This window comes from Notothenia rossii (assembly GCF_949606895.1).
Source record: "Notothenia rossii genome assembly, chromosome: 6".
Classification (NCBI taxonomy): domain Eukaryota; kingdom Metazoa; phylum Chordata; class Actinopteri; order Perciformes; family Nototheniidae; genus Notothenia; species Notothenia rossii.
In genome coordinates this window covers 68177034-68321212 of record NC_136909.1, presented here as the reverse complement: position 1 = coordinate 68321212, position 144179 = coordinate 68177034, and the positions used below count along the sequence as shown (strand labels likewise).

At 42.7% G+C, this 144179-nt stretch overlaps 4 protein-coding genes across 5 annotated transcripts; 1 reads left to right on the top strand and 3 right to left on the bottom strand.

Moving 5' to 3' along the window:
• Positions 1-53385: 53385 nt before the first annotated feature.
• On the bottom strand, positions 53386-56419 carry irf2bp2a (interferon regulatory factor 2 binding protein 2a). The gene is made up of 2 exons (XM_079686328.1): positions 54814-56419; positions 53386-54512 (listed from the first exon to the last, which is right to left on the bottom strand). The coding sequence occupies exons 1-2, from the start codon at positions 55646-55648 to the stop codon at positions 53794-53796; spliced, it is 1554 nt and encodes a 517-aa protein (XP_079542454.1). The 5' UTR covers positions 55649-56419; the 3' UTR covers positions 53386-53793.
• Positions 56420-80021: 23602 nt separating this feature from the next.
• On the bottom strand, positions 80022-82324 carry tomm20a (translocase of outer mitochondrial membrane 20). The gene is made up of 6 exons (XM_079689844.1): positions 82123-82324; positions 81749-81795; positions 81577-81658; positions 81182-81324; positions 80853-80923; positions 80022-80563 (listed from the first exon to the last, which is right to left on the bottom strand). The coding sequence occupies exons 1-5, from the start codon at positions 82307-82309 to the stop codon at positions 80879-80881; spliced, it is 504 nt and encodes a 167-aa protein (XP_079545970.1). The 5' UTR covers positions 82310-82324; the 3' UTR covers positions 80022-80563; positions 80853-80878.
• Positions 82325-82652: 328 nt separating this feature from the next.
• arid4b (AT-rich interaction domain 4B) lies at positions 82653-125349 on the bottom strand. The gene is given in 25 exon segments (XM_079691050.1): positions 82653-84926; positions 85051-85197; positions 85904-86146; positions 86259-86369; positions 86503-87735; positions 87872-88079; positions 88157-88241; positions 89236-89418; positions 92160-92362; positions 92464-92665; positions 92794-92891; positions 93009-93103; positions 93823-93895; positions 93986-94093; positions 94095-94135; positions 95955-96031; positions 99638-99717; positions 101100-101241; positions 103630-103721; positions 104220-104299; positions 106042-106132; positions 106424-106489; positions 113161-113271; positions 123038-123080; positions 125179-125349. Coding segments are annotated over 24 exon segments (3927 nt in total). The 5' UTR covers positions 123044-123080; positions 125179-125349; the 3' UTR covers positions 82653-84774.
• Positions 125350-125826: 477 nt separating this feature from the next.
• On the top strand, positions 125827-137820 carry ggps1 (geranylgeranyl diphosphate synthase 1). Of its 2 annotated transcripts, none has more exons than XM_079691052.1 (4): positions 125827-125926; positions 127995-128087; positions 130754-130824; positions 136234-137820. In XM_079691052.1, the coding sequence occupies exons 2-4, from the start codon at positions 128015-128017 to the stop codon at positions 137035-137037; spliced, it is 948 nt and encodes a 315-aa protein (XP_079547178.1). In that variant the 5' UTR covers positions 125827-125926; positions 127995-128014; the 3' UTR covers positions 137038-137820. The 2 variants fall into 2 exon arrangements, with proteins under 2 accessions (XP_079547178.1, XP_079547177.1); XM_079691051.1 differs by having other exon boundaries at positions 125828-126124.
• Positions 137821-144179: the final 6359 nt, after the last annotated feature.

Here is a 144179-nt window from a genome sequence, read left to right as displayed (position 1 = left end):
GGCTTTGGAGTCTCCACAGTCAGCAGCCTATCAGGCAAAGCAGCTTAGCAGAGATAGCTTGCTGCAGTCCCACAGTGGGCCTTAACGCTATCAATCTATCATTCATCACTAGAAACAAAAACAAGGAGTCAAAAGACAACCAGGGGAGGGAACTGGACTGTGTCACACACCTCTTGGCTAGGTGGAAAAACCCTGTCAGGTTTTATTTGGGAAAAGTCCACGTCCTGTTCGGCACAGCGCAAATTGAAAAATTTCAGGAGGAGAGGGAGAAGAAAAGTAATGAGAAAAACTTTCTGAAAGAGGTCGAATGAAATGTGGCCCCCCGGTGGCCCCCCCTCCTCCCTCCTCCCTCCTCCAGCCCCTCCTGCACATTCCTCTCCCCTCAGCAGATCTGGCAAGCCCCACAGGAGGCGGCGGCGGCAGCAGCAGCACAGTAATCTTTTCAAAAGGGAGGATTTGAGTGGCCGCCAGGGCAGCCGGCCAACTTTTTCTCATTTGGAGCTGGCCTGGAGATGACCCTCCTGTTGGAGCCCCACTCTCAGGAAAAACAAAAACGCCAGCACCGAGTAAGGGAGCGCCTTGGCAACGCTGGAGAGCCGGGAACATATCAGCAAAAGAAAAACAGGGAAACCGCAGGCCTGCTCTCAGGAACATCTGCACCGCCTTCCTGTGTAAAAAGAAAAAAATTGAACATAATACTGTCTGTAAGAGCCCAAGGGACTTCACTAAAACATGGGAGGGCTGTGTTTCATTCTTTTTTTTTCTTGGAACTCTGTCTACATGTCTTTTTTTCCCCTTTGTCCATTTCCTTCTGTGTCTAACAATTTCCCGAGTCCAACAATCCCCCCCCCCCCCCATCCTCTCTTCCCCTCTCCCCAACCCTCCACTGAGCCCTGGCCTCTAGCACTTTCAGTGGAAGCCCACCCTTAGCTTGGGAGGAGTTGGTCTGGGTCCCTGTTATGCTTGCTCAATGATGGATGGACAGGAAAACTAAGAATCCAAGTCCAGCATTCCTGCTTTTACAGTGGGGTGAGCGGGTGGAGGAAAACGGGGGGGAAATTCCTGAACGTCTTTGTAATCACTATATCTTTGACAGCAACTGCAGTGACCTTCACCCAAACTTGCGGCCAACCCCCAGACAAAAGTGCCCGGTAATTATCTGGGTGTTTCTTAAGTAACAGAAAAAAGCTGCTTCAAGAAAAAATGAAAAAGAAAACGAACGACAGGACATGTGGAAATGTTTGGAGGCTCAATGGCTTTTTGAGTCAAACCAAAGACATCAAATTCCACATGCTGGGTTCAGATATCGTGTCTGTATGCAATATTTACTGCCACATTCAGCCCTTACTTGGCCAATGGGCCAATAAGACGCCCCTGTGGCCAGCTTAAGGGAGGGTGGAGGGGACGACAACAAAGAAAGCCCTTATGTTTTCCCTCTAAAAACCCGTCTCTCCCCCCACCCCATGCACATACACACCACTCCAAAAGAAGAAAAAAAACAACGCTCCAGTAAAAACTCATCACACATCTGCCAGATCCGCTGAGGCCTGCCTCCAATTATCCGCCCACCACGCTGGAATCCCAGGAAGGCTCTGTCCGGCAGAGCGTTTGATGTTGCCACGCAACATTTGACAGAGAACAGGGCGGCTTTGAAAATCAGAGTGTAAACTAGCCTGCCAAGTTTGACGTGAAGAAAGAGGGGATGGTGGTGGTGGTGGAGGAGGAGGCGCTGGCTAGGGGGGTAGACAAGGAAAATGCCACTAGATGGAAAGCAGCTGCTGACGGCTGGGAAACATTGCTTTAAATGGGCCCAAATGTGGCAGAGCCCGACCGAACCTCTGCCAAGTGGTCAGCATTACCCTTCTGGGGTGTTTTGCTGATGTGTGCAGAGAAGAACCTGAGTTGCGAAAGCACTTTTGCATAATACCGGCACGATTTCCATGAAACTTAAAGCAAGGGCCAAGGAAGAGCCAATTCAATTTTTGGAGCAAAACTGAATCAAGTGCCAGATACAGAAATGATGTTTCAATTTGGTTAACAATTCCAGATAGGTCACTAGGAGAATTCCCATAAACAACAACTCTGGAACATATCAATGTGATGTTAAACTGTCTCAGCTTTAAAATAGAACACATTTTCATTGTTGTTTCCACGCTACGACCTAATGCTCATGATTTCTTAAGAAGACATCCCAACTTGTGAATTAGGACAATCCAAGGAACTTTTAAATGCAGTATTGGCCTTAGCCTAGGTCTGCATTTCTAGTGCTATTTCTCTTGTTTATCAATGCACAAACTGAAAGGCAGGAAACCAGTGTATAAGTGCTTCCAAAAAGGATCAATTTAACAAACGTTAGGCAATAACTTTAATTGTTACCAGTTGGGCACAGTGCTACAATCTATCATCATTAATTAATGTCTTCTGACAAGGTTTTAGCAAGAAAATCCTAATAATTTCTTTTACTGCGTTGGACCAGCGCCATCTGAATCACCTTTACACTAATTATGGCTTCACAATGATGAATGTAAAGTGAAACCACGGCTGTAGTCTGTGAACCTCCTGAGGCAAATGAGGTCACTGCAGCTCCGGTTTGTTTAGAGTCTTTCCCCATTACAGAATCAACACGACAATCTGGAAAGGTGACACCTGGGAGGCATGAGAGTCATGAGAAGCGGCGGCAGCGCTTCACATTATGACCCGGCCACACCTCCGTCACAAAAGGAAACAAGTACAGTAGGGCAGCTGCATTCTTTCCCACGATTACTGGTAGAGCGAGGCAAGGTGAGCCAGATTAGTTGCAGTGTAAACAGACTGTGCACACATAAGCCACACCCAACTCAACATTTCAAACAAGGTTAAAATTTCATATCTTTTAGGCCATGAAGTGGTGGTGATGTTTGCATTTCAGATATTAAACAATTAGTTTGGAATGTCCATGAAACTTAAATGAAGTAACATACTAACCAAATATTGTAGTTACACACAGACAAACCTTGAAGAGTAAACTGTGGAGATGGCAGATACTGAGTTCCACCAGCCGTAAGCAAATGAGCATTAGTCAACTTCCCAATGTTTGAACAACTCCAGCAAGATTTCCCTACTTTATTTAGTATAATCAGCTGACATGAAACCAAGTTAGGGCTAGAACATCTCCATGCTTGTAGCCTGATATGCACTTATAATGAATCGAGGTCGGATCACATGGTGTAAGAATATCATTCATGACTTGCACAAAGCAGCAATTGGAGACTGAGCGATGACGCACACCCACTGTTGTCTCCTGCAGGATAGTGGCAGTGGTGATACATGATGATCCCCTGACTCTTTGTCCCGCTCCATTTAAGCCGCAGATAGTGTTACACACTCTCTTCCGGACCAGAAAAGATCCCTTTGTCCTCTTAGACGTGCTGGGCCGCATTATCTGTTCAAACAGGTCTGAATTCGCTTCCCTGCTCCCACACAGACGCCGGCCTGTTCCACAGAGAGGACACGTAAAACACATGCAACATGTGATGTGACACACATGGTGACATGCTGAATACATTAATGTGGAGTGTAACGCAAGGAGGTGGGCTCGGAAAACAGAGGGCCGCTTTTTTCTAGAAGCAAGATTAGTAATGTAGGGCTCCGACTTGGGATATTTTTTTGTTATCAATTACATTTTTATATGTTGGGATATCTTCAAATGTGTTGTTTTGGCTGAAACACAGTTCAGAACACAAATGCATTCAATCAACAATGATAAGATAAATAGAAAAACTTAAAATACTCACATATAAAGAGCTGAGACAAGTAAATATTTGACATTTTCGCTTGTAATCTGACTCAAATAATTAATTTCTTATGAAAATAGTCCCCATTAACTTTCTGTTTAGTGACTAATTGATTCATCAGCTAATTGCTAATAGCGGCTCTATAGCGATACATCATACTTTTGAGCGTCAGGGTTTACAATTGTTATGAATTGCTTGTTAAAATCTAAGTAAGTGACGTTGAAGCCTATCCACTCACTGTATACAAAATGGTGGAGGCCATTTGTGTGTCGTGAGGGGCTTTCTCTAAGCTGAAAGAGGACAAAATGTATAAATAAAGAGGTAAGCAAATCATTTTTGAAAGGATTTACCCAAAGGGCATCAGCTGACTGTCTACAGCTGCTTTTGGCCCTTCGAGTGGTCTCCATGGAAACAGTCCCTCCATTTCTGGCCACTGCCAGCCTCGCTCCATCATAACAACAAATCCCATTGATGTGTCTCTGGAATGCGTTGGCCTGCATGGAGGGGGGAAACCTGAGGCCATTTTCGCAGCTGCTCAGCACTGAGTGAATGTACAGTTCCAATGTTGACTCCACCCCACTCTGCTGAGAGTAAAGCACACAGAAAATACAAAGGTGAGCCTCTGACAGTCTCACTGGCATGTTTGAATAGCGAGGGGAAAACCGTCTCTTTTACCCCGTCTGCTGCCCCTCAGACGTCAGATCTCAAATATCAATCATTTACGAAATGCATAACTCAGTGAGCACAGAGTTCAGCGCCCCACACATAAATCATGCACTACATGATAACGTTTGAAGATGAAAAAGTGTACTTAACCTGCCCATGTTGTCGCTATTTGCTTTACTTAGGACTTAAAAGCTATTAAGCGCCAATCCAGCTACAACTGAATCATTTGACATTAAGCTTTTCACTCATTAAGATGTAATTACTGTTGTCAAGCAACTGGCACATCATTGGTCAAAAATTAATTACTTCTCTGTGTAAAGCAGCCACTCAATAATAAGTCAGTGTGTAAATAAAGACTGAAGGGAGCCTCGGAGTCAGCCTAGTCCAGGCGAGGTATATAATGCAGATTCACACAAAGATGAGTGGCCAATGAATGAGCCTAATAAGACTAAACTTTGTGTTGTTTGACTGCCATGACACGTGGTAATTTATGTGCGTGCAATTAATAAAACTGCTTCAGATCTCCAGGGAGAGAACATTATACTCTATTGCGCCCTTTCAGCATAAGCTATGCGATTGCAGCATGGGGCTAAGGTAAATATGTGTCACTAGGATCTCCGTAGGGAGCGATGAAGTCAATCCTATGTTTAGAGTTTATTCATGGCATGTGGAGCTTGCCAATGATTCCGTCTGCTTACATGAGGGGTAGACAGAGAGGGCCTGATATGGCTGGTCTAAAAGCATCCCTGGAAATTGAAGTCGTAATATTGAGTTACTCTAATCAACCACGCCATGCTATTGATCTTGTTTCCCTCCCTGGCTGCTGGGGCAGTGAATGGATGTGCAGGGAACAGTGTGGTCTTTGTGTGAAGTCCCCCCCCCCCCCCCCCCGTCCCCCGTCCCCCGTCCCCTAGCTCGACCTCCCTTCATTCGTCCGCCATGGCTAGTAACCTCAGTCACAAGCTCCACGCTTTCCGCCCTCTTTGCAGGTAACAAGACCAGCCGTCGCCATGGTTACAAGCCACAACCAGTCTCAAGACTCGGAGAGGGGGAGAGAGGAGAGGAGGGGGAGGCTTGGTTGCAATCACAAGGACGACTCAATCACATCCAGCATCAGCTCGGCTGCACACAGGCAATCTCTTTTCTCCGTGCAACATTTCTGCAACACAAGATTTAATCATCTCGCCACCATTCTGCTAAACGCCGTATATCAGGGGAAAGGGAGAAGCGCCTGACCGCGGCCCAGAATAGCACGATTAACAGCCTGTAGTGAAGAGCAAAAGCCTCCGCTGCACCAGTCACTGTGAGTCAGCTGTAGAAGCACACAAGGCCATCTGGCTGCTAACACACCAGCAATGCTATCAGCCAAAAACAGAAAATATGTACAGCAGGGTGTCAAGGCACCATGAGTGTGCAGCAGTTTCACAAGATATTGCTTCACCGATCATTAACTTCGTTTTCTCCCTGTTTTCCATTGCCTCAGCAGCAGCATATGGGGGTTAGAATTCAACTAAAACATGCGGAATCTACCGTTAAAATCCACACACTTTGACCATTTAAAAACCGGTATACAATCAACCTTTATAATACAAATCTAAAAGAAAGAAAAAAAGAAAATATCCCAAGCTTAGCATCCTTTATTATAGTGTGTCCTTAGCTATTTAACATATGTTTACATACTGCTTATAAATGTACTATAAGGGGGATTAAAATACCTTTTATTTTATAACAATAAGACAGATTAAATCACATCTGCAGTATGGATCAATGTTCCCTGAATTAGTCCGTCTACCCATCCATTCATCCAACTCTGTTAGACTGTTGCCATAGCAACTGGGAGAGTGAGCGAGCCTTGAAATGTGATTCCTCCATAAAATTACAATGAATCCTATTCATATGGATCCCTCATCGCCACCGCAGCGTGTGACCAGAATACACATCCATCTTTATAGGGGATCTATATCGAGAGTGTAGTATAAGAGGCTGACATGTTTGAATTCCTATCAGCTAATTATTGAGTTTATATTTTACTCATTCATAATCGGAGCGTCTTACATCCAGCAGAGCTCCTGCAGATGTTATGTTCTCCTAAACATAAAAAAAATAATCATAGAACAAAAACAAATGAGGCATCATGAAATATTAATCAACTCTACAAAGCCGCCCTTCTGATTAGAATTTATTAAACCACACAATTAGTACGGTTAATTAGCATTGGTAGCATAGTTCCATCAATCCTAATAAAAACAATACGGCCGTTTCTCTTTGAAATGCTAAACCACTGGAAATGCTTTGTCCTGAACATGAAAGACATTTAGACAGCAAAATAATAAATTTCCGACAATGGCTGTCTCATCAGTATTATCATTATTCTTGTGAATAAGCAGCTCTTGCCGTCGTGGATGAGGGATGGATCCCTTCCTCTCCCAACCCACGCTTCCTCATGCATAAATTCTCATTTGTTCCTGCATTAGGGTCATCCTGCAGTAATTGTTTGTTTTACTTCTGATGATTGAATAACAACCTTGCGAAGGTGCCATGCTGTGTTTACCACATGTTGCTATGGTCCATGGGCTCCTTTAATTGGATTGTGTTGTTTTCTGGGAAACGAGGTAACCCACTGCATCGCTCAGCAACTTTACCAATTTACCCTGTTTGTGTTACAGATGCACGCTGATAGGTTTGTGTTTCAAAGGCGTCCAGCTGATCCTAAATAAAACTAAATGAGGGAAGAAAATCTACATTCAGACAGGAAATGGAGCCAGGTATTGTGACACCAAGGTGCGTGTACAGGGCCGCGTCCATGAATTTAAATGAAGCCGTGTGCAGAGGGTGAATTTGTGCAAGAGCATGGGATGAGTGTTTGTGCGCGGGGAGACGGGAGAGTGCTGTGTCCATGTGAACTGATGGGTGAATCATTACGAAGATAACACACAAGCTGTTAGCTTTTTTGCTGGCGATGGTAAGGGCAGAGAGAGAAAGCGTTGTGACGAGTGGCATGTAATTACCATGGCTCACTGCCTCGACTCGGCCCCCAGGAGCTGGACACTCTCACGCAGCCCTCCACATAAACAACTGCAACGAACAGCAACAACAACACTAAAATGTCCTTGAGTTTGTCACTGGGGCTGCGAGCAGTCCTCTATCAGAAGCTTCCAGACTCTTGGTCCACTCGAGGCCTGAGTGACTAATCGCTTTAGAGAAGCAGGGACCGGCAAAGCCCAGGGGCAGGGGGGTAAAAACTACGCTTCGATGCAATTCTGGAGTTTGAGGAGAGGTGGGGGGGGAACACAAGGATAGTGTGGAGCGTGAGTGACAGAAAGGCTCTGAGAAATGAAGGGTTGGCAGGAGGATGGGGGAGATGAGTGGGATATGAAAGGAGGGACTGTTGGGGGTGCCAGCAGCATATCAACACCCACCTGACTGCAGGAGGTGATATCTGCACATGTTTGCACTCACTGTTTCTTCCTTCTTCCGCTTCTTTCTATTAGTGTGCAGGTGCCTCAAAATCTGTGAATTATTTTAAGGAAAGGACTGTGCACATCGTGAATCATGCAGGATGAGCGTCATGCAAAATTGATGCCACTGCCTGCAAACTCCTCAATTATATAAGTTTACCCGTATGTATAAATGTATTAATGCGTCTGCCGTGCTCTGTTTACAGCTCTGTGTGCATGTGTGGATGTCTCACGGCTCTGCACAGCTGGTGTTTTGAGAGATGAAGAGGAGTCTGTCTCTCCCCTTTATCTGATAGAGGAGATGATTGGAATATTAATGGACCACGCAGAGCAGAGCACAAGCAATGCACAGGCAGATTTATTCAGCAATCAAGAGGATGTGAAGAAGCAAAGAGTGAACGTGAATGAAGTCAAACAGTGTTGTCAGTGATGTTCAAACTACTGAAGCTGGGTTTGGTGTTTTTGTTTGAGCATCTTTCCCAGATCTTTTACTTTAAGTATGATAAAAATGTTAGAGGACCGAATGAGATATCTCACTTATTCCTCAGGGCTCTGTACCAATTGAAGATTGCTTTTGGCCTCAGTGGAAACACAAGGTTGAAAAAGTAAATAATGAACCCTTGAGGTAGGAACAGAAATAGTTTCCCTTCACAGGCCTTGTTTCATCGCATATTCGTTTATCATATGCCACCTCTATCATCCTGCAGCGCCACATGCTCACTGCTCCATGCTGTACCAGGGCCACCGGCCCGTCAATATCAATCACCCACCCTCCCACACTCATCCCCGTGAACCTGCCCTACATGGAAACACAGGGACAGGAACGTTGCTGTCATGACGGGCGAGATTAAACGAAGGGGGATGAAAGAGTAAAACCTTCAAAGAACAGACGCGGACAAACCGGACAAATGAAACTACTGACATGGATAGCAGGCTACAGTGCAGCCGCGCTGACAGGATTTCATTTGTTAACTCAAAGTCAAACAACATGGTGTGATGCTGTTGATGATAGAACACATAACACATTGTTCAAATGTCATCTGTATCCAATAGTTTTGTTTCATGTGCTGCTTCACACGATAAGCTATTCAAACACAGATGGGGTATATATAGCGCACATACTGTACATGTAGTAAGGCAATGTTTATCTTGCTCACATACTGTACATATTTGTGTGTCTGCATAGGCCTGAATCCTCCTGCCTCCGTGATGCTTTGAGGAACTGATTGGTTTGTCTGTTTGTATATATTTGTACATCCTTTATTGTTCCTAAAAGGAAAATTAATGAAGGCAATTATGTCACGAGTCCTCCACACAAAAGATTCTTACTCCTGTGAGTGTGTTCACCATGGCAACTGTCTCCCCATCCTGCTGCATCACTGCCGGCAAGTGACCACTAACAAAAGAAACCGGAGAGCATATGCAGGCAAATTCGATTGGGGATTTTGGGTCAAATATTTATCACGCCAAGGAGCCTGTTTAATATTCACAATGCAGACTTTATCAAGTTAACATTTGAAGTGCACTTGTCAAATTTCATAGCAGCAATCTATGAAGCAATCAGCTCATATTACTTGACAAGTTCAGCTTCACATTTGACATCAATTAGTGAGCTCTTGTCAGGGATATTTTTAGAAACGACAGACAGTGACCGCTTCGGAACATTAACAGCTGTGAAATTATACTGAATGGCGGCATTTAACCATAACACAGTATTAAGCTGCAGACAGACAGCCGAGCATCGCTGTGTGGGTGTGTGCGGTGCAGACTGAGCCAGCTTCAGGGATGCTAGCCACTGCACTGGACTTTGCTGGAGCTGGGCCAATGTCATTTCACAGCGCTAAGCCTTGTAAGATAAGATGGGGGACATCAGACCCTGACCAGCTCAAATGAATGGGATGTCACTTCTGCTTAGAACCACAAGCCTTGTCCTCTACACCGGTGAGCATGTGTGTGTATGTGTGTGTGTAAACTCTAAACAGAGAGGACATATCCAATCCTAAGGAAAGGGTTCCACTGTCTGTATCCAGCCTGGTGAAATGTAATAAGATCCCCGCCCCTGTGCAGTAAAAAAAAAAAAGAGCCAGGACATCTGCTCAATGATAGTTGATTTTTAATCTGGCCTGGGTAATTGCACTGAAACAATGGTGCTGCCTGAGTCCTGAAGGATTTAGGTGTTGCCTCGGGCAGGCGCAGGAACAGGTGTGTGCGCTATTCTCTTCTGTCTTGAGAAATGGAGCCCTTAGAAAATGCAGTTTCTCAGATATTTACACATAAAATAAGAACAATGTGAGGAGTAATTAGTCGTGTCGGCGATGCCAGCACAACCTCAGCCCGACCACAGATCATCTAAAGGTTACTCTCCTCAGATGAGGTTGAAAGGTTGTTTATTTCAGACTGCAGGCCCGGGGTGTTGCCATAGCAACCTTTCATGGGTCTGGCACTGGCGGGCACTAGGGCGGAGCTTGGCGTCGGCCTGGGAGGCAGCAGGCACACAGGTGCCCCGGCCCGAGCAGCTGCCTCCCCTGTCAGATAAAGAGCGGTTTGTTGTTTTCTCCCTTTTCCCCCCCTACACGCACGTCAATCTCCCTCGCCCTTTTCACTTCTCTGTCTCCTCTCTCTTCTCTTCCCCTTTTTTTTCTCCTTGGCCTTTGATCAGGGATTGGATTTGCTGGTAGAATGACAGAGGCAGGAAGTGCTCCGAGGCACAGGAGGGGCTAGAGGGGAGGGGTGGGGGGGGCCCAGGGCTGTCCACAGTGCTCTCTGTTCCCCTGGACCTGCGTCATCCCTGGCCCGGCCTTGCAGTCACAGAGCCTGGCTTTCAGCCTTGACTCTCATCATGGTCTATCTGTCAGACTGGCCCAGTCACAACAGCCCAGGCCCAGTGATAGGGGGGGGGGGGGGGAATGCGGCTGCAGATTGAAGTCCTGCCTGGATACAGCCCAGGGCACAATACTATCGTGTATTTATCCACAATTCACAAAGATGACCTTCTCTGTGTCCTCGGGGTGGACCATGCCCTCTGACCCCCTACACTACGTGTTCAGTAGGATCACAGGAGTGCACTCGTCTTCACTTCTTACTACGAACATCCTGTGCAGTACACTTGATATACTTAAAAATAACTAGCTGGTACCTCAAAGAGAACAATAAGGAGCTGTAAATTAGATACTTGCAGAGAGTTAGCTGTAACAAACAGTGGTTGAATTAAAAATACTCACAAACAATTAAAAAAGATCTGACACAAGCTTAAAGCAGAATAAACTGTTATTATCTTGGCTGCAACTCACATCCTCCATGATATAACCTTCAAAATATGTTTAGTGGTAAAGGAATTTTAAAATCAGAAGCTAATCATGATACGATTGTTCTTCATGCTATTAATTATTGAGAGTTACTAGCAACTAAAGAATACTGTCATGCTATTTACAGTGTACCTCACAGCATGGTATACAATTATGTAACAGTCTTTGTTCTGAGAATGAGCAAATACAACGCTAAGCAAACAACCCCTAATTTCAATGTCGATTAAACTACAGATTTAGCATAATGTACATCAATGTGTTACTTAATCAACAAGTGTAAAAAAAAGTGTATTGCCATTTCTCAGAAATAAAAGTGTATAAACACCATGCTTCTTGCTCAGATTTTGTACATACAGTACAGTACAATGGAGACCTACACAAACTGTATGCCTTGAGGCTATGGGCGTTGCAGCACCAGAAACGCCTGAGACCTCCAGTGACGCCCTGCCCTCCTTCTACTGTTTACTGGCCAGCTTATCCTGTTTATTTGATTCAATTACAAAACACACTCTGTTGCTGATCTATTTAACGTGGCCCACCGCCAGGGAAAATAGTCGTGTTCCCAGCGATTCCAAGAAACCTGGCATAGTGTGGTCATGGAGTCCATGATGATGACATGTCAGTGCAAGGCTAACACAGCACGGCCCTTATAATCACTACTCAGCACTAACTGTAGCCTTGACCAATTGCACAAGCTGTACTCACATGGGCTTTCACTGATTCAAGTAAATAAGAGATAATTGGCAGAACATAACTGGGGGATTAACATGAAACACGTGAAGTAAATGAGTCGGTAACGTTTGAGCATACAGCCTCACTTTGTCTAACTCTAAATTAACTGGAGCTTCACAAATTCTGTTTCTTTTCCCTTCTTCTGAAAAAGGGTGAATTTCAGTTGATCTCCACTCAAATCTAACATATCTTTGGCATCACTTCAAAATAAGTATGAAAAATTCCTGCTCCAACGTCCAAAAAATCCAATGCAGCTGTTTTTTGCTTCTAAGGCTTATCTCCCAGGGCTGCCAACCCTCACGCATTCAGCGTGAGGGTCAAGCAATTACGACATATCTCACGCACTCACGCCACACATGCCTTTCCTCACACTAAGTTTTTGTCCAAAATAAATGTATATAAATATAAAAATAAAGTGAAGGAACAGCAAACCGAGCGGTCTACGAAATGAGACTGGTTTAAGGAGGACTTCCTGTTTGCGTCACCTGACACCCGCGGTCGGTAGCACTGTCGCCTAGCAGCCTGGACAGCGACACCCTGTTGCTCATGTCTTACAGGTGACAGGTGTGGGCCGGTTTGATAGACTCTCCACCAGGGTTTGAGTTATGTGGGAGCCAATGGGAGCTGACCTCCCATAAGGAGGGGTCTGAGCTCCCATGAAAGTTATTTAGGCTAGGAAAAAAAACATGTTTTCCAAAAGAAGTAGGCCATCATATTCTCACTTGAATGACAATATGCCTGCACTCAGGGATGTAGTGCTGCCACGGAAAGCCGCTCCGAGCGAGAGAGAGAGAGAGCGCACGGTACCTGGCATTGTTGTTGTTATCTCAGTGAGTCTCAAACGGTTTGGTCACCATTTATGTAAACAATTATTTCCGAGGCACACCTTCATATGATCATTATAGTTATAAAACAATAAGAGAATACATGAAAAACAGTTATGAAATACTATATGACAGTAAAACAAGAATACAGTTTAAAAGGGGAGTGATTTGTAAAATATCCATAAAGAAAAAGTAAATCCTTTTACAGTTCTGTTTCATATGGGTGTTTAGAGGTATTCATAGATCTCTTAATGTTGCTCTCAAAGTGCACCAGATTGATGCATTCAACTTCAATATTTAAAAAATATCTTCCCGGGGGAGCATGCCCCCGAACCCCCCTAGAGGATGTTAGGTCCACCGTCCACCCCCCACTTAGAAAAAAATGCGCTTTACCCCTGCTTACACCTATATGTGAGCTGACTATCGAGCCTTCATTGTAAGAGTCGCGGGTACACTGTGTATGTGCGTATTCCACTGTAGCGCCCGGTATTCTACCGGGAACCCTAAATGTTTGAGCACCCTCTATGAAAGGTCAAGCTACCCCACAGCAGCCCCAAAACAAAATATCTTGCGCCGCCACTGGTTTATGGAAGCGACCTCTAAAGAGTTAATCACTGTCAAGTTATGTTCGTCAATTTTGTATGTAAATAGTTTGTACATGTTCAATACATTTGTAACACTGGATGCATGAAAAATCTCACTCCAAGCTGAACTCAAAGGTTGGCAGCCCTGATCTCCCTATGTAAAGACGTAGCAAAAACAATAGCCAACTGTGGGTAAAGAAGGACCATTTAAGCTCACGTGAATACGGTTCTGTGTCCCCGCAAAACACTCAGAGACAGAGTGAGGAAAGAACACTTTAGTTTATACTAATGTAACACCATAACTGCGCAGTAATTTCTTTGGCAGCAGCCTGAGCTGGCGTGTTTCTGAGAGCCATCTCGCTGCTGAGGGATTACAAGCTGTTCAAAGCCTCAGTAGGTATGTGGGTTTGGACGGCTGATGTTTTTCCACAGCAGTAAATGGTATTGCAGTTAATTCTGTATTTTGGCACAGCTCTGCAGCTGGAAAACAACTTCTCAGTGCCAGAAGCTGTTTATTATTGCAGAGTACTTTTACCCAAAATGGCCATTCAGCTACTGTGGTGTCCATGTTGTTCTGACCTGGTTGCATAGTAACCAAGCAAGAATGTGGAAGACTGGAGGATAAATCTGAGCATGAGCACAATCTTATGTATGCACCCACACATTAGTGTTATGGTGTGCAAACACAGCAGCTCATGTGCATTTGAGAAATAGTGAATCTTTATAAGAGAAGATGTAAATTCTAGCTTTGTCTGACACCGCATTTTTCCAGTGAAGTCATGCATAAATATCCCAGGCTGCACATTAAGTAGAGCATGGTTATTATCTTCAACTGACTGCAGAGCAGCTTTGTCACAGTATCGTATTTGGAGCAGCTAAGATTTGCATGTATTTTTAGCTCGTTCCTTTTTCCCAATACTATACTAGAAAATAACTCCTGCCTCCTAATATAGATACAAATCAGCATCAAAGCATGGAAACAGAGAGGTGAAAGTAAAAAAAATCAGGAATGCACACACAATAGCATAGCAGAGTCCCAGGAATGGGTTAACCGTGGACTCAGAGCTTTCATTTCCTCTTCTGTTCCATCTGAACAAACAAGGCGGGTGACCTGACAGAGCACAGAGGGGTGGGGCGGGTAGAGTGGCGGGGGAAGAGAGGGGATGGTGCCGTGACTGGAATATAACCAAAGAGAGGGGGACGGTGGGGTGGGAGAGGACAAGCAGACCACGTGATGGTGAAAAGCCAGGAAAGGCAGACAGAGACATCCCCCCATATTGACGCTGCCGTTTCACCACAACAACAGTTCTGGGAAATGGCCGCTGTCTGTACTGTAGCTACTATTTCCATGGGACTGATTCAGCCCGCTTATCTCTTTCATCAGCAGCTTCGGTGGCGTGTTTGACCCTCGTGCTCTACTCCTCCCATTGATTGCCTCTTTTTTTAAACGCTCTCTGACGAGGCTTACAGGGCTTTATCTAGGATGAATAAAAGCACAGGCAGAGACATTTGAGAGCAAATAAATGAAAATAAGGAAAGTGAGATAAACACAAAGCCAGTTCTAAAAAAAAGGCAGTGATGCTCGGGGATGATGAAGGAGGGAGAGAGTGCAGTCTGGACCAGAAGCACTGGAGACATGAGTCATGGCGAGCAATCTCCCAGGGGGCTCGTTGGTGCAGTCTATAAATGGAAATAGCAGAAAAACACGGCATCCCTCGCCCACCCAGCACTAGGTTATGCCTTATTAGAACTTGATGGCTTATGACAGCGCTGCTTTGTTTAGCCCCAGCCTGAACTTCACTCTCTTCTGCTTTCTTGGCCTGGCAAACTCAATGGAAAAAGTGGATGTAAATGAACACATATATTTAAAGTAAGCTGCTTAGTGTCAGAAAAATGATTGTGGGATGTGAGAATGTGTTACTGAAAACAGGTCATGAAGAGTTTTTTAACAAGAACTCTTCATGGATGTAGCTGCCTGGTTTTTCACAGTATGCAACCTATATCTGATCAAATAAGTTGATGAGTGACATGAACCAGTTAACTTGGCTCCTTGGTTTCCCCTTGGCTACCCTGCTGTGGAGCTGGCCTAGATCAAACATTGCCGCATATCTGGGACAACCTTCGGGGAGAAAAAAAATAATGTCTCGTAGAGTGACCGAGAGGGAATCATTGCCTGGAAAAATATACAGTATATGTTCTTTAATCTGTTACATATCAGTTAAAGGTTACTTTTGTCACGTTGCATTCCGATGTCATTTTAGTAGTTCCGACATAAAGTAATTTCTCTTTTGAAATAATTGTTAGTCTCTCAAAAATCATCAAAACTACGAAGCAAATTATGTCAATATAGCTGTAAAAAAAATGTATGCATTATTTGGGAGATTCTTGTGAAAAGTGATAAAACCTTTTATTGTATTACTATGAATCACATCACAACCCCTTCAGATTTATCTTATGACCCCCTTTGGAGGGCCTTTATCCAGTGCTTGGACTGTAGGCTACTTCATTTGTAGAATATATCAAATAAAAATAATTGATATCTCAACCAATTAAAACCTTGCATTTCTACTTATGCTATGATTCAATGGTTACAAAATGACATAAACAATAATATATCAGGGGCTGTTTTCCGGAATAAACTCTTTCTAGACTTCTTTATATAACATGTACTCCACCTATTTGAACCCAGTTAGTGGGTTAGTTTACCTAACTAAGGCTTGAACAGGGGCAATGATTACTTGTCTTGCTCGGAAAACTATGCAAAATAACATGAAGATAAATTGTTCAAATGCAGTATTCTCACAGCTTAGTCTTGGTACTTAATCTAAAGATTACTTTCTTACACCACTACTGAGTGTTAAAGCTAAGGGTAGATATGGCCACACAAATGTTACATATGTGTTCCTGAAAGACCCGTAGCAGAATGGCAGATGGTTATACAGTATAAGAGCTCTGAAAGGACGTATTTGCACTATGTAAACCCTCTTCATTCACGTGGCATGCCTTCCTGTTGAAAAGGTGACTGGCTACTCTACACGTCTGCGTGATTTCATCAGCGCCGTTGTCAAGTCAACCTGGCTACCTAGATACTGCTGGGAGCGAGCCAGGGGCACGACTCCACCTGCTCCCCTCTCCTCCCTCCACCTCTGAGTGCAATCTGCCCACCTGCCTCCATGGTGAGCAGACACACCCTGCCCACCGTTCCTCCCCCCTATAGCCTGCAGCTAAAGTGGAGCTAGTCTGCACAGGAGCCCAGACGCAGACAGAGCTCCAGCATGCCTGGCCACCATACCACAGGAAGGCGGGATCTACGTTGCTGTGGGCCTTTTGTGTAGCTGCTACCACTAAAAACTCCCTGGCAGCTCGTGTTTGCTCTTCTTTTTTCCACCTGTCGTCACACTGTTCTCTTTCATCTGTAGGGGTTCATCCTAGAGATCATTCCCCGAGGCAGTGAAGACATTATCTCAGTGGAGTAAAAGCGAGAGGTAAAGTGACAGAGGTGGTTGTAAGTGCGTTGCTGAAAACTCCACCGAAGCCCTCTGGCTGTGTTTTTGTTAGGCACAGTAAAGTTTTCAGGTCCACTGAGATGAGCAGAAGGGGGATGCAGGCGAGGGGCAGTGGCTCCTTGCTGAAGGCTACTCCTGTGGTTGTTGTTGGTGTTGTTGTTTTAGTCATAATGCTGTGTGTTTATCTGGAGATGATGCAGATGTTACCTTGGTGACTGATATTAGACGGCTCTACCGTCAGTGGTTGTAATGTTTTAGGTTGAAAAATAAAACAATGATTGGGACAATTTGCCTTCTCTGTGTCAATTTATTCATCCTGAATTAAAGATAAACTATTTTTACTTATGCAAACACTCTTATCACCTCACTTATTTGGTGCCTATAATACAAAATTAGAGCCTTGTTATTAAGAACATGTTTTAAAGGTTATTCAGCATTACTGTTAAAAGAGATACAATACGCTTTTTTTCTTAAATGTAGTCTAATTGAGGCAGTTAATTGAACATCTCTTTTTTTGTTTAAATCCTGAAGCAATCAAACCCCAAAAACCTTAAATAATCTCTACAGAGTCCAAAGGTTAATGTGAGAAAACACAGGTTGTTGAAATGCTTTTTGTTTGTATTGTGATCTAACTGAGACAACATGTTGCACACAAAGAACAAACTCAGATGTGAACAGCTCTTCACACACATGCCAAAACATTTCCTTTTATTACAATAACAAGGAAAATGTGCACACATTCCTCCATTTTGTAGCACATTTAGTTCTGTAGAATTGCAAACACACTTAATATGAAAAGACATGCAGTTTGTTTAGTATATGATGCAACTGACAGCAACTATTAATAACACAGCAGTGTGCAGTAACGGTGTGTTTTCAGTTTCAGTGTATTTGTTTTTCCTCCAGCTAGATTAGAGTAATGCTGCCTCAGCATAGCGTAAACAGCCCACAGGGGTTCGTTCTTAAACATAGTCCTCCTCCATACTGATCTCACCGCAGGGCTTTGGCTTTCCATCCCAGAAGCCCTCTGGCCCACATGACAACAGGAGGCCTGTTTTCCCCTGCAACATAGCAACATCGCCTTTAGCTAACTCTGACCCTTGACAGTCAAAACACATTACTGGCCCAGGTGACAGGAGCTTTACAAATACTCCAGGGGTGGGAGGCCGTAAATGTTCACACAGGCAGTTGAACTATGTTACAGGAGGAAGATTTGAATACACAAGGTGACTAGATACCACATATTTGCTTTGTTAAATAATTTTCCAAAGAGGATGAGAGTGTGATTTCCAGGCCATGGGGAGGGCAGCAGATCCAGACGTCTCGTATTTCGAAGCAACGGAGACAGTCCAGGCATCAGCTGGGTCACATCTACTGTAAGTCTGATTCATCTTGACATCTCTGCAAGGTTAAAGTCTCTGGAAAACAAATCTACAATCCCTTACAGCCGGGCACAATGCAGCCGATCTATAGCCGTAAAGATGGAGTTGTTATTTTTCATTATCGGCTTTGAGTCATTGAAGGGAGACTTCTGACCCACTGTGGCGACAGTCTCTGTACCAGCATAAGTCACACAAGGACAGAAAAGAAAGCAGGATAGGTAATTCACCATGTCCTCACACCTCCTTCGTCAATGTCTGTTGTTTACCCTCAAAGACGATGTGCTTGTGTTTATGCCCTCATACATATCAATTACTTTATGACTTGGGCAGTGTCCTCCTCAAGGTGCTTGACAATTAGGTTTCAATGTCAGCTGAGAGGCACATTCCAGACGAAAATAATGTCGCTTTCACCTCCAGGCGGTTCAGCGTTACCATCAGCAAGCAGCGACTGAAACCGAAACCCTCCCATTTAAACAACAAAGAAATCCAAGATTACACAAGCAACGTACTCCTCTCTTGCATCAGCAAATTAACTTCTCTCATAACAGTTGAGCTGTCAGCAACTATGGTGAGTGTTTATTAGGAAAAAGGAGGAGGGGAAGTGAAACCTCTCTGTGCCACTTTGTTGCTGAAGCACAGGATTGGATTCTTGAAAACTCGGAAAGCAAAGATGGCGTCACCCTCGCTGTGAGTCAGAGACATACAGAGTGTGCCCTGGGTGAACTTCCTGTTTCAGTCTGCCACAGATATAGGGTTTCTCCAGCCAGGCCACACACAGGAAGTGAGTCACACTTATTCACCCGTCGGCTGCAGGCTGCAGACTCTTGAGCCCTGAAGTGGCAGGCCGTGGAGGGGGCCAAATTAGCTTCTGAAACTTTAATCTCCTGCAACTCAATTATTTAATATCTGAGCCACACACTTCAAAGGAATACCTCAGCTCCCCCCTCCCTGGCTGCCTTGATGGAGGCTTTCATTCCAATCTCCTAAAGGACTCACCCATTTTATTTCTCCACCCTGCGGTTTGAATGACGCTCTGCTGAAATCATACAGTGCTGCCTGGGATCAGAGATATACTGCGCTAATAAACCACAGTGCACTAAAGCTGTGGCGACTGGAGGTGAAATAACAGTAAACTTGAGTTTTTTCGCTATATATTCACACATCCTAATTTTGGCTTCCCCTTCTAATTGTACAACAATCATGTGCAGCTGCAGAGCGTTATCTCTTGAGTCGCAAAGAGGCAAGAGGAGGAAGCAATTACTGTGATTTGGAATGGAGCATACAAAAACCTAATGGAAATATGCAAAACAAGCTTATGTAATAATTAGGAGATGAATTCCAATGCCAGCAACAGGGGGAAATTCATATATTGGACGAACTGGATTGGTCACGTTTTCTGTATAATGATAAATGTCCTTTGAATGTTAATGATGTCCTTGTTTACGGGAAGATTCATAATGGAGATGAGGTCATCGTAACGAAAAGGCAGCAGAGGTAAGGAAGAGAAATAACCTTGAGACAGGGTTCATAAATTATGTTTGCAATTGGCCTTGATTTTTGTCTCACCCAGCCACATAACACATTTCCAGACCTGCATAGCTATTGGCTCTGTGGAAAAGTGGATCAGAGAAGTGGAAAGTTAATCCCCAAGACCTTCCCAGCCAATACGAGAAGAGAGGGGCTGCTGGCAACGGCAAAGAGGCATGGGAGCTTTGTGTCTCTGCGGATTCACACACGCACACCCCGCTGCAGTGACATACACACACATACAGCCACGAAAATACAGACAGCCGTAGATCACACGCAGATTTAAGAAACACCTCCTGATAAGACATCCAAATTGAATTTAACATTTCAATGTGAGTATTTCTATGAACATATGAACTCACATAAAATATATAATGTATTTGTTTAACATCATTTAAATTCCATAATTTTAAGCAGAGATAGCCAAATACTAATAATTGTTACAGCAACATCTGAGAGGAGGTACAGTAGTGAAGGCATGCAGAACAATACTTGTGTTATTTTTTAAGTTTATATGTTTAATAATTCACTATCAGATACAGATGACGGACACCTTACAACCATAATTAGCTCCAAAGCATATTTATTCTTTTCACAAAGCTAATGCTAAGGAACCAGCGGACAAAGTCGAGGTGAAATGTGAAGATATAAAAGGATGCTACCAACTAGGGTTAGGCTACTGCAGAGCACTTTAGCTATCCTCTCTTCAAACTAGTAAAGGGTCAAAGAACCTTCTAAAGAAATAGTTTAAAATCTCTCACCATTTGCAGAGAGTTAGTTGAGGAGGTTGATAAACCTCTCATGCAGCATGCGGCTGCCAACCCTCACGCATTGAGCGTGAGTCACGCAATGAACACATATCTCACGCACTCACGCCACACATGCCTTTCCTCACGCTAAGTTTTCTGCCAAAATAAATGCATATAAATATAAAAATAAAGTGAAGGAACTGCAAACCGGAACGCCGCTCCGAGCGAGAAAGAGAGAGAGAGAGCGCACGGTAGGCTGCCTGGCATTGTTGTTGTTGTTATCTCAGTGGGTCTCAAACGGTTTGGTCACCATTATGTAAACAATTATTTCCGAGGCACACCTTCATATGATCATTATAGTTATAAAACAATAAGAGAATACATGAAAAACAGGTATGAAATACTATATGACAGTAAAACAAGAATACAGTTTAAAAGGGGAGTGATTTGTAAAATATCCATAAAGAAAAAGTAAATCTGTTTATAGTTCTGTTTCATATGGGTGTTGAGAGGTATTCATAGATCTCTTAATGTTGCTCTCAAAGTGCACCAAATTGATGCATTCAACTTCAATATTTAAAAAATATCTTCCCGGGGGAGCATGCCCCCGAACCCCCCTAGAGGATGTTAGGTCCACCCCCCAGTTAGAAAAAAATGCGCTTTACCCCTGCTTACACCTATATGTGAGCTGACTATCGAGCCTTCATTGTAAGAGTCGCGGGTACACTGTGTATGTGCGTATTCCACTGTAGCGCCCGGTACCTTAATGGGAAACCCTAAATGTTTGAGCACCCTCTATGAAAGGTCAAGCTACCCCACCGCACCCCAAAACAAAACATCTGGCGCCGCCACTGGTTTATGGAAGCAACCTCTAATTTATTAGAGTTAATCCCTGTCAAGATATGTTTTTTGGTTTTTTTATGTAAATAGTTTGTACATGTTCAATACATTTGTAACACTGGACACATGAAAGTTTATTTTCTTTTTTCCACCCCCCCCCCCAAAATAAATCTCAGGTTGGCAGCCCTGTCTCATGTATGGAAAACATGTAGCACACAGCCAGTAGTCAGCTAGCTTGTCTTGGAAACAAAGGGAAACAGGCTGTTTTTCCACATTCCAGTTATTTTGGTGAACTAAGCTAATCCTACCCAGCTACCATACATACATTAACATACAGTTGTATAGCTTTTCATTTGTTAGTAAACATCTAATATCAAGCCCTTTTTGAAGCAAAACGTTCATTTTGGTTCCTCTTTATGTGCTATTGTTTATAGCACATAATATGTAATGTAGCCTTTCAACATAACAACCATCTTAAAAAATGGTAAACAGGAACAAACAAGGCTGCCAGCATAACACCATATCTGGCATCATCCGGTTGGAACAGATGGTTTACCACGCAGACTATATTAAATATACCTAATGAGCCAGAGAACACATGATCTCATGCTAGCCTAGTTCTATTTGTTATCTGACTATATCATGCATGTGTGTGCTGGTGAAAGCCAGTGTTCCCGCCAGTATTATGTGTGCACTAATTCACCATGCTGTATGCATAAAAATGCAGATGTGTGCAGGCGCAGAATGCATCACATTCTTCGCTCTCTTAAAAGCCTTTCCTAAGTGGAATGACTCTATCAAGGGAACAATGGGTATTCTGAGCCCGGCAATGTGACAAAAGGTTCACACTGACACACTTTCCTAAATTAGGCTGTTCATGCACAGGAGGGAAGTGAGCCCTGCTTCTATTCTTCTACTCTACTCGAAGGTCATTGTGTATACAGGAAAGGGCTACACAGACATATGACTTGACAAGCTCTCTAAAGTAGTTTAAGGACACTCTACTTGCAAATGTAAAATATGCAGAGGAACTCTATATTTAAACTGTGAATGAATGACTCTGTGGCATGTTTAAACTAACTGACTTATCTATGGATGACTTCGATCCCTTAAGGGGTTTGGATATATCGGAGGTCATTGTTCGAAGGGATATATTGTCAGTCAGATGTCTACAATTACATCGACAGTTTAGACATTTAGTTGATGATGTCAGTGATGAGCTTATAATTCCCGGATGACAAACAATGCAGGCAACCAATAGTGTGCATCACTCTGATGCATCTTTCTCTGACAGCTGCAGAAAGAAACCTTTCTGTGTCCACTATACCACTTCACCTCCAAACATGCACGGATATTAAGCATGCAAAGAACTTTAACTGATGTCAATGTGAGATAACCTGCATTATGTCAAACCATTTATATACAATGAATGGTTTCCCCATCATGTAAACACAGGCTGCTCTTGAGAACATTGCAACATTGCAGCAAGGAGCTGCAGATGTGAAAAGAGAGGCCTTTGAAGGAGAAGAGTTTTCTAGAGTCCACCGCCTTCCCGAACTCCCACCGCACTAGCCTGTTTCCAGGAAACCAGCTGTTGGACTGGGAAGAGGGGAGGAGGTGATATTCTATATCAGGGCTGTGAATCAGAGTTCCATGCTCTGTATTTTTCCTATGGTGGTTTGGCTGCCCGGTCGGCTGGCAGGGTGCATGAGGAGGAATGTGTTGTGGAGCTGGCTCCAGCGCTGAGGGACTGACTGCGAGACTGGGACAGGGGTTGCTGGGTTATTACGTGGCCTCCGGGGTGCTTATTTAAACCAAAGTCCTGTCTGGACCATTACACTCAAACACTGTTATTGTGCAGCAGCTGCATGAGACACAAAGGCAAAGTGTTGGAAATAGGGAGGAGGAAGAAGAGAGGGAGTCAGAAAGGGAAAGAGAGAGTTATCATGAGGGGGGGGGGGGGGGGGCAGGGAAAATGGGAGGTCTGGTCAATGTCATTCTTCCTTCCCAGGAAACGGCACAAACAATAAGTAAAAATGAGAGAGCCCAGTGGAGCAGAAGAGGGGACAGCACAGGGACACACCATAAATGGATGCGGGGTGGTATAGTGAAAATCCCAAAGTAGAACAAACAATCTCTAAAACTATCTGCAAACTGTAGGAGCAGAAGGTGGAGACAGAAACAAACACTGCAAGTTTGATTGAGTATGTATATTTAGGTGTGACACACATTTCAGATAGCATCCGGTTTGAATAGATTCATCATTCAGATGCAAAACAAAGAGTATCAGCTAGGCAATCATTTTAATGGGAGGAGATGGATCCGTTTAGGGATGTAAAGTCACGCTGCATGCAAGACCCTTTCACAGGGTAAACGGGGTCCAAGAGCTGCGAGCGACAGCAGGGATCTGAGCCTTGGGTTTGTGAAAAGTGAGAGGAGAACTCAAAGAGTCTGGCCCAGTGGCCCATGATGTGGAATGGCGGAAATCCTGGTCTGATTGTGCGGCAGCGTTTGCTTGTGTTCAGACAGCACCTCGGAAAGGAATGTGTGGCCTACATTCCCTCTCAAGCCCCCGCCCCTGCCTTTCCAACACAAACAGTCTCAGCACAGCAAAGTTTAAGAGGCTGCATACCAAAAACAACAAAGGACGGAAACATTTGAAGCACATGGTCCTGATTTACAGCCATTTTCCTTGGAAGGGTGTGGGTACAGGGAAGCACTTTATAAAAAAACATGCAGCCATGAGACTGTTTGCTCTGCAGGTTTGAAAGCACTGCTATGCGTCTGACACAGGAGGCAGGAATGGGTTAAGTCTACTGCAGAGAGAGGGGGGGGGGGGAGGAGTGGTATGGGGAGACAGAAGGGGAAGGGGTGGGGGTGGGGAAAGAGTGTGTCGGGGGGGTCAGCTCTGCATTCAGATGAAATTAAATGGAGGCTAAAGTGCTGACTCATTGCGTTCAGGCCCTTTATTATCTGCTCCGTCACCCAGGCTTTATGGGGAGGGCTGCCAGGAGAAGGCAGCGGCAGGCAGGCAGCCCTCATTTACAGGAACCCTTTTGGAGAAAATAACACTGCAGTCAGCCAGCCAGCCAGCCAGCCAGCCCCGCAGCTCACCTGCACTCTGCAAAAGTACCCTTTAGGACAACACCCCCCGAAATACACACACACACACACACACACACACACACACACACACACACACACACACACACACACACACACACACACACACACACACACACACACACACACACACACACACACACACACACACACACACACACACACACACACACACACACACACACACACACCTCTCTCAATTTTGGCTAAGCATAAGGAAGCCTGCTTTTGCTGCTAATGAGACATCAAGGGGAGCTGGGGAATCTGAGCTTGCTTTGTACTGGCTGGTCTGTGTATGAAGGTAGATATGGTGCAAAATGCGAGAGCTTCTAAAACCTGATGTGAGCACTTGCAGAACAAAAATCTGAGCTTTTGTGCATACATTTACAATTGTATAAAATATCCACGTATCTATGAACCAAATTTGAAGTCACAGAAGAAAAAAAAAAGTTTTGTAGCTTTTAGAGAAAAAATGAACTTAGTGATGAAATGTTCGTTTGCAGAAAAGCGAGCTATCAGAACGACGATTCACTAGTTTACTATAGAAGTAAAGTCAAAAGTGTGGACGGGCCGTTACGGCCCCTACACACAGCGGTGTGCGTTGAAGCTTGCTGGCGGGCGTGTCTGAAGCTCGACCAACAACCAATCACATGAATCTCCCACCCCGGACACACAAGCACGCGGTTTGATTGGCTAGAGCTTGTACTGGCAATATGATTCGATTGGTTTACGCTTCCGCCGAAGCTTCAAAAGTTGAACATTGCTCAACTTTTGCAGCGAGCAACGCTTTTGAAGCTACGCTTCGCTCCAACCCCCCTTTCTTCCCATGTTCCTCCCCTCACATCTACAGCTGAAAATTACTTTAGCGACACATTCATCGCAAGAAGTGTAGCAAAAGTCAAGGCCGCAGATTTGTCGATTTATACTGCCACAGAGCAGATTCGTGAAGTTGTAATGACTGATTTGAGAGGTTGCAATAACCAAAATGCAGTTGTAATGGAAAATATATTTAAAAAATAAATATTTGTATATATAGTTCATTTTTTACAGGTATAAAACTTTTGTTCTTCTTCTATGACTTCAAATTTGGTTCACAGATACGTGGATATTTTATACAAGTGTAAATGTATGCACACAAGCTCAGATTTTTTTTCTGCAAGTGCTCACATCAAGTTTTACACACTCGCATTTTGCACCATATCTACCTTCATATCTGTATATCAGCCTTTGTTTGTGTTTCTGTACTTCCTCGTGATGGAGCAGTACGGTGGTTTACACCACAAGCAAAAGTGTATTAAAGTTGTACATCTAGAAAAAAACGTTGTGTTTGAGGAAAAAGTTAGCTGGAGCTGAACTTGCGTGTGCGTCATCACCCTGTAAAACACTCTCAGATGTGTAAGCTAACACTGCAGCATCATTTGCATTGAAGCTAGCGCACACCTAGCAAGGTGGTAGCGCCGTTAGCGGTGTGAAAACAGAGCTGGGATGGTGACGTTTGGTTGACAGGCAAAAACGAAATTTCTTTCCTGGCTACAAGATGTTGTAGAACAAAGGGAAAGCATGTTTTCTTACAACACCTCCAATAACCTTTAATATGGATTGGTGGAGATTTGAAAGTCACAGTGGATCAATAACAATACGATACAATACGATAAACAGATGTAATATGAGTGGGGATACAGGGTTCATGATGCATTGCTACGGCCAGCCCTGAGCACTCGCTGGCTTTGGAAAGCGCTTATTGCTGCTGATCAGACTAAATGAACTCCAGCACTGTGTCAGGCTCCAGTTTGTCTCAAATGGTCTGGGCAATCAGAGCATACAGCCAATAAATGGATGCATTCTCTCTGTCCTGGCTCTGATTCTCCATCCTCCTCATTACTCTCATTACTCTGCAGCTTGTGGGTTATCTAATGCTCTCCCCATGGCTTACGGTTTGGCTGGGGATTAGACTCATTTTTCCAAGGGCATTTTATAAACAACCCTGTGTGCCTCCCGTTCCCGTGGGCTGAGCTGATGTAGCTGCAGAATTTACGACCTCGGAGGCCTTGTGGCCTCACCCCCATTGCAATACATTATTCAAATTCATTCCTTTTCTCACACACAGAGCCGAGGACAATTATTTGAATATCCGCAGGAGTGCGGCTGGAGTGCCGTGGCTCATCTTCAGCGGCAAAGATGGCGAAATTGCCTCACTCCGGTGGATCAAGGTTGTAGGCAATGAAACACAATAATTTATGGCACAGTTTGATATTTCGGTGAAGTCATTGATTCCCTCGTGTCAGACCTTGGCGAGGACGGCTCCAGAATTCACAGAATGTAATTCCAATCCTGCCTCGATGAGGAAACCTTTTTTTCTTACAGTACTAATTGGACACTTGGCTGGCAGCACATGCTGTAAAATAGATTTTCCCCTGAATCAACAGAAAGGGCCCTCAGAAATTCTACATTATGCCCCTACCCTGCAAATTATTTTCAAGGCTTCTGTACAGAGTATAGCAATCGGATGATATGTGCTCAAAACTAAATTGGTGTACTGCCTGAGGGGGGACAAAACGGACTGATATCATGTGAGCAAAACGTTATTGAAGCTGTGAACAGATGCAGTGTCCTCATTCCTCAAATAGCAAAGCTCTTCTCTGTCACACACCTACACCATGATGTAAGTGTTGTTCACACCACAACAACACATGCGTTTGTACCATTCACAGATTCCATTGCAGCACCTCACAGAGACAGACTATAAATCACACTGGATTACACACCTCCTGCATGAAGGCTTACTAATACTGTACTCTGGTTATGAACAAAGAGGAAGGAGGTGCTTTTCTTTCGGAAATGTGACCTCACCCTCCCAAACCTCATTTCCAGTTTCATCTCGTGGCTTCAGTCAATGATGAATGTCTGCTCATTAATAATCAGCTTTTTGATACTGTGTACATTCACACTTAGCATTATTTTTTGCAATATTATATTATTTAGAATGTATTCATATTCAGCATAATTGTTGTTATTCCTACTCTACTCAGAGCAGCATTAATTGTTAACAGTAATTGACACATTATCTTCTCATAAAGATTTGAGGTGGGAGCTTTGCATTTTAGTTTGGTACCAAAGCCAGTAGAGCAAAGCCAACCGTTGAATTAAGGAACAACATTTCAATATAATTTCAAGCTATAGCCAACAACTGTGTCTGTCTGCCGCTGGTCTGGTAGTATAAATTCAGTGCTCAAAATCTGTGCTTTTGGGCCAAAAAACATGTGCCTGTTGAAGACAAAAACAATAACGGTGAAAGTAGTGAAAGTAAACCAAGACAGTGTAGGCCTTCAAACCAAAAAAAAAATGCACTTACTAACTGCACTAGGTGATAAATTCTTTGTGGGTTTGTACAAAAGCACCTTTTACATTAAGGATAGCCATTAGTTCTGTTATTTTTCCAAAATATTGATTTGAGAAGCTTTAAAAACATAAAGTTGGTGATGTGTCAGTTCTGACACAGTGTCTAAATGCTTCGTTGTTCCTCCCACAGCTGTCAGAAGTATCAGTACACATTAGGTTTAAAGGTCAAGTTTAGCAGAGGAAGTATACTGTCCCGCTGTCAAGTCTTTTTCATTGAGCTCTGACATTCCTTTTGTGTGTGAGTGTATGTCTTTGTATATGTTAGAGGTAAGGATAACGTTTCCAGTAGCACATCTGCCTCAGAGAATCTCTTGCGCTTGTATCCAGTTCCCGTCACTGATACCATGAAAGCAATCTCAGAGATAACAAAACCTCATTCAAGCACTAAAAGCAGGAAGAGGACAGGTAAGAGCCTGCTCACCACCTTTCCCATAAGTATAACACCTTTGGGTGTGTGCCTTTGTTGTGATGAAAACCAGTGTGATGCAACGCTGTCTTTATTCATGACGGTACATGGTGGGAGGGTTTAGCCGTGAATGCCTGCGGCTCCGTAAATAAATCATCGACACTCACTGAGGAGAAAAGCTCCAACAATAAAACATTTTTCCTCCCTGATGAGTGAGTCACTATTCAAAGGAAAAAGAGGCCCAGATTCTCAGCCGTCAAGCATTCAGGCATCAATTTCACTGGTGTGAAAAGCCAGCTGACAATACAGCTAATTGATGAGGATTATCCAGCACGAAAGGAGGAAGCCTGATGACGTGACTCATCACGACCATCTGTGCAAGTACACTGTATTTTCACAACCATGCCTTGGAGAGCAGAATAACTTCCTCTTTGGCACAAAGCCCCAAACGAACATCAGCCTACCCCAACCGGCTCTGCCTCTGCCTGGATATTGCTTTCGCTTGCTCCCGCACTTTAACTCCCGCAATGTCTGAGTAGTCGCTGCTGAGGGAAGGCAAGTAGGCCTACACCCACTGAGTGTCAAATATTGAGGGAAATGTGAATCATACCCAACATCAAAACACTTCCCTCAAAATGCAAAGACCTGAAGTCACACAACCACTTCACAATGTGTCGACTGGCTAATGACATTTCTCAGTTACTAGCTAATCCAGACACAAAGGCATGACAGAGGGCTCTCGAGAACCTTTTTTTTGGTATTGTTAGAAAGCCTAACAATTAAAAGTTCAAAATTGTACATTTCATAGCGCAGAGAGCCAGACATCTTGATTATCAGTGAGATATCATCATGCCTTTCCTTTACTTTTCTCCTTTATTTCTCGGGGCTTTACATTCGATCTTCCTTGTGACGCATTACCACAAACTGGTAGCTTCTCTGTAGCTGCGGGTTAGATCATTTGGCTTGTGAAAGTGATGCGTCTCAGTTTCAGAAACATAAGATCATCGGGCCATTACATTTGTGTCTGAAACGAGCGCAGCAGCTGCTAAATATGCCCCGACTCGGAGTGAGACATGTAGTGACACAGCTGGCGTGCCTTGCAAGGGGAAAGTACAGTGATTTTTTGAATCAGTCAAAGCGAAATTGCCCTTTAACTTCAAAGTACCCAACAGAAAGATGAAATTGAAACACTGGAGGAGTGTCTGAACACTTATAAACAAACGCACACACAATTTGTTGTAGGTGAAAAAGGAAAGTGATGAAATTATGAAGAATAAAACTGCTCTGGCCTTCCCCGTGCAAACACACACACCTCCCTTCCCCCCAGCTGGTTCCCTTATGACTCATGGGGGATTACTTGTCTGATCACTTTAATCTGCTTGAAAGTGCCAAAGCTATTTTCTCCACCCATAGAGCAGCAAACAGGCTGCTTTAGCCCACAGGCAGGAGACATACATTCAGGTTTAGGTTTCATCTGACCAATGATAGCCCCCCCTGCACCTACTAAACCCACGCCGCATGGCTCACAGGAGGTGGAGTCGAGCAAATTTCAGTTGGTATGGCCAAAAACGGTATCTGATTCTTTGAGGATGTTGCACAACGGTGATGAATAACAGTCACTTCTAACCACAAACAGTTTTTTCTCCTGATGCAACAGGATCTCCCACACATGATAAGTGTTCTGATATAAGAGGAAGGTCAAAAAGCTGACAGGGAGAGTTGCCAAAGTATGGGTTGCAACTGCCAAACGATTGAACAGTGAGAGAAAAGCTAAGTAGTCTGACTCAAAATTTTAAAAAAATCAGCAGATGGTGGGGTATGAACCTCTGTTGAAACATTTGATGCCTCTTATTTTTGAACAATCAAAAGCCTGATGTGGCTGAGAGAAACGTCTCTGCTACATCTCATCTGGTTCAGGTTGTTCCTGTCCCATTCCTGCTTTGGTGCCAGGTAAAGCACTCCAGCTGGGAACAAGAGGTGAGCAGTTCTGTGGTTACGTGACTCAGATTCTGGAGGAGAAATAATTGTCTTTCGCTTTCTCTTTCTCCATAATTTCTTTCTGTAAAAACCCACCGCCGCCGCCCACCCGCCCATCCATCCATCCTCCCTCTCCGAGACTCAGAGGAGCCAGCGTTATCAGCGGGTGTCGTTTCATGAGAGCCATCATCAAAGGCAGCTGCCCGGTTTCCATGGAAACAGCCCACTTCTGGGGAGGTGGATCGGAGCAGGCATGTGTTAGAATGCTGCGGGTTACTATGGAGACTGGAGCGACAGCTTACATAAGTATTCACTGTGTGCGTCTGTTGCACCAAGGCACATTCCACCATATAATTAATGCTCAGAGTGTTTGCTCGCTGCTGTTGAAAATTACAACAATGTCATTTCAAGTGGCAGGCAGCGGCGCTCGTCGGCCGCGCCGCCGCAGTCAAGGTCAGGCTAATTTCCCTGCCAATTAAGCCCGGCTTGTGCATGGAACAGCTGTCAACTGCCATCTCCAAGGTGACACATCAAATTATTCTTTTTTTTAACCATCCCAAAGCCACTCATAAACACTTTGCCCATTCTCCCAGATGTGTTTCATGTTTGCTTTACTAAAAACTCCACTGAAGACAGCCACCGTGTATTCGTTCTGAATGCGGAAATAAGACATGTTCCCTGAAATGAAACTGGAGGGCATGAACCATGAAAGGGCTCAGACAGGAAAGGAAATAGGATGTAAAGGTTGAAGTCAATGTGCTTTATTGGCCCTGAGCTATTCTGCCAATAACTAATGGATCCCCTCTGAGGAGAAACACTGCAGTCAAATTGCCTTGAGTGCCTGGACTCCAAATGGAAGTAGACAAATGGTGTCCATCTTATCTGAACAGTGCATAATGCATTTTTCTCTATCTCAGATTTATGCGCTCATCACATCATATATTCCATCCTCTCTGTCGAGCTGCAGCCTTTTAAGTCCTGATTGCAATTACATTCTGTATATATGCTTCACTTTCATCTCTGGTGCATATGGCTAAGCAATGTTCTACTGCAGCTGTCGTGACAGGCAAACAAAACAGGAGCCTTATTTGAACAGCAAGAGATTACAATATAAAAAAAGTAGCTCATTGTTTATTTGCTGAAAATAAGCCTCAATTGGTCTCAAGTGAACAATCTATGATTAATATTTAAAATAGTAGTAGGCTTAAGGTAGCTTGCGTGGCATGACATTTAAAAGCAAAATGCAAGATTGGTAAAAGATCTTCAATATTTTTCATATCTTTTCACCCTGTTATGATTTGGCCTTAAAGAGGCTGCTTGTGCTGCCTCTCCAAAACTAGACTACAGCCTGGTTGTAACTGAAACCATGTGCTGTGTGCAGCATACCATGTGGTGCCTTCTCGACTGTTTCTGAGACTGTTGGAAGACGGGGGGAGGTTAGGAAACCGCAACATGACAAATGTTGTACTAATAACACTGTCACAGCAGCCAGTGCCAGGCGGGAAAGACTCAGCTAGAGTGGGGTAATTGTTTGACACATGAACTACTATATAAGGACCTCCTGTCTGTGCTTTAAAGGGATAGTTCACCAAATAGAAAAATATGTTTATCTCTTACCCTGGCTGAGTGTTGGAGATATCAGCCACGACTGCCTTTTGTTATGGAAATAGTGCAAAAATAAAACTTAACAGCAATGGCTCTGTCCAAAGATTATGACCTTTTTTCCACCGACCTAAAGCTGTGATAATTTCTGTACTATTTTCCTCTACCGCACAACAACAGCTAACAGTATCACTGCACAGAAGGAAGCGTGACAAATAAATTGTAGTGTGGGAACTCTAAGGCTGCTATCTATCTTTGAAACTCAGACAATAACAATCTAAAGTGATAAATACTAACTAGTGAGCGCACAAATGTACATGTGTTCTATTTGGGGTTGAAATGTTCCTTAAATTATAGATTATGATATGTAGGTCACATATCATAATCTATAATAAACAGTAACTATCAGCTCAAAATACATAATAACCTTTTGATAGTGACTGTTCTCATGAAGATTGGAATCAAGGTGGTCGTTGGTGACCATCAAATCATCCATCCTGTTTGTGTGTCCTATAATGACTTCCATCTGGCATTTTTCATCGTAACCATATTCAGAATGTTCAGTGGATTAAGTTTTAGGACACATGTCAACAATCTCCGCCCTGACAAACAATCTGGTCCTCAACATGCAACATTAAAGGAAAATAGCTGTTGTTTGTGTGGCATCAGTGTAGCACAGTTAAGCGTGTAACCAGCTCAGATTAAAGCTTGGACCTAGGTGACTTGAATAACTATCGCATGCGACTGTAGCACCAGGGACAGATGGCAGGAGGGAAATGCCGTCTGACTACGGCAACCCGGAATGTGACGGGGACATGCTCTACTAGGTGAGAAGAATGCGTTATGACACTCCTCCCGGGCACCTTGTGAACAGTGTGACGGTGGCATGAAAGCGTCAACATGTCAGTTTTCACAGTGCACCCCTCTCGTGCAGGCCTGCCAAGACTACCAACACTTAAACTTCCACACCACACCAGAGACTTGCACTGATGCCGCTGGAAGTGCCGCTGCAACATTTTACCACAAGGATATTTATTTTTTGGCCCCGAAAAATATGCTTCAGTGAGCAGTGGGAAGGGGGGATAAGCTCATTAGTTGCCTAAGGTTGTTGTTGTCAATGAAGGCTGTAAAATACTTTTATAATTCAATCAACTCCACCTTGGCTGCGCAGTGAGTCGACTCCACAATAACCTCCACTAACTGTTTTCGAGCAGCTGTTGTACCAAATCATTTTCTGATGTTACGCAAACACCGCAGTAATAATGTGACACAATGGCATTTTTGTGTTGTGCACCAACGACACAAAGATGACTGTGTTGGGTTGGCCCAAAACCACCCCATTAGCAGAATTCCACAAAGTGTGCTAAGTCACTGGGAGCTTTCCAAGCCCAGCCCAAGGAGAGTTCAAGGCTGCTTGTTTAGGCAGTAAGGCAGTATTTTTGGCAGACATGGAAACCTTTGCACCTGTAATCAAACCAGAGGCCAACACCCCTGTTTTCACATGTCATAGTATCACTTTTTATCTCTCTATTTCCAAGTAGGCTACATGATTAGCGATAACAATGACCAACTTCACCCGATTCCTGCATGCTGCCGATTTTAGGTCGGGAAAAAAAATAACCATCAGTGTCATGGAGACTAGTAATTACTTTGTCTTTCCTTCCGGGGGAGTGTCTCATAAAATAGGCTGCATTCTCTACTGATGAATTATAACCATTATTTCTGTTGCCCTGCAGGCGGCTCTCACATCACAGAGGCCCATATTTCTTGGCAGTAAAAATAGAGTTTGAAGCTCTGTCATGCCTACTCTGCAACCTTACTGATACCCTACAACTACCTCCAGTCATAATCAGAATGTCACAGTGGCGCAGGGAGGGTTAAATAATTAATGCTGTGTCTTTTTAGGCTTGCTTTATTTCACTAAGCAAAAAAAAAGTTTCTTGCCCCGATCGCCCACGGCTAGATACTGAGCTTGCCTGCCGCTGCGTTCGGCATCTAATGGGACGATGCCTAGCTCAGAGAGCTTCTTTTTTTTTGCCAAAGCATAACATAAGATTCGACAGGGGAAAAACAAAATTGTGCAGGGATAAAACACCAGATGAACTCCTCGAGCGCTGAAAACCGGAGGGGGACATAAAAGCAATTTACAAGGTGCGAAAACACTAATAACTGTGAGGGTAAATCATGTTATTAGCATGAGAGTTGAAATGGCTCCATGGCGTGACACATGTTTACGTAGGCCACCAGACAGACAGACAGTAGATAGCGGCTCGGTGCTGAGAAGAGCGGGGGTGCCCTGTTGTTTCCATGCTGCCAGAAAACTCTGAAGTGTCCTGTAGTCCGTCCCTGTCAAAAAGTACTGCAATCTCCTTCCACTTAGGAAAAAAAACACTATTCCGGCACACCATCTTAGAATGGCAAGATAAGAAGGGACATTATCTATGACCTCAACCTTCGTGATGATGGAAATGTATCTGACTATTCGCTAGGCCCTGACACACTTAGTTAACTGTTGCTATGTCATCCTTTCTGTTTGCAGACGGAACACAGCAGTTAACAATTATTACAGTAGCAGATTTACTCTAGAAAATTCACAGTGAGTATAATATAATTGATTTCAGGTGGTAGACAAAAGAAAACCTCTCAATTCTGTCTAGCAAAAGTCAATTTTGCTTTCTAAAATGTTATTAGCTAGCTAGCTAGCTAGCTATTTAAGCTAATATCAGCTGTCTTTTGTACAATTTAAGCTAACACATGAAATAATTATGTGCATATAAAGATCTAAAAACTAGAACTGTTCATTATTTTGTTAGGTTTCGTATCTAAATCATCTCAACTGTTTCCAATAATTTTCCAACACAGAGACGGCTGTCATTTTATAGTTACATTTGATTGCCAGTTAATGGGGTCATTTTTACTCTACCCCCTCTGGGTGCTCTTAATTTCTGATAGGTGTAAATCATAAAATGTCACAAAATTATACTCACAGTAAAACAGCAGTTTTTCTGCCATACAACATGTTTTTCATTAATAGCATGCTATTTTGCAGGACAGTAATCTGAGATTAGACTGTAGCTATCTATGATTTGACCATCATGGTTTGGGGGGGGGGGGCTTTAGCTAAAGGACAAACATGTTCTTCTAACTTTATGACCTCCTGTCTAAAGCTGACATTTATTCGAAGAGGATGAGTTTCAGATATCACCTCCATCTCTCAGCAGCCAATGTTCCAGAGTAATGGTAATCACAGCTTTTTCCTTTCTCCCGTCAGATGTTAAAGTTAGCCTCTGTAGCCTTATCTACAAACAGCACCACACCTGACTGTCTTTAGCCAGCCCTATCTCCCTCTCTACATGATCCACAGCACCTGCTGCCTGTCACAGATAGACTTAGCCTGTGCTAAATCCAGCCGTGCTGTCCAAATTAACGCAGACACACCACAGAGTTCAGCAGCATTATATGCTGTGGCAGGCAAATCAATGATAAATCGCAGTTTTCATAATGAAAAATGTTCAGGGAAGTACTTACTGCAGAGCAACAATACTGAGGATGCGTTATTGTATTTTCCGTATTGATCCTGCTGATTTATGCTGCCACACTTGGATTTGTTGTTTGTTGCTGAAAACAAATAAAATGTGTCGGGCATATTGAGTGAGATATTTACACAAAGCCTCTTTGGCTCTCAGTGGGTTTGATATTAGCTCTTAAAAAGAAACATACATTCACACACATCATCATACTGTCACTGTCCATCAGAGAGAGAGGGAGAGGGATCCATGTGTTTATCTGTGTTTGCCTTACAGTCCCCTCGTCAACATGAAAACTCAGCAGCAATTTGTCAGCTTGTCTGGACGGGTCTTAAAATGGTGTCATTATCACAGCAGGCGCAAATCCCTCGCCAGATAGCCCGAGGTTGCACTGCTTAGGCCACACAACAAACATTCAACAGGTTCCGACTGCTGCATCTGCACATCAGTCAGAGGCTTGTGCTGACTAGGAAACTGTAGCTGTTGGTGTGAAGGTCAACAACCTACTTCCCACACAGAGCTTATGTGCAGCTGCAGTCATATGATGTAGTGTAGCAGTTGATGCTTTTAACCTACGTGTTGAAACTCAATTAAAACAGCAGTTGTCCTGTGGGAGAAGCAAACAAGTGACTGGAGGATTTTCAAAGCTGCGACTAAGCACAGAGGGAAAATAATAATGAAATGTTTTATGGGATCTGTTGATTTGCTGTCACTAAGAGAAGAAAATATAGCTCAGCTCAGCTGAATCCTTCAAGGAGCAACAGCAATGTAATGGCTGTTCAACCTCTCGTGCTTAGTACAACTATGTTTTGGGGAAATATACAAACTGTGCTTGATTCTGTAATTTCTCCTATTGCACCACCAGCTGTGGGGGAGTCAGCATGGCGTCACATGTTTGGTCATCTGTCAGAGATGACAGGCTGCTTCGTAACCGAAACTGAGTTTGCTAAAATAATGAAGGAGAGTCTTGTGTCTATGCTGAATAACCAAGATGCTTTCAAGCCCTCTATACGTTGATATCATTTCAGCAGAGTAATTCACAATGAGCCACAACAAATAATGAACAAACCTAATTTAATTAAGAAAATTTGTTGAAAATATTGATACAATAGTCTGAGGTTGATGCTTATTATTAAAATAATATTATCAGTTTGGAAGTATCTGTGATTCAAAAATATTTATTTACCAGACAGCTACAGTGAACACAATATAACAATACTTTGATTTTCAAAATAAAAGCCCACTTTCTCAAAGAACTACTTTAGCATTTAAAAAACTGAGATTTTGTACAAAGTTCCCCAGCATTGTACACACCTTATTGTGTGCTTTTGAGTCATCTTCACCAAAGCCTGCCTGCATTTCTGGAGGGCACTGCATAGTTCAAGATGAGTGTAGGGTGGGTAGCTTTGTGTTTGTGTGTGTATGTGGGTGGATGGTTTTTGTGTGTGAATGAAACAGCATGGGAGACGAAGGGGGGGGATGAATAACGTGTCAGGCTTTTTAGTTGAGAGACTTCTTGTGTTGATGAATAATTGAGCTGTAGTCAGGCGGAGAGCTGTTTCATGAGCCCCTCTGTCTCCAAGTTAAAATTAGACCCTTCTCTCCGTGCAGACAGTCTCTTTGAACTGCTACTGTCTCAGAGCATCACTCAGCTCTCTCTACAGCCCACTTGGGCCTTTCAGAGCAGTATGCCTCAGTAGATATGAGGAGAGACATAAACATGCTTGGCGGACAAGGGTAAAATCGGCTTTTTATACAAGCCAGCAAACAGCACTATGCTATCGACGGGATGAGGGAACATTTTGGAATATGCTGTATATGTATAAGAATTAAAATGTGAACGCACATTTTTTTTGTGTTGATTGGGGATGTTCATTTGATATTCAAAGCTCAGCTCTGCAGACATTTTAATGAAGTTCTGTCTCCCCTCTGTCTACCTGTCATTGGAATATCCCCCAGGCTTTCCTGTCTTCGCCTGCCCTCTGAGTACCAGCAGCCCATCTCAATCTGTCACTGCTGTCAGGCCCACAATGCCACCGAAGAACCCAGAAAGTAGGACACAGAGAACTCCTCGCACACACTGAGAGGCATGCTTTATGAAATGTAGCAAGAAAATACACATTTTGCGACAGAGGCCTCAGAGTCCGTCAGTGTATAATATCTGCTCTTATCTCTGGGCAGCCGGCTCTAAATGGGGCATTCAGTGACTCTTCAAAGCCCCGTTTCTTCGGGGCAACTCGAGCTGCATTGTTACTGTTTTAATTAGAACTGCTTCTCGCCTGCTCTGTGAGATCCACCCAGCCTCAACATCAAAGCGCTGCTCTGAATAATGATGTAGCCCTCCATGCCTCAGGTACAGCCTGCATCTCAGAGTACCCTCCTCCTCCTCCTCCTCCTCCTCCTCCTCCTCATCCCCCTCTACACCTTTTTGTACCTCTCTGCTTCCTATTTAATGCTATTTCTCTGTGCGCTGACATAACACTTTTTTGTCGTGTTCAGGGCAGCAAATGTATGGTAAGCTCTCTGTGTTTGTGCTCCATGTGGCTCCACTACCATGATGGTTAAAACAATCTGTAAAGGACACATGCTTTCATTTGCTTCGTACGTACATTATGTCCTGTGGTCGATGATCACAAATCAGTTTACCTTTGATTTTAACATCACAACGCTCTGCTGTCCAGGTGCCATGGTAACATCTGTGAAAGACAAAAGCTAATAGGGTTAACAATGAGGTACCAGCTAATATAGAGCACTGGTTTTATTCATCACTTTTCTTATTTGTTTTCAGTTATCCCAATTATATCAAATTGCATGAATGAGAAATGAATCAATTGCAGACTCCCCATGTACAGTATAGGTGTAACAAAGGCATAATATATTGCTCTAGGCACTTTATGTCCCAATAATAAGCTGTGGAAGAATACTGCAAAGGTTTCAAAAGAAGAAAGGAAAGAAAATGAATATGTGGATTTAATTACTTTATTTAATTACTTTTACTTACAAATAAAGCAAATACCTCTGTTATTACGCAATAAGAATCAACTTTGGATTCTGGATATAGCAGTTTGATAGAGCAATCCCAACCCAGGGTTAACCTATAAGCTTTTTCGAAATTGTTTTGCGGTAACACATTAACGAAGCTACCTCACTGCAACTGTCAAAACTGATGCGGAGACAATGCAATAAGCTAGTAAGTTAACCTTTTTTACAAAATAAAGACCATCAGACTTTTTGTAGGGATTGTCTTTGCATGAAAGCTTTGGTTTGTCCTCCTTTTACAGTTTATTATGGTCAAATTTACCAATTCAACAAACCAGTCATGACAGGCAAACAACAGGTCAACTGACTTGAGTCGGCCAGTGGGAATTCACCAGAACATACTGAATTGATGAGGTTGACTATTTCCTTTAAACATCACCTTGTATAATCCAACCATGGCCTCATGCTGACTTCTGCTGCTGTTCCTCTGTGCTGACTCACTGCTGCATTCCTCATACGCTCCTTCTGTAAACAAACACAAGAATGAGGCAACACCAAATAATTCTCATGAAATGTAGAGGTTATGCAATCTCTTTGACTCATGATGTGTTCAGCTGATTACGCACAAGACGTGGCACCCATTACCGCACATCACATTTTAATGAGATCAAGACATTAGTTGAATCGAGGAAACAATGCACATATAATGTAACTCTTAACCTCCCTTGCTTTGCAGTATTGTATCCAAAGCAGGCCATGGACCATCCTCCTCCAGTCTGACAGCAGCCCATTGTTGGAGCTAATTTGAAAATCTAATTTACATAAAACTTGATAACTTACTTCAATTTACTTTTAAAAGTCATGTAAATCTCAGACTTTGCCATACACATGCTGCAGTTTAGATTAGCTTTTAGGGCATGCGAGATTCAGCTTTCGTCATCCATTGAGGTCTCGCTCTTGCTACAATTCCTGGTAAGCGTTGCCTGCTAGCTATCTAGCTAGTGTTGTTGTGCTCAAGATTTGTTCGACAAGTTGATCAAGGAATACAGTTATTTGCTTTTTTGACAAGGGTTGGATGAGGAGATATCTGCACACTAAATCTGATACCATTCCAAGTACACCGTTATCTTAGCTCAGCATAAAGATGGAAAGCAATAGCAAACTAGCTAGCCTGGCTCTGCCTAAAGATTTTTTTAAAAGAGTGAAACTGCAAACTTGTCATTTTTTACTACAAACAAGTCACAACCTGTTAATTTGAGAAATGTGGAGGTGGTAGGCATACATTTTGTTTATCTCACGAGAATTTATCAAGATAGGAACTCTTATTATTAGTCCGACACCAAATGAATGTAGCGCTATGTTTTATGCTAAGCTAGCCATCTCCTGACTATAGTTTCTTATTCAACAGACAGACAGGGGCGTATCAATCTTCTCTTCTGACCCTTGGAAAGTTGTAAATATGCAAATAGACATAACAACTAAACTTCCAGAAGAGAAATGTGGGTTTATGTTGTGAATGTTACATCAATCTTCCAGGTTTTGTAATGTAAATTAAACCTGAGCAGCATGGTAATAAGGTCAACAAGCAAACAACAACATATTTACTTGTATAAATTATATTAACAAGCACTGCAAGAGTGGGTGAAAATGCATATTTTCTCCAGCCTTCTTAATCCACCTCAGCCTTTGTTACAGAGCGTTTAGCAGAGTAATCCCGCTTTCATCTCACTGCATTTTAATTTGTAATCGCAGGTAAAGGCGGTGTGCAGCCTGGTTTATTAGGATGATAACTGCAAAGATGCAGTCGAATTAGCATGTGGCCCCGTCATCAGCATCAGCCATGTTTTGTTTGTTGTTTGGCTAAAGGCTTGTCAACTTGTTACAAGGGGAAGATTAATTGCGCCAATTGAGGTGATCCAGAGCGTTGCATGGTGGTGTATTGATGGGGGCTGCTTTGGCCCGTTTAGCTTGCTAGACCTTCAGGGAGTAGAACATTGAGATCAGCCCAAGGCTAAAGCCTGACGCATCTATCACAAGGATTGCATCACTTACATCATCAAAGGTCGCTGCGATAGAAGCTCACGGCTTCCTGTGTGATTTTTTTGTGCCAGTTTTATGAGTTATCTGTAAAACGTCAAAGAGCTTTCTTGCAACATAATCAGATTTATGTCTCTCAGCCTCTCTCTGCCTCAGATAATGATGGTACTCAGACAGTATAGCACTGATGATGGTGTTTTGTGCAGCTCCAGCAAGCAGAGAGTCTATGTAGCACAGCTTCCCACTGGGATTTCAGAGAACAGTGAACTCACTGATCTAGTTTTGTGTTATTAGATGAATGCATGCATGTTTGCTTTTTCGCGAGGAGGAGGACGTGTGGGTGTGACAGAGAAACAAAATCAACGCTATAATTTACGTGCACCTCCTGATTAAGCTATTTGAGAATAGTCTGACCAGAGGTCACAGTGAGGATGAACCATGACGATGACATCACAGCCAGGGCACAACAACAAACGCTGTCTTGTTTTAGTGAAAACAAAGGGTGTTTGTTGCAGCCCTTTTTTCCCTTTCAAGATTTGTCCTGTGAGTTGAAAATGTGACGACACAGTACACTGACCTTTGTTTCTCTGGTAACAGACTCTCTCTGTGTCGGTCTGCAGAGGATTGGGAGGAAGGGGAGGTTGAGAGTAGCCCTTTGGTGTTGAGTGCTGATCACATGAGCGGCTAAAATAACAAAGCAGTCTGATTTGGGGCCTTTGTGTAAGTACAATCACGTGATTCAGATCTCCAAAGAACACAATGTTGACACATAAGATATAAAGCAATATTGTAACCAGAGAACTGGCATTGAAAGGGTTGTCATCTGATTGAAGGAGAAAATTAGGCTGTATCAGTGAAGTCCTACTCTCCTACTAAAAAGAGAGGAAGATTTGTTGGTTATTATAAAGTAATTGCCCAAGACTACCTTGCCAAGGCTCGATTTGTCTGTCTGTCAACAAGGTTATGGAAAAATTACTTTATAAAACTTTGTAAAAGGATGAAGTATTGGACCCAAAACAAACCATTACATTTTGGAGTATATATCGATATTAAAGAGCAGGTACAACATTATTTTTGTCTACATGTGTGCTGCATTCATGTGTTGTCTCAAAAGGTCGGAGCAACAACTCTGACACAGCTATCAAAGTGTTGTTTAAATGAGTAATGACATATAACACATTCTACTGGTAGTGACCATGTTTTTCCACATACAAACCTTAAACTCTTGAACATACTGAAGTCTGAAGAACAGACTATCAGAGGAACACATACAGTAAATGCACCATTTGTGCCGTATTCTAGTTATTGCATTTGATTGGGGCACACATAAAGTACTACCTTTCGTTTCCAACCCAGCATAACTGCCCCTTTATGTCCCATATGTGCAGGATAACAACACCAGTGAGTCAGCACAGGACGCGTTCCTACTAAGGGTTAATGGCAAACTCCTTTGAGGAAAACATGACAATGAAGCTGTTGCCTTTACACGTCTTCTTCCTCCTGGTCCTCCACAGAAGTGTTCTCTGTGATGAAGGGAACAAGATGCAAATTGCTACGTTAGACTAAGCACGACAATGTGATGAAAATGATTTATGGAGCGATCTGCAATATCCCTCTTAATTAATATAGTGTCATATTGTATACGGACAAGGTTTCTCTGATGAAGTACAGAATGAGAAAACACTGGAAATACTGGACTATTTTCAGGAACCAAATAAATCAAGTAGTTTTCAAGTTGTGAGCCGCGGGGGACTTGTAATGAAGCAAATGACATGGCATCTTTTGTCGCGCGCCAAGCCAAATGCTCGCGCTTTAATACTACTAACGGGTGTGAGCTGAATGGAAATGGGAGTTTCATGTCTGTGCAAAGATCTACGATAACATTTACAGCCATCAGAGAGAGTTAATGCTAGTATGATGTCTGACATTAACATTTCAGGCATGTAGCAGCTGCTGTTATGCAGCAGGGCTTCGAGCAGATGTGGAGTAAGTTAGATGAAGAAGAGGGAGTTCAAGTTCATCTACCACCAAGTCAATAAAACAGAATATAAAAACAAAACCACACTAATAGAATATATGAAAACATTCCTGTGTTTGGTCAAATATTTGGATATTATTAGAAAAAATAATTGTGATATTGTTTAAAGATTATATTTATTGCAGAAACAAGTTAGTCACTAGAAAAAACACAACTTAGTGCTCCCTTTAGGGGAGGAAAACAATGTTTTTAAATTAAAACTGCTACGAGAAAACCCCTATGAAGATACACAATACTAATAATGGTTATACTTCTAACAATAATAATATGAAAGGTTCCCTGTGGAGTTTGAGCCCTCTATTAGTGCTATGGAAATTGCTTTCCCTCTTTTGTTTACTTTGTGCACACATGCATGCAGGCATTCAACACGTTAGTTAAAACTCAAGATTACAATTGGTGAGTAACCGAATGTAAACATAAGTTGTTTTCCTGTTAATCAAAAATCCCACAGGGCAGCTTTAATTCCTGAGCTTTTGTGCACAATGGAAAATGTGTTTATCTTTCCTAATTAACCAGAACTTAAGTTTTTGCTTATCTATAAATGCTGCCAGCATAACCACCAATATTTATATTTGGCAGCTTTCAATTGTATTCAATTATATACATTTGTTTTTAATTAATATGTTTGTACAATCCAAACATGAGCCCTACTGCTTCACGTAGTATTATGACTTAACATATATATAATGTAGTATATGAGTATCATTATTAATAGAAAAGAAGTCTAACAAAAGACTCTTCTAATGATGTCATCAAACTGACAAACAGTCATCTCGCCTCAAGGTCCACCAACTAGCTGTTTGAGGCTGTAGCTATTGATCAATTGTAGATCTTTAGATTCTACTTAAAGGGACTTACCCTCCATATTTCCATTTCAAAATGTATGACAATCATGTGCTAAATTGATCTTTATTGGACTGTATAAATAAAATGGACTTGACTGGAATAGTAAATAAACTTTGAGGTTAGCTATTTGTTTTCAATTTCAAGAATGGCTATGAAGCTTAGGATTTAGCAGATGTTTGGATCAAACGATTGTAAAATTTAAGAGCGTGACAGGCCATCAGCAGCCCCTCCCTCCAAGTACAAAAGATAGCCAGAAATACCGCCAATCATCAGAGACATCAATCTTTGTGCTCGTGTCTGTGCCCATCGCTCAGCCTGGTACTGTCAGCAATTCCTCACCCCCTCAGGATTCCTGCAGCGCCATGTGGCAATGAGGGTCACATTGCATTCTGGGAGAAACTCTCAGCTAAAAAAAAAACCCAGAACCCCCCCTCAACAATCCTGCCCGGTCTCTTCCAAAGACTCCTCGGCCCCCAGGGCTCCGCGCAACCAGAAATAACAGGACACATCAGCACTTTCATCTGCATCCCCGAGCAAGCTCAGACACTGCAGCAGCAGCTGTTAGACCACTCACAGGCACGGATAGAGTTCTGAAAAGTACTAAGGCGCTATACAGTAGTTGGCACACCCCCTTTCCCCTCCAGTGATACGAGCACAGACGGAGCCAGACATGGATAAGAGTGCCAGGCTAGGTGTGGCTGACAGAGATGTCCTTCAGCTGTCCTTCACACAAATGTTCAATTAAAATAAAAACCTAATATAAAAGCAATTTGCCTTCATTGTATTGTAATCAGACCAGCATCTGCTTACTACATTGTAGGCTAATCAGTGGCATTTAAGGGCTTATGTTCAAACATATTAACATTTTACAACATATGGCAACATGATACAATCTTTTGGTATTCATTCCTTTATTTGTTAATCATGGCCTTTTCATAAAAACCCACTATACAGGCAGAGCTGGAAGTAAAGAGATAAAGGACTAGCGATTTCTTGCCAAGGTCACTTTAGACAGCTTGGCTTATAAAGTATATGTTTCTAAACACGGCACAATACAGGCTGTTCCAGAGTGACCGACTGTACAGCACAAAGGAAACACTGAGATATATATTTGTATTTTACCACTGTTACTAGATGAAAAAAGAAAGCATTACAGGGTCTGTAAAGAGATAGAGGAGGTATCTCTGATCAAGGTCATAGTTTAAGACAGATGGATTGGGTAGCTGTAGCACTTTGTGGCTCAACAGACTAAAACGCATGACTTATGTTGCAAGTTGTGACTTTGTAACATAGCCGCCGCTCTGCCTGATGCATTTGAGGTCATTCTTTCACCATGCCTGATGGAGGAGTATACCCCTGCCAGTAATAACTCACAGGCAAGCTGTTTGCTGCAGGGTACAATCACCGATCTGATAGCATGTGCAGTGAGGACACAGACACTCACACTCTGAAGAGCCCAGGAAGGACAACATTATCATTTTATCATGAAATGACAAAGACAACTAAATGTATTCATTCGCTCAGATATTTATTTTTTCCTTTTTAAGACAATTATGAGTCACCATGATCCTTTAAAATAACATTGGGTCACAACGTTCTTTATGCATTTGGTAAGGCATGGCTCTACTAAACTCAGCAATGTTATGGTTTTACAGCAAGCAGTCTGAAAAATCCCTGGTATTTATTTTGGTTGATGTTGCACTGCAGACCAACATTACCGCAAGTTCGCAACACAGTATATCCTGCACCAAAAAAGCAAATCCATCGTCATACGTGTGCAATTGGTAGATGTTTCTCTGTTTGGTTGCCATTTAAAAGATTCAACAAGTGTTCGTTAAATAAACTGTTGATTTTACGCAGCCATTTTAAAGCTATTAGCTGAGAATCTTGCCTGCTTTCTGCAGTGGCAACAAAATAAAGGAATGATCTGTTGTGTACCATGAGTCGACAATTAGAGTCCAGCTAATTATGAGCAATACTTTGGGCAAAATCACACATTCATTGTCTGTATTAATAGGGGGGAGGGGGGGCTAGTGAGGTATGATTCCCATAATGTTGCACTACTAGGGACTCCTTGAACTCTGTGGGATGATCCTCGGTGGAAAGGAGAGTAGTACAATTTCATTGAGCATTTTATATTCAAATACAAGGTGGAAAGAAATGTAAGGACAAGGCTTTGTATGGGCTGTGTGTGCTCTGCTTGTTTCCCTGGCAACGAGCATATTGACATGCTGCAGTGCTGCTGCTGGAAGTTGGCGGGCAGCCAGGAAGCACCCCGCCTGCACACAATCTTACATTCTGTCTGTTGCCAGCACTATCACTCCAGATCCACTCTATTCCCATCTCACTTTTTTGTTCTCCATCTTGGTGGGTTTCTGAGAACAGCTGAATGCCAATCTGAAGACTAATGACTTGGGTGGATAGTGTTAGTGCGAGTGTGAGGGAAAAGAAAGACTGCACGGCGGGGAAGGGGGAGCGAGCAAGAGCCAGGGAAGAAAAACATGGAGCAAGGCGGGGTGAAAGCTGTGCCATGCAGTGCTCGCATGTTCAGATGAAGAGAGGGAAAGGCGAGCCTCGTGTTATGTTACGAGTGCATAGTAGTGGCTGGGGGGTTGGGCTCTGCATCAACAGATGGATAAACCCGGGAGAAGAATGCGTGCCAAGCGCCAAATGTATCAGAGGCTTGCTGGGGCATGAAAATGTCAGGTGTCAGCGGCGAGCCACGCGGTCGCTGCTATTCATACTATCCACCATGTGCTGGATGTACACATAAGGCCTTGTGAATGAGGATGACGGGGGTTAAGGGTAAGGCTGCTACGAGGAAGAGGAGGAGAAGGAAGCAGGATACTCACACATTTACTCATACAGGTGACTCACCTCTTTATCAGCCATGGATACAGACAGCCTGAGAGGAGCCTCCATGGCCAAATGTGTCCAGACAGGTTGGGCAGGGAAATGTCAACACCAGGGAGGGCTGTGCATGGCTAACAACCCCATGGACGCATAAGGGCTAGCATTATCTCATCTGCAGAGCAACACTCACACACTGCTGGGTAACGCTGTACTTAGAGTGGGACAAGTGTTGACTGGCCATGTTAGAAACTGAGCATGCCATCTTTTGTTTGGCTTCATGCAGCTCGGAGAGGAAATCTGCAAAAAGCTCCACACTGAGTGAAAGCAATTTAGTGGCTTCTTACTCTCCAATTAGTGACTGGCTGGTGGACAAGAAACCCCATCAAAACACATCAGTTGGCATTTTGTTATGCAGCCTTTTCCAAAGCCCTCAGGGTCTATGTCAACCACGTCCTTGTCTAGACAAAGCCTTCTAAACCCAGGATTTCATTTCCACATTGTGCCCCGGTGTCCCCCTCATTGTTCATTTTTCCACTATGTGCAAGGCCAGGGCATTTGTACCAGTCTGTTAGTCCCACGTCAAAAGAAAAAGTATCCGCTGTTGACGGCTAGGCCATTCTTGTTATGCATGTCATTCCTGGTGGTTTAGTAGGGCAGGGAGCAGAATTTTCCAGAAGCAGCTGTGTGCTTGTGGAGCTGACAGTGCGCCAGCCCAAAAGGTTTTCTATCGCTCTCCTTTCTCTCTGCAAAACCTCTCCCGCCCCTCCCCTACCCTCCATTGGCATGCTTGGCTCAGTGCCCGGACTTACTCAAACTCACACTCAACCAGAAATATCCGCTCTCCCCCCCGCCTCCCTCCCTTCCCTGAACATTTCCCTCTGGCTCAACAGAGAAGCTTCCATCACTCCGGATGACATTGGATCATTTTTCTCCCCCTGCACATTCCAGCCAGCGAGGAGGACAAGGGAGGGGAGCGGCTCCTGCTACCGCTCTGTGATTATATCATTACAGAGCAGCAGACATGTATACAGTATATGGAGCACAACCTGTCATTAGCATACTTTATTTGATGATGGCTAAATACAAGTTTGCTTTTGTTGGATCCAACTAACTGGGTCGTCTTTGTGCCAGTGCTCCGGGGGAATTCAATTGGGGAATGCTTTCTCTGGAGCGCTCCATATTTGAGATCAACCTTGAGCTATAAAAACCCTCCTCTTATTTACTGTACCATTATCCCCCCCAGACACCTGTTGTGACATGCTCTGCCCGAGTTATCAGATACTCCGAAGGCTCTCCTTGCGGTCTAAATAAACCTGTCCGAGCGACACAGTTGTGTAATACACTCGAAGTCGCCGGCTCCAATAATAGCACACACCTGTCAAACACAGGCCCTGCTTGTTCTCTCTGTTGACCTGACCTCCTCTCGCTCTTTAACTCCAACTCAAATGTTCCATGGCTGGGGAACAACGTATACACTTCTCGAGAAAATTATTTCCAAAAGACACAAAGAGGAGGGGAGGGGAAACAAGAGGTGGAGGTAAAAGCAATAGAATGGAACATTTTGACTGGCAAGGGAGGGTGAACAAAGGCGATAAAAGCTTTATTCTGCTTCTGCAGAGATTGTGCAGTGGCTGCCACTATAAAGCCTTGATTGACAACAACATTAGCACTCGGAGGAGAAATTGCTCCTACTCACAGTTATGTAACATACAAAGAAACTACAGCGAGGTTGTGGATGGGTATTAGTGTGCATGTGCTTATGTGTGTGTGGGCATGCACGCGCTTCGTACTCCCGGATAAAAACACAAGTGACATGATATCTAAGCGCGTTCTTATCTTCCGACAACTGTATGCCTGCATGAAGATGAAAGGCAATGTACAACTCGCTGAGGAATCCTGGTTTTATGCAGCACATAAAAGTCGTCTCAGACAATTTTGCATGGCTCTTTGTTGTTTGGCAACGCGACGGTGAAAGTTAAATTGTGTGGTTGTGGTGGAGGCAGCTGATTTCGTTGCATGCAGATACTGAGTGCTGTGTCCCAGCTTGAACTGGCGATAATTGTCGGTGGCCAAGGCCCTGGAACAGACAGGGACACAAGGAAATGAGCATCCCATTATACATCACCACAGACCTGTTGACACACCCCAGAAAAGGATCCATTCCTCAGCCCACTAGCCCGTCCTCTCAACAGACATTCAGCTAAAATATTTTACATCACTTTAGCTGCTATGTTTCCCTTTTATCTTAATATGGATCGCTGTACAGCCCTTTGTTTGAAAAGATCTGCTTAACCTCCGTACCGTGACTTCAGGCACATTCTGCGTTCCCCTACATGGGCTTTGTGTCATTGTTCAGCTTAAAAGGCTGCGCACAGATGGCCTTCACAAGCCGCCACATCCATACAGGCTCTCAGCTGACTAAACAAGCACCTCGGGGTGCGGGGGGGGGGACAGACAGTCACCTGCTACCCCCGTAATGCCTATACACACAACCACCACAGAGCCCATTCACTGACAATACAGACACAACAGCAGAGAGTCAATCACTATGATTGCATCAGTGTTTTTGAAAAGGCCGGGCTCACTGTCTTTCAGAATACACACTGCGTGTTGATAAATGCTTTTTGCCAAAGCCCTAGCTGGCTACGGATCCTTCCACAGAAAAGCTGCTGTTTACTTTTAGCGCCTCTAAGATTGACGGCTACATCTAACTATAGCTCAGAAGTGGCAACAAGTATCTTACTACTGTGACTGTCATGCCCCTCCCAGAGTCTCAAAATATACGTCTGGAAGGCAAAGTTCAGTCAGAGAAAGAGGGAAGTCATGACTTTTGTTTCATACAATAGATGTCTATAGCCGTTCAAATCTGTAGGGGTATTTTTACATTACAATGTTCACAATAGGGTGTATTTATTTAAAGCCTCTTTAGGGTTAAATTCGACAGCCGCGTTGTTATGCACTGAATATTATAGATGGCAGGAGATAACACTCCCCTTGCTCGCTTCCTAGTTTTCATTTGGCATCGTAGCAGAACGCCATCTTATCAGCTGATCCTGAGCCAGAAGCTATAGTAGTGGCTCAGCAGAAAAAAAGAGGGATTGTGCTGGTCTCGGCTATAATGTGAGAAAAATACCAAATGCTCTTGGATCAGTCCCATGCTTTGTCCTCATCTCTCACGTTGCCTCTCTCCCTTGTACATTTTTCATCCTCTCTCCTTTCATCCTGCGCCCCCTCTCCTTCCTCTGCATTCTGCTCACTCTCTTCCTCCAACCCTCTCTCTCTCTCTCTCTCTCTGCTCCACTTATAAGATTTGGCAGCACTCCAAGATCTGAGAAAAACATTGGAGGCATAGCCTGGTTTTGATGTCTGGAAAGAGAGGGAGGCTGAGAGTGAGAGAGCGAGAGAGTCCTCATTTCCATTTCACAGATTTGATTCGCAGCAACACCACAGCAAAAAGGAGGGATACAGGAATATCGAGAGTGAGCGTAATCGCCAGTCAGAGAGAAAAAGAAAGATGGAGGGAAAAAAAGGCTACCATAGATCTTATTTCCAAGAAAGAAAATGAGGTTCACAAAGTATGATGATGTGTATAAAGGAATGCAGATTTAAACATGAAGGACAACGTAAAAGGGAAGGGAAAGACAGATTTGGTTTCCAGCTCATTCTCTACGTAGAAAATAAGCGCTTTCGAAAGAGATTCAAACTCATTGAACTCACATAAACACAGAACCATTCGAAGGCCTCTTACAGCAATTTAGTCTCATACCAGTATGAGAGAAAACAAATTTGGCACCCAGCATTGCAATCATCTTAAGTTTGTAGGCCTTCATGGTAACCAGGCCAGACCAGTAAGATGTAAAAACCCCCCTCAGAGCACCAAGCCAAGAATCAGAAGGGACATTTTACACATCCTGCGGACTCAGCCGTGCTCCTCCTAATTGCTGGTTGGAGCTACTCCCCCGGTGCTGAGAAGAGAAACTGTCATTACTAGTCTCAAAGGAGCTCGAGACCAACTCCAAAGGGAAACTTTGATTGATGAAAGAAAGGAAAAATGAGCAGATCCCAGCGTGCCCTCGATGCAACATTTGCTGTGACCTTGTTCTGCCTGACAGGTCTAAAATTAACCAAGCGGATCAGTTATACTGGGAGCGGTGAAATGTGGACCAGATTCTCATTTTGGCACGTCTCTGTCTCCGCTCGCTTTCAGGGATTACAGCAGCACGAGCATGCCTCTTGAATTATTGTGCTAAACATAGATTCATTAGTGAAACAGCTGGCTAAGGCGAGTGCTTCACTGTCTCCCACAAAGGCAGCCCTTCCCTCCCTCCAACCACCCACTCTACCATATTCGACGTTTTAATGTAAAAATGTAAATGTAAAAAAGCCTAAGGATTAAACATTATAAATCTTTTTGATGTAGATGTTTTCAGCGTTAGTCACTTGCTCTTTCTAGCTACATTAATGCATATACATGTGATTTATTTTGTGTCTTTTTTAGTATTTCTTCATACCAAGGTGGCGTAATACACCAAGAAAACACCAAGCACATGCTCCAAAAAACACACAACAAATATGAACTCTGACCAACCCAGATATGGCTTCACTATCACATAAAGATCTTTGTGTAACATTGCAGTTGACCTACAATTTAGTCAGCCATTAAAAGGAGAGAAGAAATCTGTCATTGCCTTTCACTTAGCTTGATTAACAAGTCAAGTCAATCAATCAATGACAGGTTTTATGACCATTGATTGGGCTGTGTGTTGCCGCAGCTTGATAAAGAACGTCTGGGTCGGAGTTACTTCTCACTTGGATGTAATCCCGCAACACAACATGACTGTTAGCTAAACCAGACAAAAAGCTACTATAATAAAGAAGCGGAAGGAGGAGGAATTTAAATGAATCTCTGCCTGAGATGATATCAGTTTCACCTGGACTTCACCTGGCTCAGACTAGGTTTCCCATAAAGAGTTTCCAGGGTAAAAGCAACATCAAAGTCCATTGCTTGTCTCATAAGCAGGAGATTAAACAATTAAAATCCCTGAAGGTTCTTATAAGTAAACAAAAATGAAAGCCTGTGAGTCATTTACCACAAATGGCTCCCGCATGCTTATATGGAAAATAGAGGAGATGTTTTCACTTTAGGAAGTGTAAACACTATATAATCATAGAAATTCAAGCTCTTGCCATCAACTCTGTGTGACCTTGTGTTCACATGCAGGTTGTTTACTGAAAGTCTCCCCATAATGTTCCCTCCTGCATATAAATGGGCAGGCTGCAGCCGAGCATCTGCTGTGCACCGATTCCTCTGGTAACAATGCAACACCCGAGCATTGTGTTATGACAGAGCCACTTCCAGAGACAAATTATCAGCGTATTAGATACGGCGTAGGCTATTTTAGTCAGTACTGAACAAACAGGTATTGGCCGTGCTGAGATAAATCGTTACGGGAAGAGAGAAAGAGAAATGTTCTTGTTGCATCATGACAAGCTGCAAAAACCTGCCTTTCATCTCTGATAGCATACGGTGTGTCAAGTTCAACTATCCTCCCAGTACACTATCATAAGGAACAAGTAGGTCAAAGTGCCGACTAATAAAATCTCTGAGAACAGTATGTGAGTCGAATATTGTAGTGGGTGTGTCGTTGAGCACAGTGAAATGTGAACATTTATCCAAACTGGGCTGCGTTTGAAGTCCAACTGATAAGAACTATTCCAAAGATTCCGGAAAAGGACTAGAAACAAACAGCTGGCTTTGGAATTTGCACTAGAGAAAAATAGGTTTCCGTCGGTCAAAAAAGCCCTTCAGCCCTGGATCAAACTGTAGAGAGCTGTTTGTTCTAAATGTTTGAGGGTTTGTTTTGTCAATTAGGGGAACGAGAATTATCCATGCCCTTCTTAGTTTGCTAAACAGTGGGGTGCAAAGGCTATGTTTTCATTCAACATAATGAATCAATCAGTTAATCAGGACACCATACAGCTTAATACAGAGGGGGTAATCCCTGTTAAGTCTTCAACGTGCCTACCAAAATACATTTAAAACATCAGTGCATGAGTTTATCAGTGCATTAACGTCAATGGACTTTCAGTTCAGAAAAGAAAATGAATGGGCACCAATGCAACACAATAAAGCCACGACTTAAAGGTCTGTGTGTGGACAAAAAACAATGTGTGCTGAATTTGAGGTGCTGCACTGACAGCTCCAAGGAAACATGAGCAGGAAGCAAGTTTATGTGTCAAATTATTACGCAACCACACCAAGTTACTCGCTGCTAGATATGTATCTCCATGTGACTGTCCGCTTGATGCAGTGTCAGCCACATGGGAGTGAGATTTCTTTGTCTGAGGGAGCAGAAACCAGCCTCAAAATCGCTTCTCTTTTGCAGACACAGTAACTGCAGTTTGCCACATAACGACCCCATAAGGCGCTTATTGCTTGTAGAGATGAGTCTGGCTGCCTACTCGCCATTACGGAGACAGAATTGCTGTTTTTATGGCTGTGCCGCCATGAATCTGCAACAATTAAATTTTCATCTCAAGAGATACAGAGCGAGGTTGGTACGCAAGGCAGAAACAGTGTCATTGTTTACTCTAAAGGAGCAAACATTGCATACTTAGGCAGACATTTGCTCTTAGTAGTATCAGTGATAGTCAAAGGGGGTGTTGCTGCAGTGCTTATGCACCTTATCCATGCTTGGGGATATTTTTGACATGCTGGTTTTATTCAAAATGGGTTTGAATATTTGAAAATGAAAGGTTTGTCTTAAATCAAAAACGTCACAACATCTAAAATAATTTGCATACACGCTTGAAAGTATGTGGCACCATTATAAAAGCTATGAATGTTTGCAGAGAGGTGAATTTCAGCTAAAATTCCAATTTGTGGAACACTATGGTATCATGTTGACAATCATGCACATTCACACATTACTGACTCAACAGATTCCAGCTGACTGAACATGACTTGGCACCTATTTCTGTACGCTGCCATCAGTTACAGTGATGCAGAATCTGGAGCAAATTTGGGACAATGTGATTTGTGTTTTTTTCCGCCCATGCTTTTCCATGAATCATACACAGGCATGTGTGCAGAAAACACAGTACCCTACTTATGTTGTGCAGCGTAAATCAAATCTCCTGAGCCGTCACAACAAGCCTGCGCATCAGAGCAGAGAGCCACCTATCCTCATACCCCTCATCTGTCCATGTGTAACTTCTTAATCACTCAAATGAAGCAAGCTCAGACAATAAGTTCATACAAGATCAGAAATTGTATTTGGCAATTTTTAAACAAGTGCATACAAGTACAGCTAAAAGCATTTCAGTTTTGCCAAGTGCTCGTAGAGTAGCATTAGTCACATTCTACGTTAAACAGGAACTGCCACCAGACCTAGAAGTACATCAAGAATTTTGTTAAACATCAACAAAGAGGAACGTAGTCCATTATAATGAGTACATACCTTTATCTTCAAAAATATAGAAACACAATGTATTCAAAAATCAAAAATTATACAACCATGTTTACGAAGTATACTCTTCCCTTGGGTCCAATATGTACAAGTCCGTTAGTTTGTTTGAATGGTATGTATGTGATATTTATATATTTATACTCATATTTTTGCTTCCCCTTCCCCTTCCCCAAAGAAGTGTTCAAACAAAATCAAGGGTCCCTCTCCTTTTTTACTTTGACATCTCCTGCAAGGATGGTGGCGATTTCTCCTTGCATGAAAGCCCACGGTACGTTTGAGCCAACCAGGGGACATTTCTCTCCACTTGGACAGTACACTTCACCCGTGGCACCTTGCTGCTTTATGCTTTCCCTCGAGCAGGGGAAGCAGAACTTGTGAGAGGGCACAGACGGGCACTGAACAAAGTGTGTGTCCTCCAAACGCTCGTGGCACAGCGTGCAGCACAGGGGTATGCTGCCAGGTACAGAGGAGTCCGGAATGCTTTGGGGGTGCACTTGGTCCATGCCTGGCACGTGGGGTGTACCTGCACCAGATGCATCTCTCTGCGCCAGCCTCCTTTGATTCATGGAGGACGGTGAGAGGGGACTGCTGCTGTTCCTCCGGGTGGTGGAGTGGACTTGGTTGGCGTCCTTGGGGGAGCTGTTCCCACCTGCATTGTCTGCCGCCATGATGAGAGCAGCCATTGGGGACTGGCCGTTCTGGGCAGCCTCAGGTGGGGTGGTGCGGGAGTGGGGGGATATTGTTGAGGGGGGAGAGGCGAAGCTTGGCGGGGGAACTGGAGGCATTTTCAGTCCGTCAGTAGGTGGTGGTAACCACTGCTGTCCTTCTCCATTGAGCTTGGCGGCTGTTCCCTCTCCGTCTGGTTCAGGCGAGGCTTTTCTCTTCATGCTCCGGGGGTGTTTTCCTCTGTCTGGAGGTGGGAAAGGGTTAAACAAAGTAGTTGAGTTGCATAGCTCAGGCAAGGACCAACAATTACACTGAAAGGGAGACATGCTTTTTTTTTGCTGTTCCTTGCTGCACCACAGGGCACAGAACGAAAAAATAACAACAAATACATAACAATAAAATCAAGTTTGAAAGTTGCAGGCTACTATACTTCTAATTTGTACACTATAACCCAATTACTATTCTTTAACAAGTAAATACAAATAATTCAAAAAAAATTAAATTGCACAAAATATTCATGAATTTCAACACTATTTGATGCTTACCTGATTTGGAAGCCGTGGCGCTGGATTCATAGCTCATAACCCTTTGTTGCATGGCCGCATGGTCCTTCTTGAACCTGTTGTCGAAGGTGTGCAGAGCCATCAGGTCCCTCACCGTTTTGCCCTTGCCTATCCACTCCGGGTCTGCCCTGCTTTTGTGGCTCTCGGAGAGCTCCGGCGTGAGACTGTCCGGTCTGTGCTTCTCCTTGCCGTCTCTGTCGTGCTCGGTGCTGGAGACCGAGACAGGTCTCTTGCCCATGTCTGCGGGACTACCGCCCGCCAGTGCGGAGGGAAGCCCCATCTGGCCCGGTCTGCCGTTGACTGCGTGCACCGAGGGCATGTTTCCGTTAACCAAAGGCACTAGGTTCGGGGGGACCGCGCTATTCCTGCGCGGGTTGGGGCTCTGGCGGTTCAGCTCCGGAGGTTCGTCAGGCTTAGGAAATCCATTGGGGACGGGAATGCCGTTTGCCTGCCTGCTAGACTGATACTCTGGACCCAGCCTGGGCGGGCGGTCGGAGGACAGCGGGTAGCGGTCCAGCGGCTGCGGCGGCCGGGAGCCAGGGTCTCCGGCAGAAGCGTGGTTGATAGCCTGGATCTCCTTCCCGGAGAGCTGCGACTTCCCCGGCCCGGGAGACCTGCCCTCCTGAAACCCGTGAGCCCTCTTGAGCTGGCGGGCAGTCTCGATGACAAACTCAATGCGGTCTGCTCCTTCGTAGTTGACACATCCCCTGCAGACGGGCTCGGTAAAATCCCAGATCATGGCCCACGGCATGCGGGGCAAGTCGCATAAATAACACGACTGCCTCCTGGAAGAAGCAGCGACTGCCGCGGACGACATAGCGCTCGTCGTCAACCCCCCGAAAAGAAACCCAAAATATGTCTTCTTCTCCTGCTTTCCTCCGAGCTCCCTTTAAAAAGCCAATAAAGAGCACGTTCCCGTTGTCGAAAAAAACACACAAACTCGTCTTCTCCCGACGTATAGAGCAACAACGTTGAAGTTTTAGAGGGAGAAGTTCATGACGGTGTGTACTTTACTACGGCGCTCCTCTATCTATCTCCACTGACTCTCTACTACTGGCTCAATGTGGAGCAGTGACGTCACCACGGAGCTCTAAACGCCTGCTTCCACTTCAGTTTCTATTGACTTGATTTCTTCGACAGACCCCCCCTCCTTCCTCTCCCCCATCGGTTTACTGCAGCCTCTGTCACTCACTGCTTTTTTATTTTTAATTTAATCACTTGAGCCTCTGCCAAAACTGCACCCAGTTCAGCCTCACCTCCGCCTCCGATTGAAGAGAATAACCCGTGTTAGCTCAGTGTTATTATTATAAAACCTGCAAAAATATGACCGCCGATACCAACCTGCCTGCAGCGAGAAGGAGATTTTTTTTATGACAAAAACGTTGTTGGCTGTAGGTTAGCAGTAGACCGCCAGGGGATAAAATAAAAAGAGAGTCGGTAGCTCCTGCAGTTGACTGTTGCTTTGTCCTAAATTCAGTGCATTATCCGGTTCAGGCTGAAAAACGCTCTGCAGCTTGTTTTTCTCAATGCACACACAGCGCCTCGACGCCATGAGCTGCTACTACTACTGTTGTGCAATGAATGAGGTGGATCGATCCTTGGAAAAACAATTACTGTAATCCAGGAAATATACATAGAAAATGTGCAGCAACAGTTTTTTTTTTTTTCATAGGGGATATTTTTAGGATAATTAGAAGGTTTGTACTGCCAATATAATGATGTCACCTTGCCAGAATGAATTCAAAATGCACTGACTTGGGTTTTGGCTTTTATACCAGTTGGATAATATTTTCCTACCCTGTTAATGTTAAAAGAAAGAAAAGGGCACCTCTGTTAGCCAGTAACCAGGAAGCTCTGTCATGAGGTGGGGATTTCCAGCCAGAGCCAGTGTGTTGCAAGCTTGAATGGATCGGGGTTAGAGCATGAATATAGCTCTGCCTGCCCACATTTTATTCTAGTGAACAAAACAGTCAGTCATCCAAATCTGCCACCACTAAATTACACTTGAATGAATCATCCATTCTGACTTGTTGGTAAATTAATGATTAACTAAAGCACTCAAAATAAAAAAGTATTAGGCCTACTCTGAGTGAGATGTCAAGATTTGTGGTTACACTATTATGTTTTACACAAAATGTCACTCGAAAGTTTTCATATGCAAAAAAAAAAAAAACAGCCAAAAATCCCCTGAAGTAAAAGTGTAGGTTTGAACTGGAGGAGTGTCCCAGGAGTTCAGATTCCTCCCTCTCATCTCGGCTCATTCCAACTCATTGCAGCTTAGCCTCTGGCTTTGGGTGAGGCAATGCGTCTGTAACCTGCAGACACAAAGCAGGATATGTTTGTGCAAGTCCATGTGACGTTGGAAAGAGGAAGCAAGATGTTTAGTCACGTACCCTCATCCGCCTCACCCATCTACGGGACATCAGGCCATTTGGCTCCCTGCCCGTCGGCCATGATTCAAACAATGTGGCGTGAGGCCTTTTTTTTTTCATAGGGTTTCCATAAACAAAATAATAAGGCAGCCATGTTACCACCAAGCACATTTCCATTACATGATTGTTTCTGCCCACAATGCAACACAATTATATTCCCTTTAAAACATCACATGGTTTTAGTACCCCCAGTGTTGCTCTGAATGTAAACTACTGTATTGTTTCCCATGTCCGCTTTCTCTCGAACCCTAGTCCTTGTTGGGTGAACAACACTAGGAAGTGCTGGTATAGGCTTTATGACACAGTTAGGAAATGGCCGTTGTGTGGAGCAAAATAAACAAAAGATTTCCTTAAGATTGGTGGGAAACAGTTATGCTTTGATCCTTTGCTTTTCCGCTCACTCGATGTTTGTGCAAGCAAATAGCTACGCACTATTATGCAAGATGGAGGCATGCTGGGATTTAATTAAATGACAACTAAATGACCCGATTCTATAATAGGAACCCATTGATTTAAAATAAAAGCTGCTGTGGCTGCAGAGCAGAGGCGACAACAGTCTGAGAGGAAGCCAGACATGCACATATGGCTCTGATTGGCAATATGAAGCATGTATACAGTAAAATCACCACAGTGTGACCCCGCCACACCAAACCAGATGGAGTATAACGCTGTTTTGAACTTTTTTTCTTCGAGCAGTATGTAAATTGAGACATATCTAAATAAAGACTGAGAGCTACAGTAGGTGACGGCCAGGGGAATACCCAGAGTGTGACAGCCTCGCAGGCCTGATGTGATGACGTTATTTTTGTTCTATCGCTTTCTGAGGCTGTTACATTTTATATTGGCCATCTTTTATTCATGGCAGCAAATCATAACAAATTCTCTCTGAAGTTTTTTTATGCCTAAGCTGAACTCAGCACTGGATGTTTTCTCCATCTGTCCTTCAGTAGAACAACATCCATGTTATATAACATTTTTCGGCACAACTGCTGAGGTGAGCAGCCAACTCAATGCTAACATGTTGCAGAGACATAAAGGAGGTTACAGCAGGACACTGTGAGGACATACTACTGAAGTTAAGCAGCTGCTGTGGTGACCTGCCTGCAGATTAATAGCTGCAAAGAGTGGTGGGGGGTGTAAATGTAAGGACTAATGTGCAAGCTTTGCAGAGCTCCTGTATGCAACAGAGATAGGTAACCATGGAGATTATCACAGTACCCCAATTACCATATCTATCCTGTTTACGGCGCTATTTTTAGCCAGCGAGGATTAGAGTTTAGATACAATGAAAGTGCACATACAAATGCATCTAATATATTAGCTGCTATACTGATTTCTTTAAAATATGTTTTATTGCTTTTTCTGAATGGATTCATTCTATTTCCTGTTGCATGATGCATAGAAATGATGTGCAACATATGCACAAAAGCAGTAATTAGGCATTTTAAGGAGTCTGCTTTGATTAGGTATAAAATGGTGGAATTCAAATAAAATGGAGGGTCGACGGCGAAAAGGGAAAAATGTGCTGGGCGGCTGGAATCTGGGGGCTGGAGGCTGCAGAGGTGATGTCATTGGGCCAGAGCAAGAGGCGAGTGAAAAACAAGTCTCTCTCTTTATTCTGATCCTCTTTGCAGTCCCAGTGGGGGTGGGGGGTGGAGGCCTGGCAGTTGGCCAAGGCAAGGGCTGCTGGGAAATGGCAAAGGATGCCAAGCAGGCCCCACCGCCAACATTAGAAGCTCACATCTTTGTTCTCAGAAACCTGGTGTGCTGCCAAAGGCCTCATTTCGGCTCCATGGCATGATTACACTGGATGTAGGCCAACTACTGAGAGCTTGCTCGCTCTCCCTCCCTCCCTCCCTTTTTTTCGCTCTCCCTTTATGCTCCCTCCCTAGGCTCCCACTCTCTCTCTTTTTCCACTGCCTTCAAAAGCTTTCTGCCAAACATGCAGCAGTTGCCATGGCTGCAGAGAATGGAACATACAAAAGTGAGTAATGAGTCAGGCTTGGACCCAGATGTGCCACATGTGTATCCATTTAGAAATAAAAAACAAGATGGTAACATATCCCCTTAATCTGATCGCATCGACCGGGGACAGGCGACCCAGTAAATAGCTGAGGCGAAAGTAGAGGAAATAGTCCCAGAAGAAAAAAAATGTAAATTCATATTGTTTTCACATCCATTTTTTAAACAGAAGGTAGTTTCAGAAGGATGCAGTGCAGAGTCTATTTTGGCAGTCAGGAACAGAAACTGAGCTTTGCTACTGTAATGCTAAGCTTGCATGCATAGCAAGCTGACGACATAATTTCCGTCCAGTGGAAACCCCCATACATTTGCAACCAGACGTTGATGTAAACAAACCTTCGCTGACCTCTTTTAGCAAAATCAGCACATAGTTTGAACTAGCTGAACCAGTATTCAAGGTTAGGTAGTCCAATTTATAAGTGACTATTAGAATGAGTAACATTAACTGCACATTTAAACGGTTCGTACTTATTGCCCTTAAAAGGCAGTTTCAGCCATGACTCAGTTGTTATGTTTAGCTCACTGAACTGAGCAGTGCAGTCATTCCAGCTTTGTGGCAGACTCAGACAAAATATTCAAAATGTCCTCATGCATCATGCACAAAACAAACACACACATATTTATAGAAGGACAGCACAGTATCACTGCTCTAGCTTCTGTACGGCTAGTTTGTTCTCATACCTTGAGTGATTCTCATGCATACAGCCCAAGGGACAAACCCAAATTATGAGGATCTACAGCAGTATGAATATGTATGTACAGTAGGTGTCTGAATGTGTGTATTTGTGTAACAGGAACGTTTATATTTTGACACATAGCATTTTTCCCTTCAGCTACTCATCTTGACAAAGGTTGCAATTATTTCCTCTCGTTGAGCCAAAAAAGAAAAGAGTATTTCATGTGTTATGTAACCTCTACGTCTGAGCTAAAATAAAACTTTCCCAGAGTAGGCTTATTTATTACCGGTGCTCCTGTCTGTTTCTGAGCTGCCTAGCTAGAAAATGGACTCTGACATCCCCGGCACAGCAGTTAACACAGCACTTGGATGTCAAATAATTCAAGTGCAGCGCATGATTTTCACACTTTTGCTGTCCTTTTCTGTCATTAGTTAGAGCACCCGTGTGATTTGTGATTTGTATTTACTCCTTTGCATGTATTAATTCAGCTCAAACTGGATAAAACCCCCGGTGAATAATGCATAACTGTGTGTGTGTGTGTGTGTGTGTGTGTGTGTGTGTGTGTGTGTGTGTGTGTGTGTGTGTGTGTGTGTGTGTGTGTGTGTGTGTGTGTGTGTGTGTGTGTGTGTACATGCATATTTAAGTCCTTTATTTAGATAGATATTTCAGGGTTGCTATTGGAAGAAGATCAAAGCGACTCCTTTTCTAGTAACATTTGCCTTGAAAGCAGAAAGGGTAAACAGAGTAATGCCTGTGATGTATAGAATACAAAATAACATGACTCTGGGAGGAAGGGAAGCCAAGAATAGCAAATACTGACCTAATTGGAAAACCTCAATTTTCGGGGGGAATTGTTCATAGAGAGAATGTGGCTTATTCAGATTGGGAAGATCATGGAAATATGCAACCGTAATGCATGGCTTACAGATGTTGTGGCTGGATTTGGAAAGTGATCTCCCTTTCTCCCGCAATTACACTCTAAACACATTTACTTGGAAGCAGACCTTTTTTGGTATTGGTCATAAATCCACCGAGGTTCCCGTCACAGATTCCACAGATGCTTCCCTGCCCTCCCTTTGATCGTCTGGTTTATGGAGGATGTTTCATCATATGCTGTCAGCGTCCATGCCAGAGAGGTCCTTCCTCCCCTTTCCATAAAAGTGCAAGTTGTCACGATGGCGTGGCATTCATTACCCGCCTGTGGTTTTGCAGGCCTGGCCCCTGAGCAGCTGAGGAGCATTGGTTGTCACATTCAGCGTCCCGCCGCAGTAAAAGATGGGAGGCCAGGCGATGTCCTCCTGTCTGTGTGATAAAGCCCCCTTAACCACAGTGTCTGGGCATCTGGGCACACGACGCCTCACCTCCCACGTCCACTTCAAAGCCTTGTCTCAGAAAAACAGCTCGCTGTGAGGAGCTGGAATAGAAAGTAGAGCTGGAATGACGAGTACAACCGTGTGCGTGTGAATCCACGGGGGATGATCACAGTTTATTACAACTTGGGACTTATTTTAGTTGCGTTTGGCCATTAAAGTCAAGTCAATGTTGATTTTTGTTTTACATGGGACATGAAGAGCGGTCTCCTGTTAAAAGGTCATATAATGGTTTGAACCATCCATCCACCTGGACCTTCTCACCATTCAGACTTTGATTAGAAACATAGCTTTCGTAATTTAGATTACAGTTTTTTTTAATGGGAATGTCATTTTTCGGATACCAAGCTGCTTATGTTGGTAAATAATTCTCTATCAAATATTCCTTTCATCCTTTTTTAGAGCCCTTTTTTATGGAATGAAAGTTGTGACAACCTTTATCTGGGAACTTAAGGCCACATGACCTCACACTCTAGACTTCATCTTTGACCAACCAGTTTTGCAACAACTATGAATGGTGTTGTCATACATGCAGCCATTACTTACCAGGCACACAGAGTAGTTTAGTCATATTCACCACATCCAGCTCAGCTTAAGTGGTACAGTAATACTGTGGGAAGCACATGTAATGAATAGCAGAGCCTTTGCACAACAGTAAAGTCCCGACAGGATACAAAAGGACGGAGTGAAGGGAGCACTGTGGGAAAGTTCAGTGCCCTTGAAGGAGCCTGATAAGCCTGAGGTGATATGAACCCGCGTGTTTGTTTTGTGCAAATTTGTAACGACTACAAGCTTGCTGTTGATAGAGAGCCGTCTTGCAACATGTGTTTGCAGAAAAAACCTGCCTGTCCAAAGGCCATGTCGAGCTGGGTGTGGTAAATGATATCTGTGTGTTTCTTGTGATGGTAATGTAACAGCGTGTGTAGATTGGGATTGTTTCACACCATCAACATACAGGTTGGGGCAGTTTTCAAACTGTTAACATTTGAAAGCGGGAGATTACCTCTCCTTATGTGGAGTGAAGGGATCCACATTGTTCAGCAGGCTCACATACTCTGTGTAACTTGACCTTGCTCTATGCAAATAACTTGAAAGCTTTCTCTCTCTCAACAAAGCGGGATAAAGTTCACCTACAGCACATTGCCACACAATGGCAGGGAGGAGCCAGACGGCCTTGAAGCGGAAATGGTTTCACACTGACTGACACGTCTGGCTACACCCAGGGTTGCCCTGAAGGACAAAGCACCCTCCCCATTTCAACACTTTTATTTTCACGTGTTGCATCTACTTTTCTCATCAACGAACATCTTTGCAAAGAGCATGTTCCTGCCTCCCTTCCCCAGGCTGTGTGACGTGCTTCGCTCTCCTCGCATGACAAAATCGCTCTAATCAGTTGCCTAACAACAAGACGAGCAAAGTTCACCTCCTGTGTAACTGCAGTGCTCACATGATCCTCTGCCAAGTTAACCATTCACAGCGAGGGGGAAGAGGAGAGGCTTAATCTGGGTAAACAGGGTGCTGTGTTTGAACTAGTTAACCCAGCTCCTCACCACCTCACCTCGCTGCTCATTAACACACAACATGCAGGGACATGGAACTCGTCCTACACCGACACAAAAGCTCCTTCCTCCTTCCACAAAACAATGCAAGCGGGTCGGTCAGAGCATTATGAAACCGCTCTGTCACAAGACAAGCGCTTCACAGGAATGCTGTTGTGACACATACGAGCTGTTGACACAAGGGTTAACCATTGAACCGCTCACACAGACACACACACTCTTGAACTGCCAAAAGGGAGGGAGCTTTAACCGCTTCAGCTCTGGTTTGCCGGCAGTTTGTGTTTATCTTTCCACTTTTGGCCGACTTTGCCTCTGCCACCTCCCAACAGCCATAAGGCTTATCAAAAGAGAAGTCCTCAATATAACTGTAGCCAGGTGCAGCACAGTGTAATAATTAACCCAGCAGACACTGCAGATTGCCTAGCATGTTTGGAGCTTTGCTGAGGTCCCTGAGTGCAAGTGTGTGTGTGCGCAAGTGTGTTGAATGTCATGTGCTGATCCCTGGCTCGGTGCTGGTGCAGAGGGTTCAGCAGGAGTTCAGTGCAGATTCATTATTCATGCATTTCTGTTCAATGATAGCACCAGGGAGACAATTCACCCTGAAAAAGTCCAACTGCTAAACTCTCTCTGTTGTATTTTTATTTTTAAGCAGAGAAAAATTAATTTGAAAGGAGGTATTTATGAGCTCAGTGCTGCTGTATTTGAAAAAAGAACTTGTTCAGTGTTTGTATCTTGGATTTACCATGTATCGGTGTAATTCTTTACAGAGAGATGTCTTCACTTTAATGTGTATTGGCAACGGTTTGAAAAATCCCTGCTTAAAGTAAAGCCAAGCCACCTGGAAATCACATGACTTCCTGAATCTAATTCCAGGCCGCGCTATCAGACTGTCTGACTAGCAGCTTTCATTGTGGGGTGTAAACATTGTATGTAAGGCATGTTTGCCAGAGTAAGTGTTGAATCAGGCATTAGTACTCATGTAATGCCTGCGGTGAACTCAAATGCCCCGGCAAAGCCCTGATTATATTTTCTCCCTGTCTAACGGATTTATAGTACACAGTGAACTATTCTTGTTGTCTCAAATGCAGTATACACTTTCCTCCAAGCTAATAATAACAAATGCTAGCTAAGGTGTGACATTTTCAAAACCTGTAATTGTGATCTGAAATGCAAAAAGAACAAACAGGAAAAAAACCCAGAGTAAAGGTAGGACACCACCAAGGGAGAACCCAGAACAAAATCCCCTCTCATGTCACCGCATGCTGTGTTGGCGGACTGTGACCTCATCCAAAGTTTACACGCAGCCGCCTCATGCTGCTTTGTTATCTTCAAAACTTGCAAACCAGCACATTCCAGCCCTCAGCAGCAACAAAAAAATGTCAGCGTGCAGAACCCGCTGCGCTGTGAAAAATGCGATAAGCAAATAAACGAACGCCCCACAAAGTGAGTCAGAGAGTGCAAAAAAACCACACTTGTATGTGTGTTTGCAGCTACACACTTTCATGAGCACAAAGGCTGAGATGTATGGCAGGTCAGTTGTGGACACTGATTGGAGCTTTGCGTGTCTGCTTACTCAGCAAGACTGCACCGAGCTTAGCTCGCTTTCAGTCTTTTTTTAAACAGACCACAGGGTAGTAAATAGCTAGAGGAGGATCACAGCCTTCCCAGCTGATTGGCTTGATGCTCGCCTGACATAAACAGGAAGTGGGCCTTGCGAGTCAGAGAAGGGAGAGAACAAAGATGGAAGGACCAGAGACAAGCAGAATGTAGTTGCAAGACAAAGAGAGAATGTGTAAAGGCCTGAGGGATTTACAAAATGTCTTTCTGTTTGTGCCATGTGACTCATGGAGGAATGCAGCTTGTGATTCAGTCCTCTGCATTGTCAGCAGGCAGTGTGAAAATATAGTGAAGAGGTGTATTGGTAACAGTAGGGAAATACAAAATGATGCCACTCAAACTGTACTTAGATAATCATTATGGACTGCAGTGGCTTCATATGTTTACATGGTTCCATATAATTTCTATGACCTATCCTTGTCATCTGTATGTGTGAATGAGATCATGAAACAACCAGAGATACCTAGCTGCTGCTGTGAATCTAAAAACGCCACTCCTGCATTTCTTTTTACACCTTTTCATAAAAAGATTGCACCTCTAATTGTACACTTCTATTTCACCTGAGAAATGTGAGACCTCAGCTGACGTGATTTTTAATGAATTCCTCTTATTTATTTTGATCAGGTTGCACAACTGTTATGTTACGTAAGTGAGGCATTCAGTGACAAGAATGATTTCACTTCCCTGTAATTCAGCCTTTTGGGTAACACTACACAAGTTCCCTTTTTACATCTGCTTATAAATGTGTGTTTATTTTCGGATAGTGTCGAGAAGATGTACAGAAGCTAATACTATATGCTGATGATGATAGATTGTTTTAGATAATGCTTTCTCATCTGATAGCATTGTGAAGCCTCTGCGTGCACAGCAATGTTTCTTTGCATGTTTCTCAGAGGGCTGTGAAACGGCAAAGGCACGGAGTGGAAATAATGAGTGACATATCAGCCCTGCTACCCAAAGAGCTTAAAAAAACACCCCTTCCCCCCTCCGCCCCCTGTCAACCTACTGTAACCATGCCTGGCTTTGAAGGTCAGATGAGGAACAAGAGAGAGTGACTGGTTCAAACAGGCCCTTCGAGGTTGGGGGGGGTGAGTGGTGTGTGGGGTGTGGCCCACTGAGCATGCCCAGTGAGGAGGAAGGCCATGTGATAGCAACACAGTGGGCTCTCCCATCTGCTGGTGCAGTGTGCACTTCTCGCCCAAGGCCCTTTTCCATCCAGTCTAGTGAGCAGCCAGATCAATTTACTGTGGAATGAACACAAAGTCAGCGGCTGACACATGCACACACACACACACACACACATATCCACACATTCTTTATGTACAGCAACAGCGGCGACCCGGATCCCTGCACTGCAGCAGGCGGCCGCGCAGAGAAGCACGCATCGGAATTTACTCATGCATGCAAAAAAATAGTAAGGCTGAATCAAAGAGCTGATATATAATTCAGGGAAACTCCCCCTCTGCTCCAGCTGAAGTTTACGATGTTTTATCCTCGCTGCACGCAACGCTCGAGAACGTGTCGATATTCTGTCGTCCAAATTCCTGTAGCATACTGCTGACTCATCTGATCCGCACAGGCAGAGGTGCCTTCATTTATCACCGGGGTGGAGGGTGATGGCTGCTGATGGCGTGTTCAGGATGAATGGTGCCGACTGACGTTTTCATTGTTGAGCCCTGCACTGTTTCATCACCCCTGTTTTTGCTAAAATGCCAGAACAAGAAGCATTATTTGTGGGAAATGCTATCATCTGTCTTCAAACTCTCTCACACACACACCAATGCAAAGTGAGACCACATGTGTGTGTCCTATGAATAATTGAGGAGGCCTGGCTTGTGTAGTTGAGCAGGCGCTGACTAGGCACCCAGGGTGACACTCTTAACTACTGTGACAAAATGGTGTAGCGTGAAAAGTGACATTTAAGGCATATTGACGCTAAGGCGTATTGTCAGGCTACTTAATCGTCTGTGTGCGACAAAGCAGGCGGACACACCGCAGGCTCGGGAAAACTTCCAAAAGCTAGTGCTCGAATGAGAGCTCAAGAAATGTTAATTTCCTCAGCTGAATGCAAATCCAGGTGTGACTCGGTTCCATCCGCTGGCTCTTACATTATATGAATAATTGAAACATATTGTGAGGAGGATCTAATGTGTTCTTTTATTTGCAGAGTCACGCCTGTGCTTTCTGATATGCTAATGAGTCTCCCTTGGAGTAATTGAGCTGTGCTTTGGAAAATCAGCCAAGGCCTAATGGAGTCTGAAAGGAAGATCAAAAAGCAGCCGAGACGGGGAAGAGATGTTCTCGATGATCCACAGATGACATTGATAACGAGGCACTTGAAGGAGTTTTCGGGCACGACGGACACTGCGGACGTTTCAGTCACGATCTGTCCAGAGAAGCTCTCGAATTTCATCTCCGCAATTGTCTCTTGACCCTTAATCGGAAGAGTTTTTTTGTGCGTAACATGTCCTTCACAACTATGTCCTTCGCCTCCCTCCCCCTCTTTGACCCCCAACCCCAAACCATTACAGCCCACTCCAGACTGAGCTGCTGCGTCTCTGCCACCCCGCCCCTCCTCATGCTTCTAGCTCGAGGGTTTCTAAATCAGGACCATCTGACATACTCGCCACCTACTCGTGTGTCTCTCTGCAACTCCCTGTGACCTCGATCCACCCTCTTACTTTGGTATATGGTACAATCTTTCTTTAACACTGTAAAGGAGCCCCATGTACAACACAACCCGTGACCACATGTACGCGCTAATAATGCCAACAGGAGACGGACAGCTGCAGATCAAAGCTTAGCAACAGCTGTGTTCCATTGTCCAACCGGGTGCTGGGTGACATTTGAAGCTGGCGATGGTTGCCTTTAAACGCTTCTTTTCTTTCTCTCGCCTTCCCTCTTATTTGCCCCCTCCATCCGCCCCTCTTTGTCCTCCACGGCCAAACACTTCTCATTCCTGTGATGTTTTTGGTGTCGCTGAGGTCTGCCTAGACACCGCAGTGTCTCCGATTCTCACTCAGTAACCCGGGGAGGCGCAGAAAATGTGCCGTATTTGCTTCCCGCAGGAGGCAGACACTCAATCCAATCTCTTCACTGTCAGAAAAAGAGTTGGAGATATACTTGGCAAGATGTGTTTTACGTCGCCCCCTTGCCCCCCTTTTTCCTTACTCTCAGTGTGTGTATGTATGTATCTTTCAAGCCCTTCCTTTCCCAGAAAAGGAGCCAAGGATTTATGAGTGCATGAGCCGCCCCGAGCGACATCTCCAGAGAAGGATGAGTGTTTCCTGAAAACAGTTTGGTGGGGAGGGGAGGGGGCGCTGCTGTGTGTGTGTGGGGGTGGACAGCTCCCATAGAAACACTATCCAGTAACACTTGAAGAGCGTCATCAAGGGGAGGTGTGTGTGTGCGCATGGAGGGGGCGTCTTTTCTGAGAAAAAGCCCATGAGGCCTTCAGGTCTGTGATTGACAGTTACCTCTGCGGATTTCTGCCCCTCAGGGACGGACTCTCGACGACAGCTGCTGCTTCAAACTCACCCTGAACTGTTGCTGCCTTCAGGTTCTCTAAAAATGTCCTGAAAATAAATTGTCAGCTTAGCATAGCATCCAAATCCTTCTCTGTGTCTTTATTTCTAGGAACGCTTCCCAGAAATCTGACACGAGAAGGCCGTACATTGCCCAACAATCCTGCTGAACTGACATGTATTTGCAGAGTAACCAAGCCCTTTATCACCGCTCTCTCTCTATATCCTACACCGCCGGGTGCGGACGTGAGGAGTAACAGTGACCTCATGGTGAGTGGTGTAAGAGAGGCCGGAAAACCGAGCCATGTGAGACAAATGAAAGTGCTGAGGCGCCGAAAAAAGAGCCAGTGTTTCCAAAGCATGCAGATATAAAAAAAGCACCCCGCAAAAGTCACATGTCATGGAGGACAGACAGGGTCCGGACTCTGTGGACAGTGTGTGGTAAAGGGCCAGATTTGGAGGGGGAGGTGGGGTTTAGAGGAGGGGGGGGGGATCTATTCCAGGAGAGAGAGAAAGGTCACAGTGTAAGCTGATAAAGGCAGGAGGCAGAGCTTGGGGCTTCTTCCAGGCCAGCTAGTCAGCTGACGCCTGCAGCTGTGTTTGGAACATCAATATGAGCCTTGTTCACCCCCCCCCACCCCCTCCTTCCCTCTAAAACACTCTTTCTCCCTCCCTCTCCAGCTCACTCGGCATCCCCTCTCCCCTCCCTTCACGCTGTTTCCTTTTTTTTCCCAACTCTGATTTATGAAAGTAGGGCATGTGCCCATAACTGCTGCATCAAGGCACATGGCTGAGCCTCCAGAGGCTCTGTTTACATCAGCCCAGACTACTGCACCGCATTGCACAATCGCCACAGGCAAGCTCTGTTATATAAAGATGGGGCCACGTTGGCTCCATTGTTTTTGTTTTTCTGTCTCGCCTTGCCTCCACCTGTGATTCCTGAACTGCACACAAATCAGACCCTCTGATCTTTGATGCTCCTTAACGCAACCTTTAGCTGAGGACTGAACGTGTCGACCTGAGCGTCAAATTACCCTTTTCCCAGACTGCAAATTCACCCAGCATGTTTGGATCAAACGGCTCCATGGAACATCAATAGCTGTGAGGTAGATTTCAGCTATGTTCGCAGGATTTCGGGGGGCTTTGTGTAGCTGGGAGGCTTATTGTCTATGGTGAAGTATTGGAGCATGAGAATATTCTAACAAAAGAAAGCTCTGACGAGTGTGAATCGAAGGGCGTGCATGTGTTTATTTGGGGATGACAATTAGTCCCAAATGAAGCACCAAGGCACTTCATGTCCGTTTCCATGACAACAAATCACACTGCTCAGCCTGCGGTAGACAGGGAAATGTGTTGCTAATGAGCGCGGACAAAAGCCTTTGAGCCGGAAGCCCGAGACAACACTGATAGCACAGTAAAAATGCATAATCATGCTGTGAGTCTGAGGCAGGAGGCAGATTGAAGATGATTCACGAGTGAGCAGGTCAGAGATGTCATGGATATTAAAGAACATATCATTGTGCTTTGTTTTGAACCATCTCGCACACAGGAGAGGTTTTGTGGGTGAAGCCTGGAACAATTCTAACATGACCATGCTATTATTAAACAGAGTTGATTACAGGCCATGTTTCCACTGTACAGAAAACCATGAAACTGAGCTCAGTGCAACCTTCCCTGTCCGTATGCTAAACCAGTGCTGACTCAACAGCAGGCCACTGGGTTCAGCTCCATATCCGAGCCCCCTGAACCAAAAGGACACACGATCATTTACAGCCCAGGGCTTCGGAGCTGGACTCTTTCTGATATTTCTGCCTGCTTCTGAGTCATTACAGGCTGTGTGCCCTTTGTGTGCAGTGCTGTTAGAGGTGGGGTTAGCGCAGTAACACACACTCATTACTCCAATTTTCTGTTCTTAAAAAGGATTATCAGAGCGGCTGCTGTTTGGTATGCAACACAGCACTTATTTTGTTTGTGTGCCTTTTCAAGAGACTAGAGCTGCTTTGTTATGCACCCAAAGTATTAATATTATCTGGCAGGCAGGCACAGAGAGAAAGAGAGAGAGAGAGGGAGAGAGAGAGAGAGAGATGAAAAACATATTTTCAATCCGGAGCTTTAACCTAAATAAACGTTTCTTTTTTTTTTTACCGACAAAGATATTTTCCCCCTCACGCTCGCTGTCTTTGTTGCTCGCTGTCTTTGTAGAAGCCCTCGTATCCTTCTTCCCTCCCACCCTCCCTTCCTCCCACTCCTCAACGCCAACGCTCCTGTCCTCCACTCTCATAACTCAGCTGTTACTTGGCAACATGGTCCCAGCTGAACCCAGCATCAGCCGTGTTGCCATGGCAACGGAGCGCACACATGCGGACACGGTAAACATGTTGGCTTTCACTTTTCCGCCGATGCTAACATGCACAACAACATAAAAAAAACAGATGTGTATTGGGGCTCTGACTCGCTGCCGTAGCATCCATCAAAGGAGAAACGGACAGATTAATCAATGTGGGAGAGATTGCCAATATATTCTCCGTGCACCTGCAGCATCTTTTACACGTTCGGGGTAGAAAAAGGGAGAAATAGATTTGGAATTATAATGTGATGGATTGCTGATTGTGCACAGTGATTCCTCATTGGAGAATATCCATCTGGCTGCATTAATCCACCTCTTCATCTTTTCAGTTTCTCACCTCCTGTGTTTGTCACGCATTGCGTCATTGTACATTTACGGCCAAGATCCGCTCACAGTTTCGAGCTTATGGATACTCGGGGAAACAAACCTCTTCTCCACGCTCTGGGTAGCACTGCATCTGTCGCCATGGCAACCAGATCCATCATCTGCAGGGAGATCAATTGATTCATTATTAAGTGAGGCGCAGCCCTCCTTCTCTGCTTCCAGTTCACGTCTACTTACTCTGCCTTCAAGCATCCATTATTGCCCACTCGCTGGGCTGAAGAATAGAGAGCTGTCAAGTTTTCCTCGTAAGAAATACAATTCAGATTTCTCTGGAAAAACAGTGTGTTTGTCGACCAGCTTGAGAGGCGGGAAGAGTAAGCACATTGTACAAGATGTTCCCTTCAATGGTCCCTTCAATCCGTCACACATCTTAATATGATCAAAACCAGGTTGGATCAGACTTGTTAGGGAGGATACATTCACATAAAGCGGCCATTCCTACATGTGTTAGATATTGTGAATGAGGTGGAGGAATAAGGGTGTGAGGGTCTTTGTTGTACAGACAAGATGAATTAGCATCAGCATCAGCTTAAAAAAAAAGGGGGATGGATAAATGTAATGCGACACACTTAGCCTGTTCAAAACACTGCTTTCTGGAGCAGGGCATTTATAGCTGCCGGGGAAGACACACTTTGATGATATCCCCTCTTATTCCAGTCTGTCCTCCATCGTGTGGCTGCACACCTAAGTAGAGCCTGGAGGCAATGGGATGGGTGGGGGGGATTCAGTTTTCTAGGAAGGAAGGCTAAGGAAGAGGGGTAAAGAAAGGAAGAGAAACGTACATTATTGGAAAATGTGCGCTAAATGGATGATGTCAGCTGCGGCACTTTGACATTTTAATGTCATCTCTGAGGGAATGACATCATTAGCCCTCTTTCCTGGCCTAGCTCGATGCTGGGAAACCTCCTAATGGATGTCAACAAGCCGTCCCTGTGGAAGAACGGAGCAGGGGGGGTGGATGTGGTGATGGTGGGGGAACTTTCTCTGAGGCCTCACGCTGCGCATCATCTGGACTGAAAGCCTACAGTGCATTTCTCCCCATGAGATTAACTCAATCTGCATTGCTTTACTTATCGGACAAAGTGCGATCATCTGCGAGCCCCTCTCCCCACCACTGACCCCAAATGACCCAGCGTGTAACAACCTCACAGTGGAGTTGTTTGTTAATTATTGCATGCATTTATAATTACAGGAGCACATTGAGTTGGCAGCGCACGAGCTTCTGCAACGATTGTGCTTCTTTCAATTTGAAAAGCTGTCAGGGGCAGCCGCCCAGAGATCACATGCTGTATCCAATAATTGATTCATTAATCATCTACAAGCCCATTAAAATTCAAATCAAGTCCAAGAATTCTGGGCGAAACTAAATGGTACAGAACTTATCCGTCTGATTGACTCCCTCTACTCTACTGTGAAATAATTTATGGAGAAAAACACCTCAAACTAAGTAAGGATATAAAAAGATAAGCCTTTTATATGCTAATGAAAGTAGCTACTTTTGAAAACAAACATAACGAGACGCTCATATTTCAGGCAATAATATCCTATCATCACAGTAGCTGCAAATAGACTCCAAACTACCATGGAGGGAGATCAAGGCTTTAGTAAAATAGGTCAGATGGGGGGTATTGACGTAGTTCAGATGAATCTCAAAGCAAACCGGGGATGTGTTTCTGCACGCTCACACGGCAATATGCTGACACAAATCGACAGTGTGTGAAAATAAAAGAGATGAAATGGGGAAGAAAATTGTGAGAACGGCCTAATCAATTCCACGTAAATGTGATCAGACAGAGATAATATAACAATATCTGGTTTCTTCAGCTGCTTATATTGATAGTGAAGGATGGCTGCATGGTGGATCATCTCAGCCTTGAAGAGGATTTGGCGTTAAGTGGAAAGCCGAAGGATAGGAAAGAGCGGCGTGGCTCAGCAGCTTAGGTTCACCGAACAATCACAAGTCTGACCGTTATTTCAAATGGATTTAGGCGGTGGACAGAGGGAACTCATCATTCCAGAAGGACATAAAAAGAGCGTGAGAATCAGATGTTGCGAATGACGTGACTCCATTCTCCGCGTTGTCCCTCTTAAAGACTTTCTTTTGAGAGTCAAAGCCCGACTCGTTATTATCTTACGAACTATGAGCCTGTAATCTCCGTCCCCAGTTCATTGAGGAAAGCAGATTTGATGTGACAAATCCGGGGCCCCAGATGACATAAGTCAGGAATTTGCGTTGATAAGCACCGCTCACTTCATGGTGCGGCTTCTTTATAGACTGGAAATGGCGGGATATCTGTTTCACCCTATTTGATGCATTCTGCTCTGTTGAGACAGGATTTAACATCAAAGCATGACCCAGAAAGACCCACCACTGGCCAGACTCATGACCAGATTGATTTATTCTCTTCCTCTATGACAGCTTTACTTCCACGCAGGACATTACCTTTAATATATGAAGAGTCACTTTTCATGCATCCTACATAAAAGCAACCGGTGCTTCCTGTTTGTCAATTTGAGTAGTTACTGTTCTCTGATTTCTAATCATGCAAACACATCCAAGTGAAGATAGTTACATAAACAACAGAAAATGTAAAATAGTTCTGCATGCACAGGCTGTCATAAAAATAGTGTGCATGAATGAATAACATTAAACGAGTGGGGCAGATAAGCTACCCCCTTATGTGCTCGCCTCAGATTCAGATTTAGCATTGCGTAGGGAATTGATGAGACACAGAGCTCAAAGCCAAAGTCTTCAAAGACCGCAGTTACACAAGATGCAACGCGGCAAACCCACTTTGTAGTTCTCGGGCGAACGAGTGGGTTGTAGCTGCCGAGCTACACAGGGTGATACAGCAGCAGAGTTCTGCGAGACCAAGAAAAGACGATAAAATGGAAAAGTTACAGCGAGGTTACATCGCATGTAAAGGAGAACAGAAGCGATCTTTTGTTGTTTCTTTTTAAGGTGATTGTAGTTGTGGGAGTCGGGGTTGCTCCATCATGTTTCAAGGTTAAGCTCCCCTTTATCGTTGCCATAAAATGTAGCAGGTGTGGGAGAAAGGGAAAAGCAGGAGCGCCAAGGGGAAGGAGAAAAGAACGACTCGCAATAACAAGAGAAATACAGAGCTGATGGTATATTAGTGCGAGTTTCATCACATTCAAAATCAGGTTTTTCATTTTGGAAAATATAATTTTTCATCTTAGATGAGAAAATCGATTCCACTCTCATGTTTGCATGCCAAATGCTAAAATTAGCTTAGCTTAGCATAAAGACTGGAAAAAGCTATCCAGGATCCATACAAAGATGGTGAAATCCACAGGGGTTACAGACTTGTGAACAGGAAACAGTCTTCAGCAAATGGTCTAGCACATGGGTGTCCAAACTACGTCCTGGAGGCCAAATGCGGCCTGCGGAGCATTTTGAATCGGCCCTCATCAAATTAAAAAAGTATAATGAAATATGGCCAACAAATGAAACTTGTGCTTGTCTTTTATTGTACTTAAAATATATTACCCAGAAGTATTCATGTGTTCATAAGACCTATTTCTTCTTATTATAATCAATTTGAGGCTTCTGTTTTAAAGGGATAAGCTGCCAACACTCACAAGCATTACTTATAACTGAACTTATGAGGCAATATAGCCCACTTCTAGTGCAGTGGTTCTCAAACTTTTTCTATCAGGCCCCCCCTTTGGAGAAAAAATAAATTCAGGCCCCCCAACACAAATAGTCAGGCTCAGTGGCGGCGCCAGAGATTTATTTTGGGGGTGCTGTGGGGTAGCTTGAAGTTTCATAGAGGGTGCTCAAACATTTAGGGTTTCTCATTAATGTACCGGTCGCTACAGTGGAATTTTCTACTGCAACACTCCCTTCGCAAATACACAGTGTACCCGCGACTGTTACAATGAAGGCTCGATAATCAGCTCACGGCATATAGGTGTAAGCAGGGGTAAATTGCTATTTTTATAGGTGGGGAGTGGACCTCACATAGGGGGGTACGGGGGCAAGCTCCCCCGGGAAGATTTATTTTTAAATATTGAAGTTAAATGCATCAATCTGGTGCACTTTGAGAGCAAAATGAAGAGATCTATGGATACATCTCTCAACCCCCATATGAAACAGAACTGTAAACAGATTTACTTTTTCTTTATGGATATTTTACAAATCACCCTTTTAAACTTTATTCTTGTTTTACTGTCATATAGTATTTCATACCTGTTTTTCATTTATTCTCTTATTTATTTATTTTATTTTTTACTATAATGATCATATAAACGTGTGCCTCGGAAATAATTGTTTACATTAATGGTTACATTAACTCCTTATATCCGTTAGCGTAGCTCGCTAGCACCAGAAGCTAACAACAACGATCTCCGGTACCGGTGCGCTCTCTCTCTCTCTCTCGCGCACACAAAATGGCTCGTTCCACACACACACAGAGCCGAGCTTTAATGAAACACAGAGACCCAGACGTAGTAGTACTGTACTGCATCATATTATTTTCGAATCAATAATTTTTCAATTTATGATTTTTTTTTTTTTATAACCATTTTTCCTCCTGCTCTCTCGCACCCCCCCCCCCCCCCCCCCCGGCATGCCTCTGCGCCCCACACTTTGAGAACCACTGCTCTAGTGAGTGGCCCAGCCCTTCGTATCTTTCTCTGTATGTGGCCCTCAGTAAAAAAAGACACCCCTGCTCTAGCACATCATCAGAACTATTTTTAAACTTCGGTTATTAGGATAGAACATGTCAGATCCCAATTCTGTGCGAATTTTTCAAGAAAAGATGTGCTTGCTCTCTGTCCGAACACACCTTTAGAGCCACTGCAGATGCTCTTTATTAGCTTTTTTCCAGCTGTTTCCAGTCTTAATTCTAAGCTAACTTCCTCCTGCTGCTGCTGCTTCTAACAAATTGGTAGCAATCTTGTATCCTAATTATTGGCAAGAATTTCCCAAAATGTCAAACTATTAATACAAAAATTGTAGATTTTTATCTGACTATTGTCCTATCCTGTAATGGAAGGTTTCCAGTTTGAAATCGTTGCTCTTCATGAGAAACCATTTGGATCCGTAGCAGCCCCAGGCCTGTTGTGAAATAGCATTTCCCTTTACCACATTATTATGTTGCATTGTTAATGGCAGTCAGCAGCAGCAAACTATTTGTCTTGGTAACACAGAGCACTTAGCGGAAGTCGAGGATTGCTACATTCTTGCGGAGGCCCCACATTCCCCAGAGCCCTGCAGTGGGGTTGTTGTAGCTCGTACAGTTCCCCCTCTGCCACCCCCCTCCTCAACCCCCTCCAACATCCAGCTTCCTGTGCAGCACCATGGCCGCTCAACCCTTTCCCTTCCCTTCCCTGCACCGAGCTCGGTCAGGCTCCAGCTCCTTGTAACCCGCCGCTCCAAATACATTATTTACACCCCCCCCCCCCTTCTTTCAGCTCAGCTCAAAAGAATCAGGGCAGAGGGAAATAACACCACTGTATACAACCCCCCCCACCACTACTCTCCTCTCCCCCGAGCACTGACACACACACAGGCTGGACCCTCCCTCCACCAGCACTGCCCCACCTGCTCTATCTTTTCTCACTCTGCGGGATGAAAACACAGTGCAGGACTGGACTGCGACAATGGGAAACTCTGTGAGGTCCGCGCCCTCCCATTAATCCCCCCTGACATGCCTCCTGAGGGCAGGGATTTGCTACAAGTCAATGCAGGAGACCTACAGTATGCAAAACAAGCCTGTCTGCCTCTCTCATGATTTTCAAAGCCACTGCACTGTGAGACAGGAAGGCAGATCAGAGAGAGAGAGGGGGGGAAAAAAAATAACTGTGCACACAGTCTGCTCAGTTAACCCTTTCCTCACCCTGCTGCTCAGCGTACGTGTCACTTCCCTCTTCTAGTTTCACTCCTAGCCTAGATTGCACAGATAATGCTGATGACAGATGACAGGATGAGAACTGATGCTGAGAGATATATTTGTGTCTTCTTCTCCCATGCGGCACTGCTGCTGTTATCCTCTTTGTCTCCCCTTCATGACAAATCCAGCTCCAAAACAAGGCTTGTAACCAGACCGAAATATAAAAAAAAAAAACACGCAACGTAAACAGGAATTCACAGACGGGTCATGTGATGCACTCTCATGCAGTGCTATTGAATTTCCGCCTTATCAGGGATCTAGTGATGAGGAGATAGGTGGAGGCAGGGTGGGGGGGCAGGATGGCATTAGAGAGTGTTGGGTGGAAGGGGGGGTTGGCTGTCCACACCCTGCAGCTCACACTCACTGGGAATGTAAACAACCGAGATGAATAGACAGGCTGGATTTACACATGGAGGAGGGCAGAAACCTGCATGGAGGAAGGGCAGCAGGAGAACCAGAGGGATGGAAAAACAGTTGACAGTAAAGACACGGCCCCACAGAAGAAGAGAAATCCGGCAGGATTTGTAGCCTGCTTTAGATTCACATGATTGGCTCCCACCCCCACTCTTTTTTTCCACCCATCCGCAGACCCTTTGAGATGGAAAAATGGGTCATCTGTGTGGAAGTTAACACTCCGAGCACGTACAGTGCTGCTTTATTTTAAGGACGTGCCTTGGAATTTTCTCTCTCCTTCATTCCCTCACTGGTGAATAACACAGAGGAGAAGGCAGTTGGTAATTAATATACCGTGTTGCTGCCGTGCACACAAGTGGCAGTGCAGAGGAAAGCCATCTTTATTATAGCAGCCTGGCACAGCATGGACATGTCTCGTATTTCTGCCCCCTCCATGACAACGTACAGTAGGCTGCAGACTCTGCCACACCAGCAGTGACATCAGAAACAGGGCATCGGGTTGCTGGGAAAAACATGTTCCTAAACAAAGACGCAGGAGCACATCCAGGCTTCTTTGCACGCCTCCACCGAACAGTCAGTGATCAGCAGCAAATACCTCCCTGTGAGGTTACTGCTCGTACACTCTCCAATGGTGCAGCATTGTGTAGCTTTGCAGAGCTACGTGAAGCTGCCATAGCAACCGCATACAACAGAGTTATTTCTGGCTGCTTTAAAACTCCCAAACACAGCTGCTCCTACATAATCAGACATCTCCACCCAGCCTATCTGTGCATGTATGGCATTCAGAGCAGTAATCAAGCTTTGACATTCAAACTCGCAAACTGGAATAACACAGTGAAGGTGATTACTGCTGAGGGTAATTTGTTGACAGGATTTCCGGTAATGAGTTGTGGAGCTCAAGTGATTACAATATTCCCAATACAACGTTTGACATACGTTCGGCATCCATGCAAACAAATTACACTCGGCAGTCTGACTGTTTTGCTCGACCTTATCCTGGGATTTTAATGTCGACTTCAATAATTTCCTGCGCCTGTAATGAAGAAACAGTCTGTGATTGTGAGCACATTAAAAAAATAAAAGGATTACAAACAGCCAAAAATCACCCCTCCCGAGCACATGGTCTCTGTGCTTCAGGCACAGCCATTGTTATTGCTGTCAACTGGAGCTGTTGTGCTCTCTCCATTCAGTTGTTCTTCACTACAGTCTGCTCACCCTGCCTGGAGCAACACTTCCCCCTACTGCACAACAAGAGGGAGTTTCTTCATCTCCCTGCCCCTGCTTCATCCGATATGAAGAGCTGACTCATAACCAATTCATTCAGACTCAAATAGAGCAGAAATGCAATTAAAAATAATTAAACTAACGGAATTACAACCAACACCTTGTTGATTGCATTCATTTCCTACTCAGGATTAAGGACACAGAGCAGGATTTGTTTTTTAAATATTTGCTGTGTCATCCTGAATTTAAACAGTGTCATGGGTTTATGTCAAGGCCCCTTCATATTGGCATGCAATCAGAGCATATCATACCTGTAGTGCTTCTCAGCTCAGGGGCAGAGTGTGTGTTCATGCAGTCACTGGGTGTCTCTCAATGTCGAGGACGCTTGTAGCACATGTCTTTCGAGTCACTTGTTTCAGAAGCGAGGCAAGAATCCTTCCTAGCCTCGGAAAACGAAGAATTGTGGAACAGTCTAACAGGTGTGCGTCATATGCGAGGCCCCGCCTTAAATGGAGCGCGATTTCCGCCAAAGATTTTGAAATTGGTCCGTGCGCAAAGCATTGTGGGCATTGTAAGACCGTGCAGTCTACACATGTGCAGCCTCGAAATTTCTCGCTACGAAGTACGCCGGCCTCGGTAGAATTCCAAGTATGCTGGACATTGGAACAGTCCTTCGGCGGCACTCGATTACGTAGTATGCTTGAAATAGTGGCTCTGGAGCAGCCTTCCTCGACATTGAGAAACACATGTGTTTATTTGCAGGAGGGAGGGGGGTGTGCAGGGGTCTGAACTCCCCACCCCCAGCTCAAACTACAGTCTGTTATTTTTCTCCTCTGCACTCCCCAAAGGACATATTAACAACGAGTCACTTCTTCTGCACACTCACTCCAATGCCAGACTACTCTAGACAGGCCTTCTCCTTTTTCACCGAATGGCAAAATAGCAGGAGCGCCGAAGAGAAAGACTTGCAGTGAGCACATGAGTTCATGGAAACAGAACACCGTCTACCATTTAGTCTTCACTCGACATTTCTGGGCCGCCGTTCAATTTTCATTCCTAATGTAGAAAAACGATTTCCCCCTACTCTTGTTTCCTGGCAACCTGCAGGCCCCGGTTTCTGTGGCCAGAGCCTCTTAGAAAAATAGCTGCAGACAGGGATAAAAATAATTATAGCTCCATTTGTCTTCCAAAAGACACACTTTCAACCAGACCTACTCCCTTCCCCTACAAGCTGCTCCACTTTCGCTCTCTTGAACAGACAATAAAGCCATTCACAATAAAGACACCGTGGCTAAATATTTTCGCACAAAACTCATATTTCACCATGCTGGCATGAAACGGAAACTGTACTCGCAAGAGGTAAACTGCCTCGTTCTGGCTGTGTTTGCATTTCATTAACACTCTGAAGGTCAGGACGCAATGTTTTATGGTACTTACAATAGATTTATGGATCCTAGCCATTTAGTCACATTCGATTGTATTCAACACCATCCTCCATACGAGTAAAGATGTGTTAGTCTAAGAATTTATTTTTAAATCCAGAAGAATAGTTGTCCTTTCCTTCTGCACATAACACTCACTAAACTGCAAAATGACTTCCAGACGGATAGAAAGTGACCATAATCCACATTGGAAAATGCTGTAAATTCTCCTGTGCATTGCTACTGCCATCTTGTGGTGAATGGAAACTCAGAAACTTAAGTGTGATTTCATTTTTTTTATTGTAGGATTTTACACACAAAAATATCAGAGATGCAAGACTGAAATATAAAAATAAAATTATTCGACAACTAAATAGTGCACAAAAAAAGTGTTGAGTTTAGTGAAGGCACTCTTAAACACTTCACATGTAGAGTAAGTGCACAGCAATAAGTAACAATGTATTTACATATGTGGTTTTCTTTATTAAGCACATAACATACCAGCAGAATAAAGCACATTAATTAATAGAATGATAGAAAACATGAGATCTGGTGGGAACAAGATAAGATGGAATGTGTTTCACCACTCCTACAAACATCACCCTGCAGGCTTATCTCACCTCGGAGTGCCATGATAAAAGAGTGATCATTCACCTGCTGTCCAAAGGTCTAGCTCAGCCATAATCACTCACAACTGCAGTCACACGCCCCAAACAGTGCACAAACATCAGTATGAAGTAGTCAGAACATCTGAGTAATCTCACACGCAAGTGCACACATTCATTCAACTTAATCTTTGTTACAGACGGAGAGCTGATGATCACTGAAAAAAAGAGAAACATCTTTGAGTATATAGCATTCATTCATTATTAACAGCTAAATGTGTGTACAACTTTCTCACCGAAAATTAACAAACATATTAGCATTTGTCTTAGAGGTGAAATAACCAAGAGCTACTGACACTTGTCTCTCAGCTTTGGATTCTAAGGTTTATCTTGCACCCTTTCTTGTCCCAGAGACCACGGAAAGCAACCAGGGGGTTTATTAAGGATGCGTCTTAGAAACAACAAATAAAACACATTTTTAATTAAAGTGTAGCCGGAAACGCATACCTAGCAGACTTCCATCGAGAACACATTCATTCAACGTCATCTTCTGATAAAGGCTGAGAGTTGATAATACGCTGAAAAACAGAAAAAAACATTTCAGAGGTTATGCCATTAAGTTTACGGCACTCATTTTTTTGGTAATGCTGGCATTTGTCTTAGAGGTGAAATAACTAAGAGCTACTGACACATGGCTCTCAGCTTTGGAATCTAAGGTTTATATTGCACCCTTTCTTGTCCCAGAGACCACAAATGCAACCAGGGGGTTTAGTAAGGATGCGTTGCAAGAAATACAAATTAAATCTTTTTGAATAGGAGATGCAGGAAACCCTTACCTGGCTGATGGTGGGCAGTTTGGTGAGCAGCATTTGGAAGACTGGAGGTGGCAGCGTCTGCTGGAGCACCTGAAGCAGCTGCTGAGGTTGACCACAAACTGCAATCGCATTCGTCAGGTGGTCTACGCCTTTCTCAAAGTCACCTGGAAGTAGGTTTAAATAAGGTTTAGAAATACAACTGGGGTCGGCGTATGTATAAAAAAACCGTTACGTTTTAGATGGCTTAAGTAGCCACTTGCCTGATGGAAATGTAGAATACACAATTTAGCAGAAGTACTATAACTACATATAGTGCTGCACAAATTGTGTCCCTGAAAGATTTATGTTTTTTTTTTATGTACGGGTGTATCAGGCACAGAAACATAGCTTATAAAGTGAACAGACAAGTGGCTTACCTTGTGAAAGGAGCTCCTCTCCAAGCTGGATTTCCTCCAGAAAGAATTTCTGAACAGCTTCTGCATCCTTCAGGTCAGGTAGCTTCAAAGTGAAAAAACAAAAACACAAGTTTAAAAAAATGCCCATTTAAGCAAATTAACACACACAAATCTAAAAAATAAGTTGTCCTACCCTTGCCAGTCCAGACTTGTCACTAGAAACATTTTGTTTTCTTCTACCTGCGAGACAAAGATAGCTTTAGATCGATGTATGTTAACTGTGCTTACAAATCAAAAGCACGTGGTTAAGCTAAGCTGTTAGCTACCGCATGTTTCTATGCACGAGTTATCTAACCTAAGACTTACTACCTGAGACAAGTAAGTTAGCATTAAACGTAATTAGTCTCTACACTACAACCACTACATTTTAAAAACACATCATAGCGTTTTGTCCATTAAAAACATGTTCCTCGTGGCTTGTTTGCCACATTAAGGCTAATGTGCTATGCTACATGTTGCCTGTGCACTCAGCTACCTTTCTCTGCTCCCTCTAGCTCAAAAACTTACGTTCACGTATTTTTTCTTTGAAGCCAGGGTCACTCCGCCGTTTTCTGTCAAAATAAATACAATATGCGACGAAAAGGCCCCCACACACCCCGGCCACAACTGCACCCGTCCGACCGTTCGCCATATCTGAGACTATTGAGGCGAGGCACGCTGGTGAGGAAGAGCTGAGAGGAAGTGCGTCCACCATGACGCAGTTATAGTTACATTTAGCTTCCGGTTAAAAATGGCAATGCCAAACTGTAAAAAAAGGAAAATGTGTTTTAACTTTTAATCATCAAAAGCCACTTAAGGCCTTAAAAAAACCGAGAGCTTTAAGTCTTAAGCCGCATTTACATGTTCACTAACTTTTTTTTAAGTCATTTTGGATAATAACTAGTTAATATTTAACATTGCATCCTATTTTAAATGTTCCCACTGAAACTGGGTTAAATAAAGCATTACGTTCAATAAACTAGCAAATATAAGTATATGAAAATTCTAATTGAAAACATAATTGGTAACTTCCACCACTGATGGCACCAGACACGATGAATACTTCACAAACTATGGCATTTATTTCAAACAGAGGCTTCTGCTTTGCTTACATTTTTACAATAAATTACACAATGACCATCGTCAGATGAGCCTAATAAATACTATTGAGCATTTTTCCAATAAGCTCCATTACTCTCTCTTAATCTATGGTCCAGACTAGTTTCCATATACAGGTTCATACAGCTGTAGCTTCAGGCCATGTACAGGTTGGGAATAGTTTATCCTCATCCAAAACCCCCATCACTCTCTTACAAGTACAAGCTATAGAAAAAAAAACAGGACAGTACAAACTAAAATAAAATGTAAAACTGAAAAGGGAAGACAGGAAAAAAGGGGGAAAAAAAAGAGTAGTTTAACTGATGAAAAAAGGCAAAACATAAATGAACTCAAACATACATCTCTTCCTACAACAGAACAAGAAATAGGATAAAAGGAAGAAAAAACATGCTTAAACCCTCAATATTTACACTCAAACTGCAGTTAAAACCGTAAAACTGTCTGTACAGAAAGGTACATATTATTAACAGTGCAAGATATTAAATAGCCTGACTCAAAACACTTCTCAATATACAAATGTATAACAAAAGCATACAATTACATACAAGTGCCAAACAAAATGTAACTTCAGGTTATCATACAGTAGGGGTTCTATACAAAGGAAACACTGGAGATGTCTTCAGAAATTTATACACATGTCACTTTATGATATAAATGCACATTTACAATATCTTTACCTTTTTAATCTGGTCAAAGTACAGGAAACAGAACCAAACATGTTTTTGGTAGGGATGAGTATGAGAGGAAGCTGGCATGTCATTTTTGATCATGAGTAAAATTATAAAAGAAATGCCAAAAGAGTATGCGTTGCTTTATTTAACAAAGCAAAAAATATGTACTTAATTAAGTAACTTCATGTTTGTTTGAAACACTGCAAAATGTGGGATTAAGCTTCATTAATGTGTTTTGCAGCACTGAGCTGCCTTCACGTTAACTTGATCCAGTTGCAAATCTTCAGTGAAGTTGATGGGTCCAGGAGAGATTATATAGGTGATGGAAACATAATCAAATAAAGCAGATGGGCTTTTAAAAAGGCTGATGAACTGGAGTAATGTGACCAACTCCATCATTGCACAGTTTATACTGCCAAATTGAACAGTTACACCCAAGCTGGATGAGTATTCAGTAGTAGATTACGGGTGATCCAGTTTAGGAGTTCTGCTTTTACAATTATTCTCTTTAAATATTATTATAACGCTGATAAAAACCATCATTAACTGTCAGCCCTTCGATGCCTGTTCTCTCACACAGCATTCAACAGTCTTTTTGTCAAGAACACATTATTCCGGCTGACGCTCTGATTTGAGAAGAGGATCAGGAGAAGAACAAGTGCTGTCCTTTCTCAAAGTGCCCCATGGAAAAGAACAAAAAGGCACTACAATATTCATCCACAGAGGCTGTCAGTGGACTTATGATGGTCTGAAACCCTATTCTTCAATCCCGACTCGACCCATTCCAAACAAATACAGGACCACGTGCCTGTACGTGAGAGGAGCATCGTCAACCACTTGAGGTTTAACCACACAAAGGCCTTTTTTGTAATGAGTGTGGACAGAGAAACATGGCGAAGATACATTATGTACGCTCTGCCAATGTGGCAGTGTTTCTCTGAATTCCCCACTATAGAATGGCGAGCACAGGCTGTACCGTGTTGAGCTTTGAGGACAGAGCACGGAGGGGTCGTCCCTGGAAATCAACCCTTACCAATACAACTTTATCAAATGGAAACAATTATTGCTTGCAAAAACAATTCTTATAAATGTTAATTAAGAAGAGCGCAAAAGACAATATTGTAATTCTATTTTTTTGACAAATTTCATCCCCCTAAACAATCTTCATAAAAGTGCACTTAAGTGCCATTAGCTTGCCAAGGAAACAGTTGTCAATAGAAAATAGTGCTTGATTCTTGTTTTTGTTGTTGTTGTCTCTGGTCTGGTTTTTGTGCCCCAGTAGGTAGAGTTAGCAGGGTGACTTGTCCGTCCTGTTGGAAAGGAATGGGGGTGTTGACCCCAGGGTGCTGGTTAAGTGCTAAGTGCGGTGGCTTTTCGCTGGTTTGTCCTGTCACCTGCACTCCACTGATACCCCAGAGTTCTGAGAAGAGGAGGATGAAGATGACACCGGGGGGTCAGCCAGTGTCAACATGACTGCTGCAGTCAGAGAGCTGGAGGACGGGGAGGAGGAGGAGGAGGACGAAGAGGAAGCTGCCACCGTGCCTGCAGGATAAGAAACAGCGTTTGGTTATGGAAGGCATTAACCCAGGTTGTTACATACTAATTTAGGAAAATTGATTTAAACCCAAAAAAATTGCGTTGTTGAGATCACAAAAAGCCGACTCACTTTCCCGTTCCTTCTTCTTCATGCGTTTTCGTCGTCTGTCGATAGAGGCTACCTCAGACTTGAGGGAGAGGTAGTGGTTCCTGATGTCCTGCAGCTTCTCCTGAAGAAATGAAATCCTCTCCAGACTGCTCATCTTCTCCAGGTCAGCTGAGTCGAACAGAAATAATGCAATTTAGCTGCTAAAAGGAGACCCTACAGGTGAATAGGGGTAATATCAATTTGAAACTTCTTCTGTGGATGTTTTACATAAAGCTAACCCCTTTTTGTATAACATTTTTTCCATGATTTATTATTAAAATATGCATCATCATTTTGTTACAAAAATATCAACATTTAAACAAATAATTAATCATACGTTTAAAAAAAAGAAAAAAGGGTGTTTGGATATCCATAATAGAATACAAATGCTTCCTGATTTTAAATATCAAATGTTCTACAAATTAGTCTACAAATGATGTATGAACAAACCCCTCAGTCAAAGTATAAGTCTTCATCTAATTCTAACTTTTAGTGACACAATTAACAATTAGAGAAGTAAAATTAACACCTTAATGAACATCACTTTTCACTATTAATATACTCCAAGAAAACATGTTATGGATGCAAAATAGCCAAACTCTCAAATCCGACCAGTGCATGAAAGAAGGCAGTTTTTGCCTACAGTGTTGAGCCTTAATAGGGAATTGACATAAATGTATATGAGACTTAACTTTAATAAATATAATTAAATCAGTTGCGAAATTGAAGAAACAGTTTATACATATCAACTAAAAAAGACTATTAAAACACATTTAAAATTACCGATTCATTACCCTCAGGCATAACAAATTACGAAAAATCTTGTAACACTTACACATCTGGAAGCTCCACTTGTACACGCGTGGCGATCTTCCATGGTGGTCCCGGTGCTGGCTGTGGTCGGGGTCAGCCTGCTTGTGGTACTTATGGCTCGAGGGGGGAGATCGTCCGCGAAGCTTAGGCGATGTGACAGCCTTCACGTCTGGCATGTTGTTCTTGGAGGCAGTTTGTTTGGCAGTGCCCTCAACAACTGACTGGTCTTCACTGTCACTGCTGTTGGCTGGAGGAGGGAAGACAGCTGAAGGGATACAAAAAAAAGAAGCAAAATGTCATTCTCTTTATCCAACTGAAATCTGTTAAAATGTCAGGTGGGAGAAGGTACTGCAGGCGTTTCAAATTTGAAGGCTTACCTGTCTTCCTATTCTTTTTGGGAGGCACACCAAGGCTTTTGCGGTTTGGCTTGTGTTTCTTTGAGACTACGACTGGCTGTGGTTCTTTCTGTCGCTTTTGACTCACAGAGGCTACAACGACAATGCAAAAAGACGGTGAGGGAACGGATGGACAGTGAAATTAATTGTCAGCGTGTATTTCTTAAGTACAGCATCTTAAAGAAAAGACTATTATTATGTATTTAAAGAAAGATGGCTGTTGTACCTTTGCACTTCTGTTCACTCTCCTGATGGCTGCTGCTGCTCAGCTCGAGGCTGCCGCTGCTGCTGCTGCTGTTGCAGGACAGACTGACGTCAAACCCCTTGGAGGGGGAACCCGCCCCCTCATCTTGGGGGAGATCTGGTAGCTCCCCACCCAGACTCTCCACTTCCACCGTGCTGCTGTCTGTCTCACTGCGCACGCCTGCCACTTCCTCCTGCACGGGTCCTGGGGGAAGGGGGTCAGAAACCGGCTCTGAAGGCAGGGCGGGGGGTATGGACGGGGGCGGGGAGGAAGGTTGTGCTGGACCGGAGTCTTCCACGGCGCTGCCCCCTCCTCCTGAGGGCGACTCGGGCGTTGTTGGCGGCGTGTTGAGCACGGAGTTACTGCCGCTACTAGGAAACTCCTGCAGTTTGTCGTTCTCCATCTGCTCCTCCGAGGCTTCGTCCTCGGGACCGGCCTCCTGCTCGGCGCTTGGCTCCTCCAGGCATGGCGGTGCGGGTGGGGGGGGAGAATTGGCCGCCTCCGTGTCCGAGTCGGAGAACAACTCTTTGAGAGTCTTCTTCGGCCACTGGGCCTGGATGCTGGACCAAACGTCCTTTTGGCCTTTGGAGCGGACAGCTGGTCGTTCCTCCGCATTCCCAGACACTTTGGCCCTCTTCTCAGGAATCTCCCAAAAGCCAGCTTGCCGGCCAGCTTTGGTCTTCTCCTTCATCCCGTTGTATTTCTTGGAAGGCGAACCTTTGGTTTTTGGCCGGCTTCGCTCGCTTTCCTCAGCCTTGGACTCGGAGCGCGCTGCAACCTCATCGTCTGAGCTGCTGCTGGACAAGCTCCCCCTCTCCTCCCCGGGGCCCGTAGCTCTTTCCGCTAGCTGCTTCCTGGGAGAGCTTCCAGGCAACCAGTCGGCACTCCTTGTATTCCGGGTCTTCGCTTTGGATTGGCCTTTTGGGGTCCTCTCCACTGCACCGTCAGATTTCCTTTTCCTGTTGCTCACCTCTCCCTCAAACTCGGCCTGACTTCTCCGCTTCTCGGCACCCTCTGGACCAACTACATCCGGGTTCTTCCCTGAGACAGAGGAAGGTTTGGATGCTTCAGGAGGGCTGTCCCAGCACTCTGATGTGTGCGAGGCCTCTGGTGGTGGGGCCTTTCTGGGGCTGCCCCTGCACCCGGGGCGATCCTCCACATTACGTTCTCCCTCATCGTCCTCGTGATCACTTTCGTCCGTGGACATCTCGGAGGCTGAGGGAAACGAGAGAGAGCTTGTGTTAGTTTTAGCAAGAAATCAACAGGCAAACAAAATGCACCACTTCATAGAGACACAATCCTAAGCTGCTGTAAGTGTGCATAAGGACTACAGCCTAGTGAGTGTTGCTACCTTGCAGGCCATTGAGGATAGAAGTAATTTCTATAGACTTGACTGGAGACTGCTGAGTCCCTTTGTCCTCACCCTCGTCCATCTTGGAAAAGACATCCTGGCTCAGGCCACATTTGGAGCGCGCGAGGCGGTTAGCGTTAGTCGAAGGGCCGAGGCCGTCTCTTTCATTGAGCCTGTCCAGCCTGTCTCTCTCCCTCTCCGCTTTGTTCTGTTGGGAATGCAGCAAAGTCAGCGATTCACTCCATAAAATAAACCAGGTTGAGTTCAAATGTAACCAGATCATACCTTTATCTTTTTGCGATGCTTTATTTTTTGTACGTTCTTATTTGCGGGGCGCACAATCTTCTCTGCTTTGATCCATTCGTCATATCTAAAAGAAAAAAAAGAAAGTACAAAAGACAAGAGACAGTTTTATCATTTGGATCTCTGAGAGGAGCAGAAGAAATATCCTCTCACACCACCACCACCACCACCTCCACCCACCACACAGACGCCTCTACGGTCTGACCCCGACATGTTGCTGTGACACAATAAGCCAAAAAGGAAGAAATCCCATGGTGTTATGTGGAAAAAGACAAAACCTTTAACGATGAAGAAAGAAACAATATTTACACCGACCACCACACAAATCATATTCAACAGAGTTCCGACAGTACCAAGGGTGCTACGTGGGTCGTATGAGGAAAATGAAAAATAAAAAAACTTTCACAACATCGCACACGACAGACACAATGCAGAGAGAACATCCCGCTGTCTTTTATAGAGTGCTAGAGGACCACACAACGACATTGAAGACAATGAAATGCTATTTGCACTAGTTCACCTCTGTGTCATGGTACCCTAACACTCTACTTAACACTGCATTAACCCTGACCCGCTGGGGAGGGGGGAGAGGGTTGAGAGGTAGAGGTGAGTGTAGAAGCACTTTGGTTGGCCTTTTCAGAGATCCAAAGGGAAGCTCACATAGAGATATTGTAGTTTTAAATGGTTTAATAAAAACCCCCTTGTTGGGTATTTCCAAAAGGGGGCTCAAATTCCGCCTGTCTGCAAATTAAGTTGAGAGACAGACAGGGGATTCAATCAAAACTGAGCTAGGGAGGCAGAGGAATGAACCCCATCAACCCACTACTCAATTTGGTTTCAGCCACTAGATGGCAAAGTGTTCTCCATAATCAGAGTGCTGAAAATGGATCAGGTGAAGCAGAACTGTGAGGAAGGCATGTATCTGTTAATGCTGAGGGGATACCCATGTAGCGGTTAATCCCTTGAGCTGAATTGACTGTTAAGTGATGTTTTTTTAATTTGATTTTTTTTTTTAGGGTGAATATAGACGTTAGGTGATTTCTCCCCAGGTCCTGTCTTACCTGACGTTCCAGCCACAGTAGTGCACCAGGTAGAGCACCTCTCCCCCCTCCACGTCTGCCTCTTTCACAGTGGCCTCGTACGTCTTCAGACTGCGGCCTCGCCCATACCTCACCTGCACCTTCATCCCCGGGGGGTAACACTCAAACTCCTCCCCTTCCTCCCCCTCCTGAATGCTGTCATCCCTGCAAGAAAAACAGTTCAGCACTTTCCTGACCCTAGGCTGCCCCGCAGAGCACCACCCACATCCACCCGCCCCGACTCGACTACCTGCTGCTAGGAAGCTTGATTTCTAATTTACTTTGCTCCACCCTCGCCTTCCCTGTCCCATTACAACACTACGCCCTCTTCCTAGAAACAAACTTCCCATTTATGTCCTGCCTTAACTCCAGTGTAACCTACAGCAAAACTGCAGAATAAACAACTGTTCATTTACAGCAAGCCAGTCAAAGAACAGTACATGGAGTAGAATAAAACATTCTTTCATGGCAAATAAAAATAATCTTGCATGAGGAAATAACACTACTGTTAGGCTGTCTAACCCTATATCCACACACAACAACATACTTGGGATTCTCACTCACAAACACACACGCACGCTGTAAGAAACAAAAGCAGCCACAAGGAGGAGCTAGTGGGAAACAGTCAGGAGATGTCGAAGCTGGAGGGTGTACGGGCGGTGCAGGAATGCCAGTAAGTGGTGGAAGGCGCGGGGGCCAGAGGGGTGGGTTAGCACGGCAAAGCACAACTTGGCAGGCAGCGCAGCAACTTAAAGCGAGGCTACAACGCTGAGAGGAAGCACGGGCTACCAGATCCAATTTGGTCTGCTGCCACAAAAACAGCTACAGCACAGAACTCCACACAATCCCTCTCATGCTAACTGTTCAGAGCGGGTGCCCGACTCTGCTGGCAGCCGACTCTCTACACAAACGATCAACAAGATGCAGTGTGACAACTGAAGCTGTAACCACCCCAAAGACACTTCAAAATGCCTCATTATGTTTAAAAACAGAATGCTGTTTTTCCACAGACCTTCTCCACCCCTCAGTGATTAATATGGTCACCCATCACAAACAAGTACGGAGATATAGAAACATTTAGAGCTGCAAATATTAGTCGTATGATCACATAGTCGAGCCACAGAAAATAATTTGCAAGTATTTCAAAAATTGATTTTAGTCTTTTAAAAAAACATATTCAGACACATTTCTGGACTTTTGATTGGATGAAACAAGACAATAACTGACGATGTGACGGACAATTTCCAAAGTTTTCTGATATTTAATAGCTCAAATTAAGAAGAATCTTTGATTATAATGAAGGACAATAATCATTAGATGGAGCCCTGAACATGATCTAAAAGCATCAGTTAAGGACTTTGTTATTTCCTCAAAGACCTGCACAATTCAACTTCAGTCAATGTGCCTTATTATGCATTTAAAAATCTAAAAGAAAAGAAAGGCTGCAGTGTCAGTCCAAGTGGGAAGTACACTTTTCAATAAGGCAGTTCATTAGGCTTCATCAAGATAAATAAAAGACGGTAAATAGAACTCAGACGGTTACTCAACCATCACTGTCGGACAGGAGTTTACTTCTCCGAGCTCTCATTAATATAAATGATTCAACGCCATTTTCCTATTTAAGCTCATTGAAAAGAATCTCTCACACAGTCTGTACAGCCGGGATGAAAGTGGTGGGGTCAGACTGCAGGTCCGGATTACAGGAAGTAAACATTGAACAGGTCTGATACCATCAGGATAAATCAGATCAGCCCGCAGGCTGTCATCTGCCGTGTGAATCTGTAAACCCTCACACTGCCACACTATCACAGATCCTGACACAGCCAAACGAGCAGGAAGCCTCCTGATTGTCACAAAGTCCAGGTGTGATGGAAATCGGCATGATCATACTGCTGTGAGCCCATGGCCACTGATGATAAAAAAACAACTACACAGAGAGGGGTGCCAGAAGCAAAAATGTGTGATAAGAACATCTTAAAGTAAAAAAACAGAAGCAAAACTGTTGCTGTAGTGCTTTTCTTCAAGCAGCCCAAACAACCTTAAAACAAGTGTCAAAGATGGGTTGGGGGGGGGGCGTGAACAAACAGGTCAGAAAGCACTCATCTTGATTCTCTGGACAGGAAACAACAGCTACATTTGAGCAAACCAAACAACTTTGGATTTTCCACAACACCGAAAGACACTTCCTCTAAAAAGGCAACTGCCTCTGAAGCACTATCTTGCGTCTAGTGTGCTAATGCATCAGTGACAACACTCACACACACGGAACACTTATTAAAGCTGAACATCAAAAAGCCAACAAATGAGAGAGTAGACAGAAAGGGAGAGAAAGAGAGAGAGAATGAGAGATCAGGGAAAGGTCAGAAATCAAGAAGCACAGTCATGTTGTGTGAGAGAGGCTGGCCACGGCTAGACAATCCCAGCCAGAGAGAAAAAAAGGGGGAGGAAGAGAGAGAGAGACAGAGAGAGACAGAGAGGGAGAATTTGAGAGAGCACAGCATGACATGCCAGGTGAAAAGGTAGCAGTCAGGCGTTGGTGCTCTAAGATGTCTCTGCCAGCTGATGCCGACTAAGCCACGAGAAATAAAAATAGCACAGAGGGCAGTGGGTAAGAGCTTAGTTAGAGAGAGAGGAGAGCAGCCCTCTCTGTTAGCAGGTAGAGGTGGATTGTGGGTATACGGCTGGGTATTAGTGTCATTAAGGTCAGAGGAGACCTCATCTGCTAAAAGGTCTTTTTAGATTTTTACTGCCACCAAGGAAAGTGTTGGTCAATGGTCAGATTGAATATTCACAGAGTTCTTTCACCATGCAGGAGCTCTGCACGGAGCTTGTGTTTGTGCCATGAGGAGATTTTTTTTTTTTTTTACCACCCTGGTGGAGGGAACCATCCATTTCAGACCACCTACCCAGAGTTGTCTTTGCTCTCCTGCTCCTCGTCGCACTCCTCCTTCACGCTCTCCCCCCCGAGGCGAGCCGTCGACGAGCCTTCGTCTGCGTCCCCATTGAGGGGGCTGTCTTCTTCCTCGTCATCGTCGTTTTCGCTCTCCTTTTCATCTGTTTTTAGTGGTTCGGGCTCCGTTTTTTTCCCGGTCAAATCGGGCTTCTCGTCCTGAGAGGAGAAGGATTTTATTATAATAAACAAGGGAGGCTTGTAATGTTGATGGGATTAAAAGAGAAACAACTATTTAAATCATATTTAGGGAAATGCACCTTGCAGACGATAAGCTGTGTGCTACTCGGTTCTCCATCCCCCTGCGGTTTCTGCTCCTCTGAGCTGGAGGAGGGGGCATGTGTTGCTACCGCTTCCCCAGACTCAGACTTCACTTCCCCCTTGGGAGCCTGCTTAAGAGGGAGGTCCATCCTGAAGGTGATGGCAGTGGAGGTGCAGTATTCTTCAAATCCATTCAAGTACCTGGGTGATAAACAGTATTTGTTTAGAATTTCCAGAAATGTCACAGCTCCTCTCATACATATTCCATCACTTATGACAAACAAAGCTATGTAAAATGGTAACTTAAATCTAAGAGCAGCTGTACATACTTGCGGTAAGCACATTTGACATTGTAGCCAGCGGCAGAGTTGAGCACAGGGATCCCCAGATCCTGATAGACCAGCTTCCAAACAGCGCCGCTTTCAATCTGCTCAAACAGGTACAACAGAGAAGACAGAGCCGGAGTCAGTCAGCATATCAAACGAGACAAGTGTGACCGAAGTCAGGCTACACCCCGGGGAACCGCTGTCAAAGTGGCACTCACGTTGTTGAAGCCTCCCAGTTTGTGCACCAGCCTGTAGAGCTTGAACAGGTTGAGGTTCTTGTAGCCCAGAACTGGCCGCTTGTTGATGGGAGTTCCTGAGGAGGAGAGACGCTGCGGTGAGGAGGGTAGACAGGCTGATCAAAGTGAGCCTGCATTACTATGCCTGCTCACTGTAAACCTTTTAGAAATGCTTTTTTAAAGTTTCCTGGAATAAATCTTTAGTAGTGTTCGAGGAAGTTTTGAGATGCTTTACTTTAATGAAAGTAGCGAAAAATTGCGAAATGAGAATACTTCTATAACAGATAAAGTGTCCCGCATTCAAAAACACCCCCCTCTGAATGTTATGCTATTATGATAGTTACTTTATTTTTCAGTTGTTTTACCAACACTTTAAAGAGGCCAGCTAACCAATCAGAGCAGACTGGGCTCTGGTTTCAGACAGAGGGTGAAAAGAGGTGCTGCAGCACAGGCAGTATGAGTCAAATAAAGAGCTTTTGAACATTAAAGCATGAAATGTCACATTAGAGGCACAGAATACAACTATGACCCTGACAATGAGGATAGTAGGGCTCATTTAAATAACAGTCCATCATATTGATTAGATGTGTTTTTGTGTAAAATCTCAATTTGATAATTAATTAAAGCTCTCTAACAATAGATGAGTAAATAAATATTAACTTCTGAAATTGTTGTGCAGTAGAAGTATGAAGTTTAGAAGTCAGAAATGCGGTACTTCATTCTAAAGATGCACATTGAATCTTAACAAAAAAGTTAGTTTTGAAGAAACCCTGTAGGCTGTGCGCTCTGGCCTCACCTCTGTCTTCCATGAACTTGTAGAGCTGCTGCAGAAAGTTCTCCCGCTCCTCTGGGTACGGCTCCACTTCCTCCTGCAGACATAAACAACACAGTTTTGAGGGTCTTTTTATTTATTTTTTTACTTTGGAGGCTGTGGGGGATGTGCGGGGTTCTGCCTCTACCTCCTCATCTTCACCGCTTGCATCCCCCTCCTGTCCTTCCTCTTCCTCTTCATCCTCATCCTCGCTGCTGGAACTTTCTTCCTTCACCTCTGTTTTCCAGGAGCTGGGCAACGACAAACTGATGGAGGAACTCCAAGGCTGCGTCCAGAGCTGTGGAAACACGCACAGGGATATTACACATCTACCACAAAACCAATTCAAAACTGTTGATTTGGTAATACAATGCAAAAGTATTTATATTTCATAGTGCTGGGCAACGATAAAAAAAAAAGTGTAACTCATTGTTATGCGCAAAAATTCAATTATGAATTGCAAAAGTAGTGTATTGTGCACTTATATTTTAAAAGTACTGCTATATGAAACAAAAAGTGCAATAACATTTGGTTATTGCATTTAAGTGATACTTCAGACCTCGAAGTACTACAATCAAACTTTGCAGTGGTTACAAATACGTTTGGTTCTATCAACCCCGCTGTCTGGAAGAAATTTAGAATATCCATGTAAGAGTTCGGTACCTTTGTTCATGTGAGCCCTGCCATCAGTCTTAGCCCCGCCCCCAAATGCTTTTCATTGGTTGAGACGCATGAATAAGCCCATCCTAACCCAAAACCGATCAACATCCCACCCCTCCTGTGGTTTGTCTGTATGTGTAGTCCGGAGCCAGTGAGCAACGGACTTTCAAAATCATAATAATAAATCAAACTGTTAATGCGCGATAAAATAATTGTCGGCGTTAATTAATGTGACTGGTTAACGCGCTAATAACGCGTTAACTTGCCACGCCCTGGCATTTAACACACTGTTTTAACATAAACATTTCCATGGTGTTTTACTGATGACACTTTTTTCCAGGCAGAATAGAAAAATTATACTGGTTTGCCAAAAATATGTTAGAAGCTGTTATTTTTAGGACCATATACAAAACTAGGGGTACCACTTTACAATAAGACTACCCCTATAAAGGGTTTATAATTAGGTTGTTAATTAGGTTGTAAACACTTTATTAATCATTAAGAACCATTTATAAACCAGTTCTAACATAGTTTTCATGCATCAACACAGGCTCACTATTTGGCAAGATTGGCTACCAGCTTACTTCTTCATCAGCCAACATCCTCTTAGTATCTGTTGTTCACCGAGTTGATTCCCCCCCCCTTCCATCTTGTTTCTTGACATGTCATTATGACCATTTATTTTACTAACATGTCAAAAGGGAGCCTTATTATAGTGTAAAACACATTCCCATTTATTAATGAGTTAGTACCATTTCTAATAAGGCTTAGCAGTACAGATAAAGGTGGCTCACTATTTGGCAAGCAACCGGTCACAGGTGCCCTGTTTATCTCATGTCTTATAAAAGCTTATTAATGATTTATAAAGTGTTCACAACCTAATTAATAAATGAATTACAAACTATTCGTAAACCCTTTATAAGGGTAGTATTATTGTAAAGTGGTAACAAACTAGTTTGGTATAAAAATACATTTTGACATCAACAAGAAAAATATCAAGCGTGGTTAAAGCAGCATGACAATAAGCCAGGAGCTTTCACAGTGACACAGAGGCTTTCAACCACAATGTCACAGGTGTGTTTAAGGAGCATCTAACCACCTCGGCAGATGCTTGTTTTACACACTTGTACATTTGGAAATATCACAGTTGGTAGTCAACCACCTGTGAATAGCAAGACTAGAATAATATAAACCTGTTTCCTAACTGTAATCATGAAAGAGTGAGAGCTCTGCAGCAAAAAAAAATTGGGGGCAAAAAATATAAAAAAGCCTGACGAGGACTTCAAACAAAAATAGACTCGACAGTGGCGGGAGCTCTCAGCCGCAGTATTCCCAAAGAATAAAACAGAAATTCTCTTTCTGCAACTCACTCTGCAAATATGTGTCGACACAAACCCTCCTTCAGATGTTGAGGTATATGCTATGCACCACATCCTAAAGCTTTAGTGTTGACTCACCTGGTTTGAGCCCTGCGTCGGCTTTTGGAGGACAGTCCCCGTTCAGCTCGCGGATGTCTTTCCGCAGCACCGTGTTACTGCAAAACAAAGCAACTCTGATTAATACGTGCACAGAAGTGAAGTACAGTGAAGTGTTACTACATCATGGTTCAGCTCTTCTGTGTGACTCTCTGTAAAGCCAATAGGACTATAAAAAACACATACAGGGAAATTCTTTCCAATCCTGCAGCAACAAAACCGGAGCAGAAATGGCTGAATTTACAGCCTACTTTCTTTTAGGACCCTACAGCAGCTGGTCAAAGTGTTGGAGATTTGGCAGATAGATGGATGAGTGGAGCTTGTAAACTGAAAGCAGTCGGAGGCTTTGCGAGTGTGAAAAAAATACGATTTACTGCGGTATCTGTAGGCAGCTGAGCTGATCCAATGACATGATTGGTAATGGTGTGAATAAAGGAGAAAAAAGCTTGATATTGCAGCCATCAAAGCTAATGGGAAAACCTTGATTTAAAAGAATAATATGTAACAATTCCACAAAAAAAAAAAAAAAATACTATATTTTCTCGAGTGGTTCTGACAACTCACACCTAGAGAAGTTGTCATCTTGATCATGGTAAGGGTCGGTTTAATTTGGTTGCCTGTAACTTCTACTATCCCGTTTGTGCATTAGTCGACGTTGGGGTTTCTGTCAAATATTGCCTCTTTTTTTTTTAAATACACTTTTTAGATCTTACTTGTTTTTAACTTGATCTCTTAGCCGGATCCAGTATTCTATTCATTGAACTTCTAGATACCAGAGAAAAAAGCTGAGCAAATGTTAGTGGCAGCTCAGCTCACGCCCTCATTTTTTCTCAGTGTTTAAACACTGATTTATAACTTGTAACTGCTTTATTTACATTTTTTAAAAGGTTTTAATCAACTGCTCTGTTTATTTTGGAGACTTCTGCGAATAATTTGGCTCTAAGTAAAGAAGTCTGAACACATGGATCATAAAGGTCAGGTATTATGCAAAATCCACTTTTTCATTTTATACAGAAATATGTGTCCCCTCTGTGTAAAGAGATTCGGAGTTTCAGAAGGAAACAATCTCTCTCTTTTTGTCCTGATCCATTTATATAAAAACCTGTCTGAAATTGAGCTTTGTGATGTCACAAAGTTTTTTTGGGTTGTGCAACCATTAGCCAATAACCAACCAGGTAACCCCCCCCCCCCCCCCATCACCTGACTGTCCTCTTAGAGCACCATTGTTGTTTTATTAAAACAATCATCCCTCAGAGGGGCGTGACCAGCAGCAGCTCATTAGCATTTAAAGCTACAGAAAGAGAATCGGCACTTTTGAAACCGAGCTGAAACAGAGGGGTTTATGGGATGTTACAATGCATGATCTGGTTGGCATTTTGAGCCAAACACTTCAGAGACATGTTTTGTACATATCCGAGACCTATGATATATTGTTGAAAAATAGTATAATAGGGGACCTTTAAGTTATGATGTGGTGAACCAAGCAACTAACTAACTGGCCGCTAGCATGGCTGGAAATGAAATGTGTTGTTTACTTTACTTTAAATCTTATTTAAAAAATGTGGTTTCTTATGCCAATTAAGCTTAAACTGGTCCACATCATTACTTACTGGCTAATGTGAAGCAAGGTCATTATTGAATTGAAAAATCTGTTTTGTGTTTAACATGTAGGTTGTGCTTTACAATATGTACTATTTACAACTCTAGCTTAGCTTTTTCTTGATGGCAGATAGCACTGGAAAGTTTGCAAGTTGGCCAAAACGAGAACAAATTAAAAACAGCTACTGTTTCCATTGTTACTAAGGTAATCAGATCTTACTCAATAAGAATAACCACTTCCTGAAAAAAAAAAAAATCTCCCCTCTGGATATAACCTTACTTTCCATGAAAAATATTTTCCAGAGCCATTGTTATTTGAAAAGGCACGTTGAATGGTTATCCCTAACAATACCAAAGTCTCCAGAGGGGAGCGAACACACTGACCCCCGGTCTGAAAGGTCACATGGCTTGTGTATATGACCCCTTTTCAAACACACACAAAAAATAACCCAGGGAAGTTAAAACAACTGGGCAATAACAGACAAAAAGAGGCTGACATAAATGATAAAATGTGAAACAACAAACAATTTTAGTTTCATCATACTGCACAATCCCAGAAGCAGATCACATGTGGTTAACTCTGTGAGGGACACTAGGGATCAAACTGTAACACAACAGAGGCAGGATCAGACTGCATCACATCACACATGAGCACCAGTACTGATATCCTCTTCTCATCTCTATTCCATCAACATAAAAGCAACAAGGAAGGGAGGGAAACAAACCTGAAAATCTCATTAACAACGATATAGATTTTCCGATTTCTTAAAATATGTGTTGCCTCTATCCGCGGATACACTGTGCTGATTTCCCAGAAAGGGAACCTGCTACAGTGCGATTTAATTTGCAACAAAACCCATCACAGGGGTGCCGGGCTCAGAGAGAAAATAATTCACAAGTATATGACTTCTAGTTTCCTCTTGATTTATCATCTCTTATCTTATCCGTCTCATCAGCCGAGCCTGGATATTTGCCAGAATGCGAGTGATAGTAGGGACTTTTCACACTTCTTTTGCAGCAAATGTGTTTTCAGCTGCAGATAAAGGCTCGTGCTGAGGAGGATTTCTTAAGGAACGCAGACTGAAGGCTGTTTTGTCATCAATGGAATCCAAACAGACTTTGGAACGAGAGCAAACAGGAGATTAATTTATGCCGAGTGTGGGTTATGTTTCTGCCCACATACGGAGAGAGTAAAGCACCAGCTGAGCGCAGACCCCTGACAGTACTTCTTCCTCTCTTTGCCACAGACAAAACAATCTGGCGGTGTGGCTCCACACCGAGGGGAGGCCGCAGGGAAGCTACACTACCTCAGTTAACCAGAAACTTAGCCTGAGGACAAATGAAATAACACAAGCAGGGAAGTGCTGCCAGGGAAAGCAAACAGCATCTTAAATCTGAGGTCATATTCTGCCTAGGCTACAAACAAATGTGTCAATTAAATACACAAGAGGGATACATGTCATCTGACAAGCCCCCACAAACAACAGAGATTTGTAATGAGTGGAAAGTTCAACCATGTTACAAAAAATAAAAAAATAAAAAAGGCATGAACATTTTTTTAAAGAAGTGACGCAATTATCCGAAACACTGGCAAATATGATGTTATGCAGCTAAATCTGAGAGTGCCCCTATTGATTTACTGCTCATGTATTCAATTAAAAAACATCAATAAAGTGTTATGCTAGTACTAGAACAAGGAGTCAAGCTACTTAAATAACATAAAAATGACAAGCTAGCTTACCTTGGAAATGAAGAGTATGAGGCTATGAATCAATAAATAAAAATAAGAGGATAATCACATTTTCCACTAGCTTTTTGTTAAGGTGCCCTGTTTACCGTGAATTGGAACACTCCTTTATTCTTTGGCTTACAATCCTTATCATTAAGCAATACTGAGCCCTTACTCTGAGCAGGACTAACTTTTGATTAATTACACATAAGTTCAAAACATAATTTATGTATTTAATGACAATGAAAATGTCAAATAGTCTAGTGGCAATCATTGCTGCAGGCCAACTTCACAGATGGTGCATAATGTGGATTTCAGCACATTAGTGATGACTCACAATTTTCCATCCTTGAACGAGCGCACAAAGATGTTGTCCTTCTTCACAGTCACGTCGTCGTGGCAGTCTGGGGAGATGACCTTGTTGCATAGAAACAAGAGACAGTCGAGAGGTCAGATGAGGTGGTGATGCGCGTGTGTGTGTGTGTGTGTGTGTGTGTGTGTGTGTGTGTGTGTGTGTGTGTGTGTGTGTGTGTGTGTGTGTGTGTGTGTGTGTGTGTATAAAGTGGAGGAAAATAGGGAGAGCGGTGTTGGAGAGTCAATAAATAAAAGTACTTTCAGCTAAAGGCTACGTTGATGGATTACAAAATATGCCCTCAACGAAGCAAAGACAAACAAGTGTGTGTGATGAAGAGCGATCTGAGAGGGGTTCGGCCCACTCGCAGTGTGCGCCGCCGCTGTTTACTGGAGTTGAGGAGCACAACAGTGGGAGTTGTTCCAGCGCCAGGAGGCAGCACTGTCATTATGGAGATTTGATTTCCACCAGGACTCTGCCTGCTCTGCTCGCCTCAACACACACACACACACACACACACACACACACACACACACACACACACACACACACACACACACACACACACACACACACACACACACACACACACACACACACACACACACACACACACACACACACACACACACACACACACACACACACACACACACACACACACACACACACACACACACACACACACACACACACACACACACACACACACACACACACACACACACACACACACACACACACATACACACACACGCTGCAAATTATGAAAAATGGAAGCCCACACATGTCTGACTTCTATTTTACCAGGCATGGAAAGAGTTAACACCGTTTGATACAGCCTCGATCATCTGTTGCGTGAGACATCCACCCGTTTACTGCTCCACCCCTCTGCCATACTGTCCCAGGGTAAATAGTGATAAGCTCCCTGTGTGATGTACTTCTCTGGGCCGTCACAAGGAGGCAGCACGGAGCTCAGTGCACGCCAAGAACAACAAACCCTGGAGGCGGGCTCTGATGACTACACATTTAAAGGGACAGCATTCCCCACCCTCTCCCATATCTACTTGTAACGCTTAGAAAACAAACAACGCCTGTCACCATTTCATAGTGTGCAAACGGTGGCTGAGAGTTTACGGTTGGTGGGAACTGGTCTGGAAAAGTCTGAAAGCATCAAACCAGTGTGTGTGCTGCACACATCATGTTTATCCTACAAAATAAGAGTTCAACTGTTTGAAATACAGAAGGCAGCCACTGTAAAAGACACACAAATGCATAGTTTCTAACATTTGATGGTGGGTGTAATGTTACGCAATGGGATAATCCTGCTGAGGTTACATAAGCAAGCGTTTAGATGAAATGGCACAATGCTGGGAGTGTAGTGGTCCCTGTTTCTGCACAGTGATGGAGCAAGAGAGCAGCGAGGGAAGGGAGACTGTGAGCTCACCAGAGCGGGATACCACGTGGTTTTCTTTTTCTCCCCAGTGGCGACTCCCTCCACACAGACCACTTTGCCGAACAGATCCTCATTCTGCCGCTTGTTGCTCTCCTCCTCTTCGCTGGAGGATGAAGACAATTCTTCTTCTTGACTGTATGACAGGAAAGGACAGTTTACTCAGCGGACTGCATTTTAGAAAGGTACAGTTTGCATGTTGGACGAGCATTAATACATTATTTATATTCATCACATCTGGTTAAGTGTTGATATTAGATTTTGAAAAGCGCTGCCAATATATCTCCGTGTATTTGTAGCATTGAAATACGACCTATTTTATATCATTTGTATATATTGAATATAATAATAATAATGATAATAATAATAATAATAATAATAATAATAATACATGGGATTTTTATAGTGCTTTTCCTTATGCTCAAAGGCGCTTTACATAAAATCAGAACAGAAAAAATACAAAGAAAACTAAAAATATACAGAAGAATATATACACACGTTTAAATTAAAAATACATTGATATAAATACTTTTTTCTTTTTTCAGTAAAGATTATAATAAAAGACCGAAAAAATCCACTGTTAAAAAAACATTTAGAAATAGGTTAATAAACGCATGATATTTCCAACGTCTGTGAGTGTTAAATAATCATGATCATATTTTTGCCACAATCAAGCAGCCTTATTCAACAATCATGCTTTCACGAAACATCAAAAAGGATCCAATGAACAATGCATATCTCAACAAAACCTTTTCTTGTCTGATCATTATGTAGCGCAGCGGAAAATAAGGCTGGCTCTACTGATGAGCTCACTCATTAGGATCGCTGTATTTCGTTCTCTGCTGACAAGACCCTGACGCTCTGATTGCAGCCGGCAGACAGACAGCAAGTCTCTGGAGTGATAGGGCAAGCAGAACCAGCAGGCAAACATATCCTCTGTCCTCTTTTTATGCCTCACTAGAACTGCCCTATGTACATATACTCACACACAGTTTGGCAAGAGTGTACGGCTGTAAATCAGCCAGTCTGCTACTACTACAACAGCAACAAAAACAACAACAACAACTAAGCTGTGAATCAAAGTAATAAACAAAGCACTCGAGCCACTCAATGAGAGAGAGACTACAACTCATGTCGGGAAGAGTTTGCTCCATATATAATTACTATTACAGTAGGGAGTGTTTGGCAGCTTTTAAGTCATTTAAAGGAGCTGTCCAACATTTTTGAAATGTGCTTATTTGCTTTATGCTGGAAGCTTAAACTGAATATTGATCTCTTATCTGAACTAAAGGGGTAACATCCGTATCTTAGAAGTGAAGCAAATCTGAAACGGACATAAACCTGCCTTTTTTCTGATAGACAGCAGAGGGCGACTTCACTGGAAGAACAATAAAGCCCAATCGTATCGAAGTCTATGATAAAAAATGACCCTACTTCTTACTTGGTTTATTAACTTGGTAACATTTTTTACTAATGAGTTTATGATCTCAATTGCTGGTTTCAATTGTTACACAATACATCATGATGTTAACTTTGTAAATGATGGTCCTATTTATAAATATATATATATATATATATATATATACGATAAAGAAGGTTGTTCTTTAGGTCGTGGCTACATTGTGATCAACAAATTGCTAATACAGTGTTATTCAGCGTTTCGGTACTAAAAGATAATGATTTCAGCTTGGTAGTTTTGTTTTAAGCTAGCCAAAATAAGCATCCTAAAAATATCAGTTTACTTGAATAGCTGATATACCTTGCTAACCAAGCTAGTTGCTAACATAACTAGCATTACATATGGTCACTTCTGGTTCCAGAAAAACAAAGATACATCTTCTCTTCCAACCCATAGCAATAGCATTTTTTTTCCAATAACATCAATCTCCCCTACCTTTTCAAACCTTAAGACCCAAGAAATAGGACACTAATATTGCAAAGGAAGACATCAGATACAAGGCGCTAAATTGTAACTGGGACATTTCCAAGTCAATAATGCATCAATGTTCACAGTAATATTGACTTTTCTGAGTGCCATTAGCAAAGGGTCGTCGGAGAATGAGACTACGTAGCTGAGTGTCCTCTTTATAACAGAGAGGAGCAACAATTATATCCAGCACCAAACTTTTTCTATTCCCTGATGAAAACTCCTGCAGGCTCCCAGGGGTGGGCTGAACAGAGCATCAAACACCTACTGGAACATTTGAGTCTAAGGAGGGGCGAATAAAGATAATGCGAAGCAGGACCATGCTGTGCTCACTCTGCCTCTGCAGCACACACAGGAGGAGCCCAGCCTGATTAAGGAGGTGGAAGAGGAGAGAAGGCTCTACAGGCCTCAGGCGCTGAGGGGACGGAGATGGGAGTAAATCTTTCATTCTAACTGCTGTCAGTGAACATAGAACAGCCAAGCCTGTAACTGATGGTTTTAGATGGCTACAAAAAAAATCCCCCCGGCAGCAGACATATGATATATAAAGTTTGAGCCCTGCAGGATGTACAGAGACAGGCGGAGGGAGATATTCACATTGGGTTTGATCGTCTGCCGCGGTTTCCCTTCTTGCCGATGACAGGTGTGCCGAAGTGCTCTGGGTTGGTGAGAGGGAGTCTGTCGAGGGTCTGCAGGGGAGAAAACAAAAGCAAAGAGCCTTAGTGCCACCTTGTCAGCCACTAAATTGGAAGACAAACGTAAGTTGTTATCTTGTAAACATGGAATAAATTCTCTTTGAGTGATTTCATCAGTAATAAATGGAAGAAATGTACCCAGCAGTTTACCTTACATTGCTGTCAAATGTATTTTCTGCAAATATACAGCTGTATTTCTTATTAGAAATGTTCCAATGTGGCATCATCAATACATTTAATTAAATTAGGGTACATTTAGTTAATTTAAAAGAAAAACTATCAAATGAGCTTTGCATCGAAAGCGAACAGATAATGCTGCTGTAGCCGCGGGAAATCCATACGGAACTAATTTGAATGAACAAAACTGTATCAAATTTCTAGTTGCTCACCCAGTGCTGCTGTTGAGAAAAATCACATGTTTCTTTACTAGGAATGTCAGGAGGAACCTGTTTTCAAAAAAGAAAATTCCCTACAGGACAGAGCAATACTTGCCTCGCTCTCTGCAAAGTGACGCGCTCCTTTCAGGCAGAGAGAGGACCGCCTCAGGGTCTTCTCATCGCCATCGTCAAACACTGCAGAGATTAGAGACAAACCATTAGGCTGCTGTACGTCTTCCTCCAACACACACAAACACGAAGATAAGCACAAATTAACTCCAGTCTCAGTTTCCAAATGTCCTCTGGATTCAGGGGCGGACTGGGACTAAAAATCGTGCTAGTGACTTATCCGACCTGCCCACATCGTCCGACCAGCCCACTTCGGTAACGGCCCATCAGGATTCGTCCCGAACGACCCGATGGCCAGACCGCCACTGACTTGAGTTATGATACGTCGAAACAAATGTGTTCTAACTAAGGCTTGGATGGATCCTGACAGGCGCCCTTTCAGATCACAGCTTTAAAACAGCTCCAAGGAGTAAATGGTGAAATAAAAGAGACATGGGGAAGTGTCGGAAGAACTAATAGATTTTATTTACTTATGTCAAATCTCCAAAGACTAACTCTTACAATAAGCATGCATAATATATGTCATATTTAAAAGGACTAAAGAAACGTTCCTTTCACTCTTAGCAGTTACAGTACATCACTCCCACGGGTAAACCCAGATATTCAAATCATTTACATTAATCATTGCTCACCCCATTGCTCGGCGACAACAATGAGGAGAAAACACTTGAGGTGACTTGTGTTTGTGATGATGAATGAAAATAATAAATGTGCCAAGACAAGAAAGGGAAACCCCAGGGGCCCTCTTTAGTGACGAGGAGTTGCTGAGAGACTGAACAGCGGTGTATACTGTGTACTACCTGTTTTATGTAATTTATATATTAATACAATACATTTGCCCTGTTGGTCGGACAAAGGATTACACTTCTGATAGAAGTATCTTTAACATGTATTGACACATTACAGACAACATCATAAGACAGAAAGAAAATAGAAATTCATAATAGAAATGGTCTTTCGTTGCAGGCAGCATTCACCCCTGTCCCACCTGTTGACTCAGCATAGCCCATTCTAGTTTGATCAGCCTCTAAAGCTACCAAAGATTAGAGATAATTCTTCAAAAATATATTTGACCACCTCATCATCAGTACCTTTCATTTAAAGGGGCCCTATTATGCTCATTGTCAGGTCCATATTTCATGCTTTAATGTTCACAAAGCTCTTTATTTTTCTCATCCTGCCTGTGCTGCAGCACCTCTTTTCACCCTCTGTCTGAAACCAGAGCCCAGTCTGCTCTGATTGGTTAGCTGGCTGGCTCTGCTGCGATTGGTCAACCGCTTAGATATGTCCTCACCCTAAGCCTATCACATGCAGTACAATGTGTTGGTGTGTTAGTGTTAACCCCAAAATACATAATAGGGCCCTTTTAAAAAGGTAGAATGTATCTTGCCCATTTTTTCTTGCCAAATAAGTTGCTTTCACACTGGACAATATTTAATAGATACAAAAGTCAATTTCAATATGATGTATGTGCAGTTTGACCCCCATTTTCTTAGATATTAGTTATAGATATTTACTGGACATTTAATTTAATCACACAATCAATGGTAATGGGTTTTGTAATAGAGATTTTAATATTCTTCGCCTGTAAGGGACTTTTTTAGTATTCTTGCTGACCTGTGAGAAATCACTTCATTCTTAACCTTTTCTGAGGAATCAATTGAAAAGCTCCTTGCAACATCTTTCTGTAAAATGCTTGGCCAAGGGAAAATACAAACCATTTGGAGTTTCTGTTGTACACAAACATGTTTTTGTGAACTAGCTGTAGGGAGATTGCTTTGAGTGAGGACAGTTTGTTTTTCACTTACCAACAGTATATATACTCGCATCGGTCAGCTTATTGATGGTGGCCTCCTGGTAAACACCATCCTGATTCTTCACCTCTACAACAGACCCCACCTGTGGGACAGACACACCACTGTTACTTGGCGTCCTAATGCGCTACTAATGATACATCTAATTAAGTGGTTTTAAGTCATGAGAAAACCATACAGCCACTCCAAGAATCGACTGAAATTAAATGCAAAGTGTAAGCTGTATTGACCAATTTTCTCGCAATTTTTCTAGTCATTCAATGTGTTGTTATAGTAAAAACATAAGTAAGTAAGTATTAAGAGTACATTTTAAACACTAAATGTGTGTTATGACAATGTTCCAGCTGACTGTAATCTGCATCTTTTGCTGCCTTACCTTTAGAACTCCTTTGATGTTTTCATCATGAACCTCAGCTGTGGTCAGATCTGGTTTAAAGGTCACCTGAGGAAACGGGGGGGAGAGAATCAGTAACAAGGATAAATAAAGAATTCCCCAAAGGCCTGACTGGGCCATATCAATCCTCCACTTCACAGAGGCAGCATGGTCCTTTAAGCGCTGCAGGACTTTATAAAAGCGAGGATGATGGAGTGTATCACGCAGTACTTGGCAGCGAGGCAGGTTGTTTTTAAATTAGTGGGGTAACCTAGTAAAGACTTCCTGGTGTTTTTAGGCAAGCAGCATGTGTGCGAGTACTAAATACTATGGCTCATTTTTGGCATCATTGAGTGCCTGACCCCCCGATTGGCAACTGTGCCGCATCTGTTAGAGCCAACTGCGGTGGATTTCTGTTTCGATTGTTAGGGCTACACTAACAGACCCCCCTCTCTGCCTTTGCAGCCTCCACTAAGTGAGCCACAGCAGATCATAATCTGATCATGCTGTGGTAATCTTGCATCTGCATGGCAACCTGGCAACACACACACACACACACACACACACACACACACACACACACACACACACACACACACACACACACACACACACACACACACACACACACACACACACACACACACACACACACACACACACACACACTTTAGGAGTGAGATAGAGATTATTATCTGATATATGCATCCAATGAAGCATTGCATGAAGTCTGTTGATGATCAGAGGCTGTTGTTGGGGCTGCATAAACATTTTTTTTATTTTTGTTTTGTAGGCAGACCATGCAGGCCAGCCCGATGGTCACCAAGGTTCATGTTTTAACAGTGATGCAAACACAGGTATGGTGAAAAAAGAGAGAACTATTCAAAGCAGAAAAAAAAACTGCGTAATATACCATCTGACAAAGGCCTGTGCTATAATCCTTCAATGAACTGCTATTCTTTATAACATACTCAGATCAATAGAGACAGAGATGTTAAGTTATAAATCAAGGGTTTTTATTATTATTTACAGCAGGGGTGGAGAACCTTTTTCCTTTCAATTTGGACAACATCCTCCGAGGGCCGTACAAATTGTTGAACTAAACCTCTGCTTACATTTTTTTTAATCACAGCCCATTCATTTGGCCTTTCTTTCATGCTGTGCAAAGAAAAAGCAACCTCTTAATCCAGATATCTCACCATGACTCATGTTTGACGCATGCATGCATTCACGTGCACGGTTGTGGCATGACCACCAAAACAGAAAGATATGGACACAAGATGTGTGCAAATGTATTTAGTATTCTATCCATGTGAACATGATTTAAGTGGGGGGGGACATAACCTCCTCTAGGGGGTCCGGGGGCATGCTCCCCACGGGAACATTTTTTTTTTAATTATTGAAGTTAAAAGCATCAATCTGGTGCACTTTGAGAGCAACATGAGATCTATGGATAGTTGGATACATCTCTCAACACCCATATGAAACAGAACTGTAAGCAGAATTTTCTTTTTGGATATTTTACAAATCACTCCCCTTTCAAACTCTATTCTTGTTATTTTTAACAACTTTTTTGTTACTGTCATATAATATTTTATACCTGTTAATAATTTAGTCTCTAATGTCTCATTAATAACTATAATGATCATATCAAGGTGTGCCTTAACCTCACTGAGCTGAGGTTATTTGAGCCTCTCAGGAGAGAGCTCTCTTCCACCTGGTTGTAGAAAAGCTCTTTAAATTCGTTAGCATAGCTAGCTAACCAGATGCTAATAACAACAGATCGCCACTGTGCTTACAACTAAAGACACAGCCTCGCAAACACTGCAGCATGTGTACGGCTCCTTATGGGTACTGCAATATTTGAAGAGCTGGAGCGGCTTTCCGATGCTCTCCGTTACTCCTTTCAGACGAGACATAACCACGTGAAGACACGTTACGCTCGTGTTGTCTTCTTCTTTCTTTTCTTTAATGGCGATCGCTTCCACTTGGAGCATATATCGCCACCTACTGTTGAGTTATTACATGTTCATATTAAATCCTTATCCTCAGACCAGTGCTTTTGAGGAATTTGAAGATCAGCTTGTTTGCTTCATTTCTTGATTTACTTTCATATATTGCCTTGAAATCCATGTCCTTGATGTTGAGTTGTTCCAGTGCAGTTTTCAGAATGAATCTTTGTCTGTTATAATCCGGGCAGCTAAAAAATACATGATGTATTGTCTCTGGTTGTTGGCAACCATCACAATTGCCATTTGGATGTTTTCCAATCAGATGCCGTGATGAGTTTAGTCCAGTGTCCCAATTTTATCCTGCTGTTAATGCTCTGTTCTCTTCGACCACTCCCCCACGTGCTTCCTGTTGCGCTCGTGTTGTGTTCAAGGAACCTGTCCTTGGCCAGGAAAAACAGGCACTCGCTTGTTTAATTATTTTGCGATCTAGATTTCTTCTTTTTGAAGTGAGAAGTTGTCCGTATAAGTCGGACGGACGGACGGACTGACTAACGGACCACCCCCCCCCCCCCCAACGAAAACTCTTTGGTTCTCCACGAATTACAAAAGTCACCCAAATCAGCGTTAAAAAAGCGGGAGGCGCCGAAAAGCGACTAATTTGCATCACTGTTTTAATAGCATTTTTACAAAAAAAAGCCCAGGCGAGCCTAACATGTGAAAAAAGGGCTTAGATCTCAGAGTTAAACTTGGGCCTGCGACCATAGTTTTACAGTACATCCGGTGTATTTTGCATATCTCTCAGTAGCCAACGATCTGTGAGTCTGTTGGCTCGGACATAAACTCCGTAATAAATGTAGTCTACATTTCAAAAGAGGTGTAAAACCTTTGAGCATTTTAAATCGCATTTGAACGAAATGCTTATATAATCTGTAGTTGTATTTGTATTGTTGATTTAAAGTGTGAAAGAGGTGATATAGAGAAGGTTAAGCGGTCATTATTAGGCTGTAATTTGTTATTTACTGTTGGAGTGGTAAGCAGGCCTTTCATTTTTGGATATGTGGGGATTTAGGTGGTCCGCGAGTGTTTTTTTATTGGCTAAGTGGTCCTTGGTCTGAAAAAGTTTGAGAAACACTGCCATATAGGAACGGAACAAAAGGGTTACACACGCAACATTTAATAACATTTCTGCCAGTGATGATGGAATAAAATGACTTTCTCCACAGAGGGAGGAAGACTCAAGAGAGCATCACCAACACCTGCCCGTCCTGACAACCTCTAACTGTGAGCTTGGTTACCTGCTGGGTTCAACTGAGGTCTGTACACACAACTGTGTATGTACTTAGACTTAACAACAAATATTGGAATAAGATATGAAACAATATTTCTTATAAGATACAGCCTTCAGCAAATGTATGAGACTTGAATGGGATTTTTCCTCGGGAGCACACAGTCCATTATATTACAAGATTATTTCTTCCAATAAGCCCTAAAATGTCACTGAGCTGCAGGATGTTTCACTGTATTCAATTCAAAGTGGTTAGTGAGCATTTTTCCAATTTAAAAAAGCAACACTTTAATGTTTCGGTTTATTTGATACATGAAATGTAAATTGACATGAAACAACTTTTAATGTGATTTATTCAAGCAAATTTGACTGCAGAGGCTATATATTTTGGTTGTGTACAACAAACAGACTAAGTGTGACATTTGACATCAAACTTAACTCTAGTTGTGTTTTACACACACACACACACACACACACACACACACACACACACACACACACACACACACACACACACACACACACACACACACACACACACACACACACACACACACACACACACACACACACACACACACACACACACACACACACACACACACACACACACACACACACACACACACACACACACACACACACACACACACACACACACACACACACACCATCTCTGTCCTTTTTGTCCAGATATTTTCATAATAATAAAGTTTATCCTCCTGTTGGAATTGTACAAGTTCTACTTCATTGGATTATTTTACTAAAAAAATGATCAATCTGCTAACACTGGTACATTGACACTGATGTGTATCAATGTGTCTGTTCCTTGTAAAACAAGTATAATAATATATATATAAATACAACTATGATTTCAAATGGTGGGAATCATTCTTAAATGGTTTTGATTTTTTTTCAAGAATAACTCTAGAATGTTTGTGTTATTCTTATTTAAAAAGCATACCATAGAGTACTTATCAAGAGGGGAGGTGAAATGTGTTTTTGTTATAATTCAGTTAACCAGCAGACAGTAATCTGAAATCAAATACACAGTTTATAAATTGTTACCTATTCTACTAGTTGATTTGTGACAATGTTGGCAAACATTCATGTATTTCTATTCATTGTACAAGTTATTTCTTTACTTCAATCAGTTAGATTGCTAGGTAGCCAGCTTAATAGATAATGCCAGTTTATGAAATGGTAAAAGTCTAGTTTCAATCCTCATATGACATAGTAAATACAGCCTATGAGCATTGAAATGTTCTTGCAGCTCTCCCTTTTTGACACAGTACTTGTTATTGTGCCATAGTGTTTGTCCTGACTGATCAAATGTGTGCTGAACATGTCACAGTGAGTGTTACTGACATGGTGTAATTGCATTTTGTACAGGTCTCCTAGCACTGATCATCATCATAAATAAGAGTTTGCACTGAGTTTTAAAACCACTGAAAAAACACCCGTGCCATATGCTGCCACCCTCCACTTTGTTCAACAAGCAGACAGAGATTAATGAACCAAAGAGCTAAAGAGGAATTCATTACAGAGGAATATTCAGATTCATAACCACTGAATAATTGCCATGTTCTCCGTTTGTGTAACAGACCTCACATTCACATTACAGCTAACCGAAAACAAACCCCACACTCAGCCAATTAGTATGCTAATTCATTTATGAGCTGAGACTGTCCTACTAGCTTTGCTTTAGCCCACCATATGTAAACCAAGAAAATCAAATAGTCTACTTTGTTATTGTATTCATCTTCCTGTCCACAAGGCAAAAAAGCACATTTGATGAGTTCATCTGGTGTGTCAGAATGGCAGAGTATTGGCTGCTCTTTTGTCTCTAAAGGGGGAACTAGAGTGCATTAACACAGTGAAAAAGCCAGCATCCAATCTTTATTCCTCCCACACATTATCGCAGAACGAGAGACAAGCGATCTGTCTCTATTGTATTATCCAGATGCTCCAGCCCCACAGGGAAAAGAGACACTGTACTACATCCATCGTGCAATGCCTTCATCAGTAAGGCATTAAATCAGTGGGGAGACGGCAGACAAAACATGGAAGCAGTGGGCGAGGGGGACGACTGAGGATATGATGGGTACCTGGTGGGCTAGACCAGACCTTGCATCTGTCACTGCTGGGGCCCTGATCAGCGTTTCAGCTGTATGAGCAGTACTAACAACATATAGCAGGTGGTAGAGCTAAAGCATGTAAGCAACACAGCTGGACTGTTGACAACATCAGAGACAAGGAGATGTTTTCACTGCACAGCCTAAGAATCTCCTGATATAATTAGCAAAGATATTTTTTGGACAACAGATTTTAAATGTGGCCTTCTCCAATCCAAAACGGCTCTGGAGCTTCAGCTCAGGGACGTGCACAGGTACGGGCTAATGTTGCCCGGGCAACGGCCCGTTTGGCCTTTTAGGCTGACCTGCCCCTCTGGAGAGAGCGAGAGTTTGTTTTTCTTTTTTCTGTTGTGGCCGAATCAACATGATAAGCCCACAATTAGTATTGTAGCGAAACGCACTTTGTCAGCGCTGTCATCTGCCGGTGCGTTAAGACCACCTCAGTGTCGGATTTTGGAAACTTGATTTTGAGTTGTCTCATGGCAGTTAGGGTATAAGGGACAAACCAGGGGACTGTACTTCCTCTTGATACCGTCGGTTATTTCCAAAAAAACACCTAAATATAGCCTACTTGTTGTTATTGCGCTTCTGTCTTTCTGTGTCTTTTCATCTGTAAACTCCCTCAACGGGGCCGCTTTCTCTCTTTTCTTGAACGCCCTCTCAAGGGTGAACAGTTCCCCGCCCGCTTCATTGTAGGATTTCTGCCATGTCTCTACCACTTTAGTTTGACCATCTCTGTTACTAAGTTATGGAATACTAAATAAATAAGTAATTAGATACCTTACTGGCTGCGCTCATAAAGAATGATAAGAATAAGAATAATGCGTATTGAACGGGTTTCATTAATTAGTGAGTTTATATTAAGGTAATTAGTTAGAGGCTCTATTTTATCAGTATGTCTGCACAGCAGTTACAATGGTCAAACTACATTAGAACAGAATTGTCCCTATTTTGTCTTCAATAGTTACTAACATAAGATATTTTTGATGAGATATGGACCGCAAAACAAAAAATGTCCCTGGTTTTCATTTTTAAAATCAAGTCACCGAATGCAAGTAATCGCCTTAGCTTCTTTTGTTATGAGATGTGACTTACTGTTCAATTTAGTTGATGTAATAATCGTTTGGTTTCTTTTACATTAAAAACAAGTTACAATTTTCAAAAGGTCTTGTGTTTTCTATCGAGGGGAGGCCCTTTTCCCAGTTTAGAGCAATAGCCCCTCGAAATGTCTGTGCACGTCCCTGCTTCAGCTGTGCGATCTTTTAGCACAATGACAAGAAGAGCCCCTCGCCCTGCTGCCACCCACTTCACACAACACAGACAGACAATAAATATTTAATTTTTGGATCACTTAAAAATGTGACTTACCTTTGCCTTGACTAGCCTCTTGGCAGTCTTGATCTTAGCCTCGCAGAAAGCCCCTCTGTATTTGGCACTCACATCCGTCCCTACCGTCAAGTAGGGGGGCTCCTCCAGAGTCTGAGGAATGAAACAGGAAACCAGTGAATTCAAAGCTTTTTTTTTTGTACATGTATAGCTCACTGACACAGGTGTATTTTCACAGCTAAGGCGGCATGACACACATACAAGCTTCACATAGTGCAGGCCAGCTACGCAAAACCGACCCGTCTCAGTGATTCCACCGTGGAAAACACATACTGTACCATCTGCTCTCTGGGTATTGGAAAACAAGCCACAGAGGGAGCAAACAAAAAGGCGGCCACTTCACTACTGCTTTGATGACTACAAAAAAGAAGCTATCCGAAACACATAGCACCTTCTTCTGCCATGGGTGTTTATCAAACCTTTTTTTTTCCTCCCCTCAATAACTAATTTACAGAGGGTCCGGTACACAGAGATAACAGACTTTCTATGTGTGGAATAGGCGGAAGATGTTGTGTTCATGCAGTGTAGAGAGGAATTTACTGAGGGGTGTTTGACTGAGGCTACAGAAACAACTGACTTTTCCCCAAAATAAAGGGGGCACACTTGGGGCCGAGAGGACACATAAAGACCAACTGAAACACCTATTGGCTAATGCTCGTCTAGCAGCACTGAACACGGACCCACATCTTATTTTCTGAAAGGATGAATTAAGTCAAAATCCCTTAAGCCAAGTGAAGTGAACAAGCTCCTTAAAAATCAACCCTTCCCCAAACATGTTTTGCATATTAAATGTCCTACTACAAGTAAGATACTTGAAAGATTTAATAACACATGTTCTTTTACAATACCACAGTATAAGAGATCAAAATCAAATACATAGAGCCAGGAGTGGTTGTGCCATATCCACAACAGCAATGTGCCAATGAAAGCAGCTGTTGCTGATGTACCATGGCTAGACCAATTTTAGGCAGAAATGATTAAAAGTCCACATTTTAATTGGGTACCAACTGCAGATTGAAGGGGCCCCATTATGCCTATTTTCAGATTTATATTTGTATTGTGTGCCTCTATTGTGACATGTTTCCATGCTATAATGTTCAAAAAGGTCTTTATTTTGTGGTGGAAGTGTGTGGTTGAGAAACTTTGGGAATTTAGCCTTTGGAGAACATTTACATGCACAAAAACCTGTATAACACACTACAGGAAAAGGCAAACCCCAAAAAGCATAATAGGGCCCCTTTAAAGAGCAACTTACAGGTTAAAGACACCTGTGAATAAATGTGTAGGAAAATGATGAATACACTAGATTTTCAAAAAAATATACAGAAATATACACTACAGTGACATCTGGCGTCGTTTTTGTAAGAAATGTTCACTTCCGCATAAAAAAGCCTCGGCACGTGAGAGCGGCCGGTGTAACGTATTAATAAACATGGATCCCAATGCTAGTTTCGACACAGAAGAAGTTGAACATGAATATTCGAATGCATATGACGGACCACAACCTTATAATTATGAGCCTGCTAGGCGTCCAAGAGACCAGGAGCAGCCAGGGATTAGAAGAAATAACGGCCATCGGAGAGAAATTGAGCTATGGTGTGAGGAGAACCAGTGGAGAACTGGGCAGCTATCTTGGTGAGTGACCGGCGTTAGCTACAGAATGTTAGCTAACGTCACATCACAACATTGTGAAGTTAGCTATCATATATCAGGCTATAACTAACGTAGAATTGATAATATAGTAACGTTACTGGCAGGACTGTTGATACTGATCCATAACATAAACTAATACGCAAGTATCAGCCGTATCTCGCGTTACCTAATGCAACTCCACACTACGGTGCTGTGTACCGGAGGAGAGACGCGAGATACGGCTGATACTTGACGATCTGGCGGAGAAAGGTTGTGGAGCCTCCGTTGATATGTCGTTGTAAATGGCTGGATGGAAAGCAGGTGTGTAGTCGGGGAGGGTGCACAGCTGATTGCAGCAGGTGAGTGGAAGTTGAGCCGGGAGCCAGGAGTGACAGCCACCACGCACACACAAACAACACAGACAGGGGGAAACAAACAAACACAAAGGAGACGGCTGGAGCAGTGGAGCTGTGGAGAGTATGTGCTGCAGGGAGGTGGATGCACAACGCACCCAGGAACGAACGCTAGCTCCGGTCCTTTTTACTGTGGACTCGATGTCCTGACAGGCTGGTATTTGTGCAACCTGCACAAACACAATACTGCACCATGATTACAAATGGTGAAATACAATGTAAAACTACCGAAAAATACCAGCTCACTAAAACACAACTACTAACTATACCCGCGGTCAGAGGGCGGAGATGTTTACCCTTTGTGATGTAATATGACGCGTTTGACGTATGACCTTAAAAAAAAGCCGTTATTAAGAGCAGAGCTCAAAATTGCTCCTTTCCCTCTGAATTCCTGCCCTTATGTCTCGTAAAACATATCAAATCGTACATTCACTTTTTTAATTGTAAATTTCAAGCAAGTTTAAGCATGAATGTAGAAAAAAAACAAAACTGCAAGATGTCCTTTTTTAAAGATGTTTTTATCTAAACCAAAATACTCCTATGAAGGCATTTCGTAACAGGCTATATTAACTTTATAAGTCATGAACCTTTGTATATTGTAACCATATGGCAGTGCCTGGGACTGACCAGTGAAGGCTTTGCGGAAGTGCCTAAAGCTGCAGTATTCAAATGTTTTTTTAAGGCTGGGTCCAAAGGGAAGTCAAACCGTGTTAAAATGCTGAACTTTACAAAAGACACAAACATAGTTACAGCCTGATGAAGAAATGGGGGTTTAGTCTCTTTTACCTAATTTCACTATTTATCCAAAAATAACGTTGGGTGAATTGTTGGGTCGAAGCCAGCCAACGTTGGGCTGTACAACGCCTCAAACCTATGGGTGACGTCACAGAGACTATGTCCATATTTTAATCGGTGTGCGATTGTAATACATTGCGCTCTTTTTTGACCATCTGTAACATATGAACAACAGTACGGCTGTCGTGTAAATATCTGAATCGTTTCCAACATGTGGCACATGAGCAAACCCTTGAGTGGCATGAACAAATAAAAACAGCTGCTGCCTTGCCTCTATCCCAGCAATGTATGCAGATTAACCGACACACCTCTTACAGTAAGTGTGAGCATTGAATAAGTACTTCTTTATGGTTCAAACCAGGGATAGAGGCTATTTAAAGGCCAGTCATACCTCCCGTATTATGTAAGGAAATAAAGTTATTCACAACTTGGCAGATACTCAATATTAATGACTCAGATCAGTATCAGAGTCACATCAATATAATATCAAGGCAAGGCATCTCTAATCTGTGTCATTACTGAACTGATGTGCAGAATGTTGCCCTTCTTATAAGAGAGAAAGAGGTGAAACAGAAGTGTGGTTAAAAATATCCACTGTCCAATTATCTAAATGAACATAAGGGTTTCATATCCCTGTTTAATTTATTTGTTACCTGAGGCTAAATCCCACATTATTTTACTTCACAGACAACTTTAACAATGTAGCAATTTTGGGCCTCAAACTTGAATCACCAGATCAGAAAACCACATGATTCATGAGACATTAAAAGAGGATAAGATTAGCTTGACAGCCAGACAAGAAAACACTTTCCATTAATTAAACAGGAGTCACAATAAGGTATTATGCAGGACAAACAGTTTGGCTGCTGTGCAAATAGGATACTCCAAGAAACAAGTTAGAGCATGGTGGTTTGCCAACTGTAGCAATCTAATCCAGCATTGTGACAAATAATTGGATGCTCTGTTGACTTAGAAGTTATGTTTCACTGTTACCTTTTAAAAATCTTATAAGATGGAGTGACCATGTGTAAAAAACGTGAATATCTATTTCTATCAGTTTAATAAAACGGCAAATCCTTTTGAGATGTACCACTGCAGAGGCAAATGATAGTAAATCAAACATGCATCAAAAGACTCAACTTAAAAGTGGCTTCAAAAACAAAAAAAGACCAGAAACAAGTTTGTTAACAGTTGGGCAAATTCAGAGGTGGGAAGTAGTGGAGTACAAATACTTTGTTTCTGTACTTAAGTACATTTTTCTGGCATCAGTACTTTACTCCACTACTTATTTTTCTGACGACTTTTTATTTTACTTTTTTAACAAAAATACCTGTAGTTTTACTTCTTACATTTTTCAAAACAGGCTCGTTACTTTGGTTTCAATCTGCGTTTAATGGCGTGATCATTATTATTTAGAGCCATTGCGTGCCTATTGATTTGAACACGATCTGTGCATCCATCATTTCTTCTCTAAAGAAGAGGGACCAATGAAAACGTTGTAATGTTGCCGTTGTTCAGCATGGAAACATTCATTAGCTAACAATGAAATTATTGTTCTATTAATATAAAGGGAGGTCAGTTACTCTTTAAAACAGATGGTAGTTATGGGTTTCGAAGCCCATACTTCTTTACTTTTACTTGAGTAAAGAAGTTTAGTCAGTACTTTTACAAGAATATTTTTAAACACGAGTATCTGTACTTCTACTTGAGTAAAGGATGTGAGTACTTTGGCCATCTCTGGACAAATTCTATCTACTGCTTTAGAAAAGCCTTGAGCATGTCACAGTCAAACCGGGACATGTTGCCTTTTCTCCGGTTTCTCTTGGAGTTCTAGCAGATGGGATTTGGGGGCAGAGTCCAGGGCCATCAGCCTCCCCATCTCTCACATAAACACATCATTAGTCCTGAGGGCAGTCTGGTCTCAGCACCAGCTGCCCTCGCCAACACAAGATTTTTCACTAGCTGAATAAAATCATGGCGTTCCTGCTCTTTTATACAAATACTTTTCTCACTTCTTAAAAGGATAACTGAGTCAAGAGAGGGCAGCTTGGGTTATCTGGACAGCTTTGGCTGCCAACCCCCCCTTAACTTAACAAGGCCAACGCAAATAGAGAATGGTTTGTCTTTTCCACTGATAGCGCTCCACACCCCCGTATTAAACTCAAACTGAATGAATGAATCAAAGAATGCCTTGGATAACATCGCAGTTTAGCCTACAGCTGTCTAGAGAAAAACACTGACTCTTTATTTTTTCATTACTCCTGCCAGTAGAGATATTGCCCCCCCCCCCCCCCCCCCCCTCTGCTCGCTCAGAAAATCAACCAACCACAATGACTAAGCTCAGAGAGGCGGAATTCCTCTGCCTTTTGGGAGGTGTTACATCCTCTCACCAACTTAAAATAAGTAAATAAGCCAAACACATCATGAGAGCTGCTCTCAACGAAGATTCTGTCAAAAGAAAAAAATAGCAACGCCGTTTTAGTCATAACCCACAAGCGCTTGCAAAAGTCAACGTAATGGTAATAACGCTGGTACAATCAAAAATGGCTCTCTGGCTTTTCACCTAATGTCACTGATGTGGAAAATACTCTCCAGGCACACATGCTTGATTAAACACATCCAAATGAAGGGTGACAAAAAGCACCAGCGGCTGCCTGGTATGGACCTAAAATTGTTTGAAAAATTAGCTTGACTGAAGGACGAACTACATGGATGAGTCAGAAGTGCACGGATATCACATTAGATAACAACTTCCATGTAATCATGCCACAAAAGCTTTTCCCCCTCTCCACAGGAGGAACAATCAGAAACAACTAAACAAGTATTTAAATCTTTCTAGACAGGGAACAAAACAGGCAATGCTGCTACATTAAGCTTTGAAATCTTTTAAAAACAAAATACACTGGGGTTACGCTGGCAACAGCAGAATGAGATCAGTTTCTGCTCAATAAAGACTCTCAGGTCATGAAACATTTACCAGCCAACTCCACAGAGCGCTAGTTGAAAACAAGCTGCTGTTGCTTATAGTGCATTTCTTTGACAGCCTCGGGGAGTATTGCCATTTCATTCTACAACTCTGAAGGTAAAAGCACGGGAGAATAAACACTAATGGCACTCTATGTGTGGGGTAATGTCATGTGTGATTTGTAATTCAGTTCATATCATTCATGATTAGGGAGGGGCTCGAGGAATCCCTACTCATCTGCTCAACAGACCACAGGCTATTTCTGGGAGGCTGGACCATGGAAGTATGCAGATACCCATTGCTAATGTATTAAGACACACTTGCATCAGTCTCTGCTCATTCACCTCAACTACAGCCAACGTCCCAAATGGGTTTTCCACTAAAGAACAGTTTTCAGTTCTTTTTTTATTATAACAATTCGCCTAACAGATATGCTAGTATTACTACTACTGTTGCAACTGCCCAGGATATAATCCAGATTGAGTACCTTCTGAAAGCTATTATGACACGCTTGTTGTTGTGAGGATGATGTGTCACTATTGCTTGTTGGTGTGTTTAAGTAACACAACAGCGCAAGATGATGCTAGCAACATAAACTGGTTTGTATTCGGCTGGGCGAGGGTGGAGGAAACAGGATGACATAACAAATAAATACCTTAATCAAATCACGTGCACTTCATTTCAATCTAGCAAATCATTGGTTTTCAGTCTGAGAATAACAGTGTATTTATGTCTGCATTAGCATACCAAACCGCACATTTATTTAACATACTATTCAGGCATTTATCAGGATAACTGAAATATTATAAGCAGTACTTTCTGACCCATTATATTGTGCTATAATGAATAGGCTTGTAGGCCGAACAAAGGAACATACAAGAGGCATGCAGGCAAGAATTAAGCTCCCTCCCGGCCTAGCTCACGCGTACAATAATCCCGCTGTGAATCCCCTCTTTGTCCAAACCAGAGTCACCACTATTCCGGTGACTGGCGCTTCAGCAGGAGGTGCCTTGGCAATGCCATTGTAGCTTTAAACTGGAACTATTTCAAACCTTATGTTCACACACTTGAACCCAAAGATTTAGTGTAGTCTTCCTGCAATATCAAAACATATACAAAACTTTAAGAATGTTTTAAAACTCTGCTAAATCCAGGAACATTGCTTGACTGGAAATGATTGACAATTTCAAAATGTATATCTTTTCTCCCCTATTTGTATTTTTTTAAATGATGTGTAGCAGTCTCTTACTTGCAATGTCGCTTCTTTTCTTTTTTTAAGAATGTGCTGATGACATTTTAAGGTTCCACTTTCAACAATAAACACAAGTCAGACTGCAAAAATGTCCTTGTTCCAAAACAACTAAATAATTTCACAGCTCTACAAATAGTCATGCTGACACACTCACAAATCAGACTTCACACTTTAGATGTCTGAGGTTATTAGTTTGACAAACTACTTGGTTCCCAGGAATGGAAACCGGAGCAGTCTTCTGCACCTGACCTGCTCTTCCCCAATGCTTCGAAAGTACCACATCACCACATGCTGTTAACTCGTCTTAATGCAGGAATAACTCGACTAAACACATTTCCTTCTCAAAGCAAAGCAATTTTCCTACCGAAAGCTTTGATCAAAAGCTGTGCGTTTCGACACGCCATAGAACAACTTTGGACTGCCAACTGCAGATATAAAGTGTATTACAGCAATTTAGTACTGGGCTCTCATAAAGTTGGGGGTCTCACCATGAGACATATTTAAAACAGAATGATCCAAATCGAAGCAGCAGAGGCAGACATATAATGACACTTAATCTCTTAAAACGCTGAATCATTTATTCCCAAAAATGCAACTCAATAGCTTTTTTCACGAGACCTCCAATGCCTCCTGAATGCTCAATTCCTACACCTCCAGTTTGTAATGTATGCAGGCCTCGGTTTACACATCTTATATCGCAGGGCAAAATACAATTGTAAAAGAAGGTGGATTGGCACTTTAACATATGGTTAGTCAATGTTTTAGGTATTATGGTAAAGTTTAGGAAATCTTAGCATAAACTTGACTGTTCTATTATGTTATTAATACATTGATGGAGTAGATGAATGGTGCAGACACTATCAGACTATGATTAAATATGACACAGTAAAATATTTACATGGGGCTTTGAATGCTGATAGTGAGTTTTAAGAATATGTAGAATCTTGTCTAGGTAGGTTACCTAATCATTGACATATTGCAATGTCATCCACTAGATTACTTGAAATACAACAAGCATATGTATACTCATTTCAGCAAAGTGTTAACATTATATTTGCAGATTAAGTTCATTAAGAACCCCAGAAATTATTTTAAATTATTAAGATGATAATTACGTTTAAGGATGTCTAATGTTTAAAGTGTTTCTTTCAGTCCACAGTGTTAAAGCAGGGTGTGAAGTACATGCAGAAAGGCTGTGGAGCATGAGCCGGAGTGACATGCAATGCTAATGACAAGTTGTCCTCGTTACAGAGCAATTTACAGTTAAGGCAATGAGCAGATGCTCTTAATATACAGAGCTGTAAGATAAGTGAACACTCCTCAAGCACTAATAGATCCAGATGACTCAGAGCACAATGAAAACAGCAAAGGCTACAACATTGAACCAGAAATATCAATGGGAAAACGCCAGTCCTGTCGGCAGTTTTGAGAATAAGCAAGTGTAAGCAATATAATCATCTAATAACAGCTTACACTGCTATCCAGTTCAAGAGAATAATATCTGAAAAATAGTCCTGGGCACACACAACAACAGTTTCATGATTTTGTACATAGAGTTCAAGCCTTTTTTAAAGTAGACACAAGTTACAAATTAAGCAGCAAAGCTACCCTACGGATTGGGTTATATGCTTTATGCTAATCCCATTGTTTTTTGTACACAATTTCTGTCTGCCGGGAATACATTTTCTAGTCATGACAGTCCTAACTTCATTGACTATCTGTGACACAAACAATTTATTACATAATCACATTGCATTTTATAGGATAAAACTGCTACTAGTTTGTTATGTTAAGCTTATTTTGGTTATAGTTTGACTAACCACAATAAGCATGACATCATTTTTACTTAAATGACAAGTATACAAATCATTCCCAAACCAGCTTCTAATTTCTCCACCACTAACCCTCTAATCACAATTGGATCTCATTTTTCACAAGGTTTCCTCATTATCCTGTTAATGCACACTATTGAGTATACTATAAACATCCACCAGAAACACACATTTCTGTATGTCATATGTTCAATTTAAAGGTGAAACAACCTTGCCGGTTATGACTATGTAGGGCTCACATGGCAACAAATTACGAGTTAATACACAACAGCCTGCAGGCATAACAACAGCCACAACTATGATCCATTGAAACTATAAAAAAAAGATGAAATACAGTAGCTTGCATCACAACCTATTCCCCAAACAGTGACAGCTGTGTAACTTTGAAATTGAATAGAGCTGTAGCTAAACAATACCAGAGCTGTTATAAATTGTCTATATTTCACAGTTCATTTATTCCGCCATTCACATAGAAATAGCGTCATACCCACTTAAGCTTGAATTTCGTTCAGACACCCTATAATGCAGTTTTAAAAACAATATTCACTAAAAGTACAACACATTCAGACCCTATGTCAGCATCCAACTCAATAACATTACATAACAGAGTATGACAACATCACAATTCCCAATTTGTGTTTGCAAATACAGCAGGTGCCAACGAAAACTCAATATTATGCTTATCAAATAAATATATTACTTTGGCCTTTTTCCAAGACACTTGCCTGACTGTGTTTAAATGTGTTACAATTGACATTTAGTAAAAATATCTCACTAGGCTTATTCATGAGAATAAAATAATTAGGCCATGCATATAAAACATGTATACTACATTTCACGTTTTGATTTGCCTGGTTATGGCATGTTAATACAGGTGCTCAATGAGCTAAGAGTGGAAATGCAGAAGTGGGTGTGCTCTCATTGAGTTTCCAGTGGCATTCAACACATGCAAGAAAAAGAATGAACATACCTTCATCTCTCTATGAGTCCTCAAGGTGCCCAGCGTAACGAATCTGAGGATGGAAAAAAGAGGTTGAAGGATATGTTAGACATTACAGACAGTGCCAACTTCAGTCTGCCATGACAAAACACGGTTATGTTATGATGACATCACTTTTTCTGCTACACTGCTGGATGCCATCTAAAAGCTGGTCGGAAGACTCACACTTTAAACTGCTTAGACAAACATCGTCTGCACATCCAATTCTCCATTTAGGGATTGTGGGTTTCATTCTAGAGTGAGGGTGCAATTGATTTAAGAAAAGTTTGTTTAAATACTCCCGACTAATGCACGGGACTAATGCTATGTGTGCTTGAGCTTTGGGACACATTTCCCAAAAATATCTTCGTTGCAAAGTAAACCGTGACAGGCTGTTTGCTCTCATTCGCAGAGCCATAAAACCCGTGTATGTAATGCCTGGTGTACTGTAGTCAGCAGCCAGACTTGGCTTGTGGCAAAGAAGGTTGAAACACAAAGTAACTAGTGCTCTGCACAAATGCACGCATAAAGAAGCCGTAAGTATAAAGTGGTACACGGTAAAAAGCTGCACGTTGCACGGGTCTTTCAGTACGGCAGCGTGGTGTGCCCGCTGTCTGCACTGCACTGACTCTACAGCAGAGGATGACGCCATTTCTGTAGCTGACAGTCGGCTAAAAAGGAGAACACTTCACTGAAACACTGGAAACTGCGGGACCGGTGGTCGCCATTCACCTGCCCCGACAAGAGCAATTACTGTTTCGGGGACGAATACCTTGGTATTTACTGAAAAACTGCAGTACTGTTCATTTTGGTTTTCGCTTCTCCTTCTTGTTTCGGTGCTCTCTGCGGAGAGTGCACTAGACAGCGAATATAAAGCGATAATAACACTCGCGACTTAACCACCCCGCAATAGAAATGTCCCGTTAAACGTGTGTCCTAATAGCAGCGTTGAGTTGAATAAAGTAAGAAGCAGCCGTGCAGCCATTCTTAAAGTCACTTTCTCTCTTCACAAAATGTTGTCTTTATCGGCTGATCTGGCATTTCGCTGACTGTTCACTGAGTAAGGTTGCGTCTGACAAAGAAACAAGTCGACGAAACGGTTCGCAACAAGGTCAAGCTCAAATAAGACGTGTAACGCAGCAACAATGCATTTATTACCTTCAACATGTTATTGTTTTTAACAGAAGACAAGGTCGCAGCACTCATGTGTGGCTCTTGGTTGCGGTGAAGGATCGCGGAGGATACAATGTCATCCGCCCCAGACAATTTGCTCAACCAGCCGCTGCAAGTGAAAGATAGACCACCACCAAAACAATACACACAAATAGCCCGAGCCTCCACATTCTTCCCTCCTGCCCTAAAACCTGGTTGCATGTTTAACTAAAGCTTCGAGCCCATTTAAACCTCTTCTGTCCAGACAGTTTGTCAGCAGGGATGTTGCCAGTTACGGAAATGTGCAAAATACTGGTCACGCACGTACACACACAGCATCGATCATCGATACAAGTATTCTACAGCAGAGGGAAATTAGTCCACATCGCATTTGGTCATTTAACTGATCAAATGGGTGAGTTCCTTGACACAAGGTATCCCATCTGGTCCAACCTACACTGGAAAAGTCAATCGTGATAAGCGAATCATACTCGCGGCACAAAAGAAACCACTGACGGTGCGATTTACCTGTTAAACTACACCGTTTAGTCGCTGATCGACAAATCACACCCTGCAACGATGTCAAGCTTATTCAGGTCGCCGATGGTTTCATGTAATATCACTTTTGACGGCTATTAGTGAACACCATGACAGGCGCTGCTCGACGACAAGGATTCCTCCACAACACAACACTCCGATGCTTGTCCAGTAGCATAACCTCTCACTGTGCTCATCGCCTTAATTTGGATGGCTACAGAATAACTTTGTTATCGAGCTGACCAAGTTTTTATTGTGTAATCTCGGCAGTCATCTTTTTTGCTATCCAGTCGCTAAATTCATTCATTCCCCAAGACCCCTCAAACACATCACAGCTTCAGTTAACAAGTTAGCTTACGCCAAGGTTGGATTGGTAGCAGTAGGGAAGCAAGCTAGTTAAATGTTCAAAATAACGATAGCTTGCCGAACAAAAGCAGTCTTACCTATGCTGTCAAATTGAGAAACACCTCTGTTTTTCGACGAAAGTGAATTAGTAATCCATAGGAACATTTATGTAATAAATCAGACGGATTTTAACGTCGTCCGTTGGCCCCTAGTTGATGTTGGACGTGGATGGGTAAAAGTCGTTTTCGCAGAGCGCTGCTGTTTGCCTTGTTGAGTAGCTCCTCTAGCCTAGCTCTTTCTGTGATCCCTCTCCCCCGCCTCCTGAGGATGAGTGACGGGCACATTAACCCCGCCTCTCACAAATGTACGCTTGTCTATTGGATTGCACAGCGAAGGGAAACGCCTTAGCAGCACGTGATTGGCTGGTTTTAGAGAAAAATACCCATGGTAAGGTGTACGAAGTAATCCTACTGGGTCGTTCTCACAATACACAGCGACTCAAAAACGACAAAAAAAATACAAAACCAATGTTCAAAAGCATGTATGTTTGATATATGCTACTGATGGTGCCGAGTAGATGTGTGTGCGTATTTCCATTTCCCCCTAGCTGGATATTTTACCTGGCGATGTACAAATAAAACGTCAACACATCTATGAGCGAAGAACCCATATTGTTGCAGCCCCCACCTTCTCTGCGCCTGCTCTGTAACGACGCCGAAGCATATATAGGTTGCTAATCGAAACTAGCTTGTCATGTGAAGGGTCTCCAGACCGTGCGTAGCAAGAACGCCATTAGCCTAGCATAGCATCTGGTGAATAAGCCGTTATCACACGGACCTAAACATGGTATGAAAGCGTGCTTGTGAAAGTCACGTCGTGTGTATGAGTCGACTTGCGTTTATGTGGACGTTTTTATTTTGATAAAGAAAGAAAGAAATGCTCAACGGTTGTTTACCGACGCGTTTATGTTAACCTGCTAATTCCAGCTAACTAGCATCCTGGCTAACAGGAAACAAGTCAGCAGACTGACAGGGAGCAGCAAAGGTGGGTGGAGTTAACAACCCTAGTAGCATTTTATTTTTCAAACACTTCTGTTTATGTGTAATTGAGGTTACTGTGTCATTTTAATTTCTTTAATATGGTCAGTCAAGTTCCCATTAAAACATTTTCAAAAAGATGGAATAACTTTTGGTAAACTTGTTCTTCCTAAAAATGTTGCAGCTTCTTCAATTCTATTCTATATATGGCTTTTCCGTTGAAACGCAATATCATAATAATTCAGAGTTAAATGATTGAATATATAGAATTGAACTGAGAAATGGTTTTGTTTTTAAGTTAATTGGCATATCAAATGGATAATTCGGATATTATTATAGTTCTAGTAAGGCACTTGAGGAGACAAAATGAGGATACAACAGTGTATTTACTTATGTTTTCCACTGAGAAATTATACAACACACTGATGTAAGTTGCAGGCCTGTGTTAGATAATACAGTACCTATTGAAACCATCTTTATGCTAGGGTGTCATATTTTCAAAAACAATGAAGAGTAAATAATATAATGTGATAAGAGATTTGGTATTTTTTATATAATGCACAGTCTCTCAATGGAAATGCAATGGCTTTTCAGCACGTGGTGATTCAAAGTGCTTTACAAAATAAGAACAAAAGACATTTAAGAACATATACAGCATAAATATATTATTAAATGGCATTTAATGCTGCTGACATTTTGTAAAGTTTGAGAAGATGTTTTTCTTTAATGATCACTAGTTATATTTCTCTGTTGATGATTGCCACATCACTTATCAGTTCCTATAACTTTCCAGTATTTTTCTTTGTTTTAAATAATCCAATCATGTGATTAACATGTCACTCACCATGCACACAGATATTATTTATGGCTGTGCACTATTCGGTTCATATGACAGAGCATGTTTAAACCCTTACCTTTCAAACAGCACATACAAAACATAGTTTTGCATTTCTTCTTTTCATTCATGTGCTTATTTAAAGGACAACTATTTGTAAAAAAATGTGTCAAATCCTATACTATGCACTACATACTCAACATGTGTACTATTGTTAACCCTACATACTTTGGTGTCAGAAAACAGTCATGTACATCTGTTGGGACACACTGTGCTGTAATTACCACGGCACTTCCTATGAAGCCTCAGTGCCAGTTGGAGACGCGTAACTATGGTAACTCAGTCAACCTCAGCTCTGCTGGAATCTGCAAAACCTGACAGCAAGCATGATTAACAGCTTCAGTTTTTAGGAATACTTGAGCTGTTAGAACATTTGAATTGTAAGAACAGATGAAGCATTGCGTAAATAAAACAAAAAGCAGGCCAAAACAAAAACACAAGAACAAATTACAAATAATGTTAAATAAATTCATCAATGAATGACATGTTTTGTCTTCAGAACTGCATAGTATTAGTTATACATATGGCAGGGTAGTGTCCAGTGTTTTCATACTGTAATAGTGTGCAAATCCAGGCCTATTTGTTTCATACTAAGATTCTAGACATACTTCAAAATATCACATACTCATACACATCTATTAAACACACAACCTAAAAGTATCACTCATAAATAATACCTACCCAGTTCTTGTGTATAATGCTATAAAATGGTTGCAGCATTTTGCAGTTATACCTCCGATGTCAGTTGCACCACGTGTCTTTGATTCTGTCCACTTAACACTTCTTCTATCTGTCAGTTAAAAGCCAGCTTTAGGTGTACTGCTGAGAAATGGACAAGTAATCCAACATGAACACACCACAGGCATCCCTCCCTCTTCTTTGACTCTAGTGCGATTTTGGACTTGCAACAAGCCTTTTTACTTTTAGAGCTAAATAGTGTCCAGATTATTAACTTTTCTATGTGCCTTATACTCCAATATAGATTTGTGAAAACTTCAAGCAATGGATTGCGACTCAGAAGCCACATCTGAGCGAATTCTGCTGGAACCCTACAAGTACTTGTTGCAACTACCAGGTGAGTGTCCATGTCAGTGAATGCATAGTTGTGGAAGATATTTGTATGCAGCTATGTGGTCATCGGTTTTAGAGCTTCACTGAGCCCTCAACTGCTTTCTTCTTGTTAGTGGCACTGGATAATGGCCTCACCAACATGTATACAATAACTGATGTGATTGGGTGTACAACCAGATAGACACAAAATGCACGCTGCATAAGAAGAGAGATGTTTATCTGGTTGATCCTAACACCTAGCTTTGTGTTTTTAAGAAGTGCCACTTAATGTGCTTATTGTATAGAGGTTACGGTTCTGGCTTTATCTGAAAGGACATTACATTCATTCGTTGTGAAATATTCAGTTCGGTTTTAAACAAAACTACTTTTTTAGAAAGTGTGCATTTGGAACACAATCATGACTAAACTGATCCATTTAATTACCATTTTGAGAGAAGAATTTCTGTAATACAGCTTAATCTCTGAAGAAAGTAATACCAATATAGCATAATTGTTAACGTTTAAACTGTTGATTCTACAGTGAAACATTAAAATAAAGACCACATCATTTAGACTGATTTGGTGTGAGCTGCTGAGTGTTGGAGATATTGTACAAAGAGAAGCCTTCCTTCTTTCCAATATAATATAACTATTTGACATCAGTTCATGGTGCTTAAAGTGCCCAAAAATATCAAAAGCTAATGTTTCAATAATCCGGATACTCTAGATCAGGGCTCTCCAACACGTCGATCAGAAGACAGCGGCGAGCTACTGAAAAGCAGCTTGATTATCGATTATAGCGTAGTTACGTTGCTTCTTGATTTTTGGGCCGCGGCTGGACAATAAAGTTTTTTTATTTTAGAATTCTTTTCTTTCACACGAATATCAAATTGGTTGGTGATGCAGAGATCAAGGAACAGACGTGACAGCGGCACAGCGACACCACACACGGAGCAGTCTGCTTTCTCCACCAACACCAGTCCAGAACCAACCCACTCTGGATCAGGCCCTGTGGCTGCGGCTCAGAGACACACAGGGAGGGATTTGTGTTTTTTGAAAAAGACTCATTATCGTCATGTCAGGTTTTTGGTGGATTTAATCAAGTCTTGGATTGCAGAGTATGAATGTCCTCTTGCTATTTTCAGTTGATAAATACATGTGTAAAGTTTGTGAAGGCAGGAGGAAAAAGCTTCCGCTATCACATGTCTGCTTTATTTGGCTCTACATATCTTTGTGAAGCAGCTTTTTCTGACATGAATGTCATGAAATCTAAATAGAACAAGACTGACTGATGAACATTTAAATGACTCTATTAGAGTGAACCTAAGTGGGTACACTCCGGCATACACCTGTATGGTGGACTCCATGCAGTGCCATTCATCTCACTAACTGTACAAAAGAGTGAAATGCTGGTAAGGTGGTGATTAAGGAGATTTATGTGCATTCTCAGTGATGTACTCACTATGTGGGCCATAATAATATGTGAGACATTTTCGTTTTCTTGGACCCTGATGTGAAGTTAAGATCTTTGATAAGCTTTAGGTATTGCAATTTCACACGTGTACAAAAGTAGCTTAATTCAACTGATGTGGGCTATGTGAATAAATGTAAGCAATTTGATGCAAGTAGCTCTTGGCCACTTTCATTTTTTCAAAGTAGCTCTCAGATGAAGAAAGGTTGGAGATAATCCATAGACCTTGTTGTGAGCAGTTATGTAGTATTGTATTTTATTTCTTCTACTTCGTACCTATGGAATTTTCTGTGGCCAATGCCAATGATTTTGAAAGCAGGGCGGCAGATGGCGGACATATAAAGCCAATTATGATGTGTTTTCCTTATTATCCTGGGTAAGAAGGTCAGGATTTCTGGAGACACGCATTGCTGTTAAGACTCTTCCAAATGGGTTTTTAACATACATTTTTCTGTCTTGACCAAGCGCTCCTCAGCTGCTCTTTGGGAGACCGACTTTATTTATTTTTTGCAAGTAGCAAAGTGACTAACCTAACGCCAGAATCACATTTTGGGTAAATAGGACAGGTCCTTCGGGTTTCTATTGGCTGGGATGTTTCCTTTTTAGCAGTGTCACTGTCCTTAAAGCTCATAAGGAAACATATATTTAATGTCTGGCAGGAAACGTTTTCATTAAAGACATTTTGCAATATTGTACCAGGGTCTTTTTCATAGTTTTGGGCCAAAATATCTATATTTTGGATTTAAAAATATACTTGACCGGCCCTGTTCTGAGTGTGGCTGCGAGCACTCAGCTGGAAACAGCTTCCCAACAGAGAAGAAAGAAAAAGCAGCTTGAAGCCTGGTCTTTGAACAACAGAAAACTTCCTGTGTTTCATTCAGACCATTTCCACTTCTCCGGTCACATCCCTTCCTACCTGCTGCCTAAACAAAGTATTTGTGCTCAAGCCAACCTTAAAGTTGAACTCAAAATGATTTATAAATAAACATGTCATTTTCCTTTTTAAGTTTGGTATCTCTTGGGATATGTAGCTACCACCCACCTGCCACCTTCAACAAAGTGTCAATTATCACAGACATAGGGACTAGAAGAAATACATGTAAGTAAGGAAAGCACAGGGAGCTAATGATTTGTAACAGAAGTAATGTGAAAGATGCATTTAAAAGCTACTCTTTCTTTAAGTTTGAAACCCTAACTTTTGTTTTCCGCTCTCTCCTCAGGAAAACAGGTGAGGACAAAACTATCCCAAGCATTTAACCACTGGCTCAATGTTCCAGAGGACAAACTGCAGGTGAGGAATGAACCATTGGAGCCTTTTAACATTCACATTCAAAGTCATCTTTAGTCGTAGAATGCTTTAAGAACGTAAAATGATGGAGTGCTTATTCAAGGCAATTGATGTTGTAATGCAACCAGAGTGTTGTTTCTTTACTGAATGTAAATGTAAAGCTTGGATATAGATCTTAGAGCATCCATAATGTATTACACCATGTTGTTCATCCAGCTGAGATTCAAGTGGAATGAAATTAAAAAGGTTGGCTGTGCTTTGAAAAACCGTAAAGTTATCCTTTTCTCTACATTTTGATCTGCAGCTTTCCCTTATTGCTGATATCATGACTTGTTTAAGTTGGATGCATTTTGTTTGCCCTCATACAGCGCTTGCTACATGTTCTCACATGCTAGATGTTCAGATAGTTGCGAAGTCTGTCTGGTTTAGGAATGCACAGGTTGTTTTTTTCGGAATATTACGACATGCTTTGCTGCTGTGGCAAACTAGTTTAAGACTGAAGTGAGACTGAACTGTGCTGTAAAGACAAGTGCCTTAAATCAGGTCAAGACGCTAGAAGTTGGCAAGAGCTTAGTAGAGCTGCAGATTTAGCAGATTTTTTACAAAGAAAATATGGCTGTAAGAAATTACAATGCAGAAAACAGCTATAGATAATATTGTTCACTGAAAGGGTCAGTAATGTATTTTCATTTTTAAATGCAGTATCCTTCAGACATCTGCTCCAATAAAGTCCTGCTAGCTCTTTGCTTTGTATTGTTCATTATAAACTCTATGACAAAGCAGCTGTTGCACCTATTGTTTCATATCAAGGTGTCTCGGGACTTCATTCAAGTAGCACAGTAGTAGCACATCATTTCAACATCAACATCTCTCAAAACACAAAACACAAAACACAAATACTATACAACGGAAGCATGAAACAATCAGACCTTTTCAAAAAAGGACACAGGATTTTGACGAATTTGATGTTTTCATTCTGTCGTTTCTTCATTTGAATTCTAAACATAGTGGATTGCCTGCCATGAGGGGTTGTGCCTGGACTGTGACTTGTGTTTTGACTGTTTGTAATATAAAAGTCATTTCTGCAACAATGTGAAGGGCCTCATATACTCTGCTGTATTTGTATTTGTATCCGCTTCTATTTGCTGTTTGGTTATACCTGTTCAGTTTCCTAAAGTCACATCCTGTGACAAAAAAAAGTCACAACCTTTTTTTTGCAGTTTGATTGAAAAAACCAAATACTAAATTGATAGTAATCAGCTGTCAGATTGAATTCATGGGAATCCAGAACAGTCTTGGAATTTAATAAATTGAGTATGACTGGAAAGCTGAGGCTCTTGTTGGTTCAATGTGTGATGATGTTGGTTTTCAAACTAGCCCTTTCATTGTAGTGAGACTATTCATTTAAGATGACCTCATTGTATACAAAATTCAGAGGATGTATGGCTTTTTAGAAAAAATGCACAAATCAAAAGTTTTGGAGGCTTTTTTTTTTTGATGGAATCAATTTCACAGTGGTCAAACTCAGTACCAAATCTGTGTAACAAATGGTTTCAACCCAAAACAATTTTAAGACATAATAGAGCAACCATCTTATATGACATCCTAATGTTCTAAGACCTTAAACACTTCCATATTAAATTTTAATTCATTCATTTTCTTTTCAAATGTATAACTCAAACAACTTTGAATAATCTTCACTTTCCTAGAATTTATATTATAGACACCAATTATTTATGGCATATGCTGTTGAACATGAACAAAGTTAAGGAGAGCAGCTAAACCAGTGTTAGTTTCTGCTTCTGGAATCAAACTGTTAAGGCCATTGTAGCTTATTTAGCGTACTCTACATGATGCAGTAACTGGCAGTCAAATATTTTAGAATCATCTGGCAGCATTTAGAGATGACTTGTTTCAACTTCATGTGTTCCTGATCACCTCTTTGATCAAAGCATGGTTCAGGTCACAGACAGCTTCCCAAGCAAACATACGTCTCCATCCATTACAGTGTTTTGGTCTCACATTCTAAGATCCTGCCTGATTAGATCGCAACAGACATATTGAAGTGTGTGTAAAGATCGCGAGCTGATTGGCCTTTCCTCTGTCAGATTAATTTCAAATGAGCCATTTTGGATGTATTGGTTTTATTGAGCAGGGAGTAGGGAGACCAGGTCAATTAAAGTGAACACTTCTGAACTATTGAACTGAATATTATCCAGTGTCCAGGGAGGAAAATATGTAACTTGTATTTTATTAACGTGCATGCCCTTCACTGTGCAGAATGCTAAGTGCTCAGCCTGTCCGTTGTCATTAGATTTTGTGTTCAAGAGGTCTCCCTTTGTCCTGCATTTTTTATAAGCCCTCCCCATGAAGAGGAATCCTAATCCTTCAGCAGAGGTCGCGCTGTTGTCTCCTGTAGTAGTTTCATCTCCCAGTGCATAATAAAAGTCAATTTAATGAACCAAAAAAACGATGTTTCTGAGTAATACAGTTGTCAGTCTCTTCTAAGTAATTATTAAATATAACAAAACATCCATCTTACAATTTGAGTCAGTAGATAATATATATGTAATCACAGCTTTCACGCTGCTACGCTGCGTTGCATGTGTTCGAATGAATAAGTGCTGACATTTTGAATCCAAGTTTACATTTGCTCCTTGAGGCTACAGTGACACGTTGCTTCAGAGTTTTGTATTTGAACAGGTCTGGATCTGTTGAGCTGAAGCCAGCTTGCAATTCATATGGCCTACGTTCATATGCAGATTGTAAACAAAGGCATATCAAAGAACTGTCTCCCCCTATGACTCCCTCTGGCTCTCCCCTTTGCACTTCATGTAGCAGCTCTGTAAACTCCTCCTGAACCCATCATGCGGACTAAGAGCTCTCGTCGTCATTAGCACACCGCTGCCAACAAGTCGCCGCCATGGAAACAACCATGCCTACAGAGAGATGGAGGCGATGACAGTGGCACACTCTCGTTCATTTGGCAATGCATTTTTAATCAAACCCCCATACAGTCTGTGCTTCTCTACAGTGTAGCACAGAGTAGGTGCTGGAGGTTTGGGAAACTCCCTCTGTTGGATGGTGACCTTTAGGCTTCCTGCTGTTCTCTGTGATAGTGTAGGAAAAGTTAGTTGTCTTCTATTTATTTTTGAAAACGTGTCATTCATGAGACTGTCTCCTGCCTCGGGCTTCGAGCTTCTTGTGGGTTTAAATTGTGTGACTGATGCATAGTGGCTATAATGAAGCTGCCTCCGTGAGAAAGTAATGAGGAACTGGATTGCGATAAGCATACAAATATGATACAGAGCAACTCTAAACTGCTGGAGAGTTTAATCATACAAGGGTTTCCCCGGAAATTGGTTTCACAGCAGTAGTTTGACACATCACATCTCTTGATCTATTTCATACTGACAGCCTAAGTAGTAGCCACACTCGTTTAATATAATATGCCCTTCTTGAAATAGCTCTCAAGCTCTGCGGTTTTATTTCATAAAAATGAAAAAAGAAATGACACCATGGCAGTAGTGATTGTGTCAGATGAGTAGGTGTTTCACCGTGTCTATGAAACACTGCAGGACAGCTCTGTATCGTAAATGAGTTAATCATTTACAAGCTTCATTATCTACATTGTGGGAAACAGACACACAGCATTATATATAATACAAGATCATTGAGGAAAACAATTGGCAGACACACAGCAGCAACAGACAACATTCAAAACACACAAGATAACAATCCCAGATTATGATTGTACTTTGGTTCCAGATATCTGTATATCTGTACCCTAACCTGCCGTACATTTGAAATACATTTGCACACTAAGCTTTCTGCTCTAGATGAACGAGGAAGCATTTTTGAATGACACACACAAGTAGGTGTGCTGTGTGATCATGTGACCATGTTAAAACCTTGGCTGACTCAGAGGTATTGCTGTCGGCGCTAACCACAGAGAGACAGGTCACACATAACTGACCTCTCAGTTTCACAGTTATTTTCTCTCAATATATTTGACTCAGCGCACTTGTTTGTTGTGAAGTAGAACTGATTTCATAATGGATCACTGATTATTGCCTTGGCAAACAGGATGAGTTTCTGCGTCAGTAACCTCTGCTGGAAATCAATGAAGTAGTCTCGCCGAGTAGTGAAGGCACTCTGCACTTAAATGGCTGCATTGTACAGCGACATTCTGACTAATTTGCTTTCACGAAGACACTTTGAATCTAATTTCTGATGCTTGTGAGTTTGATCATTACTGTTAGAAAACACGTGATATATTGAATAGCCATTGAATAGTTATTCATAGAGACAACAGTCTGTATGTTCCATTTTCTCCATGTGTGCATTCATTGTAGCTATTACCCACAACCCCCCTGCTCTTGTAAGTGGCACACTGAGGTTGCAGGGTGAGCGAGTGTCCGGGTTCCTGCCGAAGGAAAGGTTGTGTTTGGCAGATAAACTGCTCTCTGGCCATCTGCCTGACCCACTGAGCCCCTCTTTGTGCTCCCCAGCCCCACACAAACAGCTTTCACTACCAGCCACACCACTTGTCTTTAAATCAGCCCAGCACTCAGGCAGGCTGCACGGCCTGCTCAGGACAGCAGACAGATATGTTCTGTTATCAGGAAAGGCATCCACCTGATGGACAGGGGACGTTTACTAACTTCTCCATGAGTCATACTGTGTTGAAGCTGTTGGAGCTTGTATTTCTAAGGATACGTACCAGTACACATCTGTTTATCTTAAGAGTTAAACCTGCGCAAAGTCATGTAGTGTCACTTGTAGCTGCTTAACCATAATGTCCTCTAACCCCTCAAAGCCACCACTGCCCTCTGTTAGACACATCTATTGGGTTATTTTCGGAGTAGAATCTGAAGTGGCTCCAGTCTGGAGCGTAAGTCTTCATTCATTCTCTTCTCTCTGTTTGTTTCAGCAACAACAGTTATGTCTGCTCAGTTCAGGCAACAGTGTAGACATGGCACCATCTGCTGTAAACATGTTGTAGTGCATCGTTCACACAGAAAGTTCCTGAGAACCTGTTATTGGTCAAGAGTTGATGTAGAAAGTGTTCTCAGTTTTCTAATCATAAATCTATCGGTGAGATTTATGATTCGAAAATGATGAGTAGGGTAGACATGTGGAGATTATCCGACTGAACAAAACGTGATCCTTCTCTTAAATGTGTGTCTACCACAGACCTTATTTCAAGCTATTTTCCAAAATCCTATGGAGAAATTGCATTGCTTTTTTGTCGAAGGAACCCATGCGCAGCTTACTTCCGGGTTTTAGGACGCGTCACTGTGGCACTCTATTGTAACAGTTCCTGAAAGTGAGAAGAATTATATTAATATGGTAAAGTTGATTTGATTACACAATGATTCTCAAATGTTGGTGTGTTTGTGTCCTGCCCAGGGGATCATCGAGGTGACGGAGATGCTGCACAACGCCAGCTTGCTCATAGACGACATCGAGGACAGCTCCACGCTGCGACGAGGCTTCCCAGTGGCCCACAGCATCTACGGCATCCCCTCCGTCATCAACTCAGCCAACTACGTGTACTTCCTGGGCCTGGAGAAGGTGCTGACCCTGGAGCACCCTGAGGCTGTCCCAGTGTTCACCAGGCAGCTGCTGGAGCTGCACCGCGGCCAGGGCCTGGACATCCACTGGAGGGACACCTACACCTGTCCCACGGAGCAGGAGTACCGCAACATGGTGCTGCAGAAGACTGGAGGGCTGTTTGGCCTGGCCGTGGGCCTGATGCAGATCTTCTCAGACTGGAAACAGGACCTGAAGCCCCTCCTGGACACACTGGGCCTCTTCTTCCAGATCCGCGATGATTACGCTAACCTGAGCTCTCGCGAGTACAGCGAGAACAAGAGCTTCTGCGAGGACCTCACCGAGGGCAAGTTCTCTTTCCCAACCATTCATGCCATTTGGTCACGTCCCGAGAGCACACAGGTGCAGAACATCCTGAGGCAGCGCACGGAGAACATGGACATAAAACGCTACTGTGTGGACTACCTGGAGAAGGTGGGCTCTTTCGCCTACACCCGACAGACACTGCGCGACCTGGAGATCGAGGTGTACCGCCTCATCCAGGGGTTTGGGGGAAACCCTCAACTGGAGAGCCTGGTCAAACACCTCAGCCAAATGCATCAGGAGCCTGAAGCCCCAGCAGAGGCCAGTCCTGAGCCACACTCCAGCCAAAACGACTGACCTCACTCACATCCTACCCCCACACACTCCACCAAACGTGTGCTAATACAGTTATACAGATATACACATTTACCAAAAACCATTGCACATTGCAGAATGTTCAATTTACAACAAAAACTTGAGCTTTTGAATTCTGCTTTGACTGCACACAGCGGAACCAAAACCCCAAAGCAGCCCTAAATGTTGCCTTTCTCTTTGTGTGCTGGATGGCATCCTTCACATGTTGTCACTTTTTGTATCCAATTGTAGCTGTGCAGTCAGTGGAAGAAATACATTTAAAAAGAAACCCATCTTACCTTGGTATTATGTTTGGTTTTCTGAAAATGAAAAAATAACCAGATGTCAACAGAGCTTAAAAGGCTTTCTTTTCATGTGCATATACATGTTTTTTTTTTTTTTTTTATGCTTCCAAACAGAAATGGTTTATCTGGAGCTGAGTAAAATCTGGGTGTTTGGAATAAGATGTCTCGAGTGTGTGACGTGCGATTTGAGTATCCTTAATCATTAAACCGTCTGAGTGCCAATCCTGAAGAAAAGAAACTGAAACTCAAGTGTCTGCTTCTTATGTAACCAGCCGGTATTATATGCAAAGCAGTGTTCGTGCTGATTATGCTCGGCTGTATATGAATACTGTTGATGTTCGTAGCAGACTGCGTTTCCATTTGGTTCAGATTCAACACAGCTCTTTGCATCCCTTGTATTTTATTACGGAAACTGAGTGTCGCCCTGCTGCAGTTAAGAACTTCTTTTGCACATATTGAATTAAATAAACATCAAAGATAACCTGTTGGCTTTTCTGACTTCTAAAATGGTCACAACTCTGTGGCATCATGGCTGATTTTGTTTTCATGATTTGAACTGAATATGTGTGATGTGATGGGGAACAGAGGCACCCTTTTTCCAGAGATAAGCAGCACCATCTACTGAGCACACTGGTGTAACTGAAACTCAAAATGTGACTGACAAAAAGTAGCTGTTTGTTAAAGTAGTTATAGGCTAAATCCTACACTGGACCTCAAGGCTTAGTTGGAATCACACATGGCCCCACCATTGCTAAACATTAAGCAATCATTATTTGCAGTATTTGTAATCATAATCCTTCTTCTGTTGCACCAGATCCATGTGTTTACTTTTCCAGGCATCCAATACTTTTGCAACTTCTTGCTGAAAAGCACAGGTACTACCTAGTACACAATTAGCAGCCACATGCTAAAGAAGCACTATTATACTTCTTTCCTGTATAGTTCAAGATTCAAAGGTTTGAATGTCATATGCACATAAGGTACAGTGTAGAAATGGCAATGATGACCCGATGACCCGAGCTCCTCTAACAATGCAAAATGGTGACATCACTACGTAAGACTTGCGCTTCTATTGGCGAGTGCTCCAGCACATTCAACGTCATCGGCTTTATTAACAAAACAATAAAAACACCCAAAACAGTACTCTTGGGTTTCTTTCCAAGGGTTAGAAAAGAAAATCAATACTGCTTACTGCTCTCATAGGGGCGGGTTGACCAATCACAACAGAGCCTGCCAGCTAACCAATCAGAGCAGACTTGGCTCTGGTTTCAGACAGAGGGTGAAAAGAGGTGCTGCAGCACAGGCAGTTTGAGCTTTTTGAACATTAAATCATGTAAACATATCACAGTAGAGACACAAAACACAAATATGAACCTGAAAATGAGCAGAATACGGCCCCAGAGGAACCTTGACTAAGCACTCACAGGAGCTGGTTGAAAAAAGGATTTGTTTGGAGTTATACCGAAAGTCTCAAATACATCACACAGGAAATCTAAATCCTGTTTTATCTGCTGCTTCTGTTAATACTGTTGTCTTTCCTCAGCCTGGAGGACAGAGGCTATCTGTCACAGACAGCTCTGTGGACTCACTGAAGCTCCTCCTCTTGACAGCTGCAATTCAATTAATTAAAAAAAAAAAATCTTCTATTCATCAAAATGTCAAATTCTTGTTAGTCTGAGGGACCAGTGGGCCTTCACTAATTTCCTTCCAGCACCCAGGAGTGCATACAAAGTTGAGATGCAAATACATTTGTGATTCGATAAACAGCGGAGACGTATGAAGTGGCTTTCGCAGAGCTGACATAAGTCCATCACAATAATCAAAGCCTCTCACGGTTCTCATTCCTTCTCTCTCTAGGTTGACTAGATTGATTTTCTCCTCCCACAGAGTCTGAGTTCTGTTTGAGAGCAAAACAGAATAGCTTTTGTGTGAAGAGCGACATGGCTCACTCACTGTCTCCCTCATCGCCTGCAAGCTTTGGATTATTTATCACGCATGTAATATTCTTATGGCAACAACAACTTGTTGAAAAGCTCACTGCAGAAAATGGATTGAATTTTGAAATGGATGTATTCACTAGAGTAAAGATATCTGAGATCATGTTAGATTTTTTATAGACATAGTCTACTGTGACTTTTTCAAAATACTTTCCATACCATGCCTTTTTGCACAACATCTTTCACATTCTATACTCTTGACTGTTTTCATATTTTTTGACATTCTAAACTATGAATTTATTTTCATATTTTACTATAACTCTTTTTGACAGGCCATGCTAGGACTTTTTTCATTATATATTTAAATAATATATATATTTAGACTTTTTTCGTGTTTTGACATACTATACTATGACTTTATTTTCATACCATAGTACCTTATTTAGAACATTTTATAACTTTCGGACATTATTCAAATACTTTTTTTATATTATTTTACAAACTAAACTATAAAACGGAAAACGGAATAAATAAAGGTTAATATTCTTCTAATCAATTTTTCTGAATATTGTTGACATACCTTGACTTTTGCATGATATTCTTCAACCTACTACTATGACTGTTGTCAGCATACTATACTATGAGTTTTTAAATTAAATATATTACTTTTTTCATGATTTTTTAAAATAGTATGCTTTTTCCAATATTTCAACATATTGGAAAAGTCCCTTCCGGACAATACGGAGGACCCTTATCCAAAAGTTTGTTACGGATATAAGGGGGGACCTTTATCTAAAAGCTAAACTAGGACTGCATACAAAAGAATGACAAGAAATAAATGCCCATGTTTCTGGAAATAAAGAAACATATCAGTCCAACAGAGAGGCAAGTGATGTTTTTTCTGGAGTTCCATTAGGCAATAGGGGAAACAACTATATTGAATATCCGATTGCATTATCCTTTAAAATAACTTCATCCAAAAGTTATGCAATTCTTTATGAAGTTTACAGTCTTCAGTGTGGTAATCATATTTATGTCACTGTTCCCAGAACAGTTCTCATGAATAATTCTGCAAGCACTCACGTATAAACCTCAGTGTGCTCTCATGGTCCATCGGGGATAAAGAGGAATAACTCACTTGTTTCCTACTGCTATCACTGTAGCATCAGGAAAACTTTGTGTTTCAAATGTCTGATTAAAAAGGGGAAACACCAGCAATTTGACCCATTAAGTTCAATTCCTCCCGCACCATAAGGATGCGAAAGCAGTAGTATGATATAATCTGAAGGGAGATCAGGGTTATCTCCTCTGGATTTAGAGATTATGAATGAATAACAGAAACGAAAGATTTGCAAGATACAGGCTGTGGTGACTATTGCCACTCAATGATAATATAACCATTGTAATGGGTGCAACACAGGCGTTTCCCATGTAAGACAAATCTAGCAAAAGATGCTTTGGGGTTGCACAATAGAAGAAGTATACGATCAGGCGTACTTGGGAATTAAAGTCTGTTGCATCAAGTCTAAAAATAAATGGCTGAAGTAAAATGCTGTACTGTGGGCAACTGGATTCATTGCATCAGGTTACATCAAAGGACTGAGTGGTTTCCAAGAATCTCATCATCAGACCGATGAGCTGTTCCGTGATCCTCAGAACAGAATGGCTATCAGTGGTTCAGTAATAACTCAATGTCTAATTATCTCTCACAAACACTATCAGTGTAAATCTGCCATGTAGCTGCAGCGGGGCTCAAGAGGGCTTATGAAACTCCATGATTCACACTTGCTACTCCATCACTTTGCCAAAGAAGTGTGTAATTACGTGTACTGTCTAATAGCCAACCTTCTACAGAATGTATCATCTACCCGATCCACAATGTCACACAGCTGTGTTCTGCAAATGTTTGCAAAAAGTGACAGCCACAACCTTACCCAGCTGAGACGCTGTAGCTGCTATGGAAATGAGAGTGAGAGCTGTGTTTGCAATCTCAAATTGGGAATGAAAATGTTGCCCCATTAGGGCATAGTTGTGTGTCTAATAATATCGTCTCATCGCTGTGAATCAGAATCAGTCATAAATACTGGTTTTAGATTCCGGGTTTCATGAATACATGATTTCCTCCTGGTTTTAGTGCACACAGAGGAGGAGGAGGCGAGGGGTTTGGGAAGAGGACGCTGATTGACAGCAATGTGTAACGCTCTGCAAGGAGAGTCTAAGAATCTGGAGTTGTCTGAATGAGTATGCAGATGCAGGCCACTCAGCACACTAAGCTCCTCTTTCAAAGACAGCTGCGCCTGATCTGAATCAGGGCATCTTCACTTTGACATCACAGGTACATTTAATCCATAATGTCCTGTATGTGTCCACAATGCTGTAAAATAAGACACACATGCCCTCCCTGGGGGTAAATAAGCTATAAAGGGGACTTTTAATAAATAATTGTTATTCTGAAAAGTATATATATACACTGATCAGCCATAACTTTATAACCACTGACAGGTGAAGTGAAAAACATTGATTATCTCGTTAGAATGGCACCTGTCAGTGGGTGGGATATGTGAGGCAGCAAGTGACCACTTTGTCCTCAAAGCTGATGGGCTGGAAGGAGGAAAAATGGGCAAGCGTAAGGATGTGAGTGACTTTGACAAGGGGCAAATTGTGATGGCTGGGTCAGTGTATCTCCAAATGTGCAGCTATTGTGGGGTGTTCCCGGTCTGCAGTGGTCAGTATAGGGACATGGGCGGCCAAGGCTCATTAATGCACGTTGGGAGCAAAGGCTGGCCGATGTGGTCCGATCCAACAGAAGAGCTGCTGTAGCTCAATTTACTGAAACAGTTAAGGCTGGTTCTGTTAGAAAGTAGACGTAGACCAGTCAGGGTGCCCATGCTGACCCCTGTCTACCGGCGAAAGCGCCTACAATGGCATGTGAGCATCAGAACTGGACCACAGAGAAATGGAAGGTGGCCTGGTCTGATGAATCATGTTTTCTTTTACATAATGTAGATGGCTTGGTGCGTGGCTTACCTGGGGAAGACATGGCACCAGGATGCAAGATGCTGGGAAGAAGGCAAGCTGGCAGAGGCAGTGTGATGCTTTGGGAAATATTCTGCTGGGAAACCTTGGGTCCTGCCATTCATGTGGATGTTACTTTGAAATGAACCACCTACCTAAACATTGTTGCAGACCAAGTACACCCCTTCATGGAGACGATATTCCCTAATGGCAGTCGTCCCTTTCAGCAGGATAATGCGTCCTGCCACACTGCAAAAACTGTTCAGGAATGGTTTGAGGATCACGACGAGTTGTGTTGATTTGGCTTCCAAAGTCCCCAGATCTCAATCCAATCAAGCATCTGTGGGATGTGCTGGATAAACAAGTCAATGGAGGCCCCAACTCGCAACTACAGGACTTGGAGGACTTAAAGGATCTGCTGCTAACGTCTTGGTACCAGACACCACAGCACACCTTCAGAGGTCTAGTGGAGTCAATGCCTCGACGGTTCAGAGCTGTTTTGGCCGCAAAAGGGGGTCCTAAACAATAATAGGCAGGTGGTCATAATTGTATGGCTGATCAGTGTATATCCAGTCCAGATATTTCTGTTGATAAGGAATATAAACAAGAGGCCTATTTAGTGTGGGTACTTTTACAGAGTGAGTTATGAAAATACTGTTGAAATAGCTAAAGGGGCCCTATAAAAAAAATTGAGATTTCGATTTCCTGTAGTGTTATATAGGTTTTTGTGCATGTTAATGCTCTGAACAGGCTGCCATCTCAAAGTTACCTCCAGAGGGACTTTCTCTCCCACAAACTCCCTCCCTGCCTGCCTAGAAAGCCTTGATTGTAATCCATTTTTATTTCCGTAACATTGTGACATCACTACTTAACACTTGCGCTGCTGTTGGCTAGCACTCCAACACTTTCAATCAATCAATCAATCAATGTTTATTTATATAGCCCAATATCACAAATGTTACATTTGTCTCAGTGGACTTCACAGTTTGTACAGAATATCAGTATGACAATACGACAGTACGACACCCTCTGTCCTTAGACCCTCACATCGTACAAGGAAAAACTTCCGGAGAAAAACCCACAGTTTAAAGGGGAAAATGGGAGAAACCTCAGGGAGAGCAACAGAGGAGGGATCCCTCTCCCAGGACGGACAGACGTGCAATAGATGCCGTGTGTAAATTGAAAAGATAATACATTTGCAACATAGGTAGACCAAATGTTTGGAAATGCATGTGTAGGAAGATGAATCCACGAGGTTATCCATCCAGGACTTATAATCCAGGACCACAGCCACGACTCAAGATCCAGGACTCGCGATCCATGACACAGGACCGCAGGATCATCCATGACTCCGGATCCCGGCGTATATAGACACCAAAAAGAAAGAAATTTGGGGAAGCTGGGTTAATCGGAACATGAGAGTACACAGGTATAGACAGAGAGAAGGAAGAAGTAAGATGTCCCCCGACAAACTAAGCCTATATCAGCAAAACTAGGGGCTGAATCTAATCAGGCCTAACTATAAGCTTTATCAAAAAGGAAGGTCTTAAGCGCACTCTTAAAAACGGATAGGCTGTCTGCCGCCCGAACACAAACTGGAAGCTGACTCCACAAAAGTGGAGCTTGATAAGAAAAGGCTCTGGCTCCCATTGTACTTTTAGAGACTCGAGGAACAACCAACAACCCTGCATTCTTGGAACGCAATGCCCTAGTAGGACAGTAGGGTATAATGAGTTCTTTAAGGTAAGATGGCGCCTGCCCATTAAGGGCTTTGTAGGCGAGAAGAAGAATTTTAAATTCTATCCTGTGTTCTATAGCGAGCCAGTGTAAGGCAGCCAGAACAGGAGTAATGTGGTCCCTTTTCCTAACTCTGGTTAGTACACGAGCT

Bases quoted from the DNA above. Each gene is read 5' to 3' on its own strand.
- irf2bp2a (XM_079686328.1), bottom strand. From the start codon at position 55,648: ATGTCGTCCGCGGCAGTCGCTGCTTCTTCCAGGAGGCAGTCGTGTTAT. The intron at 54,513-54,813 runs GTAAGCATCAAA...TCCCACCTCCAG, and splicing joins CGCCACGGCTTCCAAATCAG to ACAGAGGAAAACACCCCCGG.
- tomm20a (XM_079689844.1), bottom strand. From the start codon at position 82,309: ATGGTGGACGCACTTCCTCTCAGCTCTTCCTCACCAGCGTGCCTCGCC. The intron at 81,796-82,122 runs GTAAGTTTTTGA...TTTGTCTCGCAG, and splicing joins CAAAGAAAAAATACGTGAAC to GTAGAAGAAAACAAAATGTT. The intron at 80,924-81,181 runs GTAAGGGTTTCC...TCTGTTTTTCAG, and splicing joins AACTGCCCACCATCAGCCAG to CGTATTATCAACTCTCAGCC.
- ggps1 (XM_079691052.1), top strand. From the start codon at position 128,015: ATGGATTGCGACTCAGAAGCCACATCTGAGCGAATTCTGCTGGAACCC. The intron at 128,088-130,753 runs GTGAGTGTCCAT...CTCTCTCCTCAG, and splicing joins GTACTTGTTGCAACTACCAG to GAAAACAGGTGAGGACAAAA. The intron at 130,825-136,233 runs GTGAGGAATGAA...TGTCCTGCCCAG, and splicing joins TTCCAGAGGACAAACTGCAG to GGGATCATCGAGGTGACGGA.